Here is a 139,216-nt window from a genome sequence, read left to right as displayed (position 1 = left end):
TTTCACACTCGTGGTGCGGAGTACATACGAACCTACGAATTGGAAGCACGAGTAAGCCACTCGGCCCCTCGCGCCTATTCCGCCATTCGAAAAGATCATGTTGATCTGATTTAAACCTTAACTTCACATTCCTGTGTAACCCGATGACCTTTCACTGCCCCCTCCCTCCCCTAGCTTGTCAATAATCTATCTCCCGCTGCCTTAAAAAATATTCTGCCTGAACCACATTTTGGAGACGTGAGTTCCAAAGACTCACAACCCTCTGAGAGATTTTTTTTCCCCACACCTCTGCCTTTTGAAATTTTAAATTATGGTTTCTTTCTTTTAAAGCTTAATTTATTGAGAAATACAGTGACAGCAAAACGCAATGCAATCACTTATTTTCCCCATTATTAATTCAGCACCATCCTATTTACTATTGGTGGAATAATGTGAAGAAAGCATCAATATATTTAATGAGAAGAGGGCCACCCAGCAAGAACAGCTGATACACATACGCTCGAACCAAGTGGTGGACAACCAGCCGCCCAGGGGCTACATGAGGGTTCTGAGTGCGGCCCACCAAACATCTTGTTGACCCGTTGCCCATGTGCATGGTTGCCACATTCCATCTGTGTAGTTCTGACTGATATGATAGGCATGTAAAACAAAGACACGAGAAGTGAGGTGCGTGCTGACCGAACACAACATTGACTGTGAGAGCCGTGCGTCCCTCTGTCCAAAGCGTAAATATTTATTTTGTTTTTACCATTTGAAGTTGATGATAGTTTTATCAATATATAAACGACTAAGCATTTTCTACAATCCATTATGAAACATTTGGTGTGTATTAAATATATTTAATCTTAATCATGGGGTCATGATTAATGATTAATCTTGTGGCCCACTGAGATGAAGGAGGACCACTCATGCTCCCCCACTCCCCAGCCAAGATTGTCCAAGATGGGAGAAATAAAAGATTACCAAACAAAATAAAATGTGTCAACTGATCCCCTCAGTGTGAAGTTTGGTTTTTCAAGTTTTAAGCATAATATCTTTGACCCAGCAAGAAAAACAGAAGGCGGTGAGCGGGACCTCCAGCCAAATAATATCCTCCAATGAGCCAAAAGCATAACAAAGGCTTCCATATCTGCCCGCCCACCTTGTAAAATCATATTCTCAGGGGGGAAACTCCAAAAATAGCCAAAAGTGGACACGGCTTTAAATTAATTTTCAACACTTCTGAAAATGTAGCAAATGTGAATGCCCAAAGATTAGAAAGCTCAGGACAAAACCGAAACATGTGGGTCCGATTGGCCAGAGAGTAAGCACATCCATCACAACTCTCTTCAGACCCAGGAAAAATCTTGGTAAGCCGAGATTTAAAAAAGATGAATTGGGTGTATAAAATGTCTGATTTGCAAATAACAGAAAAAAATGAGAGTGATGCAAAGAAAATCTGGCAGCTAGGCGATCAAAGCTAGCAAAATTACCATTCTGATATAAGCCCTTAAAGAATTCCAGTGCCACCTCCCCCCCCCCCCCCCCCCCCCCCCCCACCCCTCTTTCCATAGAGAGAAAGTTGAATCAGCAAAGATGGGGGAAATAGATGATTACCAGAAACTGATCTAAGACAGAAGAGGCTTTCACTTTAAAGTGTAATCAAAACTGAGACCAGATTCTAAGAGTTGAAAGTTACAATGGGATTTGTAGTATTGTGAGAGGAGGTCGGAGGAAGAGAGGCATAAACCAGAGCAGGATTGAGCCTCTGGTTGACAGCAGATGACATACGGTGCATGAAGCCAATAGGTTATTTTATTGATATTAGCTGCCCAGCAGTAAAACGTAAAATTAGGAAGAGCCATTGGGTCTACTCCTCCAGCATCTGTTTACAGACCCTAGGAGGCCTCCCCTCCAGATGAAGGAAGTAATTAACTCATCAAGTGAATGAAAAATGAATTAATGATAAAAATGGGAAGACACTGAAACAGATATAAAAATTTTGGCCGAATATTTATTTTCATTGAATGCACTCTGCCAGCTAGAGAGAGAGGTAAACAAGATCATCTCTGAAAATCCAGTTTTGTTTGGGCATCAGAGATCATGGGCATGATTTAATGGGACAAAAACAGTCCTATTTTGGGCACGTTTAGCGAGGTGTTTCTCGGTGCCCAGAGCACCGAGAACGACGCAGCTATTTAGTGGGACTTTGCAAGGAACCCCCTGCCAAGGCCCCACTCACCTCATTCCCTGCACTGACGGGCTCAACTCACCAGTGCAGAAAGATGACTCGCTGATCACGGCACCATTTCTAAATGCCGCCCGATCTTTCGAACCCCTCACTGCGGCCCCCGGACCCTCCAATTGAACCCAACCTACCTCTTAGGGGGTCCTCCATTCCCCCCCCCCCTCATTCAACTTTTTTTTTTTTTTTTTTTATTTTTTTTTTTTATAAATGTTTTTATTCAGTTTTCATATTTTATATTGAACAAATTACAAATTGTTAGGAGAGAAAAAGAACAAAAAAAAAAAACAAACAAACACGCAAAAATTAACATACATATTTACAGGTAAGCATCTTCGTAGTGGTAACTGCGCCCGCCCCCCCCCCCCCCCCCCCTCAACATGTTTATTTAGTTTGGTTTTGGGCCTTAGCTAGCCATCGAACCCCCGTACCGAACCTGTAGCCCCCCCCCCCCTCCCGCCACCTTCCCCCGACTATTCTTCCTCTTGTACATTGGCCACAAATAGGTCCCGGAACAGTTGCATGAATGGCTCCCACGTTCTGTGGAAGCCGTCGTCCGACCCTCGGATGGCAAATTTGATTTTCTCCATTTGGAGAGATTCCGAGAGGTCGGACAGCCAGTCCGCAGCTCTGGGCGGTGCTGCTGACCGCCAGCCAAACAGGATTCTACGGCGGGCGATCAGGGAGGCAAAGGCAAGGGCGTCCGCCCTCCTCCCCAGGAATAGATCTGGCTGTTCTGAAACCCCGAAGACCGCCACTATCGGGCATGGCTCCACCCTCACTCCCACCACTTTGGACATAACCTCGAAGAAGGCTTTCCAGTACTCCACGAGTCTGGGGCAAGACCAGAACATGTGGGCGTGGTTGGCCGGGCCTCTTTGGCACCGTTCACATCTGTCTTCCACCTCCGGGAAGAACCTACTCATACGGGTTCTTGTTAAGTGGGCTCTATGTACCACTTTTAGTTGCGTCAGGCTGAGCCTTGCGCACGTGGAGGTGGAGTTGACCCTATGCAGTGCTTCGCTCCAGAGTCCCCACCCTATCTCCATCCCCAGGTCGTCCTCCCATTTCCTCCTTGTTGCGTCCAGTACGGTGTCGTCCCTATCTACCAGTCGGTCATACATGTCACTACAGTTCCCTTTCTCTAGGATACTTGCGTCCAGTAGGCCTTCCAGTAGTGTCTGTCGTGGCGGTTGTGGGTACGTCCTTGTCTCCTTTCGTAGGAAGTTTTTGAGCTGCAGGTACCGTAGCTCGTTCCCCCCAGCTAGCTGAAATTTCTCTGTCAGTTCGTCCAGTGTTGCGATCCTGTCGTCCGTGTATAGGTCCCTGACTGTCAGTGTCCCCCCGTCCTGCCTCCACCTTTTGAAGGTGGCGTCAGTCAGTGCTGGTGTGAACCTATGGTTGTTGCAGATGGGAGCCCTGTTCGACATTTTGGTCAGGCCAAGTTGCTGCCGCAGTTGGTTCCAGGATTGGAGGGTGGCTGTCACCACTGGGCTGCTGGAGTGTTTTTTGGGTGGGGATGGGAGTGCTGCCGTGGCGAGGGCCCGGAGGGAAGTTCCCATGCAGGAGGCCTCCTCCGCACGCACCCACTCAGCCTCTGGCTCCTGGATCCATCCCCTTACTCGCTCGGCTGTTGCTGCCCAGTGGTAGAATTGTAGATTCGGGAGGGCTAGCCCTCCCCTGGTTTTTGTTTTTTGTAAGACCTTCTTTGGGATCCTAGCATTTTTACCCCCCCATACGAACGCCATGATGAGTTTGTCCAGCGCTTTGAAAAAGGCCTTGGGGATGTAGATCGGAATGGATCTAAACAGGAAGAGGAACCTGGGCAGTACGTTCATTTTGATCGTCTGAACTCTCCCCGCGAGGGAGAGCGGGAGTGTGTTCCATCTTTGCAGGTCCTTTTTAACTTCCTCCGTCAGGCTGGTGAGGTTCCATTTGTGGATCCCTTTCCAGTCATGGGCTATTTGGATCCCCAGGTAGCGGAATTTATGTCGGGCTTGATTGAACGGCAGCCCCTTTAGTGCTGCCCCCCCCCCCCCCCCCCCCCTTGCGGGTGTACTGGGAAGATCTCACTTTTGCTCATGTTGAGTTTGTAGCCCGAGAAGGCTCCAAACTCTTTCAGGAGCGCGATGATTCCGTCCATGCTGCTTTGTGGGTCCGAGATATAGAGGAGCAGATCATCCGCATAGAGTGAGACTCTGTGCTCTCTACCTCCCCTTCGGATCCCCCTCCAATTTTTTGCTGCCCTGAGCGCGATTGCTAGCGGTTCAATTGCTAGTGCGAACAGCAGCGGGGACAGTGGGCATCCTTGTCTGGTGCCCCTGTGCAGCTGGAAGTATTGGGAGTTGGTATTGTTGGTCTGTACACTCGCCATGGGAGCGTTGTACAGGAGCTTTACCCAAGCGGTGAACCCTGTTCCAAGCCCGAACCGCTCCAGTACCTCTATGAGGTATTTCCACTCGACTCTGTCGAAGGCCTTTTCTGCGTCCAGGGAGACGATCACCTCTTGTGTTCTCTCCCCGGAGGGGGTCATTATCACGTTCAGCAGGCGCCTGATGTTCGCGGTAAGCTGTCTACCTTTGACAAAGCCCGTCTGGTCCTCTGTGACCACCTCAGGTACACAGTCTTCTAGCCTCTTGGCTAGGATTTTGGCCAGTATTTTGGCGTCTGCATTCAGCAGAGATATGGGTCTGTATGACCCACATTCCGTTGGGTCTTTGTCTTTCTTAGGTATCAGCGAGATTGAGGCCTGTGCTAACGTGGGTGGCAATGTGCCCCTAGCTAGCGAGTCTGTGAACATCTCCCGCAGGTGCGGGGCCAGCGCTGTTGCAAATTTTTTGTAGAAGTCCGCCGGGAATCCGTCCGGTCCCGGCGCCTTCCCCGCCTGCATGGAGCTAATGCTGTCCATGATCTCTCCCAGTGCTAGTGGTGCTTCCAGATCCCGTTTTCTGCCCTCTCCCACAACTGGTATGTCCAGTCCGTCAAGAAACCGGTTCATCCCAGCCTTCCCCGTTGGGGGCTCTGAGGTGTACAGCTCTTGGTAGAAGGCCTTGAAGGTTTTGTTAATCCTCTCTGGTTCTGTTTCCAACGTGCCTCTGGTATCTCTGATTTGCGCAATTTCTCTGCTGGCTGCCTGCTTTCTCAGCTGGTGGGCCAACAGGCGGCTGGCTTTGTCTCCGTGTTCGTATAGGGCCCCGCGTGCCTGGCGGAGTTGGTGTACTGCTTTCCTGGTGGAGAGCAGGTCAAAGTTCCTTTGTAATTCTTTCCTCTCCGCCAGGAGTTCTACGGTCGGGGCCTCGGAGTATTTATGGTCTACCTCCAGTATGGAGTCGACCAGCTTCTGCCTAGCCACCCTTTCCTCCCTATCTCTTTGCGCTTTGTAGGCTATGATTTCCCCTCTTAGTACGGCCTTAAGCGCTTCCCAGAACGTGGAGGGTGAGACCTCCCCGTTTTGGTTGATCTCAGTGTACTCCGCTATGGCCCGCGCTATCCTTTCGCTGAAGGCCTTGTCAGCTAGTAAGGCACCGTCCAACCTCCATTTGGGGCGCTGGGCCCTTCCCGTCTCTAGCCGCACATCCATGTAGTGTGGAGCGTGGTCTGATATCACAATTGCGGAGTATTCCACCTTGTCTATCTCTGGAAGCACCGTTTTCCCCACCACAAAGAAGTCAATTCTGGTGTACACGTTGTGTACTGGGGAGAAGAAAGAGAATTCTTTCTCCCCCGGGTGGGCGAATCTCCAGGGGTCTACTGCTCCCATCTGCTCCATATAGTGACTGAGTTCCCTTGCCATGTTTGAGGTTTTCCCCGTTCTGGGGTTTGATCTGTCCGTCGTTGGGTCCTGTACACAGTTGAAGTCCCCCCCCCATGATTAGTCGGTGCGTCGCTATGTCCGGGATTTCTGCCATGGTCTTTTGGATGAAGCTCGTGTCGTCCCAGTTGGGCGCATACACGTTAACTAGGACTACCGGCGCCCCATCCAGGGCCCCGCTGACCATGACATACCGTCCCCCTGGGTCCGTAACTGTCTTTGTCGCCCTAAACATTGTCCTCTTGCCAATCAGGATCGCCACCCCCCTGGCCCTTGCCCCATAACAGGAATGATAGGTTTGTCCCACCCAGCCCTTTCTTACCCGCAGTTGGTCCTGCTCCCTCAAGTGCGTCTCTTGGAGGAAGACTATGTCGGCCCTCATGTTTCTAAGGTGGGTGAGGACTCTAGATCTCTTCACTGGGCCATTAAGTCCCCTTACGTTCCAGGTGACTATTCTGGTGGGGGGCTTCTGCCCCCTTGCTCCTGTGGGGTTAACCATATTTGTCCGGTGGACGCGCCCCTGCCCTCTGGGGTTTCCCTTTGTTAGGGGGCCGTCCAGGATGTCCACTATCACTGCTCTCCCCATGCGGTCGGGTCCCTGCGCTCCGGGGTTCCCCCTTGTCCCGGGGACACCCGCCATGGCCGTCCACTGTGTGTCCGCCACGCGGGTAGTCCCCTGCACTCCGGGGGGCCCCTTCACCCACCGTACTGGGTGGGTGTTTGCAGCAGTTCCCTGTTTCGAGCCCTTGTCTGTGGCACTTTGTGGCCCTATTCCCTTTCTGGCCTCTTTTGTCCCTTCGTCCCTGCATTTCCCCTCCCTGGTCTCTCGCCCCCCGAGTGCCCCCCCCCCCCCCCGCTCTATCCCTTTCGGGGATACCCCTGTGTACCCCTCCATTGCCCCTCTCTCCCCCATTCCTGTCCCCATTTGCTCTCCCACCTTTGATGGGTGATCCCCCCCCTCCCCTGCCTGGCGCCTTCCCCCCTGTTGGGGGTGCGCTGCGGCCCTGCTCTGTTGCGCGCCCCCTTCGCTAGCTTTCCCGCTAGCACGGTGGCTCCCCGCTCGGAGGTTGCTGTCCCCCTTCCCCTCTCCCCTCTCCAGTACTCCCGTTCCCTCGTGCCGGGGCCTGGCCTCCCACCTGGAGCGGGCCCTTGGGCATTGGGTTGTTTTTCCTGGGTGTTCCTGCCAGGGGGGAGGGGGCTGGCTTTGCCTCGCCCCTCCCCACCCCCCCGTCGGCATGACGTATCTCCTTGCCATGGGCCCCTCGTCCCTACTTCCCATGGCGTTTTTCCAGCCCGTGCTCCTCAACGAATCTATTCGCCTCGGCAGGGGCTGTAAAGAAATATTCCTTGTGTTGGTATGTGACCCAGAGTTTTGCTGGGTACAGCATACCAAAACGTACTTTGTTCTTATAGAGAGCTGCTTTCGCTCTGTTGAACTCCGCCCGTCTCTTAGCTATGTCCGCTCCAAAATCCTCGTAGATTCGGATGGCGTGCCCGTCCCAATTGCAGGCTCTATTCTCCTTGGCCCAGCGCAGGATTGTCTCCCTATCCCGGTACCGGTGCAGTCTGGCTATAACTGCTCTCGGTTTTTCCCCTTCCTTGGGCTTCGGGCGCAGTGACCGATGAGCTCTGTCCATTTCCGGTGGGGTGGGAAAAGTTTCCCGCCCCACTAAGGAGCCCAGCATCGCAGCCACGAATGTTGTGGGATTTCTACCCTCTATCCCCTCTGGCAGGCCCACTATCTTAATGTTTTGCCTTCTCGAGCTGATCTCCTGGTCGTCTACCCTGCCCTTCAGGCTCCCCTGTGTTGCACCCAGTTTCGCCATTTCCCTCTCCAGGGACATGACCCGGTCGCTCACGTCAGTCGCTGCCTTCTCCAGCTCTTTAATGGTTGCCCCTTGGGCTTCCAGTATCTTCCCTTGGGCATCCACTTTCTCCTCCATTCTGGTCAGAGCCTGCTGCACCCCTGACATGGCCCTGGTCACTGCTGCCTGTGCTGCGGCCTCTGTGTCTGCTTTTAACTCTGCCTTGATTGCCTGCAGCTGCTCCCTCACCACCTCGGCAATGGCTTCCTTCCAATTCACGCCCCCCTCTAACCCCAGGGGAGAGGTTGCCCGCCCGTCCAGCTCTTTTGGATGCGGCGATACATTCTTCCCGCTGCTTCGCGTGTTGACTCGTTCGCCCAAGCTGGTTTGCCCTTTGCCCCGTCTACCTCCGGTGCCCCCTTTCTCTTGGGTCCCTTCTAGCATTTTTTTCTCCCCCTTCCCCTTCATCGTTTCTTCTCTCCTTGTTCTTCTTTTCCCCCTTTTCCGCACCCTATTTTAATTTTATTTATTAATATATATATATATATATATATAAAAATATATGTATATATTTTTTTTTTTTAAATGAAAAATTTATTTCCCCCCTTCTTTCCTTTACCCCTTTATTTCACCCCTTTTCTCTTTACCAGTTTTCTTTTGGGTTTTTATTTTAAAAAAAGAACAGAAATATAAGTCTCTTTTTTCTTTTGTTTTCTCTCTCCACTCGCCCAGGAGAGAGAGAGAGAGTCCCTTTGTCCTTGCCACGTGGTGGTCACTGCAGTTGGGGGGAGGGGGAGGGGCGAGTGGGCCGGGGCCCGCTGCTGGTTGGGGGGGGGGGGGGGTGGTGTCCCCGCTGCTGGTTGGGGGGGGGGGGGTTGGTGTCCCCGCTGCTGGTTGGGGGGGGGGGGATGGTGTCCCCGCTGCTGGTTGGGGGGGGGGGTTGGTGTCCCCGCTGCTGGTTGGGGGGGGGGGGGGGGATGGTGTCCCCGCTGCTGGTGTCCCCGCTGCTGGTTGGGGGGGGGGGGGGGGGTGTCCCGCTGCTGGTTGGGGGGGGGGTCCCCGCTGCTGGTTTGGGGGGGGGGGGGGGAAAGAGGGCCCGCCGCTGCCGCTCCGTTCCCGGCCCGCGTGGGGGGGGGGGGAGAGGGGTTGGACCTGCCGCTGCTGGGCCTCCCTGTCGCCGTTGCTCCTCGCCTCCGCCTTCCGCCGCCGCCCGCTCCTCCTCAGCTGCCGCCCGCTCCTCCTCCGCTTCTCCTCCGCTGCCGCCCGCCGCTGCCGCCCGCTCCTCCGCCGTTGCCGCCCGCTCCTCCTCCGTTGTCGCCCGCTCCTCCTCCGTTGTCGCCCGCTCCTCCGCCGTTGCCGCCCGCTCCTCCTCCGCCGTTGCCGCCCGCTCCTCCTCCGCCGTTGCCGCCCGCTCCTCCTCCGCCGTCCGGCCTGTCGGGGGGGTTCCTTCCTGGCCTCATTCAACTCTTAAGGCAAGGCACCTCAGGGCCCGATCCCTAGCATGGGAAACCTGGCACCCCTGCATCTTGGCACCCTGACAATGCCCCTGCCAGCCTGGCAGTGCAACCTGTCATCCTGGCAGTTCCAGGTTGGCACTGCCCAGGTGGCAGTGCCAAGTTGCCAGGTTTGCAGTGCCTAGGTGCCAGCGGGAGTGCCAGGGTACCATCCTGCCGAGAGACCAACTACCTGGAAGACCCACCATGTGCCATTACGCTTGGTATAGGTTTGTGAAAACTAGTGCTAAACGGCATCCCGGGCGACCGCACAGACATATTTAAATATCTAATGGCTCGCTTAAATATGTTAATCTGGATTTCATCCTGCGAGGGGAAGATACAGATCACCGCATCTTGCGAGATCTTGTTAAATCTCACGAGGCTTTTTGAACATCGCAAATCGCGGAAGAGGCACGGGAATCACGGGATTCAGCGGCCTCGTCACATCGCCAAGTCGGGTGTGACGAGGCCATTAAATCACACCGGTAATGTAAGTAAAGAGAGAGTTAAGATAACACATGTTTTTGATTCCCAAGTAAGTGAATCCCAATTTAGCCAAATGGCGAGAGTTTCAAAGCACAATGATTTACTGGGAAACACTCACTTTTATTTAAGTTTAGTTTAAAACCAGAAAACAGACCATTTTTATCCAAAATACCAACCACTTTGGGAACACAAACCACAGGATCTGTACAAATAATAGAAGATCATCAGCATGTCGAGACACCTGATGCTCCACAAGCCCATGGTACACACCCTGCAAACATGACGAAGATCTCAGGGCAATAGATAGAGGGTAACTCACTAATACAAAGAATAGGGGGGAAAGGGGACAGGCTTGATGAGTTCCTCGAGATAAAGGAAAGCATTTAGAACACATTGCATTCGTACATACAAATGTTTGAGGAGACACATAAGGAGGCAAATCCAAGATATAAATTTAGCACCATATCTGAATCTAGTTGAAACAGTAAATAAGTAATCCCACTCTACCCTATCATATGCTTTTTCAGTGTCTAAGGAAGCATTCACCTCTGGAACTTTCAAGGTTGATGAAAAATATATTAAGATAGAATGAATGATGACTCTTAATAAACCCGGTCTGGTCCTGTGATATTACACATGGGAGGGCTGTTTCTAAGCAACATGTCAAGACCTTAGCCAGCACCTTTACATCTACATTAAGAAGAGAGAAGGGCCCACATGATCCACACTGATAAGGATCCGTATTCTTCTTAAGCAGTGAGTTTGCACATTCTCCCCGTGTCTGCGTCGGTTTCACCCCCACAACCCAAAAATGAGCATTGTAGGTGGATTGGCCACGCTAAATTTCTCCTTAAGTGGAAAAACAAATTGGGTACTCGAAAATTTATATTTAAAAAAAGAATCCTTCTTAAGCATCAGTGAAAAAGAAGCTTGCTGAAGAAATGGAGGCAGTGAATAAAGTTGTAATGATTCCTCAAACCTATATAGAAGGAAGGACGTGAGCGGGCCAATGAACTTTTTATAATACTCAATGGGGTAACCATCCTGGCCTGGAGTTTTCCCATTCTCCATGAACCTTACGCTGTGGACTATTTTATCAAGTTCCAGTGACCAATCCATTGTTTTGGCTAATCGTGATATCAATTGTGGGATATTGAGGTATTTTAAAAAATGCATTCAATTTGATTTGTCAGCAGTGGGTTTCAGAGGTATACCGGTTAGAACAGTAAGAAGCAACGATAGAGTTTATCACGACGGGATCAATCGTCAAGTTACCTGACAAATCACCAATATGAGTGATGAGATGTGAGGCTGTTCTACTTCTAAGCTGGTGTGCAAGGAGCCTACATGCCTTCTCCCCCATACTCGTGGATGGCACAGTGGGGCAGCAAATGCTCAGCTCTGTCAGTAGAAGGGTTTCCCGGCGGCGTGTGGTGGCCGCAATGCAAAAATCCCATTGACAAGCGGCTGGCAGACCAGCGAATCCAGCCCCAGACATCTAATCACAGAACGTCTATCAGAGAGCAAAAGAGAATTAATTCTCCAAGAGAGGGCCATCAGCTAGAATTGAGAGAGAAGAAAGGTCCATTTTCAAAGAGGCATGATCTGACATAAATTTATAGTTAAATATTCCACTGAGCTAACTAAAGATAGGAGTGGTTTGTCTGGGAAAATAGAGTCAATTCTAGAGCAACAATTATGAACATGGGAGAAAAAAAAATTAAAATCTTTGGTCTTCGGAAAAGAAAACCTCCCAGGGGTCCGCAGGACCATTTTGGCCTATGAATGCGGACAGAGCTTCTGACATTTTAGAAAGAGAGAAAGAAGTTGGATTAGATCAGTCCAGCTTTGGATCCATATTTAGATCACCTCCAAATATCAGATGGTGGGAATTTAATCTGGGGAGAGGGCAACAATGTGTTGTCAAAATCCACAATGACCCATTTAAACATTGACTAAAAGTACTGTATTTGGAACAGGGGACCTGTGGTTATAACATAATGGCCTTTGGGAGCTGAAATGATTTCAGAGGGAGTAAATGGTATTTTAAAAATGAATTTGAATAGCAAGGTCACGAGATTTAGCGGTATGAATTGAACGACAAATTTGCCCAACTCAGGATTTGAGGTGTCTGATCTGACCCACCACTCGTAAAAATAAAAAAGAGGAAATAGATTAATAAAGGACCCTCTCCTCATGTTCACCTTCCCAAACGAGGTAAAGAGCAGGAGTCTGCTGCGAGGCTGTTGTGATGCTCGCCTGGTTTGGCCACGGGTGTTGCTCAGATTGTGCGGCCACCATTGCTGGGGATTCAGCGCTCTGAACATTGTGAGCCTCCAGCTAAGCAGGACCTGGGGTCTGCCCAAGTTTCAGCTTTGATGTGGACATTTCAGCGGATCATTACTGTTACAAAGGTACTTACATTTATATCTATTGACTTTCCTATTAGCTGAACTGGTACTTACAATGGAAAATTAAAATAAATCAGGAGGTGTTGTTGCTCAGGTATGGCCAACACATTGCCCATCAGGAAACCTTGTCTTAAATTATATTTTAAATATACACCGACTCAATGGGCGGAATTTACCGGCAACGAGGGGTGCATTCAACAGGAAATTCCGTTGACAATGGCGGGACCAAAAAACCCCGCTGGCGGGCAGCCTCCACTGCCAAAAAACACATGGTGGGTTGCTCAGTAAATCCTGTCCAATCTCTCACACGTGCCTCTTCCCAACCCCAAACTCCTTCGACCCCAGGGTCTCCACCATCTCCCTCCCAGGCCTCACAATCAGCCTCTCCTCCCCAAGGCCCTCGGCAGCCTTGTCCACCTCCAGACCCGGACACTCGGGGCCCCCACCCCCACCGAATGCTGATCTCTGATACCTCACCACTTCCACCACAGTCCCCAGCTGGGCCCATGCACTCTTGTCCTCTGGAACCTCCCCTCTCCACTGCTGGGCCCAAGCACTCTGGTGCCCCTCCCCTCTCCCCAAACCCCCTCACCTCCCCGCCGGGCACCGGCCCTTTGGTACCCCACCCCCACCTCCAACACCCCCCCCCCCAGCCTCAGCGCCCCCAAATCTCACCCCTACCCTAGATTACAAACTCTGATTCCACCCCGCAGAAAGATAGTGAGCTGGATTCTCCATTTCTGAGAAAGTGTTGTCGCTGGGGCAGGATTCGTGGACTTACATGACAGCAAAACTGGAGCCACACCTGGACGATTCAGCGACTGTTAAGGAGCTAGCACCGGCGCTGTGTGGAACACAATCGATTCCAATGAGAAACGGAGCAAGATTCATCGGATTTGCGATTGACACTCAGGAGGCTGACACGTTGCAGCCGCATGTACACACTTCACTCCCCACACACACCATCCCAGCCAACAAGATGGCAGCGAGGAGAGCAGCACTGAGATTCACAGACACCAAGCTGGAGACCCTCCTGGACACTGTGGAGGAGAGGCGGGTGACACTATACCCCCGCCCCAGAAGGAGGCTACCAGCCCGAGCCATTCGCCGTGCCTGCTATCAGTGGGGACCCTTGTCGCAGGCGGGAAGCACAGCAGGCCGCCTCCACTACTGATGTACCATCTGGGGATCTACCGAGACGTTAGGGCCCGTAAAGTTAGACACCAGTTAAGTTGGCAAGGGTGCAGGACACAGTTTAGTTAGAGGGGCTAGGGCACATATCTGTAAAAATGTCTGCATAACATTGTTAACACTGTTAAAACCTGCCACGGTGCTCTGTCAGATGGATGTGAGGGGTCGGCTGGTCTGAGCTGGCCATAGAGGGTTTGTGGGGGGTGGGATGGGGGGGGGGGGGGGAGGTGGGGGGGGGAATGGGCGGACGTTGAGGGTGGCCTGGGCTCCCCATCCTCCCCCCCGACTGTCCCCACCTCCGTCATCCCAGGGATTCGATGGGACTGTGTGAAGGAATGGCCAGCTTGCATGCAGGAATCAACCAGGTGGGCAGTGGAAAATGCTATCGTGGGCATGAGTCAGATGTTGTCATCATCCTCCCTCCCATGGACCAGACCCGGCGTTACCCGGTCCCAGGGCCTGCACCCTGAGGTGTGGCAAGTATGTGTCACAGAGAGGGTTGCAGGCTGGGGTGGTGCCCAGGAGGGAGGGGCGGAGGGTGTAGTGTCCGTGCCCCTGGCCAGCCCCCCCTCCAGTTGGTGAACCTGGAGATGATCTGAGCGTCCCACGTGCATTGGCCCTGGTGCACACGTCGTGTGACCTTCCGTACCTCCCTGGGCCCCATGTCCTGCCCATTCTCACCCTCCTCTGCAACTCCTCGTTGGAGAAGGCCTGTCCTTCATCCCCCTCCTCGCGACTTTGTGGAGGACTCAGCAGGCCATCACGATGCAGACGGCCCTCTCAGCATCACATTGGAGGGCACCTCCACAGCCATGCAGGCACCTGAACGTCATCTTCAGGATGCCGAAGCACCACTCAATCACGCCCCTGGTCACTGCATGGGCATTGTTAGAGCGGGTCTCTGCATCAGTCTGTGGCCTCCGGGTAGGTGGTCATCAACCACGATCGCAGTGGGTAACCCCTGTGGACCAGGAGCCAACCCCCAGCCGGGTCGGGGGCATCTCGAACACGTCAGGAATCGTTGAATGCGTCAGGAGAAAGGCATCGTGAACATTGCCTGGGTATCGGGCGCAGACGTGAATGATGCGCAGCTCGTGGCCACATATCAGCTGCACGTTTATCGAGTGGAACCACGTTTGGTTTGTATAGAGCAGCCGGACATCTACAGGTCCTCGTAAGACGACATGTCTCCCGTCGATGGCAGCGAACCCAGCTGCCCCAGTTTCCTGGTGGGCTCCGTCCACATTGAAGAGGATGTATTGTGCCAATGGATATACAGGGCCTCTGTGACGGCGTAAATGTGCCTGTGCACCGAGCTCTGTGAGATTCCAAACAGGTCCCTACTCAGCGCCTGGAAGGATCCAGTGGCGGAAAAGTTCAGGGCGACCGATTCCTTGACGGCCACTGGGAGCAGGTATCCTTCCCCATTTTTACAGATGCACTATAGAAAGCATCCTATCGGGCTGCATCACAACCTGGTATGGCAACTGCTCGGCCCAGGACCGCAAGGAACTTCAGAGAGTCGTGAATACCGCCCAGTCCATCACACGAACCTGCCTCCCATCCATTGATTCCATCTACACCTCCCGCTGCCGGGGGAAAGCGGGCAGCATAATCAAGGATCCCTCCCACCCGGCTTACTCACTTTTCCAACTTCTTCCATCGGGCAGGAGATACAGAAGTCTGAGAACACGCACGAACAGACTCAAAAACAGCTTCTTCCCCACTGTCACCAGACTCCTAAATGACCCTCTTATTGACTGACCTCATTAACACTACACCCTGTATGCTTCATCCGATGCCAATGCTTATGTAGTTACATTGTATATCTTGTGTTGCCCTATTATGTATTCTCATGTATTTTCTTGAATTTTGTTTAATTCCCTTTTCTTCCATGTACTGAATGATCTGTTGAGCTGCTTGCAGAAAAATACTTTTCACTGTACCTCGGTACACGTGACAATAAACAAATCCAATCCAATCCAATCCATTCCACCGCGGTGTCAGGTGCACCATGATCTAGCAGACATGGTGCACTGTCCCCCTGCTCAGCTGGAGTCTTCAACAGCATGCCCGGTCCGGCAGGTCCTCGAATGACAGGCGCTTCCGGTACTCACAAGGGCTCCAGGCGACACGTCCTTGGCACGTCCTCCTCGGCCTGTTGGGTGGCCGGCTCTCCATCCTGGGTGGCTGCCTCCTTTTCCTCTGGAGCAAGCTCCACTGCTGCACGCTCTACTGCTGCAGCTTCCTGCTCCTTGAACAGTGCCAGGGCGGGCATCCACTGGGAATCCCCCAGGGCTGCGGCGTCTCAGAGGAAGGCTACTATTGCTGGTTGCATTCCAATATCCATTGACTACAGTGGGTGAAAGGCCAACATGTTGGCATGGTGCGTAACCCCCCTCTGCCCAAACAGATCCAATGGGCTACATGGTGCCCCTGGTTGGCACTGCAGACTTTGCCCCCTTATGTTCCCCCCCTCCCCCCCACCATCCCTGCACCCTTGGCCCCATCGGTGCCCGGCACCGTGGGGACACTGGCCCTGGTGCCCGTCCCTGCTGTCAGGGGTACTGCCGGATGCCACTGCCCTTGCCAATGGTACGCTCTGCAGCCCTGTCTGGCGCCGCTATAAGCGCTAAAGTGGACGTTGCCCTGGTTCGGCCGCCTGATGCCCCGCCGGCGGGTGGCGCTCAGTTGGGTGATATGGTGGAGGGTGGGGTGGGGAGGGGCACCTATATGTCCAGTGTCATCCTCCAGAACAAAGCCAAGATGGGCGGTCAGTGGAATGCACTGCAAGATGGCTGCCTTGTAGGCCGCGGTAATGGCGGTCCATGCATGGGCACCACCCCAGTCTGGTGGGGAGGTCACTCCAGCCACATGACCCATCAACAGTCCCGTCCCTGACCCTCACAGGGCACCCCACCTCACCCAGGCCAGTCTGGCCAGTGGCCTGCCTGGCCTACCTCCTCTCTCTCCCTCATCAGTCGCAATGCCAGTTTCACGATTTTTAAAAGACCAAGTTAACTGTGCCATCGGGAATTCCCCCCAGTGGAGACGGAGAATCACGGAGACCCCGGAGAATACCGAGTTGGGCCCACTACTAATATGCCAAACACGCATTCTGGAATGCACTAACTCCGCGGTCAAGGCGACGGAGAATTGCGATTTGGCGTGAAATCGGCACCCGCTGTGATTGCGACATTGGAACCGATTCTCCGCCCAATTGAGTTTCCCGATTTCCAGGTCGGCAGACGGAGAATCCCGCCCAACATCTTTTCTCCCAACAAACCCCCCCCCCCCCCACCCCCCCCCCCCCCCCCCACCCCACCCCCCACCCCCCACCCCCTGCCGCGAATTTGCTGCTTCTCCAAACACAGAGGGCGGGATTCTCCCGTACCCGGCGGGGCGGGGTGTCCTGGCGGGACGCAGTGGCGTGAACCACTCCGGCGTCAGCACGCCCCAAAGCTGCCCCGTAAGCATTAAAGTGGACGTTGCCCTGAGTCGGCCACCTGATGCCCCGCCGGCGCCGGAGTGGTTTGCGCCCCGCCGACTGGGGTGGAAGGCCGTTGGCGCCACGCCAGCCGGGGCCGAAGGGACTCCACCGGTCGGCACGAGTCCGCCCATGCGCGGGAGTGTCAGCGGCTGTTGACGTCATCCCCACGCATGCGCGGGGGGGGGGGTTCACCTACGCGTTGGCCATCGCAGAGGCTGACACGGCCGACGCGTAGGAAAAGAGTGCCCCCACGGCACAGGCCGCCCGCGGATCGGTGGGCCCCAATCGCGAGCCAGACCACCATTGGGGCACCCCCTCGGGGCCAGATCACCCCGCGTCCCCACCAGGATCCCAGAGCCCGCCGGTAAGGGACCTAGTCTAATCTATGCCGGCGGGACTAGCAAAAACCCAGCGGGACTTCGGCCCATCGCGGGTCGGAGAATCGGCAGGGGGGCCGCTGTGAACGGCCGCCGACCGGCGTGGCGCGATTCCCGCCCCCGCCGAATCTCCGGTGCCGGAGAATTCGGCGGACGCCGAGGGCGGGATCCACGCCGCTCCCCCTGGCGATTCTCCGACCTGGTGGGGGGCAGGATAATCCCGCCCAGACTGTTTCTCTCCCACATTTGTTGCTGATAGGCTCATCGGTGAGCCTATGAGCAGCGAAAGCGGGAGAGGAATGGTCTGTGATTGGGGGAACAGCTCTTTGCAGAATCGTCCTCTTTACTTATCTGTGTGACCGGCAGTTCAAAAACTCGCTCCAGGGGCCACAATCCGGCCTGCGGCACTCCTGCTTGGAGTAGAACACGTCTGCTCTAGAATGAGAGCAATGTGCTCAATTCTCTCACTGTTGTTATTGATACTCTAAACTCTTCTTATTTGACAAGCTCATTAACACCAGAACCCTTTGTGGGTGTAGCTGCTGCAGCTGTGTAATGCCGCACAAATTCGTTGTGAATGACCTTCAGCAAGCCCAATTGACCTTTCTTAATCTTAATTCAAAAATAAATGAATTTCTCAATGGTACTTTGCTCATATCTACTTTGGTTGCTGTAGCTAACAAGCATAACCAGCCCCAACTTTTCTAAATATCCTGGTCGAAGAGAAAAGACCCCACGCACAACCCAGACCTAATTGGTGTGACCCTAAAATTTCATTAACACTTAACTGTACCTCAGACTGTTTTGACGTGTGAACATTGAGTTTAACAGTTTCAAGTAGGTGTGATGATTATGTGTGCATCTGAATCATGTTGAATGAATAAACTTCCAGCAGGTACTTTGTCAAGTACAGTGAGAAACACAAACAAATAATCCTGCAGCTGGTTTGATAGTTTAAAGATAAACAGTGATGTAAGCAAATTGCATGTGAGGCCTTGAGGTTGACCCAGGCAGCAAGGGTAATTAGATACAGCTACAGATGGGTCGAGAGCTTCTCTTGATAAGGGATTTGAAATCCAGTGTAAAGGTAGCTATGCTTAATCTCATGGTTGCAGCCCCATATCCTCGTATCGTTGGACTAAAGGCGGCAAGTTTAAATGATGCAAAATTTCTGTTAAAACTGAGTGACAGAGCAGCTGCCAGTAAACATGAACAATCTTGTGTGAAATGTTTGGAGAAAACTTACATTTCCTCAGTTTCAATTGGTTCTCTTCATCTTAATTTTTAATCGCTCTCCAGCTATTTGTGTTTCTTTGTCTGAATCTCCCTGTTTTCACTATTTATCTTTGCTTTTACCGTAGAACCCCTGCAGTGCCGGACGAGGCCATTCAGCCCATCAGGTCTGCACCGGCCCCCTGAAAGAGGACCCCACCTAAGGCCACTCCCCCACCCTATCCTCGTAATCCAGTTATTCTGCACATTTTTGGACACTGTGGGGCAATTTTGCAGTTAATCTGCTCACTTGTGGACTGTGGAGGAAATGAGAGCACCCGGAGGAAACCCATGCAGACACGGGAAGAACGTGCAAGCTCCACACAGACAGTCACCTGAAGCCGGAATTGAACCTGGGTCTCTGGTGCTGTGAGGCAGCAGTGCTAACCATTGCGTCATCGTGCCTCTCACTTTTACTGGCATTCGGCGATTATACACTGCAGCTTCACAGTTAGAGATTGTGGTTTGTTACCTGTGTGTGATAATTTGAAGCAGGAGCCAGTTTGTTCCAAACAAGCATATACTTTGTTGGGAACAAACATTGAGGTGTTTACAGACTCTTACGACCCAGAGCACAGCACTGGCTGCTACCCGCCGGTTGACTGGCAAGAGAAAGAGGAAGCGACATCAACTTTCGTGCCGAGGTTGAGGCAAATGACCGAATGTCATGAATTTGGGTCTGTCCTTAATGAGATGTTGAGAGACCGTCTAGTGTGTGAGGTGAACAATACCGCCATACAGAAGACACTGTTGGCGGAAACAGAAGTAACCCTAAAGAAGGCGTTAGAAATTGTCCTTGCTATGGCAAGTGCAGAAAAAAGGCGCAATGGAAATCCAAAGCATGCAGGCTGGAGTGGACCACCAAGTTTGTTTGGGAACTGTTAATGGCAGTAGCGCCAGGGCTGCGGCTGCAGAATTTGATGGATAAAGAAATATAAAACCAGAGGGAGTGTAGAGGTGTAGGAGATTCAGTCTACAAACCTAGAATGGTGAAGAATGGTATCGGTGTGGGGGAGCTGATTCCCAGGAGAAGTGTAGGTTTAGGAAATCTGTATCATAGAATCATAGAATTTACAGTGCAGAAGGAGGCCATTCGGCCCATTGAGTCTGCGCTGGCCCTTGTAAAGAGCACCCTACCTCAGCTCACACCTCCACCCTAAACCAGTAACCCACACAACCTTTTATGGACACTGAGGGCAATTTAGCACGGCCAATCCACCTAACCTGCACATCTTTGGACGTTGGGAGGTAACCAGAGCACCCGGAGGAAACCCACGCAGATATGGGGAGAATGTGCACACTCCGCACAGGCAGTGACCCAAGCCGGGAATCAAACCTGGAACCCTGGACCTGTGAAACAACTGTGCTCGCCACTGTGTTACCGTGCCGCCCAATGTTGTGCATGCGCCAGGAAGGGGACTAAAAGAAGCAAGTGGAAGGCTAAACAGGATCTGCCCATCACTAAAATAAAATTTCAGCTCCAGTGCACATCATAGAGAGTAATTCAAAAGAAGGATCAGCTGCACACAGGTTAAAAAATGTTAAGGTGGGTAAAGTGGCTCCCATCATGATCGTATTGATAGTTCATGGTCGTCTACTCAAAAATGAAGGCGGACAGAGCAGTCTCCACTTTAGTAGTCGGAGAACAAACTTATCGATACCCACAGCGAGGGGTCCAGCCCCTAAAATTAAAAAACACGGCAACCAGGCTGACAACCTACACAGGGGGAGTGTATACAGATTTTGGGAACATCTACAGCACTAAAGAGAGATAGATGCGTCTTTAAGACAAAAGGAGTGACTTATTCAAAGCTGAGATTGGATGCACAAGGGTCGCACCCAACCAAAGCTAAAGTTAGAACCATTAAAGAAGTCAAATAATTGACGTGATTCTCCGAGCCCCGCGCCGGGCCGGAGAATCGCCGCAACCGTGCCACGACTCTCCGACGCCGGTGCGCGATTCTCTGAGGTGCGAAGATTCAGAGCCATTTGCGCCGCCGCATTTGACGCGACAGAGTCCCGCCGGCACCGTTCACCCCTGGTCGCTGCCAGTGGGAACTCTGCGCGAAGGGTCGGGGGGCAGCCTGTGGGGCTAGGAAAGCACTCCTTCACCGGTGGGGGGGGGCCTCCGATGGGGTCTGGCCCACAATCAGGGCCCACCAATGGGCGGGCCGGTCTCTCCTCCCCGGGCCTACTTTATTGTGCGGCTGGCCCCTGAATCCCCACACCTTGTTGCGTAGGGGCCAGCGCGCTGAAGAAGTCTCCCACGCATGCGCGGGTTTGCGCTGCCCAACTGCATATGCGTGGGTTGGCGCCCATTTGGCACCGGGAAGGGAGGCTGGAGCGGCATGAACCGCTCCAGCGCTGTGCTGTCCCCCTGTGGGGGACAGAATCGGTCGTCCCCACGCCCGTTTCACGCCGTTGTGAAACGCGACGGCGAACACTTGGTCTCCATTTTGTACTTGATTTTGTACAATTTTGTACAATTTGTACTTGAGGTTTATGCGATTGCAATAATTTATTTTGTGTAGTATGTACAAAACGTTACTCCTGATATCCTTATTGGAAATGTAGAATATTATTTCCTGTAATTTTTCAGAGCAGACATATTTTTATGCCCCCAATGTGTCAGAGTTAAAATCTTTTCTTGGAATGGTCAATTATTATGGAAGGTTTATTCCAAATTTGTCCATGATATTGGTGCCTCTACTTGCATTAAAAAGACGCCAGATGTGTTACTGGAAGACATAACAAAACTAAACCTCCAGACATATGAAGAAAGTCCTGCAGTCATTCTGCCTTTTAGTCCATTTCGAGATGGCAAGACCGAAGATGGTGATGGAGTGGTATTGTCACTGGACTAGTAATTCAGAGACCCAAGGTAATGCACTGGGGCCCTGGGTTCGAATCCCACCACAGCTTTCATCGTGTAGCATACATTCTGTTCTCTGACTATGATTTTTGACCACAAATTGAATCCAATAAATATCTGGAATTAGAAGTCCGATGTCGACCAGGGGAACCATTGTCGATTGTTGTAAAAACCCAGCTGGCTCACTAATGTCCTTCAGGGAAGGAAGTCTGCTTTCCTTACCCGGTCTGGCCTACATGTGACTCCAGACCCACACAGCGATGCGGTTGACTTTTAATTGCCCCCCCCACTGAAATGGCTGAACAAACCACTCAGTTCAAGGGCAATTAGGGATGGGCAAAAAAGGCTGGCCCAGCCAGTGACGCCCACATCCTAAGAACAAATTTTTAAAAACGCTTCAAAAGAAATCATTCACACTTGTGATGCATCTCCTTCTAGATTTGAAGATTTGTCACATAAAATGTAGGATAGGTAGCAAGGCCCATCGCTATGCTTCATGGGCCCTAACTGATGCAGAAAAGGCATACTCACGTGTTATATATGTGTGTTACTGTAGTTAAGTGCAACGTCTCTTTAAGAAGGGAGTCACATGACATGTGTGACATCATGGGCTACTTCGCAAACTTTTGCCGATAATGTAGTACCAATCCTTGTACAATCCAGACATAGACATATAATGCAGAAGGAGGCCATTTGGCCCATCAAGTCTGCACCGACCCACTTAAGCCCTCACTTCCACCCTATCCCCGTAACCCAATAACCCCTCCTAACCTTTTTGCTCACCAAGGGCAATTTATCATGGCCAATCCACCTAACTTGCAAGTCTTTGGACTGTGGCAGGAAACAGGAGCACCCGGAGGAAACCCACGCACACACGGGGAGGATGTGCAGACTCCTCACAGACAGTGACCCAGCAGGGAATCGAACCTGGGACCCTTGCTTGGCTACCGTGCTGCCCAGTAAATAAATCTACCTAATAAATTTCTATGGATCTTGCATTCAACACATGTGCATCAGCAATCTATTTCTTTTGTGCCATTACTCCAAAGATACAAACATTTACCAAAAAAAAATTGGTGATGAAGAACGAATCAAAAAAAAAATTCAGAAGCAAGAGAAAAAGCTGACGTTTGACCAGAGTTGAACAGCTTCAACAGATCAGTCAATCAAGCAGGTGCACAGAAGGTCAAAAATTGCACCTGGCATTGGAATCAATAAGGGAAGTTGGGAGAGCGTTCCAATACCGCTAAAAATGGCAGGGAAATTTTGGCACGATGGGCTCATTTGATGAAAACTCAGGGAAACTGGAAATCACACTCAGAAAGATTCCATATATTCTCACCAATTAGATTTCAGAAGATATTAAGATCACTGTGTTCTTAAGTACAATTGAAGCAGAACTTTTAATTTGTTAAGATGCTTGGTTCAGCCCGGGAAACTAGGAGATCAGGGGCGGGATTTTCCGACCCCTCGCCGGGTCGGAGAATCGCCAGGGGGCATCGCATTTTGGCGGGGCGGGAATCGCACCGCACCACGTCGCGCCGGTCGGCGGTCGCTGGCAGCAGCACCCCCCGGCGATTCTCCGCCCCGCGATGGGTCAAATCAAACCAGGTCTGTACTGGTGGGACAAGGCTCTGCGGGCAGCCTGCAGAGTCCTCGGGGGGAGGGGTGTGGCGGGGGGGGGGGGGGGGGGGGGGGGGGGGGGGCGGGGGGGATATGGCCCCGGGGGGTGCCCCCACGGTGGCCTGGCCCGCGATCATGGCCCACCGATCCGCGGGCGAGCCTGTGCTGTGGAGGCACTCTTTCCCTCTGTGTCGGCTGCTGTCAACCCCCGTCATGGCCGACACGGAGAATAACTCCCCTGCGCATGCGCTGGGATGACACCAGCACACGCTGGCGCTCCCGCGCATGCGCCAACTCGTGCCGGCCAGCGGAGGCCCTTCAGCGCCGGTTGGCGCGGTGCCAAGCTCTTCCGCACTGGCTGGTGCGGCGCCAACCCCGGAGGATTCCGCACCTTCTAGGCGGCCCGACACCGGAGTGGTTCATGCCACTCCTCGCCGCCGGTACGGCCCACACCGCCGAGCAGAGGAGAATCCCGCCCAAGATGTGTAAACAATTGGTTAAAATATCAGAAGACCATTACGTACCAAAGCCATTAATTATTACGAAGGGTTTCGATTTCAACAAAGGAATCAGTTAGAAGGGGGAAGTATTGCACACTCCCTGGTAGCCCTCAAGAGGCTTGCAGAATTTTGTGAATTTGGCGACTCATTAGATGACAAAATTGGAGATCGTTTGATGTGTGGTTTGAAAAACGAGGCCATTCAGAGAAGATTAATAATGGAACAAAATCTAAATCTGAAGATTGCATTAGATATTGCCGTTTCAACAAAGATCATGGTTAAGGAGGCTTCTCAGCTCAGAGAAAGCACGAGGATCCAAAAACTGTCTGCTGCCCAGACCTCGCAACAGACATGTCATCATTGTCCAAAAACAGACCATTCACTGGATGATTGCTGGAGCAACGGCAGTCAATGTAAAAATTATGACAGAACCGGCCACACAGCAAGAGCTTGCTGGAGTGAAATAACTTCTCCACAGAAGAACACTGAAAGGAAGACACAGAACTCATTCAAAGGAAAACAAAATTCAACTAAGAAAATTCACAGTGTGGAAGAAATGAACAATAACCACAGTGAACCTGTAGCACTTAATTCTGATGAAGAATTGAAGCTGAAAGTACTCCCAGTTCAGGGTGGATCGCACCATTTTTGGGTCGTGCCAAAACTGCATGGGCACCATGTTCCTACTTATACTGAATGCACAATCAACTACTATGGAAAATTCATCCAGAATCTGGCAACTCGACTGAAACCCATGCATACCTTGTGTGCAAAACAGGTATGGCAATGGATACCAGAATGCGAAAAAGTAAATCAATCAGCTAAAGAACCAACGAAAAAGTCTGAAGTGTTGGTATATTTCAAACCAAAGTTACCATTACAACTTGCCTGCGATGTTTCACCAAACAGTGCAGGAGCGATGGTGTGACATATATTACCTTTAGGGAAAGAAACACCAATAGCTTTTACATCTCATGCATTAACAAGTGCAGAATCTAACTCAGCTCAGTTGGAGAAGGAGGCACTGAAATTTATACTTGGTGTACAGAAATTTCACCAATACCTGTATGGTCGTAACTTAACATTGCTGACAGACCACAGGCTCTTAACAGCTATTTTTGGGCCACAGAAAAGTATCCCTTCATTGGCTGTAAGTAAACTCCAATGATGGTCTTTAATGCTATCTCATATTCCTATGAGATCAAATTCAGGGGCAGCATGGTGGCACAGTGGTTAGTATTGCTGCCTCATGGCGCTGAGGTCCCAGGTTCGATCCGGGGCTGGGTCACTGTCCGTGTCGAGTTTACACATTCTCCCCGTGTTTGTGTGGGTTTCGCCCCCAAAACCCAAAGTTGTGGAGCGTAGGTGGATTGGCCACGCTAAATTGGCCCTTAATTTAAAATTTTTAAAAAAAATTAGATCAAATGCTGTCAGTTTGAAAATCATGCCAATGCGGATGCATATCACATTTGCCTTTACCAGCTGGTCAGAAACCACTTTGTCATCATAGATCATAGAATTTACAGTGCAGAAGAAGGCCATTCAGCCCATCGAGTCTGCACAAACCCTTGGAAAGATCACCCTATCTAAGCCCACGTCTCAACCCTATCCCAGGAACCCCATCTCACCTTTTTGGACACTAAGGGCAATTTAGCATGGCCAATCCACCTAACCTTGGACTGTGGGAGGAAACCTGAGCACTTGGAGGAAATCCACGCAGGCACGAGGAGAACATGCAGACCCCACACAGACAGTGACCCAGGCCGGGAATCAAACCTGGGACCCTGGAGCTGTCGGATATTGGACCACTGTGCTCCCATGCCACCCAAAATCATGATAATATTTTATATTGTGCACAAATTGAGAATGTTACAGTGACTGCAGCTCAAGTCCTAAGACATACCTGAAATTATCCTTTAATGGGAAAGGTACTGGAAATAGTATTAAAGGAGAGGATAGCAGGAAAACATCCTGAATTAAAATCAAAATTCAAATTAACTGCACAGGCAGGATGTCTGTTGTGAGGGATGAGAGTAATTATTCCTCAAAATTTGCAATTGAAGTATTGGAGCAACTAGATGAAGGACACCCAGGTATAGTGTGAATGAAGAAACTAGCACATAGCTACTTCTGGTGGCCAGGAATTGATGACCAGATAGAAGAAAAAGGACTGTGCCAGTCATGTGCGTGGATAAGGAAGGCACTGATGTTGCCCCTATTGCATCCAAGGGAGTGGCTTAAAATACCGTGGCAATGTTTATTTGTTGACTTTGCTGGTCCATTCGAGGGGCATATGTTCGTTGTCATTGTTGACGCACACTCAAAGTGGCCTGAGGTTGTCCTAATTAAGTCAACCACTGTGGAACAAATTGCAAATTGCGATATTTGGAAAACAAAAGATCGTGAGTGACAATGTGCCAAAGTTTACAGCCAAAATGTTCGATGACTACTTAAAGATGTGTGGAGTTCAATATATAAAGTCAGCACCTTACCACCCATGCACAAATTGTTTAGCTGAAAGATTTGTCCAGTTCTTGAAGCTTGCATTGAAAGTTTCCAAGGTCTAAGGCTCATTTCATCGCCGTCTGAACAAGTTTTTAGCAACACACTGAAATGCAACATATTTGCCTCGAGGCCCAAGTCTGAATTGTTTCCTCTGATTATATTTATTGGAAAACAATCCTGGTCGGCAGCTTTGTCTTTACTGTTATATTTTAGTTGTTCTGCTCTTTCTTTACCGTAGAAACAAAGGGTGAAAAGGTTTCTACACCGTAGATCACTTAACCAGATTGTCAGGCTTTACTAAAGAGGTGTTACCTGCTCACAGCCTAAGGTGGAAGGGAGGACAATCTCCCGAAATCCTCTGGCAGACTGACTTTATATTGAACTGTGCTAATGAATTCCTTTTTGGTGTTGTAGTGTAAATAGTTTAACTTTTCATGGGATGTGCTAATAAGGGATTTAGAGGGGAGGAATATAGTAGATGAAGGACACCCAGGTATAGTGTGAATGAAGAAACTAGCACATAACTACTTCTGGTGGCCAGGAATTGATGACCAGATAGAAGAAAAAGGACTGTGCCAATCATGTGCGTGGATAAGGAAGGCACTGACGTTGCCCCTATTGCATCCAAGGGAGTGGCTTAAACTGCCATGGCAATGTTTATTTGTTGACTTCGCTTTAAAGGTCGGGGGTTTCGGGGAATCATGCAACCCATTCGGCCAATCGTGCCGAGGAACGCTAATCCTGCATTGAGCGTAGGCTCTCCCGGGCTGTCTAGAAACTGGAGTCAAATCATCGGTAGCATCATTATCATTCTCTGTACGTAGTTTTTTTTAAATAAATTTAGATTACCCAATTATTTTTTCCAATTAAGGGGCAATTTCGCGTGGCCAATCCACCTACTCTGCACATTTTTGGGTTGTGGGGGCGAAACCCACGCAGACACGGGGTTTCTCTGTACATAGTTATTCTGTTAATAAATAGTTATATGGCTACTCTGCTTGGTGGCCAAAATTCCTTCCAAGATATCGCAGCAACTTTGCCAAATAGCAAGCAAATGATCAATTCACAAGAAAGTTGAGTCACAAGACTGGGGGGCTCAAAGCTTCATTCATTTTAGGCATAAAAGAGACTCCTGCGTGAATTAACCTTAACATTAAACACGGGTGACATTATGGCTTACATTAATGGCTGGAAACTTGCCAACTAATGCCTCTGTATCATGAGACACAGAAGTAACAGTGGATCTGAATTTTCAGCCTCTGAATTAAATTTGGCATATTTTAAAAACCAGGCAACCTAGTCCAAAACTAGAATACAGGTAACGGAGATGACAGAGGCTATTATGAGGGCAACTATGAAAGCAAAGGTCAGATTCTAATCTCATTTAGAAACATTTCATTACTCACTGAGCCAGTTCGTGCACCTTGCAGCAAAATAAAAGCCTATTGTTAGCCTTTGTGTGGGAGTGAAAGAAATTGCACTTACGTTCTACACTGCTGAAGATCTGGGGCGAGATTCTCCCATACCCGGCGGGGCGGGTGGTCCCGGTGGGACGGAGTGGCGTGAACCACTCCGGCGTCGGGCCGTCCCAAAGGTGCGGAATCCTCTGCACCTTAAGGGGATAGGCCAGCCCCGGAGTGGTTCGCGCCCCGCCTGCCAGCTGGATAGGGGCCTGGTGCCACGCCAACCGGCACCAAAGGGCCTCCGCCGGCCGGCACAAGTCGGCGCATGTGCGGGAGCACCAGCACGTGCTGGCATCATCCCTGCGCATGCGCAGGAGGGTTCGTCTCCCCATCGGCCATCGCGGGGGACCACAACGGCCAATGCAGAGTAATAGAGTGCCCCCACGGCACAGGCCCGCCCACGGATCGGAGGGCCCTGACCATGGGCCAGGCCACCGTGGGGGGCACCTCCCGGGGCCAGACGCGCCCGCGATCCCCCAGGAACCCGGGAGCCCGCCCACGCCGCCAGGTCCCACCGGTAAGGGACCTACTCTGATTTATGCCGGCGGGACCGGCTACAGGCGGGCGGGACTTCGGCCCATCGCGGGCCGGATAATTCAGGCGGCCCCAGTGCCTATTGAGTCGCGCCGGACCCCGCCATTCTCCGAGGCGGGCGGCGCGACTCACACCGGGCCAGTTTTTGGGGGTCGGGAGAATTGGGAGGACGGCGGGGGCGGGATTTACGCCGACCCCCGGCGATCCTCCCACCCGGTCGAGGGGGTGGGTTTGGAGAATCCCACCCCTGTTTTCGGAAATGAAAGGGTGACGCACCACATCACAGAGCGATAAGATATATTTCTGACTGGTGTTCTCTGACCGGTGTTCTCCCTATTCTGTTTTCCCTACTTTCTCCTGTCAAAATTGGTTTAAGTTTACCCCTTTCAGTTTATGAAAGGGCGGCATAGTGGTGCAGTGGTTAGCAGTACTGCTTCACAGCTCCAGGGACCCGGGTTCAATTCCAGCCTCGGGTGACTGTCTGAGTGGAGTTTGGGCATTCTCCCCGTGTCTGCATGGGCTTCCTCCGGGTGCTCCGGATTCCTCCCACAGTCCAAAGGTGTGCAGGTTAGGTGCATTGGCCATGATAAATTAACCCTTAGTGTCCAAAAGGTTAGGTGGGGTTACTGCGTAATGGGAATAATCTGGAGGCATGGGCTTATATAGGGTTCCCTCTCTAACGGCCGGTGTGACTTGATGGGTTGAATGACCTCCTTCTGCATTGTAAATTCTATGATTCTATGTTGTCAGTGCATTTAAATGGCAGGTGCACCTGTGTTGCATTTGTATCTCAAAAGATTGATAATTTTGCTCAGCAGAAAATGGCTGGAAAGCACCAACTTACTTGATAGTTATTTCCATGCTTCTCCGACTCTTAGTTAGCTGTTTAATTGTCTTTTTCCCTCCCAAACTACCCATAAATATAGTTGTGCTCTCAGAAAATTGAAATGGCTGCTTGAAACTGTTCAAAGTGAAGCTCAGATAGACACCAGTGTGATGGAAATGTTGCAGCCTTTACTACATACTATCTGCATATATTTAAATATGTCAACTTGCATTTAAAACATTGTCCGATCAAAATCATGCTTAATCTTGTATAAATCAGTGTGCAGCTTGAGGTGGGATGGTTAGGCACAGTAGTTAGTCGGTACAAAGCTGATATCATCTTTTTTGTGATTTATATAATACTTAAGATGAACTGATCTAACTCTCACATTGAGAATGGAGGTTTGATAGATCATTACATTTAAATGTGTTGGTGAATTAGGGAATTATGCTGGTGCACTCATATATGCCTCTGCTGTCTTGGAAGGTGGCAGAGCAAGAATTAATAGCCCCAGCAGCCTACATCACCAAATGCACATTTACACAAAATGCTATCCAAGACAGGGTTTCAAAGAGAATAAGGGCAGATGCACAACTATGAAGGAGAAGGACTATGAATGATGAGGAGTCACCAGGCTTCTCCCCCCTTTGCATTGGAGCATTTAGACATCTTGATTGACAATAGATGTTGGGTTGAGGTGCTGGTCGAGTCTGTGTGCTCATGTGTTTGCAATGTGATTTGTATGGGCAGAGGTAAGAGTGCTACCGCTGAGTCAAAGCTGAAGGAAAGCTACAAAAAGAATCTTCCAGTTAACCTTGACCATAACTTGGAAACCAATATTCCTCAGTAAACCTCATGGGCGGGATTCTCCGCCCCGCCGCACCAGATTTCTGCCCCAACTGGCTGGTGGGATTCTCCGTTACGCTGGTCGGTCAATGGGGTTTCCCCACGCCGTTGGAAATTCCTGAACGCCGGCATAACGGAGAATCATCCCGGCGGAGAATCCCAGCCCATATCTACGCTGCATCTAGGGGATTAACCACAACATTAAGGTCACTTTTGAAACTATATGGGACTGGGATCTCCGGGGCCCCAGCCGCGTGATTCCCGGCAGCGCACCATTCGCTGGTGGCAGGATTCTGTACTCCCGCTGCTTGTCAATGGGATCTCCCATTGAAGCCACCCCATGGTGCAGCGGAACCCGTGGGCAGGGGTGCGCTGCCAGCGGGAAAATAGAATGCCAACGACCAGAGAATTCCAGCCATGGAAACCTACAAAGGTTATTCAGCACTGTAGCCCGAGGTTGTCTGGATTGGAACCTTCCGCTCCTGATCACGAGCATGTGCTTTCTATATCTTTGAATCTAAAGCTAAATGATCAAACTTTAGTTTCATGAGTGGCAAACAAAACGTTCATATCTATTGAGCTGATGTGTTATAATATTCTTTATATTCCTAGGATTGCCTGCTGGCTGGAGGAATCTAGGGATGTCCCAGTGAAATATCCTGTCCCCAGTGTGAAATTCTACCAGATTGCCTGCTTGGTTTCTGAAGCCTGGACATGCTTAACCGCAACAAATTGTTTCATCATTTGGTGAACGGCTGCCAGGTTCTGATGGTGGATGAACCATCTTTGCTGTATGGAAGGTTGACGTTCATTAAAAGATTTGGATTAAGCGTGAAGTGCAGATATATTTACAGGAAGTCTTCAAAAAGGAAATGCTAATTTAATTCATGTACAGTAAATGATTCAGGCCAAAGGACAATTATTTGTTGCCAAAAATAGAAGTTCAATAAGTTACGAAAATAACAATCTTTATTATTGCCACAAGTAGGCTTACAATTGGGCAGTACGTTAGCATTGTGGATAGCACAATTGCTTCACAGCTCCAGGGTCCCAGGTTCGATTCCGGCTTGGGTCACTGTCTGTGCGGAGTCTGCACATCCTCCCCGTGTGTGCGTGGGTTTCATCCGGGTGCTCCGGTTTCCTCCCACAGTCCAAAGATGTGCAGGTTAGGTGGATTGGCCATGCTAAATTGCCCTTAGCGTCCAAAATTGCCCTTAGTGTTGGGTGGGGTTACTGGGTAATGGGGATAGGTTGGAGGTGTTGACCTCGGGTAGGGTGCTCTTTCCAAGAGCCAGTGCAGACTCGATGGGCCGAGTGACCTCCTTCTGCACTGTAAATTCCATGATAATAATCTATTACCACTGCAATGAAGTTACTGTGAAAATCCCCTAGTCGCCACAGTCCGGCACCTGTTTGGATGCACAGAGGGAGAATTCAGAATGCCCGATTCAGAATTCAGAATGTGGGAGGAAACCGGAGCATCCGGAGGAAACCCGCGCAGGCACAGGGAGAACGTGCAGATTCGGCACAGTCAGTGACCCAAGCAGGAATCGAACCTGGGACCCTGGTGTTGTGAAGCAACAGTTCTAACCACTGCGCTACCGTGCCGCCCATGATCCACTTACTAAATTCTGAACAGTCAGAAGTGTTTGTCCAGTGTTTTATTACCGTATTCTATTGTGCTTAGTAGCTATTCCATGCACTGCTGTTCAACTGGGATGTGAGAGTTATTTCCACAGGTTTCTTTTCTTCATGTTTCCTTTCCCATATTTTCCCCCTTTTCAATTGCCTTCTCTTGCTGTATTAACCTTGCTGTATTATCGTTTCACGAAGGGAAGCAAGCTTCTAGTGTATTTGAATTTGCTTCCACCAAACTATCAGGCAGTGCATAATAACTCAATGCATGATTGCCAGTATTTGATTGTCGAACTAATCAAATTGCATCCAATTCTACTTTCCACCAGCATAAGACCATAAGACATAGGAGCAGAATTAGGTCACTCGGCCAATTGAGTCTTCTCCTCAAATCAATCATGGCTGATATTTTCTCATCCCATTTCTCCTGCCTTCTCCCCATAACTCCTGATTCCATTATTAATGAAGAACCTATCTATCTCTGTCTTAAAGACACTCCGTGATTTGGTCTCCACAGCCTTCTGCGGCAAAGAGTTCCACTGATTCACCACCCTCTGGCTGAAGAAATTCCTCGTCATCTCTGTTTTAAAGGATCATCCCTTTAGTCTGAGATTGTGTCCTCTGGTTCTAGTTTTTCCAACAAGTGGAAACATCCTCTCCACGTCTACTCTATCCAGGCCTCACAGCGTGCTGTAAGTTTCAATAAGGTCCCCCCTCATCCTTCTAAAATCCAATGAGTACAGCCCCAGAGTCCTCAACCGTTCCTCAAACAACAAGCTCTTCTTTCCAGGGATCATTCTTGTGAACCTCCTCTGAACCCTTTCCAAGGCCAGCACATCCTTCCTCGGATATGGGGCCCAAACCTGCTCACAGTACTCCAAATGGGATCTGACTAGAGCCTTATACAGCCTCAGAAGCATATCTCTGCTCTTGTACTCTAGCCCTCTCACCATGAATGCTAACATTTCACTCTATCGGCACGGTAGCACAGTGGGTAGCACTGTTGCTTCACATCGCCAGGATCCCAGGTTCGATTCCCAGCTTGGGTCACTTTGAGCTTGTTTGTGCGGAGTCTGCACGTTCTCACTGTGTCTGCGTGGGTTTCCTCCGGGGTCTCCGGTTTCCTCCCACAAGTCCCGAAAGAAGTGCTGCTAGGTAATTTGAACATTCTGATTTCTCATTCTCTGCACCCGAACAGGCGACTAGGGGCTTTTCAGAATAACTTCATTGCAGTGTTAATGTAAGCCTACTTGTGACAATAAAGATTATCATTTGCCTTCCTAACTGCCGACTGAACCTTTTAATAATAATCTTTATTGTCACAAGTGAACTTACATTAACACTGTAATGAAGTTACTGTGGAAAGCCCCTAGTCGCCACATTCCGGCGCCTGTTTGGGTACACAGAGGGAGAATTCATAATGCCCAAATTACCTAACAGCAGGTATTTCAGGATTTGTGGGAGGAAACCGGAGCAGCTGGAGGAAACCCACACAGATACGGGGAGAACGTGCAGACTCTGCACAGACAATGACCCAAGTGGGAATTGAACCTGGGACTCTGGCGCTGTGAAGCAACCTTGCTTCCCACTGTGCTGCCATGCTGCCCTGCACGTTAACCTTAAGAGAATCGTGAACAAGAACTCCCAAGTCCCTTTGTGCTTCGGATTTCCTCAGCATTTCCCCATTTAGAAAATAGTCTATGCCTCCATTCTTTCTACCAAAGTGCATAACTTCACACTTTTCCACATTGTATTCCATCTGCCAGTTCTTTGCCAACTCTCCAACCTGTCCAAATCCTTCTGCAGACCCCCTGCTTCCTCAATACTACCTGTCCTTCTACATGATGTGGAGATGCCGGCGTTGGACTGGGGTGAGAACAGTAAGAAGTCTTACAACAGCAGGTTAAAGTTCAACAGGTTTGTTTCGAATCACTAACTTTCGGAGTACTACTCCTACCTCAGGTGAATGGGACAGCCTGAGCCACCTGAGGAAGGAGCAGTGTTCCGAAAGCTAGTGATTCAAAACAAACCTGTTGGACTTTAACCTGCTGTTGTAAGACTTTTTACTGTCCTTCTACAGATCTTTGTATCATCTGCAAACTTAGCAACAGTGCCTTCAGTTCCTTCTTCCAGATCATTAATGTATATTGTGAAAAGTTGTGGTCCCAGCACAGACCCCTGAGGCACACCACTAATCACTGGCTGCCATCTTGAAAAATACCCCTTTGTCCCCACTCTCTGCCTTCTGCCAGTCAGCAGATCCTCTATCCATGCCAGGATCTTCCTCTTAACATCATGGGCTCTTAACTTATTTAACAGTCTCCTATAGGGCACCTTGTCAAAGGCCTTCTGGAAGTATAAATCAATCACGTCCACTGGTTTTCCTTTGTCTAACGTCCTTGTTACCTCCCCAAAGAACTCTAACATATTTGTCAGGCATGACCTCTCTTTGACACATCCAGACTCCAGCTGGAGTTATAAACTAATGATGAGGATCAGAACCCTGAATGGTTTCTACCCTCCCAGGTATATTACTTTAAGCTGCTCCAGTAAAGAACTTTGGAATGTAAAAAAATTGTTCATGGGATGTGGACGTCGCTGACTGGGCCAGCCTTTATTGCCCATTCCTGAAGGCATTTAAGAGTCAACCACATTGCTGTGGATCTGGAGTTACATGGAGGCCAGATCTGGAAAGGGCAGCAGCTTTTCTTCCTGAAAAGACATTAGTGAACCAGATGAGTTTTTACAACAATTGACAATGGTTTCAAGGTCATCATTAAACTTTTAATTCCAGATTTTTAAAATTTCTTAACCGAATTTCAAATTGTCATGGCGGGATTTGAACCTGGTCCCCTAGGATTACGAATGCAACGGCAATACCACTGTGTCGCTGCTTCCCCATAGTCTGGTGCCCGTGGCTTAGTGCTCCGCCAATAGTGGCTGTACCAACTAAGACATTTTGAAGCTCTCAGTTTTCGTTACTGATGCGATAATGTTCAATAATTGCTACAACATGTCCTATGTGTCATAACCTCCACGGGGACCATGGGGAATCAATCTTTCCAGGGGACTCGTGGAATACAAGCTCCCAGATAGCGGTCAGAGGCCAACCACCTGGGGCTCATTATGAGCAAGGTACAAAGGTAGGCCCAACTCAGGGCCTAGAGCAGGGGTGGGCAAACTTTTCCGTGCAAGGGCCACATTCAGAAATTCACAATTTTAAAGGGCCACATAGTATATTAAGTAAAATAATTAATATTTAAAATAGCCAAAATAAAAGGTTTTTAAAGAAAAAAAAAGCAATTAATTTTTATTAATTAATATTTTTAAGTAGAAACTTCACATGAAACACATGTTGTGCCGAGCAATGATCATCCTACTCAAGTCAACGTATCCACCCTATACCAGTAACCCAACAGCCCCCCCCCATTAACCTTAAAATTAAAAAGAAATTTTTTAAAATTTTTTTTATTTTTATGACTTGATCTTGGTGGGCCGCATAAAGACCTTTGGCGGGCTGCATGCGGCCCGCGGGCCGTAGTTTGCCCACCCCTGGCCTAGAGTAACAAATCCTCCTAGCTTGGATTGCACTAGGAGTAAGATGCTGCAGTAAGCAAACTATTGTAAATATGCAAATAAATCCTTCTTTGTTTATAATAGCTTTCTTCTGAGTTGTTATACTGCCGATGAGGATTAACCGCAGCACAGGACTCGCCAGTCGACTCGTCTAACTGCCAAAAGTTTGTTTATTGGGAGCAGCACATCATATTGCTTAAAATGCCATTGTTTGGAAAATTGGATGCCTTTGATGCAGGTCTGGAGGATTGGAATCAACATGCAGAATGCAAGTGATACTTCTTCCAGGCGAATGGAATATTGGGGGAAGACCGACAAAACGTTATCCTCCTGACCGCCTGCGGGGACAGACATTTGGATCATCAAAGGTTTGATGCACTCTGCTGCACCGTATTCCAAATCTTTTGATGAACTGATAGCAATGGGCTGGGACCACTGTGACCCCAAGCCGTCTGTGATTATGCACAGATGTGATTAACTTGGCGAGACATTCTGCTGGTGAGTCAGTTACAAACATTTGAACTCATCTGCAGCGTTTAGCTGAGTACTGTGAGTTCAGGCCATCTCTCTCAGAAATGTTGAGGGACCGGCTCCTGTGTGGTATCAATAATGCGGCCACATAGAGGAAACTGTTCGTGGAAATTACATTGGATTTAAAGAGGGCCAATTAACTTTTCCTCTCTTGCAAACATGCGAGAAGGGTGTACAGGAACTGTAAAAGGCCATTGATTATGGTGTGCATAGTTTAGGCCGCCTTCCCTTTTGGATTCCACATCGGTCATGGGAGAGTGCGGGTCCGGCTAGAATTCCTCTGACAGAGCAGCCCCAAGGCAGGTTTATGGCAGAGTTCGGTTGTCGAACACTGCCACAGGCCAGTGGGATACCTTGCCCGGGGATGACGGTGAGAGCCGGCCGCCCTGCTGCCATTGTAGTTGAGGGGCTCGTGAGGGTCAGTGTTGCCCGGTATGGTGCAGGACCCGCCATCCGCGACTACCACCAATGTTATCCCGGACCAGGGCCTTGCACGTGGACACCCCGGATGACGATGACTGTTTGATGCAATTGAACTGTGTCTCAGCTCCGAGGGTCACGCCAATCCGGATGTCTTTGCAGGTTAATGGACACCCAGTGCCGATGGAGGTGGATACTGGGGCTGCCTTCTCTATTGTAGACTTCTGAACGTTTCAACGACTTTGTATGGAGATCATGCCGCTGACTTTGTAGGATACCAGGACAAGGAAACCGTTAAACATCGTGGTGACCGCCGTGATGCTGGTGACATATGGACAGTAGCCAATCCGCCTTCCCTTAGCGGTAGTACATGGTCCTGGTCCCAAGTTACTCGCAAGAGACTGGTTAGGAATCCTTCGATTCGGTTGGCAACAAATCTTCCGTATGGGCTCCGGAAATCAGATGCTGCATTACACAGGCTATTGTAAATATGTAAATAAATCCTTCTTCATTTACGGTAGCTTTGCTCTGAGTTATTATACATTGCATCCACTATCTCTGTAGTTACATCTTTTAAGGTACTAGTGTGGAGGCCATCAGGCCCAGGTCAGATATCAGGGACACCGTCTCCAAAAGAACAATGATGCTATATGGAGGTATTGAAGACAATTTCCAGATATCTGATTGAGAGATGGATATTTCGAAAGAGTATGTTACCTGATTGGTGATCTGTTGAGTGCAGTATCTAATAACCTGCAGAATACACAGGAGACAGATAGCCTGGGGAATGGCTGTTGATGTATTTCTCCAATAGCCTCTTGGGGATTGCACAAATATTTGAGGTACTGACATTGGCAGAAATCTAATTAAAACTTTCTTGACATTTAGGCAGTGATGTCTGTGTATAGGGAAGAAATACCTGGGCTAGATTGTGAAATAACTGGAGCCTGATGAACAATGGGATGAACTGTATATCACCACAACCAATAAAGTGTGAGTTTTTAGCAATGAAACAGAGGACTGGCTGGAAAAGATGGCCAATTACATTGTGTGAGTTCAATATTGGTACATTCAAGCACAGAAAAATAAATAAAGAGAGGGAAAGAAAGATTGGATTAATAGAGCAAGAAAGGAAAGGAAAAACAAGAAGTTGAAAAATTAACATTATGAAAATTTTCTAAAACAAGTTGTAATCTGAAGAAATGTGACACCACACTTATAGCAGTTTGCTTTCTGAGCAAGTGAAGTTAGCTGGGTGTCATTAACAATTATTGTTGTCATGAAAAGGGAACTTATTTATGCTATTAATTGCTAAACATAACTTTTTGTGGTGAGCTTTAGGGACAATTGAACTACAAATGCAGCAACTTCAGGAAACTCATGGAAAGATGCCATTTTTGAAGAGCCATCAGAGAAATAGCACAAATTGACCAGCAATTTGTAGTGATTTGCAACATACTGGTTATCGCTTACTCATTACGAATTGCTGACTGATTTATGCACTACAGTGGTGAGCATCGTACGCACGCCATTGCTTTCTCGGGGATATCTGGCCTGTTCCACAATACTTGACTCTAAGAACCTCTAATACAAAATAAAAACAGAAAGTGCTGGAAATGCGCAGCAGGTCAGGCAGCATCTGTAGAGAGATACAAAGTTAACATTTTAGGTTAAGGATGACCGTCATCTGAACCAGCATCTAGTATCTTGCATCTGTCGCATTTTGCTTTTATCTAAGAGCCTCTTTTGGTTTCTTGCACGTCCTCAACCTTCCCCTCTTCTAAAACAAATATAAAGGACTGGATTCTCCATTTCTGCGGCTAAATGCCGACGCCAGCGTGGGACCCATGGTATTTCACGACCGGCAAATTGGCGTGAACCTCTAACTGATCTCGTACTGGTGAGGGGCGAGCACCGGCTTTGCATGAAAAGCCCGTGGATCGTGCAGAAAACGGCCTGAGAATGGCCGCGCATGCGCACCACTGGTGACCTGCAGCGATCACACCGTACAACATGGCACCGACATTGCGCAAGCCCAACCCGCCATTCCCAACCCCACAGTCCACCCCTGGTCACCCACTGGCCGGTCCCTACCAGTTCCCCCAGCCCTTGCAGAAGCCACCCCAACCAGCAGCACGGATCCCAGCCGTGTGTGGTGGCGCTGGACATAGTTCCTGACCAATGTGTCCACACATGACCTGCGCCGTCGGGAACTTGGCTCATCGGGGACAGAGCATCGCAGATGGGCCGGCCGATGATGCGCCAATGCTGTTGTAACGTTATGCATCACGATAAAGCCAGTTTGGCGAGGGCGGAGCATGGCAGACTGGCGTCAAATCGGCACCGATCCCGATTTCAGTGCGAAAATCCATTATCTGTCTGGTCGCGAAGATGATTTCAGCGTCGGGCAACGGAGAATCCTGCCCAAGGTAAAATACATAAGGTCGCCATAGTCCATGATGACCATAGGCCACTTTCCCCTTTAAGGGAGAGAGCTGACTGGTGGTGATTTAACCTGGGAATCACGACACCTCAGGCGAGGGGTAAGGTTCAGAAGGTGGGGCCTTCATGAATAACCTCAGCTGGTACGGAAATTGAATTCACGCAGTTGGCCTTGCTCTGCATCATAAACCAGCTGTCCAGCCAACTAAACTAAACCAGCCCCCTGTATGGAGGAATGTGGGAACTTAAGAATCTACTGTGCTCTTTATATTTCCTCAAATTCACCTAAAAATGTGGTAAATAGGGGCAGCACGGTGGCACAGTTGTTAGCACTGCTGCATCACAGCGCCAAAGTCTCAGGTTTGATCCCGGCTCTGGGTCACTGTCCGTATGGAGTTTGCACATTCTCCTCGTGTTTGCCGGGGTTTTGCCCCCACAACCAAAAAGATGTGCAGGGTAGGTGGATTGGCCACGCTAAATTGCCTCTTTTAAAAAATGAATTGGGTACTCTTGAATTTATTTTTTAAAAAGTGGTAAATCACAGGAGAATCTCTGTTGATATCAGAAGCTCAGTTCCAGGACATTACACACTTGGGTACTTTGGTATAAAACTTTCATAAGGACTGCACTACCATCATCTTGTTTCATTTAATGCAATAGTCCTTTATCCCTCTACCCAATTCTTCAAATGCTGTTACACTCTGTCCTGATAACCCCAGCTCTTACATGTTAAAGTGTTTGATGCTGGTTCTTATATATTTAAGCCCTCAATCAATATATTCTGGTCTTTAAACATTGTACTTCGCTATCTCAGTATTCTCAGTGCTTATATATTGTTGTATTTTTTTCCTGATATTCCCAGTTTCTGTCCATTAATCATACTCAGTTTTAGGATTCCCAGTCCTCGTGCATTGCAGTATTGTATGCAAAACATGGAGTATAAATGGAACACTTGTGGATGTCCGAGAAATCCTTTCCCTCTGTTTCTCAATGCAATAAGTAAGTGGCGAGCCTCTGGTGTATTTTTCAGTGAAGGATGGGGATTCCCTCTACTATCGTGAGTGAAGACTGAAAAGCTCCCTTTTTTTTAGGAAATAATTTTAAGTGTTTACCAGCTTGCATCATGCAATGACATTGCATCCAGGTTGAGGGGAGAGCTGAGTAAGGGTGGGGCACAGTTGCCAATGGAAAAGCCTGCAGCTCAAGTGTTTAGCGCAGATAATGGCGTTTCTAGGTTACAGCAGGGGCTCAGGCCCTTAATCTGACCCAGTCAGTATATGGGGAGCACTTGGGACACGATGACAATTTGAGATTGTGGATATCACAGTGACTCAGATATTTGGTGGAGGATGCCTGTGGGTTAGTTTTCTACTTTTCCAGGTTATATGCAGAAGGGCGATATCCTCGACGCACCAAAGGTGCTGGGCTCCAAATCGCTACAGGTTCCACAAGTGACACATCTCCTTACCACTGCAGTGTAACCCTGGAGAACTGAACATACTGTTGGATACCAAAAGGGCTACATTTCTTCCAAAAGGTAAGTGTTGCTTTCATAGAATCATAGAATGTAGAGTGCAGAAGGAGGCCATTCGGCCCATCAAGTCTGCACCAGCCCTTGAAAAGAGCATCCTACTAAAGCCCACACCTCCACCCTATCCCCATAACCCCACTTAACATTTTTGGACACTAAGGGCAATTTAGCAGGGCTGATCCCACCTAACCTGCACATCTTTGGACTGTGGGAGGAATCCGGAGCACCTGGAGGAAACCCCCACAGACATAGGGAGAATGTGCAGACTCCGCACAGACAGTGACCCAAGCTGTGAATCGAACCTGGGACCCTGGAGCTGTGAAGCAACTGTGTTAACCATTGTGCTAGCGTGCTGACCATGTGCTACCGTGCTACCCTCTTCCACAAGGGACACATTACACTTTGACTAGGTTGGCTAGATCATTTTCCATCTTTAGCATTTACTGAGTGGTAAAAATAAAGTTATATCAGAAACACACAGAATATGGGGCGGCATGTGGTGCAGTGGTTAGCACTGGGACTGCGGCGTTGAGGACCCAGGTTCGAATCCCAGCCCTGGGTCACTGTCCGTGTGGAGTTTGCACATTTTCCCCATGTCTGCATTGGTTTCAACCCCACAACCCAAAGATGTGCAGGTTAGGTCACGCTAAATTGCCCCTTAATTGGAAAAATAAAATAATTGGGTACTCTAATTAAAAAAAAAGAAACACACAGAATGTGCCCTTCTGAAGACAATGCAAGGTGTAGGTCCACATTTTTGACATTTTGTTTGTTTTCTTTGGGAATGCAAGACACTGCTTAGCTCAAATTCCAAGGGTAGAAACAGGTTGTAAACCAACCCCACTACTTCTGGGAGGAGGCAATTATTGCTTGTTTCTGTTGGCTTGGAATTTAAAGCATCAGACATGTGCCTCCGTAATGCTGGGGCTTCAGTCAAAATCCACCTTGCACAAACGAATGCAGTTTTGGACATGGTCTGAAACAAGCACTAAATGACGTGGATACATCATGAAACCAAGTGGCACAGGTCTGTATACTCGATCACTCTGTAATGGATACCTCTGTGTATCGGACAATCCAATGTATTGGTTAACTCAACACTCTACAGCTCTGCAGACCAGGATAAATGTATGCACTGGATAGTTTTGTGTACTAATGTTCTATTTTCTCAACTGCTTCCTTGTGGGCTTCGGGTTGGATCTTCGAGCTTTGCATGTTGCTCAGGTCCAAGGACTGTTACTTGCATCAGTCAGTTCTGTGGTTTGATCTGTTGTTTGCTTAGGTCTATTAACTCTTTCTGGAGTCACTAATTATTTTGACTTGCATGAAGAAGCGCAGACATAAAAATCATGAAAGATTTAATCCTTTAGTGTTCTCAATAGAAACTTAATGACTGGCCAATTAGTCATTCGAGCAATGTGATAAATAATTTATTAAACAATAATAACATTGGTATATTGATTCTGGTTACGTCCTATTATATCAGTATGGGCGTTTGCCGCTCCAAATGGTTGCAGAAACTTACTACATGTTCTATCTAACGTTTATTGACTGGTTGTGAATGATCCATTTTCTGGGAAACTTTCTTGGATCCTGGATTCCGATCCCTTAGCAGCACAATCTTGTCATTCAGATCGGTACTGTGGATATCTCTGGTTATCACAAAATAGGCTTGTGTTAGTAGAGGTCCCAGATGAAAAACTGTACAATTAACACACTGTATTCTGGTGTGGAAATTATGCAGGCATTAACATGTTTGAAATGAGTGTTTAAGAAATATCTAAAATAGAAATTGTGCCAATGGGAATGCAGTTCAAGTGTGTTGAGTATGTTTGAAATCCAGAATTTGCACTGTTGGAAGTCCTGGTGAAAATGCACGAACGCATAATTGATGCCCACTTGGATGAAATGGTTTCTACCATTGGCTGACTGTTTTCCCTCCCAAGGTTATTGACAGCTGACCCTTTTTCCTCCCAAGTTTATTCACAAAACAAATAAGTGCAATCTGGATGTTAATGAATACAGGTCTTCATAAAAAGAAAGTCTTGCATTTATTTAGTGCCTTTCACAACCTCAGGACTTTGCGGCCAATTTGGTGCTTCATTGAAATCTGATCGCTGTTGTAATTTATGAAACGAAGAAGCCACTTTGCTCACGACAAGCTCCTACAAACAGCCACGTGATAATGATCAGATAAGTTGTTTTCGGTGGGGGCGGCACGGCGGCGCAGTGGTTAGCACTTCTGCCTACGGCACTGAGGACCTGGGTTCGATCCCGGTCCTGGGTCACTGTCGGTGTGGAGTTTGCACATTCCCCCCGTGTCTGCATGGGTTTCACCCCCACAACCCAAAGTTGTGCAGGGTAGGTGAATTGGCCATGCTAAATTGCCCCTTAATTGGAAAAAAATAATTGGGTTCGCTAAATTTATAAAGAAAAACAGGTTTTGGTGTCATTTGGAAGGTGGCGGTCAGTACAACAAGCTTACTGATTATCCAGCAGTATGTCAGTTAGTTATTATAGTATAGGATTCTCCAGCATCCCAGCTGCGTGTTTATCAGCAGTGGGAGGTGGGACACCATTCGCTGTCGGTGGGATTCTCTGTTCCTACCACTGTCAATGAGAATCCCCATTAAAGCCACCCTATGCCACTGGAAAATCAGCGGGCGGGGATGCGCTGCCGGCTGGACCAAAGAATCCCACCGCCAGCAAATGGCTGGAGAATTCAGGCCTACATTGCAGTGAAAGCCTTTTCAGGCGATTGACTCAATCAGTGACTCGGTTATGTTCATATTAGAAGTAATTGAGACTTAAGAAAATACGATCAATGACTCAATACAAATTAGAAGTTGGAGTTTAATGATAAATTAATATTAAAATAATGTTACCTTTTAAAATATATTAATTTTGATAAATACAGGGCCGATGATAAGGAACAAATAATCACTTGAATTTGCTGAACAAAAATGATCAGGAAAGTATCTGGATTATTATATGAAAAAACAAATAATTCACTTAGATTCTTCAAGGTGGGGCCTGTCACACTTTTCATTCTTCCCCACACAGAGCTCCAGTATCACACTGAATGTTGACTCAGCTTGAGACAACTTGAGATTGTGAGTAAGTCTTTCCTTGTCAGTGTCACCCACGCCCACAGGAAAAATAACTTAAACTAATTTAATTTTTATCCTTCGATTTTTCAGTCACTCACTTAGAGGGGAAACATAAGTTGTTAAATTGCCCCAAATCTCCGATTACTAAAAGATTGTTATGAAGTGGAAATATCTGTCCACCTAGCAGTTTCTGTTATGCCATTTTTTTTGTCACAACAATGTGTGCTGGTCAGGGAAGAAGTGGAACGATGGGCTTTTTCTCAATATCCCTTTTATTTGATACCATGAACAGGCGAGCTGCCCACATGTGATGCCACAGGAGATCCTCACTGTGCAGTACTCTGCCTCTTCCAAGGGTGTTCCCCCCGATCCTTGCAAAGTATTGTAATTAGAAGTAATACTACAGTATTGACACTCACTTTGTGCTCTAACCATGACTTTCTATCCTACATGACATAAGAACTTGGAACTGGAGAAGGAAATTCAGTGCCTCGAGCCTGCTCCGCCATTCATACGACCATGGCTGATTTAATCTCAGCCTCAACTGCTCCTTCCTGCCCGCTTCCCATAAGTCTTCACCCACCAATAATTAAAAACGTATCTATCTCCTCCTTAAATTTGTCTAGTGTTTTGGGGTCCACTGTATTCTGGGGTAAAGAATCCCAGAGATACATGACCATTTGAGTGAAGTAATTCCTCCTCATTTCTGTTTTAAATCTGCTATCCCTTAGCCTAAAACTATGGCCTCTTGTTCTAGATTATCCAACAAAGGGAAACATCTGCTCTGCATCCATCCTGTCAATCCCCTTTAGCATCTCATGTACCTCAATTAGACCTCCTCCTATTCTTCTAATCTCCAGAGAGTGCAGGCCTAAACTGCTCAATCTCTTTTCATAAGACAAGTCCTTCATCCCTGGAATCAATCTAGTGAACCGTCTCTGAATTGCCTCTAATGCAGTTACATCCTTCCCCAAGTAAGGGGACTAAAAGTGTGTGCAGTCTACAGATGTGGTCTCACCAATGCCCTAAACAGTTGAAATAGCACCACCCTACTTTTATAATCTAAAAAAAGTCAAAGCAAAGTCCCAGATGATCATAGGTTGCTTTCCCCTTTGATGGGGAGAGCTGACCGGTGGTGAGCATCACCACACCTCAGACAAGGGGAAAATTTGAGTACCAGGACCTTCATGAGTAAACTCAGCTGGTATGGTTTTCTAATCTATTCCATTAACAAAGAATGGCAAAATTCCATTTGCCTTCCTTATTACTTGTTGCACCTGCAAACTAACTTTCTGTGATCCTCTGTGTGACTCCTGTCCTTAACTTCATACTACTTCCACTGTCCCATGATGTCTGGCATGAGGATTCATTACTCCCTGCCAGGTTTGTACAGTTAATAGTTTTATATACAATCTATACTAATAAAAGGCAATTTGACCCATTAAGCCCAAATCTACCACAAATGCTATTCAAACCATTGAATCACCTGCAAGAGGTTCCACAAAGTATCTCCTTGCTACAGAGCATATAAAACTCAATGAATTCCATCCACCTTTCACCTTACATGATTCAACTCTGACCAGTTGCCTTCCTTAATTTGAAGCTTCCACGATCCCAGCTGCTCAGAAATCATTGAGTTCTACATACCATTCAACGATCTCTATCTATACTTTTCCCCTATAACATTCCTAACAAACTCCTGATCAGATATTTTAGGAAACTATTTTTAAAAGGCATTATTCGGTGTCAACTGTTTTTTCTGAAAATCTCTTCCATATATTTAGGGGAGGGTGGTGAAGAAATTAATCTTCGCTTGAGGCTTGGTGATATCTCGTCTCAATCTCTTTTCTCCAATGAAAGCACAGTTAATATTGGAAGCCTGTCTTCTTACCTTAGACTCTTATGACCTGGTATCAACCTGGTTGTTCTTCCCTCTACACTTTACAGGATAACTATGTCCTCTCGAAGTTGAACACCCAAAACGAGCCAGCTCTCTGTGGTCGATTGTGTTCTCTCTAGTCCTCCATATAAGATAACTCGGTGTTCCACGCAGTAATGTTTACTGAGTAGCACGTAAAGATAATGTACAATGCGCAGCAAATCCATGTTGGAAAGTAAAGATGAAACTTGTACATAAGCAGTGATGGAAAGGGAAGATCTGCATATGATTAACTGGCCATTGAAATTATGCAGCCAATGCAAAGTTCCAACCAACAAGATGAACTAAATGGCGGAATATGTATTGATGATAACTGACTTTAAAACATATTGATTTAACCCCATCTAACATACTTTTAAAATAATTATTTCATGTGAAGTGGGCTTTGTTGGCAAGGCCAGCATTAGGAACATAGGAACATAGGAATTAGGAGCAGAAGTAGACAATTCAGCCCCTCGAGCTGCTCTGCCATTCAATCAGATCATGGCTGATCTATTCCTGGTCTCCAATCCACCTCCCTGTCTGTTCCGCATATCCCTTTAACCCGGTTTTAAATCAGGACTATATCTATCTCCTTCTTGAAACCATTTAATGATTCAGACTCCACTGCACTATGGGACAGCGAATTCTACAAATTCAAACCCTCTGCGAGAAGTAGTTCCTCCTCATCTCAGTTTTAAATCTGCCGCCTCTCAACCTATATCTGTGACCTCTTGTTCTAGGTTACCCCACAAGGGGGAACATTTGGTCTATGTTTAATTTGTCAATTCCTTATAGTATTTTATATATCTTGATCAGATCTCCTCTCATTCTTCTAAACTCAAGTGAGTATAAGCCCAAACTGTTCAATCTCTCCTCATAAGTCAACCCTTTCATCCCCAGAATCAATCCTCTGAAATGTCTTTATTGCCACACATCCTTCCTCAAATAAGGAGACCAAAAGTGAACACAATACTCCAGGTGTGGTCTCACCAACACCCTATACAATTTCAACAACAGTTCTCTACATTAAATACCTCTCAATTAAAGTATATTCCTCAGATGAAGAGGAATTATAATAAACGCTAAAATTCAATTTGCCTTTTTGTACTACATGCTGTACCTACATACTGGCTTCCTGTGATTCATGAACAAAGACACCCAGGTCCCTCTGCACAGACACATTTTGAATCTGCTTTACATTAACATAATAATTTGCCTTTCAATTTTTTCAGCCAAAATTGATAACCTCACACTTAACTGTATTAAACTCCATCTGCCAAATTTTGGCCCATTCTCCCAGCCTATCTATATCTGTCTGTAAACTCTTTATTTCCTCTTCACTGCCTGCTTTCCCACCTATCCACAAATGTTGCTATGTTACACTCTGTCCCTGCTTGCAGATTATTTATATAGATTGGAAACAGTTGAGGTCCGAGGACTGGCCCCTGCGGTACCCCGCTAGTTACAGTTCATCAGTCAAAGAAGGATTCATTTATCGTGACCCTCTGATTTCTGTCAGTCAGCCAATCCTCAATTGATTCCAGCAACTTCCCCACAGCAGAGGTCAAGCTAACGGTCTATAGTTTCCTACTTTTTGCCTCTCTCCCTTTTTGAATAGGGGCATCACATTAGCCTGTTTCTAATCCGCTGGGACCTTTTCAGAATCCAGGGAATTTTGAAATTACGCAACTAATGCATCCACTATCGCTGCTGCCACCTCCTTTAATACCCTCGGCTGCAGGCCATCAGGTCCCAGGGACATATCTGTCTTTAATCCTATTAGTTTATTCAATACCTTCTCCCTAGTGATGGTTATTGCACCAAGTTCCTCTGCATTAACTACAGTTTTGGGTATTTTTTTATTGTCCTCTACCATGCAGACAGAGGCAAAATATTGGTTCAGTGCCTCCGCCATCTCTGTGTTCCCCATCGCCAGTATTGTCCTCTAAAGGGCCAACATTTACTTTAGTTATTCTTTTCCTCTTTATATACTTATAGAAGCTTTTGGTATCATGTTTATGTTTTCTGCTAGTTTCCTTTCATCGTTCATCTTAGCTCTTCTGATATTATTTTTAGTAGCCTTTTCTTGAACCTTAAAGTTCTCCCATTCTTCCAACTTACCATTAGCTTTTGCAGTAGATGTTACCTTTATGTCTTCTTTAACTTCCTTTTTTAGCCATTGAACGTTTTTCCCCCTTTTACCATTCCTCTTCTTCTGAGGAATATACTTCAATTGAGAGATTTAATATCCACTATTGTTCCTCTCCTGTCTTACTCTCAATTATTTGTGTCTAGTCTACTTGGGCCAACTTTTTCCTCAGGCCAATGTTAAAACTCTAGTATGGCACATTGTCTTCTCTCGCTCAATCTGAATTTGAAATTCTAGCATGCTCTGATCACTCCTTCCAAGAGGATCCTTAACGACAAGACTAGAACATAGAACATAGAACAGTACAGCACAGAACAGGCCCTTCGGCCCTCGATGTTGTGCCGAGCAATGATCACCCCGCTTAAACCCACGTAACCCGTATCCCAACAATCCCCCCATTAACCTTACACTACGGGCAATTTTAGCATGGCCAATCCACCTAACCCGCACATCTTTGGACTGTGGGAGGAAACCGGAGCACCCGGAGGAAACCCACGCACACACGGGGAGGACGTGCAGACTCCACACAGACAGTGACCCAGCCGGGAATCGAACCTGGGACCCTGGAGCTGTGAAGCATTGATGCTAACCACCATGCTACCGTGAGGCCCCTATTTGTCTATTTGACTATCAACTCTTCTTCATTACATAATACTGAATCTAAAATAGCTTGGTCGCCAGCAGCATTGGTTGCCCACCCCTAATTACCCTTGAACTGAGCGGCTTGCCACACTTTTTCAGAGGGCAATTAAGAGTCAACCACATTGTTGTGGGTCTGGAGTCACATGCAGGCCAGACCAGGTAAGGGTGGCAGATTTCCTTCCCTCAAGGACATCAATTATGAGTTTTTAACGACAATGGTTTCATGGAAAATATTATTGAGACTAGCTTTTTGATTCCAGATTATTAATTGATTTAAATTCAACTTGCCGTAGTGGGATTTGAATCCGGGTGCCTAGAGCATTAGCCTGGGTCTCCAGATTACTAGCCCATACTACCACTGTGTCTCTCTCTCTCGCTCCCCCCACCCCCACCCCACACTACACTAAAAATTCATAGAGAAGAGCAACAAGAGAAACGCCAATTGCAAAAAAAAAACTTTCAAAATTTAACATGTTTCCATTGTTGGGAAGACTGAGAACATGATTTAGGTATTTTGCATTCTGAAAGGCAATGGACAATATATGCACAAACAGCTTATTTAATTCAAACTGCGGGCACCATAGGGGCAATAGAAAATTGACATGGCTCACGAAGGACTAGAGATTGGGAGAATTTTGTTAGCTCAAACGGGTAACGGATATTTGTACTCAGATTTCAATCAAAACCAATTAATACTTGCTGATTAATTATTCGAACAAGAGTTGGAGAAATATGCAAATGAGAGCTAGCACATCATCAGATCCTTCAAGGAATGTTAAGGTCTGTGCTGCTTGTGTCACAAGCACGGCTGAAAAATTTATATTGTAAAAGAAGATTGAAAACACGGAGATATTGCTCAACTGCCTTTGCAGGCTGCAGGAGAGACGTTTTACCCTTTTCTCATCTTACACTGGAATCTAAATAAACAGGGTAGCTAGAGTTCATTACAGTCAAAATAGTGAGTTGCAATATTAACACAGCATGTTCATACGATACATCTTCCTTTGGCATTACAGCGGATGTATTAAAGTTCGTTTTGCATAGCCAGTTGTGATGTAAAATGCACTGCCTGAAATGTTAGCTGCTATTACAACAAGCTGTGGCTTGGACTGCCTGAAAGGGTAGATTTGGAAGAAAGTTTCAAAAGGGAATTGGATAAGTACGTAAAGAAAAATAAAGAGCAAGGGGATGGGGTTGATTGGATAGATCTTCCTAAGATCAACTACAGGCATGGTGGACTGAATTATCATATAATGATTCTGCCTGATTATGCCAATAATGTCTGATTTAAATTAATAGTCAAAGGAATGTATGTGAATGCATTATGCATTTGACCAGTAATATTACCAATTTTAATTCTGAGGCTGATATGTGGTTTGTTGGAAAAGAGCCACTGGCTCTTTTCCCCTCATTTGTGCGCTTTTGATTTGAATTCCTGTTTTCCGCTTTGGTTCCCTACACCTGGGCCTTTCTCAATTTAAAAAAACAGGTTTATTGATTAATAAAAACAATGAGAATGAAATTTTCTTTGCACTCCGCTCCTCGACTTCTGATACAACATTGCCCTCTAGTGACAGTGCTCTATGACGAAACACAAAAATACAGAACCATCCAAGTTCTGAAACTCGACACTGTCACTGGAAATCTGATAACATTGGGGACGGTGGATGCGATGGTTATAATCAATAAGGGCATCACCAATTGCAAATCAATTTAAAAGACTGTAGGGTTAAATAATTTGCACTATCGGGACTATTATCAACAGGATGGTTGGGAGAGTGGGGTGTCTCTGAGCTGTGCAGGTGTTATTAACATTTACATTAATTTCATAATTAAAATGTTTTTCAAAAACACCCTATGCAGTGTTTCCTGTTGAGGGAGGCACATATTAAATAGGTTGCTTTTGTGGCAATTTTTCATTTTTGTTTTCTTCCTATCCTGAAGCAATGGCATGTGTTGCAATACAGAGTGGTTGCCTTGCCAATCATCCGAGGGCTGGACATAAGAAAACATGTGCACGCTTTGGTGATCTGTGCCCGCAGGCTTTTTGGCCTGGGTTCCTCTGGGTCCATGTGAATCAAAGCCAAACTGCACAGTGCAATTATCTGCAGAACCACCATTGGTCACAATCATGAATCAAATTGAGTCACTTACAACAAGTAGGACTGGGGCAGTCTACCCTAATCGGAAGCGTAAGTGTCACATAACGACATCTAGGCATTCACGGAGTGAGTGGGTATTTCACCTTTCTCTGACGGTGTTTGGTGCTCAATGAAGCATTGGAAGTTATAATGTGCGGAGCGCTGTGTTGTTAACCTCTTGATATGATTAAAATTAAATGCCCTGGGGGAAAGTTTCTAAGAAGGCAGCATGCTGACTTTTTATTGGAGAAATTATAATGATCTTTATTTGTTAAATTGGGCAGTTTGCCAGGCTTGGAGACTTGGTGTAAAGGCAGCCAGTAAGAGAATTCTTGGACAAAGGGCGCACTCTTTCAGGACTTCCACCAACAAGGCATTCGGTACCAGGATAGATGGGTTTGGAATGTTTCACATCAGAGCACTTGGCAGAAGGATCCTTGGTATTGAAACATGGCATTGAGACACATACCCATGCACAGCACATTTTGACACTATGCCAAAGAGTAGAGTATCAGGATATCCAGCAAATTAAGACACATGTCAAGACACTGTGCACCAAAACATTCAGCATTGGGAACACATGGGGATTGTGCCACACATACATCAGGATAGGACTTTAGAGCACACAATTTGAGGGTGTTTGACAATGGGACACCACACAAGAGGGGAACAATTCAATGGCGCACCATATATGGATTGGATATTTGTCTTTATTAGCCGAGATATAGAATATATAAGCAGGGAGGTTATGATGGAGCTGTATACATTAGGCCACAGCTAGAGCACTGTGTGCAGTTCTGTTTTGCCGCACTACTGGAAGGGTATGGTTGCATTAGAAAGGGTGCAGAGGAGATTCAACAGGATGATGCCTGAAGCGTTACTGTGCTTTGCACTTTTCTCAGAAAAATCCAAAACAAGGTACCTGATAGAGGACATACTTCCTCAGCACACTGGTTATCAATACACTGGCAGCCGAGATCATGATACTTGCATCAATGACTTCTAGATCAATGTAAGGGCAGTTGCCTTGTTCTTAGAGTATTCAACGCAAAGATCCTGCCTCAGGAAGAAAATTGTCAGCCATCAGCATTAGAAGAAATGAACTAAAGACAATTATTTTTTAGAATGCCTCTTTGACTATTAAGAAAATATTCCAGGAAATCTGGTTTCATGATGCTACACAACAAGACACAGTTTCAGAACATTTAATTTAAAAAATTTATGAGCAGAGCTGGAGTGACTCCTTTTGATGTAGTCTAGCTGAAGTAAATATAACTGGGGTTACAAGAGGGTTTGCTCTATGTTGGTGGGTTCCACAGAAATGAATTCATTGATTTGGTTCTTGTTGAGTTGAATTTATTTATTTATTTTTAAAGAAGTTTAGAGTACCCAATTCATTTTTTCCAATTAAGGGGCAATTTAGCATCGCCAATTCACCTACCTTGCACATCTTTGGGTTGTGGGGGCGAAACCCACGCAAACACCGGGAGAACTCCACACGGACAGTGACCAAGATCGAACCTGGGACCTCTGCGCCATGAGGCAGCAGGGCTAACCCACTGTGCCATCGTGCTGCCCAATGAGTTGAATTTATAAGGGGTAATGCTACTTGGGTTCACTCCAGCTGATTAGGTTGACTGGAGGTATGTTGGCTCTAGTGGAGTTGATTATTTAGAGGCACTTCAGCAAGTCATCAAGACTTCCTTGAGAGCAATGCCCCCCAAGCTATGACGTTTATTCTGAGAAGGACAAGTACAGCAGATGCAGAGGAATGCCAGCACTTCAAAAGCTCCCCACCAAGTCATAGACCTTCCTGAATTTGAAGCATATTGTTGTTGCTCCATCGTCACTGTGTAAAGATCCTAGTACCAACCATCAAACAGCATTGTAGGATAACCTTCAGCACACAAATTATAGAAAAGAATGGCCACCACCATCTTCTCAAGGGCGATGAAATGTCAGTGATGCCCATATCTCTGGAATGAACTCCTACCTGGAATGACTGATTGGAATGCATCAATAATGATTGACTGAAGCTGGGCTGACATAGGATGAGCTCTAGCTTAATCAGTTTATCTTAGTACACACCAAGTAGGACAACACCAACTAAAGTGTCCCTAACTGAGGTGGGTTTATTAGTTATGTAAACTTTAGCTTGGTTAATTCCAACTAGTGTCACCTCAAACTTGGTTGACACCAGACGGATTGGCTATAATTGGGAAAATTGTGGGTGGGTGGGATGGGGGGGTGGGGAGGTAGAGATGCGAGGGTGGGAATTGGTGAGTCCAGTTGAGTTATTCTAGTTTGCAGGCTTTACATACAAATACATGAATTAGAAGCAGGAATAGGCCACTCGGCCCATCAAGCCCACTCTGCCATTCAATGAGATTATGGGTGACCTGATTGTAACATCAACTCCACATTCCACCTACCCTCGATAGACTTTTGCCCCCTTGCTTATCAAGAATCAATCTAGCTCTGGTTAAATAAATGCAAACAATCTGCTTCCACCATTGTTTGAGGAAGAGAGTTTGATATACTAGTGAAGCCATTCTCCCAGAGATGAAGCGATGATAAGGGGAACACTTAAATCTGTTTTGTGGGATTTTAATGTCAATTGCTAAATCCACATTGAATAGCCATCATCTTATTGATAGGTGGAACAATCTCAATGGGTTAAATAGTCTGTTCCTATGTTGCAGGATAATCTATTTCTGTTTGACTGCACAATGCCGGGGAAAATCAATTGTTGGAGGTTTTGATGTTTGGACTGCCTTTGCAGTGATATAGACACATTACTGCAAATCTCTAATATAAACAAAGAAAATGCTGGAAATACTCAGCGGGTCAGGCAGCATCTGTGGAGAGAGAAATAGTCAACATTTCAGGTTGATGATCTTTTATAAGAACCTCTGCCTAATTATTCACCAATTGATACATGGCTTAAACTTTGCACTTCTCTCCATCTCCCTACCTCTTTAAAAATTCATCCATGGGATGTGGGCATCCATGGTCAGCATTTATTGCCCATTACTAACTGCCCTTGAGAAGGTGGGGTGAGCTGCCTCCTTGAGCCGCCAGTCTTTTTATGTAGGTACACTCACAGTGCTGTTCGGGAGGGAGTTCCAGGATTTTGACCCCACGACAGTGAAGGAATGGCTATGTAGTTCCAAGTCAGGATGGTGTGTGACTTAGAGTGGAACTAGCAGGTGGTGTTGTTCCCGTGCATCTGCTGCCCTTGTCCTTCTGGATGGTAGACGTCGGGCGTTTGGAAGACGCTTTTGAAAGAGCATTGGAGAGTTGCTGCAGTGCATCTTGTCGATGGTAGACACTTCTGCCAAGGTGCCTCAGTGGTGAAGGGAGTGAATGTTGAAGGGGGTGGATGGGATACCAATCAAGCAGGCTGCTTTCTCCTGGATGATGTTGAGCTTCTTGAGTGTTGTTGGAATTGCACTCTTCCAAGCAAGTGTAGAGTATTCTATCGCACTCCTGTCATTTGCCTCGTAGATGGTGGATGGGCTTTGGGGAGTCAGGGGGTGAGTTACTCTCTGCAATATTCTCAGCATCTGACCTACTCTTATAGCCACAATATTTATATGGATAGTTCAGTTTAGTTTCTGGTCAATGGTGAGCACCAGGTTAATGATAGTGGGGATTCAGCAATGGTAATGCTAAGGGGAAATACATTCTTTATTATTGGAGATGGTCATTGTGGCACTTGTGTGGACAGTGAACATCACCATTTCTGGCAATATGATGGAGGAAATGTCATTGCTCGTTGGAACAAGGGCACTTCCCCAAGGAACTCCTGCAGTGATGTCCTGGAACTAAGGTGATTGACAACCACAACCATCTTCCTTTCTTCTTGGTATGATTCCAACCAATGAAGAGTCTCCCTCTGTTTCCCATTGTATCCAGTTTTGCTGGTACTCATTGATGTCACACTTGGTCAAATGTGGCCTTGATATCGAGGGCAGTCACCCTGACCTCACCTCTTGAGTTCAGCTCTTTTGTCCATGTTTAGACCAAGGCTGTAATGAGATGAGGTGCTGAGTGACCCTAGCGAAACCCAAACTGAATGCCAGTGAGCAGGTTATTACTGAGTAAGTGCTGCTTGATAGCACTGTCGTCAACCCCTTCCATCACTTTGCTGTGCATTCTCTCTCCTCCTTTAAGACACTCCTTTAAAACGATTTCCTTTGACCAGGCATTTAATAACCTGGCCTAATATCTTCTTATGTGGCTTGGTACCAAAGTTTGTTTAATAACGCTCCTGTGAAACGGTTTGGAGCACCTTACTATGTAAAAGGCTTCAAATAAATGCAAGTTGTTGTGTTCTGAGTATTTTAATTATTGATTTAATTTAATACATTTTTGTATTTTAGGACATGCTGTCACCGAACTTTGTCTAAGAGAGGAGAAGGATAACAGTAATAAGCTGAGATAAGTGCTTAAAGAGTGAGCAACATGGCAACAAAAGGAAGCTACGATTTTGAGAGTGTAAGTCAACATGGGATTAATCATTGTATTACGAGCCTCGTTCCGGTTTTACCAGGACGCAGCTTGAAATAATGTTGAGTGTCTCACTGACAGCAGTAACACCCTGCTCTTGAAATGAAAAAGGAAATGGGCACAAATCTTTGAAGACACCTCCATGCGTTTTGGATCCTTTTACAAAATAACGCCTGAGAGAATATTCTGTGCCTCTCTCTGCGGCAGCACTGGGGGGTCCAGTGTACTGATTGCTTGTCTGGTGACATAGTTATCAAGATGTTTACTCATTGCGGTTGTAGCAGTGCTCTCCCCCCCCCCCCCCCCCCCCAACCACCAACAACTCCACCACCACTCCACCGCGCTCCCTGTCGCAGTTTGATTGTGATTGTGCACTTTTTCCCCAAATGTTAAGACCAAATGTAAATGTCTTGGGGTGATAAAGTGTCCTGGTCTCTGCAGAAAAGGTATAAGGGGAGACAGTGTGAGCATTTAGGCACAATTTGTGAAAGAGAACAATTACACAGGGCGTAGATGTGGATCAAGAGACAGCAGATATCAGTCCACTGTAGTGCAAGTGCGAGCATGATGGAACATAAATTCGAGTTTGAAAATAATGTGTCGCAAGCACCTTAGTGAACACTGTATGGTGGAAGAGTAAGTGTGAGAATGATGTGAGAGAGGAAGAAGTGTGAGAGACGCTTTCCACTGAGGTGAGACTTAGCCCAGTGGACAGTCCAACTACCCAACTTAAAAACGACTGATCATTTTACGTTCTCAAGTTTCACCTTCCAATGTGTATTCATCCAACATTTATTGGAATTTAATCTTTCTTGTTACTTGGTCCTTCACTTAATTTGACTGTATCTCTTTGAATAGTATTATGCTGGCTAAAAAGTTAGTCATCAGTCATGAATTTGACAGCAGGTATTTATTACTTTAATGGCATTTATAAATGGTGCAAATGAACAGTGAGGGGATGAATAATAGGCCTTTGAGGGTACATGATCCATGTACCTCCATGTAGGGGCTGGATTAGGTGCATGTGGGGGTTAAATGGCCATAAAATGGATGTCAGTAATCTGGCTGCAACAAGTCAATTGCAGGGTTTGAGCCTTTGCAATGGGTGGGCATATCACTTCCAGAAGGTGGATGGCATTTTATAATATGTTAATGAAGCTTGAACCCTCAGATTTAACCAACCGTGTAGGGTTAACTGTCACCACTTGGGTTTCCCAATCTTCAAGAAACCCAGTGAGGACAACTTCAGGGAAATCTCCTCATAGGCCAGGAGAAGCAGGAGTGCTTCCTTCTTCTCTCCCCAAGTCCCCGCCCCCGTCACAGCGTTAGCAACCACTTCCATCCCTCCCCATAAAATCACATTCATGACAAATCAAGGATCAGGGGTCAAACCCCTCCGCCCTCTCAACAGTAAAATGATTCAGACGGCCTCCCTCCCATATCCCTCATTGCACTGGGTTGGGGCTTGAACCAACCACATCTCTTCACCAATGTGCCCTGCCCAACTGGAAGCCTGGCCTTTCAATCAGGCTGACTTCTGGCCGGATCAGACGCATGCTTTGGCGTTAAAACTCTAAACTCCTCGATCCCCCCAAATTCCTGAGTCCTCATGCTCTGAACTGGTCTAAAAAGTTGAAATTTCCCCTTCAGTGTCTTGTATATTTAAATATTTGCTGTATCGTTCTCATCAAAATGCAGTGTGCACAAGCGAGTGTAACTAGAGAATGAACACTGACTGAGTCATCAATGTAGACTGTACAGTTCTCCCAGCACTTAGAATCACACTTTATCATTTGTGACAGCCACTGATGTTATGATTACATTGACATGCCCAATATGTAGAAGAAAAACAGAACAGAGACCTCATGTAAACTGCAGTGACACACATCATTCACATATAATAGAATGAAGATGACAATCAAGATATTTGCTCTCTTTAATGTTTTGAGCATTGGAATCTGGAGGATTGCAGGAAATCATATAAAAAAATCTCTGAACTAAGGCTGCGTCACCATGCCAATTGTCTGATAAGTGGGAAAATTCAACCTCAGTTGATGGGATACAATTGACTTCCATTTTGGAAATATGAACAGAATACTGCAGGAGCAGTTTCATATTGAGGACGGTTAACAAAGCTAATCGACATGAACAGAGGTTATGGAATAATTAATCTGGTGTTCTGACTGACAGAAGCAGCTAATTCCAATTTGTCTTCAAGATTATTGAATTGAAGCTAAATTGGTAGGGGGCATCGCCAACAATTTCCTGGCTCAATTTCAATTCTACTTGACACAAAATGTCAGACCGTCTGGGGTTCAAGAGAGGAAACAAATATATTATTTCGGGACAAATTTCTTCACATTCCAATCCTCAAATCCTGATGTCACACCACCTCTGTGCCTCTCTGTACAGTTAAGAGATGTTCCTTGTTTTGCTTAAGGCCAAAAAGGATCCTTATTCTCCCAGAGCCATTAAAGGGTACTTCAGTGATGAAGAGGCAGATGACTTGAACAGAACTTTGGAAGTGGCGAGTTATGAGGATGTTGACTTTGATTCAACAGAGGCTAGATGGAATGATGATGATAGTGATTCTGATTGTGAGTAGACTATATGTATTCTAACATTCTCAAAGTAATTTCAACTAGTGACCACACTGTGGATAGCTGATAGTTAACAGGTAGCACAAAGATGTAATTTTAGGATTAACTGTAACAGAAAAGAGAAAACCTTTTTCAATATTGAAGTGAAATTTTACCACATAACATACAATGTTTAGGAGCATTAGGAATAGGGGCAGGAGTAGCCTATCTGGCCCTTTGAGTCTGTTCCACCAATCATTAAGATCATGACTGACCTTCTACCTGAACTCCACCTTCCCACTTTTTTCCTCTAATTCCCTCAGTGCCCCAAAATATATCAACCTCTGTCTTGAAAGTACTGAACGACTGGATAACCACACCTCTCTGGGATAGAAAATTCCAAAGATTCACAAGCCTTTGAAAAAAATGTTTCCTCATCTCAGTCTAAATGACTGATGCCAAGTTTTGAGACTGTGACTCCTAGTTCTGGACTCCGCAACCAGGGGAAACATCTTCCCAGCAACCATGCTATCAATTTAGCCCCTTAAGAATTTTATTAATCTCGGTTAGATTGTTTCCCATTCTTCTAAACCCAAGGGAATATAGGCCTAGTCTACTTAAAGGCTTCTCATAAGGCCATCCTCTCAACCCCAAACCAGTCTGATGAACCTTCATTGCACTTAGATTAGAAGACCAAAACTGTACACAGTATCCCAGGTGTAGTTTCACCAAGGCCCTGTAGAATTGCAGTAAGATCTCTTTGCTCTTGCACTTCAGTCCTAACAAAGGCTAGCGTAACATTTACTTTCATACTTGATTGCGCAACTGAAATGGTAACTTTCTGTGACTCGGGTATAAAGGTCCCACTGAACAACATTTTCCAGTCTGTCACCATTTAAAAAATATTTTGTTTTGAATTATTTTCCCCACCAAAGTCATGCTTTATGTAATGTATCATTTTTCGGCTGTCATATTCTTGCCCACTCAACTTGCCTTGATCACTTAGTAGACACTGCATTCTCCTCATAATTTACTCTCCTATTTGTCCTTATATCATCAGCAACTTTGATATATTACTTTCAGTCCCTTTATTTAAATCATTAATGTGGTTCCTTGGTGGTGGAGGGTGTGAACAACGGGAAATTCCGTTGAGGACGATGGGACTGGAAAACCCTACTGCCAGCCAATAGTGGGCCACCTTCGCTGTTGCAAAACACGCATCCAGAGGGTGCAAAATTCCACCCTTGGATTATAAATAGCTGAGGCTCAATCATTGATCCTAGACAACACAAGTCACAGCCCAACAACTCAAAAATTGCCAGTTTAATCAAACCCACTATTTTCCATCCATCAACAAATCCCCAGTCCATGTTAATATATTACCCCCTAATCCCATGATTTTTTGTAATAGTTCCTTGCGTGACATTTTGTTGAATGCTTTTTGCAAATCTAAATACATGCCATCCACTAGTTTCCTCTTAACTACACTGCTAGTTACAATCTCAAGAAGCTCTTCACAGATTTGTGAAGCACGATTACCCTTTCATAAATCTATGTTGACTCTGCCTCATCATTTATAATTTTCTAAGTGCCCTGTTATCCCATAAATAGATTCTACTTTTTCCCCTACTTCTGATGTCTGGCTTATAGTTCCCTGTTTTCTTGCACCCCCTTTCTTAAATAGCAGGGTTATATGTATCACTTTCCAATCCACGGGGTCTGTTCTAGAATCTAAGGAATTCTGGAAGATCAGGAAGTAAAGGAGCAATCATTAATAAGCTGGTAAAGCCTCTTCCTTTTTCATTAAGACAAAATAATCTTTTAGCTGAAGTGCTTCCTTATGAGCTGTAATTTAGTCAACCATTGTGAGGCAGATACAACCATGAAATCCAATCAATTATTAGCCACTTCCACACCTTAATTCTACTCAGGTATCTGTCAAATATTCTGTAGCACCTCCAGCCTTGATGAAATTACAAAATTTGAAACCACTTTACTCTTGAAGCTGAAGGGGTTAGCAAGTTCAGGCACCGGAATTGAGGGTCTAGTGAGTTCAGACTTCAGGACTGCTGCGAGCGGTTTGGAGTATCAGGGCAAGAAAGTCTTGCCACAGTTATATTTGGCTTTGGTGAAACCACACACATAAAGTGCTGATGCCAGTTTTGGTCTCTTTTGCTACGGAAATATATACTTGCCTTAGAAAATAAATTTTGGTTTATTGCAATGCAAAGATATTTATAATATACATCAGACCCTGCCGGGTCTGCCTTGTCAGTTCCATCCTTGACTGACTTTATACTAAACTGAACCATGAATGATCTAAGGCTCCCTGCCCCCGTGGGGAAGTTGGTTTTTGGCGAGACTCACGGGGGAAAGTGATTATTCCCAACCCATTGGTTTTGTGCGGGTTATAATAGTCAACTAACTGAAATTCGAAGAGGTTTGACAGTCTAGATGCTGAACAAATGTTTCCACTAGCAGGGAAACTTGTGGGGCAAAGTCTTAAAATAAGGGGTCAGTCATTTGGGACTGAAATGTGAAGGAACTACTTCAGTCAGACCTCTGCGCACAGCTGGATTTTTCAACCCCAAAGAGCTACGGATGCTGAATTGTTGAGTTTATTCAATACTGAGTCTTTGGACTTGAAGAAGATCACAATACATGAAGATAGGCACAGGAATGAGACAGAAGATCAGTCATGTTCTTATTGGAATGGTGCTGCAGACTTGAGGGGCTTGAAGTGTTTTCATGCCTCTATTAACTGAAGGCTCAGCGACTTTGGACTCGAGAATTGTGTGAATTTAGGAGAGAGAGTCTGTAACATTAAACTCTAGAATTGAAGGTCAGTATTATAGATCTCCAGGATCAGTAAACTGAGCTTAAGGAATTGATTGTTGATCACATTTTACCGAAGAGCTAATTGTACTTCTCCAAATGTTTTCCCCATTTCAATTCATCTAAGTATGTAAAATATTCTCTAAGAGTCCATTAAAATGGGTATAAGACTGTACAATTGTACGAAGGCTATATGATACTAAGACTATACAATCATTTTTAGCGTAATGCAGCAAATGCTTGTATGGAGCAAAATAGTTTCTTGGAGTCTAAATACATTCTTGTTAATGTGCCTTTTAAAACATCTCTCACAGACCTTTGCGAGTCCTACAGCCCCAAAGTACGCTCCACTGATAGTCATGAAAAGAAGACAGCACATGGGGCTCAGGTAAAGTCTGTTGCTGTGTGTATCACAGTGTGCTCTTCATCAGTGAGTAACCTATCCACCACTACCTTGCTTTAGCTTAACATCAATATGCCCTTGGAGATTGACTATATGCCAATTCATCTGGAACAAAAAAAATTCAATGTTACTCCTACTACATGGAATTGAACTAAAGCCATTAGTTTGTCAAAATTTAACAAATCCTACAATTCAGCACAAAGAGAACTGAACTTCTGCCCAGTTCAAAAGGAGGTTGGAAAGTGACTGAATGGTGTTGGTGTGCTGTGTGCTATGAATTTAGAAAGATCATCTTCTCATATACCACAAACATCTCCATACACCACTGAGGCCAGTATCAAGCAAGAGAAGAATGTTTTTTTTAAGCATTCCAAGTATATCCATTCTTCTGCAATCCTATCTCAATTCGAGCCCCAAGTATTGCCTGACATTTAATATATTTTGTTAAATTACTGGTTAGGAACAAGATTAAAAGCTCAAGACTGAGATCATCAAGATATGACGTGCTACTTAGGCTGGCTGGAGAAAAAGGAGTCAGTGGAGGATAGTGTTGAATTACAGAGATGTGTAGAAAGATATATTGATTAGTCTGGAGTGTCAGTTCAGTAACGTTGGGAGTATTTATGCTGAAGTTTATCTAAAGAGGCTAAATAAGTGAGGTAGAGTCCATGATAGGATAGAAAAATTGTTTGTGGAATATGCCTGATAGGCAAATAGCCTTTTTTTCCAATTCTATAATTTCTTATATTCTTCAAGTTTATCTTGTTCCTTTAAGGACCCTTTCCTTTTAAATTTCTATTTTGTTTGTCTGTTTTTCCCACTGTAAGAAGTAGCTCATTTGAAAATTTTACGTCTTCTGAATTAAAATAGTCAGCAATGTGGAAACACATTTGCAACATAATTGATTGTTTAAATCTTTGAGGCCACTATACCAGGATTGGCTCCTTATCCTTGAACAACTCAGGGCAGCACGGTGGCCTAGTGGTTAGCACAACCGCCTCACGGCGCTGAGGTCCCAGGTTCGATCCCGGCTCTGGGTCACTGTCCGTGTGGAGTTTGCATATTCTCCCCGTGTCTGCGTGGGTTTCGCCCCCACAACGCAAAAATGTGCAGAGTAGGTGGATTGGCCACGCTAAATTGCCCCTTAATTGGAAAAAATAATTGGGTAATCTAAATTTATAAAAAAAAAAAAAATCCTTGAACAACTCAGGATGTGATAGGACGTCTGCTATATGATGTGGTTAAAAAATCCTCAAACATCAATGTCAACCGTAGTATATTGCAAGTACCAGGGAAGGTTTGGGTAACCTGTGTCAGGAACATCAAAAGGACAATATGGTATATGATCGACCAGGCACGACTTGTGATACTGATTGACATCAGAGCTTACATTTTCTGGTGTCATGAGAATCTGCAAAACCCTAGGGACCGGTAAGAAGAACTGAGTGGGCTTTGCTATTGCCTGAAATAGCTCATAAATAACCTATCAAAAAAGAAGGATCAGTAGGTTACAATAGATGTACAGCAATACACAAGGAGTATGTTAATATCCTGTAGTAATGAAAACAAATAATCAGTGTCCAGCAGAATATAAATGTTTTCTTTTCCAAAAAGCATTAAGTCTTAGCATATCTGTCTATAAAGTACATAGAGGGTGGAATATATCTGTGCAACAGTAAAGCTACTTCTGTAAACAATATTGGGCAAATGAATGCATTAGGATGAGCATCGAGAGGTGTATCTGTGCTTATACAAGAGTGGGTATCCTGTAGTGTACAATAACTCAATGTTTAATCATAGTGTCAAATTTTGCTTTCTGAGGAACCTACAAATATATTTAAAGACTGCTAGGGATCCCTACAAATACTGATATATTTCAAGTTCAAAAGTGTATGTGAAGTTACTATTTTCCTACCAAATGCATCTGTTCACAATAATCTATGTTGGAGTCCATTTTGCCACTTAACTGTTCAGTCTGCAAGGTTTTCATTACCTTCTCACAATCGACACATTTTTATTCAGTGTTAGCTATTTCTCCCCAGCTTAGTATCATCTTATTTGCTATTACCTCTGGCATGGCTTCACCTTATCAAAGGCCATTTGAATGTATAATAATGCAGCCACACAAATAGCACATTAACGAATCAACAAATACAGAAAAATACAGAAATATGACAATGGACAAAAAGAAATCTGATGACATTGCAGGCCCCATGTGATATAGGGTCCCCCAAGTTTGACATTTTATGACTTGTAGTGAGTGGCATATTATTGGGTTACAGTGTGAACAGTGTGGTGTATACTGTTATGCTACAGTGGGAAATGCAGATATTAGTGTCTTTACGGAGTGTGTTACTCCATGTAATTTGACAGGCAAGGCATATAGCATGAGGTTGCAAAGAGGCCTCACTCATTAAAAAAATGAAAACAATTATAAAGCCATGAGGAGTGAAGTGTTCACAAGGTCTTGATGTCTTTGCCTGTTGACTTCTTGGCAAGTTGGGTTTCAGTAAATGTAATTGATTGATGATTTTTATTCACTTTGTCGAAACAGATAATTACTCCCTGTTCTCTGCTCTTTTATTTCTCCCTTCAGCTACCCGAAGGAGAATCCAGTCCAAAGCCTCATCGTAGGTACAAACCCAGTCCACAAGGAAAGGAAGTGTTTGTCTTTGAGTAAGTGACACCTCAGTACCCGTTTGTACACGTGTGATGGGAAGATGTTGGCTCACTGTTTGGATGGGACTTTCTTATTAAAAATCAGAATAGTGCGGATGCTGGAAATCTGAAATTAAAACAGAAGTTGATGGAAATACCAGCAGGTTAAGCAGCATCTGTGGAGAGAGAGAAACATAGTTAACGACTGGGATTTCCCAGCCCTGGTGCAGCAGGTCCCACCGCAGCAGGTGCAACGAACCAGCCAAAGGCCCATTGACTTTGGCGGCACCGCTAAATCCCGCTCACGGGCAAGACCATAATATTCGATCGAATGTTTCAGGTCTGTGACAGTTCACCAGAACTGAGGAAAAGTTAAGAATGAACGAACAGCTAGCCTTACAAGAGCAAGGGGAATGGAGAAAGGGCATTAGAAACAAAAAAAATCAGAGCAGGTGTGCAACTGACTGCAAGCAAAAGTAAGAGAAAAACCAAAACCAGAGAAGAAAGGGAATCAAAATGGGGCATTTTTATATACCTGGCTTAACTCCCCCACATACCAATTCTTCCATCACCACTGCTTTTCTCTCCGCTTATCCTTCTTGGCTCAGCTGGTTTATCAACACTCCAGTACGTTCAATCATTGATGCCGGATACTCAAGGCTCTGCCTAGCTGTTGAGATGACAGTCACCGGACGCGATCAAGCCACAAATTTGTTTTACCGCTCAGGATTTTGAAATTCTGAATTCTGGCTCCCTCCCATCTGCGCCCATGATGTTTATATCCATGTTCAGGTTACAATCACCAGACCACATAAAATAAAAATCCTCTTCATGATCAAACTCAAATTCAAACCTGATAAAAATTTTAAAATCACAAAAGATCGGCACGGTGACACGGTCAGCACTGCTGCCTCACAACGCCAGGGTCCCAGGTTCAATTCCAGCCTTGGGTGACTGTGTGAAGTTTGTACATTCGCCTCGTGTCTGCATGGGTTTCTTCTGAGTGGCCTGGTTTCCACCTGAAAAGTATGAAAACTGACACAGTCTTCCTCCAAGTGATGCACCTGAGGGAGAAGGACCGACTGCGGGCACGGAAGGGCTGGGTGGGACAGACCTACCATTCTTGCTACGGGCGGGAGCTAGAGGGAGAGCCATACTACTTAATAAGGGGATAGCATGTACCACAATGAGGACAGTTACAGATCCAGGGGGACAGTACGTCATGGTCAGCAGTGTCCTGGAAGGGGCACCAGTGGCCCTGGTTAATGTGCATGCTCCCAACTGGGACAACATGGAGTTTACAAATAAGACCATGGCGGTTATCCCCAACATAAATACCCACCGACTAATCATGGGGTAGGGGGGAGGGGAGGTGGGGGGAGTACTTTAATTGTGTACAGAACCCACGGACGGACAGATCAAACCCCAAATTGGGGAAAACTTCAAATATGGCGAAAGAACTGAACAGATGTATGGAGTAGATGGGGTCATTGGACCCATGGAGGTCCAAACACGCAGGGTATAAGGAGCTTTCCTTCTTCTCCCAAGTACACTGGGTATACTCTCGCATCAAATTCTTTGCAGTGGGTAAATTGGTGCTTCCAGGGATAGTAGGAGTGGAATACTCTGCGATTGTAATCTCCGACCACGCTCCATATTACATGGATATGAGGTTGGAGACAAGCCGTGGAGGTCGGACACGGCTCTCCTTGCCGAGAAGGCATTTTGCGAGAAAATATCACAGGCCATAGACGGGTACATTACCAACAACCAGAATGGGGAGGTCTCATCCTCCACGTTCTGGGAGGCGCTGAAGGCCATGATCAGAGGTGAGATAGTTGCTTATAAAGTAGAGATAGGGAAGAAAGGGTAGATAGGAAAGCTCAGGCAACAACTGGTTGACTCCATATTGGAGGTGGACCGATGATACTCCGAGGCCTGGGCATAGAACATCTGGCGGAGAGGAAAAAGCTACAAATGGCTTTAACTTGCTCTCCATTCGGAAGGCAGTTCACCAGCTCCGCCAGACATAGGGGCACCCTGTGCGAACAGAGCTAAGAAAGTAGACAGCCACGAGGGACAACAATGGCAGACTAGAGGTCAAGCCTAAAAAGGCTGATTGCCAAATGAAGTCCACAGCTACCAAAGATAGATGAATAGGCAACTGTAAACATGTCATAGAATTTTTGATTTACAGTGCAGAAGGAGGCCATTCGGCCCATCGTGTCTGCACTGGCTCTTGGAAAGAGCACCCTACCCAAGGTCAACACCTCCACCCTATCCCCATAACCCAGTAACCCCACCCAACACTAAGGGCAATTTTGGATACTAAGGGCAATTTATCATGGCCAATTCACCTAACCTGCACATCTTTGGACTGTGGGAGGAAACCAGAACACCCGGAGGAAACCCACGCACACAGGGGGAGGATGTGCAGACTCCGCACAGACAGTGACCCAAGCCGGAATCGAACCTGGGACCCTGGAGCTGTGAAGCGGATCTAGTCTGTTCGCACTCGGGTGAACTTGTTTGATTTTCTTTTTTTTTCTCTCTTTATTATTACTGATAAATTTCTTTGTTTTCTTCTAACATGTATCCCTTTTGTTTTTTTTCTTGATTACTTTCTGTAGAATACTACAGCTGTACGACACCTGTAACGTAACGTTTGAATTAGAAATGTGTAATATAAAATGAATTGTCAAATATAAGGTGTGAAAACCTAACAAAAACATTAAAAAAAATAAAAGCAACACTATGTAACCAATCATAACAAACCTAGAAGCAACTCAGCGCACAGAATGCTGACAGGAATAAGATTTTATATTTGTGGTTCACAGTGTGAAAGATGAAACAAGAACACATTTTATATCATCGAGTCCCTACAGTGCAGAAGGAGGTCATTGGCCCATCACGTCTGTACTGAAAGAGCACTCTACCCATGTCCATTCACCTTCCACCCTCTCCTATCCGTGTAACCCCATAACCGAACCCGTGCATCCCCGGATACGAAGAGGCAATTTATATAGCCAATCCACCTAACCCGTACATCTTTGGACTGTGGGAGGAAAACCAGAGCATCTGGAGGAAACCCACGCAGACATGGGGCGAGCGTACAAACTCCACACAGACAGTTACCTAAGGCCGGAATCTAACCAGGGTCTCTGGCGCTGTGAGGCAGCAGTGCCAGCCACTGTGCCATCATGTCGCGCTAACATAAAATAACGCAGATAAATTTCTTTGAAAACAATTGTCACATCATTTGAAATGGGAAATGAATGTGATGTTGAGGTTACAAGGTATGAAAAGAAGCACATTTTTAACAGATAAAAAAATTCACACATGTCATTTGGTCACCATTAGACCCTGAGCTGGAGCCTAATGCTGCTGCTGTTCTTCATTTTGTAGAGAAGGGACAAACCTTCCCAAAATTCAGAGTGCTCGCCGTGTAACATCCGCAGATGATCAAACTGAGCATGGGCACACACGAGGTAAGTGACTAACTTCATACTTTTGTATCTGATATTTCAACTGGTCGACCATTTCAAATAGGCCAGTTATTATTATTTCATGGAATCACAACTTCCCACCTTCAAGGCGAGGCATACTTTTCATACGGAAATGCTTATCAGGTTTGTGAGGGAGAGTTGGTAATGTAAGAGCCCATGTAACATTGGGTCAGTAACATAATAGTGTTAGGATTAATAACATGGTATTGAACGTAAGTAAGTTTCTGAAATATGCCAAGGTCCTTAATGCCAATGTACATAAGAATGGGTTAGTATAACATGATGCATCGGTTTGTAATAATGCCCTCTGTATTTGAAGATTATTAAAGTATTAACACCATATGCAGTTTGCCTTCTTTGAATACATGTGTTAGTTATTAAACATATATAACATGCACATAAAATATAAATTTCAATACATGCCATAATTGATAAAAGCTGGATATAATTACATTATATACACACATAACTTGGAAATGTTGTATATAACTGTCTTGTCTGTTCATGTAATTAGCTATTTTTATATAATAGTTGTGTCAACTGATCCAAAACTGTTGGGAACTTAAGCTTCCTGATACAAGGCGATATACCTGAATCACCAGTAAGCACTGCCTGGAGATGAGGGGGGAGAAATTGAAAAATAATTGATATGTCTATGCCCTACAGTTTATTTCACATCAATTATCAGTGTCCATTGATAGTTGACTATGTGGCTACCACAATCAGAAAGGATCAACTAGGTGCTACATGCAGGGCGCTATCCCTCTAGTTTTATTTCATTGTTGGAATAAATTTGCGCCTTTGAAATCTCACAACAGGGTTTTTGATTTTACACTACCATCTGTGGCAATTTGATGGTAATCGGTCTGGAGTAAACGGGATGTGACCAGTCTTAACTCCTGGCCTATTTACTGTAAACAAATTACAATGGAAAGACTGAACTCCTTCAGTTTATGGTGACTACACTAACATTCCAGATAAACTGATCGCACTCACTTACTGCCTTCAGTCAAAATGACACAAGGAAAGGAGCAATGTAGATTGAAACTATCTCTTAGCTATACCAGAAACAGCTACCAAAGACATTTTGACGACTGCAGGTAAGGCAATTTCTTCATTGAGACCTGATAAAGATTGTGCCTATATCACTACAGGCTAGAAGAATGGAACGACTGATATTGTATAAATATGTTGAGGAAATACATTGGGGGATCTGTTTATTTCTAATTCATGTGTCTCCTGTTTTGAGGGCAAACTCCTACAAGACAAATTCATGTAATGGTATCAGTTTCCATAAAGTACAATATCCAAAGGGCCTGAAAATGTTTTCCTTTTCTGTCTTGGAAGATTAGGATTCTGTGTTATGGCATGGCTGTATGGTCTAGATATCACTCTTTGATATTTACCCAAGAGACCAGTGTTCATGTGTGAGGCTTGATAGTGCCCATGATGTTCATGTTAAGGGAGTCTTCATTTGTTCCAGGTTGATGACGTAGAATTTCTACAGTGCAGAAGAAGGCCATTCGGCCCATTGGGTCTGCAACGACCCTCTGTTAGAGTACCCTACCTAGGCCCTCTCTCCCGCCCTATCCCCGTAACTCAGAACACTAAGGGGAAATTTTAGCAAGGCTAATCCACCTCACCTGTACATCCTTGGACTATGGGAAGAAACTGGAGCACCTGGAGGAAACGTACGCAGATACGGGTAGAATATGCAAACTCCACACAGGCGGTCACCCTGGGCCAGAATTGAACCCAGGTCCCTGGCGCTGTGAGGCAACAGTGCTAACCACTGTACCAACATGCCACCCCGAAGTTAGTTTGTTGACTGCTTGTATCACCTGCTCAAAATGTGGGTGATAACTTCAGTGTTCAATCACTGGATCCCCAAAACAAGCATGTGCACACATTGAACACTAGCTTCTCCTTTCTCTCCAAATTAATGAAGCCTCTCATCCTTGGTACTATTTTAACATATCTCTGCTCCAAGGCCTTGATATCCTTGCCTGATTGAAATGAAATGAAATGATTGTGGTACCCAGAATTGAATGTAATACCACAATATGCCCTGGGGAGAATTGGTAGCAGACTAGTTGTAAACTGTATGCTGCAAAACATACCTAACAAGCAAGTCTTCTTCCAACATGAACACCCACGAGCTCCGCCCATTCGTGGGGGAGCTCGTGTTTCACGGGTCCCACAGGGAGATCAATTGGGTCTCCCCATAACTCTTGTGAGAGTTATTACAATTAGAACCTTTATATATCACGAATCATTAAGAGTTCTATTTACGTGAAAACCACATTGTCGGCACGGTAGCACAGTGGTTAGCACTGTTGCTTCACAGCGCCAAGGGTCCCAGGTTCGATTCCCGGCTTGGGTCACTGTAGGTGTGGAGTCTGCACATTCTCCCTGTGTCTGCATGGGTTTCCTCCGGGTGCTCCGGTTTCCTCCCATAATTCCCGTAAGACGTACTTGTTAGGTGAATTGGACATTCTGAATTCTCCCTCTGTGTACCCGAACAGGTGCTGAAATGTGGCAACTAGGGGCTTTTCACAATAACTTAATTGCAGTGTTAACGTAATCCTACTTGTGACAATAAAGTTTATTATTATTATTGTCAAGACATCACACACACTAAGTGTGTATTAGAAAACCACCGTTGCCCTTGAGCAATTTTAATTCCATTGAAATCAACTGCCAGAAAATCTTAGATTGTGCATTGACAATGTTCCGATATGTCCTGAGTGCCAGCGGTATGAGGTCTAAAATTCATCTTGATGACTGAAAACTTGATATGATTTTGATTCTCTGTGGAAGATAGTAGTGAGGTTCAGTATGTGCCTAACCTAATCTGTTGCTGCATCTACCAGTGTTATAACCCACACGCGGCCTACGGGGATGGACCAATTAGCCTTCTGTAAGCTTCGTAGAATACGAGATCCTCCTGCTGAGGCGAGGGGTCCCACCAGTGGAGTAATAGGCTCTGGCAATAAAGGCTCGGCCCGAATGGGAGCCTAGCAGAATAGTCCCTGCTGGAACCTGAAGTGTATTGTGTAAATAGTTGTTTATTAATAAAAATAAGTTTCTTGACGCCTCCCTTTGTGGACTCCTCTGCGGCCACTAAAACCAGTATGCATACTAATACACAACAGTATTTCTATGTCACTACTCCAGTGTGGTCTTCTATTGGAAGGATTGCATATGAATGATTTAGGTGAAGTCTGCTGTGATTCAGTGTGCTGCAAAATCAATTTATTTTTATTCTTTCATGAGATATAGCTAACTCAGCACTTGTTGCATATCTTTATTTCCCCTTGAGAAGGTATTGCTGTGCAGCGTTCTTTAATTGCTACAGTCCAAATGGTAGGTATGCCACCTTACTGTTAGGAAGGGAGTTTTAGGTTCCTGACCCAATAACAATGAATGCCTGACGATATAGTTCCAAGTCAGGATGGTGTGTGACTGGAGGAGAATTTGCAGCTGGTAATTTTCGCATACGTCTGCTGCTCTTTTCCTTCTAGGTGATAGGCTGTACGTTTGAAGGCGTTGTCAAAGGGGACAGTCATCAAGATGAGTTTTTACAGTGTATCTAATAATAATAATAATCTTTATAAGTGTCACAAGTGGGCTTACATTAACACTGCAATGAGGTTATTGTGAAAATCCCCAAGCCGCCTGTTTGGGTACACAGAGGGAGAATTCAGAATGTCCAAATTACCTAACAGCACGTCTTTCAGGACTTGTGGGAGGAAACCGGAGCACCCGGAGGAAACCCACGCAGACACGGGGAGAACGTGCAGACTCCTCACAGACAGTGACCCAAGCCGGGAATCGAACCTGGGTCCTTGACGCAGTGAAGCAATAGAGCTAACCACTGTGCTACTGTACTGCCCCTACCCAATGCTACCATTGTGCACCGGTGGTGTAGGGAGCAAATGTTTAAGGCAGTGGATGGAGTGCTAATCAAGCTGCTTTGGTGTTGGGCTTCTTGACCTTTGTTGGGAATACTCACCCTGGCAAGTGCAGAGCGTTGCATCATGCTGCTGCCTTATGCCTTGTAGTTGATGGACAGGCTTTGTGGAATCAAAGGCGAATTGCTTGCTGCAGCATACTCAGCCCTTAATCTGCTCTTGTAGCTAAAATATTTATATTGCCGGTCCAGTTAATTTTTGGTCCATGGTAACCCCCTATATGTTGATGATGGGGTTTCAGCAATGATAATGATGTTGAACAGCAAGGGAGATGGTGAGATTTTCTCTTGTTGGAGATGGCCACTGTCTGGCTTTTGTGAATCATAATGTGCCAGGTACAGCTGGTCTGCCTTTATGCCAGAAATAGTCTATCTTGCTCCTGCTGCAACAGCTTGCTAACTTTCAAGACTTTCTCATGTCTTGTTCAAAAGCAAGGTGTTGCCAGTGATGCGACTGTTTCTCATCTTTTCCTGTGCTTTGAGTACATGGACCATCTGTTGGCAGTCTTCCCATCAATCACTGCTCTGTTTGACCACCGAGGAAACAGTGACATGTAGGCTCTGAATTTCTAATTCATGGTGTCCAGAATCTATCTCAAAATGTATTAAAAATAGTGGTTCTTACATCATTAAATATAAACTCAGTTTCCTCAGTATTAGCTATGTCTGCTGCTTGAGCAAGTCATCGTTATGCAATTCATTGGAAATCCTTGGACTTAGAAATCAAGTCCAGAACTTAAAATATGATTTTCAGTGGATCAAATTAATCCTATTCCTGCCTTGCAAGATAACGCTGCACAAGGACCCTTCTCTTCAGGTAATTCCTTCTCCCTTTCAATGGCTTCAGTCATCAACTACTTCTTTCGCCGCCCGCCCTCTTCAAAAATATACTCTCTGTCCTTGTAAACTACTGGACTTTCTCCAAATTCCATGATCCATTTGTTGCCTCCCAAATCTGTATCATTCCGCAACTCCCTGTTAGAATCTATCCAATCAGGTTTCAAACCTAACACAGTACCCAACATAAGTCAAAAGCTACATCTTCTGTGACAAACATGTCAATTAGGAGCAGGAGTAGACCATCCGTGCCTGCTCCGACATTCAACATGACATGGTTGATCTGATTGTAACCTCAACACCACTTTCCTTCCACCATGGCCTCCATCTGCGGCAACACAGGTTTCCACCAGCCATGCCAGACACCACCTTGAAGAGGTGGAGACAGGACGCGGGGACACTGACAGGTAGGGATTTTTACACAGGGGACAGACTAGCGACCCTAGACGAGCTGACAGAAAGTGTGGAACTACCAAACGGACAGGAACTCTGACATTTGCAAATAAAAACCTTTCTCCGCAAGAAGACAATGAGGTACCCGAGGGCCTCGAGAGACGCGATGTTGGAGGAATTACTGGATCCGGTAGTCTGGGAAAGGGAACGAAAGGGAAAATGCTGGAAAATCTCAGCAAGTCTGGCAGCATCTGTAGGGAGAGAAAAGATCTAACGTTTTGAGTCCGATGACTCTTTGTCAAAGCTTTGACAAAGAGTCATCGGACTCGAAACGTTAGATCTTTTCTCTCCCTACAGATGCTGCCAGACTTGCTGAGATTTTCCAGCATTTTCCCTTTCGTTTCCGATTCCAGCTTCCGCAGTAATTTGCTTTTCTCCAGTCTGGGAAAGGGGAACTGTGGAGACACATACGGACAAATTTTAGAAAGGACACGCTCACCACTAGATGGAACAAGCGAGAAATGGAAGGAAGAGTTAGGGACGGAAGTAGGTTGGGGACTCTGGAGCGAAGCACTGAACAGGGCCAACTCTACCTCCTCCTGAAAAAGGCTAAGCCTCACGCAGCTAAAAGTGGTGCACAGAGGGCACCTGACAAGAACCCGAAAGAGCAGGTTCTTCCTGGAGATTGAGGACAAATGCGAACGGTGCCAGAGAGGCCCAGCCAACCACGCCCATGTGTTCTGGGCATACCCCAGACTTGTCAGGTTCTGGACAGCCTTCTTCGAGGCAATGTCCAAGGTTGTGGGGGTGAGGGTGTAAGGGCGGCAACAAAATGGCGCAACATGTAAACTGTTACCGTCTCGTCCATTTTTTTTTCTTTGTGTGCACAGTGTAAAAATGCTAAATTTAATTAAAATATATTTTTTTAAAACACCACTTTCCTGCCTAGCCCCAATAAGCTTTTACCCCCTTTTAAATCAGGGATCTATCCAGATTAACCTTAACTATATTCATAGATTCTGCTTCCACTGCCTTTTGATGAATAGAGTTACAGAGACCCACGGCTCTCTGAGAAAAACATTCTCCTCTTCTCTGTCTTAAATGAGTGACCCCTTATTTTTAATGATGTAGAGATGCCGGCATTGGACTGGAGTGGGCACAAGATGTCTTACAACACCAGGTAAAGTCCAGGAGGTTTATTTGGAATCATGACTTTCGGAGCATACCTGATGAAGGAGCTACATTCCGTCAGCTCATGATTCCAAATAAACCTGTTGGACTTTAACCTCATACCTGGTGTTGTAAGACTTCTTACTGTGCCCTTATTTTTAAACAGTGAATATTCTGCATTATCCCTCCAAGGTCTCTCTGCAGTCTTCAACATGGTCAACTATGCTATCTTCATTTAAACTCCTATTCTCCATTGGCCCAGATTGAGATTACTCTAACTGGCTCCGCTCTTACTTATCTGATTTAGCCAAAGCATCACCAGCAGTGAACTCTCTTTCCAGTCCATACTGTTAGCTCCAGAATATTCAAGGGTTCCTCACCACCCCTTCTTTCTCGTCTACATGCAGCCTCTTCGTGACATCATCTACGTGCAGTCCCTTCGTGACATCATCGACAGATGTAGGGTCAGCTTTCACATTTCACTGTTAACATTCAGCTGTGCTTTTACACTACCTCTCTTTACCTATTCACTGCTCCTCTGCTGTCAGAGAGCTTATCTGACACTCAATCTTGGTTGAGAAAATATCTGTCCCAAGCTGTTTCACAGATATGCTGTCAAACAAAATTAGACACCAAGCTACATAAGAGATAATTGGACCAAAAGCTTTGTCAAAGACAACAGCTTTAAAGAACATCTCAAAGGAGAGGGAGGTTAGTGGGGAAAAGGATGAAGATGCGTGTAGAGAGAATTTCAGAACTTGGGGAACTGGACAGCTGAAGGCGTGGTTGCCCGACAATCAAATGATGGATTCGAGGCCAGATTGGAAGGGGAAAAGGAGATGTTGGAAGGCTGTGGGGCTGGAGGAGGCCACAGGGATAGAGAGGGATGAGGCCATGGAAAGATTTGTAAACAAAGATGAGAATTTTAAAAGTGGAGTATTGCTGGACCAGGAATCAAGGGAGGTCATCAAACATATGGGTGAGGGGTGAATGAGCTTTGGTGTGAGTTAGGAAACGCATTATTCAAAAAGGCAGTTATAGGGTTTATTCTATATCCTGTACATAACTGCTTAGTAGACCTGGAATGAAGCAAACAACATAATGCGCTATGTAATGCTCATGTGATTAATACATAGAAGAAGCAAAACCAATGAGCATTAGTTTAAAGACAGATTATGGGAGCCAGAAATATTGTTAAGGAAACTGAATTCAACTCCGTCAAATGCCTTTCCACTTCTGAGCCAAACAAAATGATTACGGACTTATAGTTCAGGATCCAGTGTGAATCCATTTAGTTGGTGTTCTGAACAATTAAACAATTAATCTGTTTAGTAAGCACTTCAGACAATTTCCCACTAATTGACTTTCTTTAACTAGTTCCTGTCATTGGTTTTGTTTTAATGGAAACATGGGATCTATTTACAGGAAACACTTATCAGAGCAGATCTCCCCTATATAGCAATGTGCAGCAAGGTCATAAATATTTTTGTATAATGAATATGTTTATGATTTCACTACACATTGTAAACAAAAGAAAGGAAATCTTCCTTTACCGGTGCCTATACATCTGAAGAGTTACCAGTGATGACAGGCAGAACCAGCATTTTGAAGCAAGGAAAAGCAGAGCTATGGCGATGGAGTAGTGCACAGAGTTGGCTGTACAGCCAAGGAGGAGGCATAACTGTCAATAATAATACAGGTTGACAAGTGGCAAGTAACTTTTGCACCACACAAGTGCAAGGTAATGATCATCTCCAACAAGAGAGAATCTAACTATTGCTCCTTGGCATTCAATGCCCAACCTATTACTATCTATCAACATCTTGGATGTGACCATTGACCAGAAACTGAACTGGATTAGACATATAAATACGGTGGTCACTAAAGCAAGTCAGAAGTTAGGAATCCTGCAGCTGGTAACTCACTTCCTGACTCCCTAAACTATCATCGACAAGAAACATGTCAGAAGTATGGAATACTCTCCACTTGCCTGGATGAGTGCAGCTCCAACAACACTCAAGAAGCTAGACATCTCCAGGACAAAGCAGACCGCTTGATTTGCACCCCATCCACAAACATTCACACCCTCAACTATCGATGAACAGTGGCAGTAATGTGTATCATCTACAAGATGCACTTCAGGAACTCACCAAGGCTCCTCAGACAGCACATTCCAAATCACGACCCTTCCCATCTAGCGGGACAAGGGCAGCATAAACCTGGGAACACTATCACCTGGAAGTTCGCCTCAAAGTCACTTCCATCTGGACTTGGAACGTCATCACCATTCTTTCACTGTCACAAGGTCAAAATCCTGGAACTCCCTCCCCAAAAGCACTGTGGGTGTATCTATACCACAGCGACAGCAGGGGTTTAAGAAGGAAGCTCACCACCACCTTCTCAAGGGCAATTAGGAATGAGTAATAAATGCCCATGAATGAATTTTTGAAAAGCAGCGGCAAAGAACAGGCAGTGAAGGCAGCAAAATCTGGCCAGGATTGTGGAACCAGTTTGAATTGGATGGTTCGGTCTCCCCAAACAGACTGAATTCCAAGTGTGTTCCCACCCAGGACCGTCCAAGATAACATGAACGATAGACAGTTCACCAATATCACAATCATGGAAGAGTGAAGTTTCAGGAAAGGAGGTAAAGCACAGTTTTGTATTGTGACTTCTTTTGTCCTCAGCCTGGGCCATTTGAACTACAAATGGATTTCTCCTAATTCAGTTTGAATTAGTACCTATTATATCCCAGGACAGTTCTGATGGTTAAAGATTACTTTGCGATAGTGATCATTTAAAAAATATTAATTTACTGAATGTGCATTTATTGCCCATCCCTAATTACCCTTGATCATCTGTCTTAATTAATGGTAAGAGAGTGCTCTATTCATTTGTACAACACATTGCAAATTTGGGTGTAATCTATGCAATCTGCATCTGTTTTGTATGTGTTATGTTTAGTTCGAACCTCTGAGTTAATATAACTAACAAGACCAGCACAGATTTGGAAGGCACATTGTTATTTACTTTATTTTTAAGCAAAGTATCAGACAAAAAACAATTTAAATAAAACTGTAAAATACCATTGAATTAGTAACCAGAATAGCCTAACCATGACACTCAATAAGTTGCGTCCTGTTAAACAGTTTGTTCTCTAAATTGGCCTGGTTCATGGGGTTAATGGTGTCCTCCATACTAGTGCCGGACACAGTAATGAAGTGCTCCATACAGCTTTATCACATCCAGTAACTTTCTGTTCCAAATATGGACAAGACAGTCCTAGGACACTTGCCTGCTGAAAGTTCACTGAGAGACCAGACAATAATGATAAGCTCCATAAAGATAAACTGAAATTCAGACATGCTTTATGGGAAATTATGCTCAGTAACATTTAAGCGCACATCAAGCTAGAAATTACCATCAGCGATTTCAGCTGAAGAGTATGCTTGTATGAGATTTCACTGTCCATTATTTTAGGGCTGGCTTTCAAACAAATTGGCCAACACCTGGCCATTTAGTCCGAGATAGTGGTCAATGGAGTGACATGTGAATGAGTTAAACTTCCATTTACTAAGATTGGAAACAATTAATGTTAAGCTGCGGAGAGCCCTCATTCAACAGCATTCTGGTTTGTTGGGAGGGATGATGGTTAGTAAGGAAAAAGGGCAGAGAATTTAAGGTAAATAATCCAAGTTGGTAGAGGAGGTCCTGTGGCACAATGGATAGTGTCCCTACCTCTGAGCTGGAAGGTCTGAGTTCAAGTTTCACTTCAGGACTTGAGGACCCATGGCAGATGTGTTCATTCTACACCCAAACAGGTTGAATATCCACCCGTGAATACTTTGAATGCACCTATGGTAGGCACTAAGAGAGGAGAGTCCCCTCATCAGTAATATGTGATATAGAGAGGCGACCCCATGCTATAGTCTCTGGCAAGAAGTTAGTGATCAATATCAGGAAAAACACATTCTGAAAACATACATGGGTCACTGTCCATGTGGAGTTTGCACATTCTCCCTGCGCCTGTGTGGGTCTCACTGCCACAACCCAAAAATGTGTAGAGTAGGTGGATTGGCTATGCTAAATTGCCCTATAATTGGGGGAAAAAAAGAATTGGGTACTCTAAATTTATTTATTTTTAAAACAGACTTAAACACATGCTTTGTCTGCCTCATGGATCACTAGACATGGGAAAGTCTCTAAGTCTGGTCCAGAAAGGAACTTTTAGTACTTAATGTTTGTTTGTTTATTTAGTTAGTTAGTTAATACAGAAGAAGAAAAGACATAAAAATGGAATAAAGTAAGTAACAGAATTAAGTGTTTGAGGTTGAGCAGAGTGGTATGTCGTTCCCAAAATGGAAATGAACAATATTTTATCATTTTTTAAAAAAGTGTGTTCTCTGTACGTTAATTATGTTCATTCTGATTAGGTCCTAGAGGGAGTAAAACTCAATATCATAAGGAGCACGGAGAGATCATTCCCAACCAGGTGCTGTTTTACTGGAAAACATTTCTTTCTAAAGCCTCATCATAATTATTGCAGCAATTACCTTAAATGACGTATAAGTTCATTCAGAATGGATTGCAGGGAAGGAATAATTTCTGTGTGGTTACCAGCTAGCTGATAACGGTGACTGCCTGTCAGAGTATTTTTTTTCATTCACATATCAGAGTTTTTTTTTTCATTCTTTTATAAGATGTGGGCGTCGTTGGCTAGGCCAGCATTTATTTCCCATCCCTAATTGCTCTTGAGAAGGTGGTGGTGCCTTTTGAACCTTTGCAGCCCATATGTTGCAGGTAAACCTACAGTGGTGTTCGGGAGGGAGTTCGAGGATTTTGACCCAGCAATAGTGAAGTAATGACAATATATTTCCAACTCAGGATGGTGAGTGACTTGGAGGGGAACTTCCAGGTGTGTGTTCCTATGTGTCTCCTGCCCCTGTCCTTCTGGATGGTAGCAGTTGTGAGTTTGGAAGATGCTGCCTTAGGAGCCTTGGTGAGTTCATTGTACATGAAAGGAGTGGCAGCATAATAGTTATGTTACTATATAAAGGCCTGGATGAGTGATCTAAATACAAAGCTAATTTCAGCAATTGTGACCTTAAAACAGCCAGATTGTTCCACAAACCCAGTTTGTTTATTAATGTCCTTCAGGGAAGGAAATCTGCCATCCTTACCTAGTCTGGTCTATATGTGGCTCCTGACCTACGACAATGTGGTTAACTCTTAACTGCCTCTAAGATATTCTATCAAGCCAATCGGCTATATCAAACTACTACAGCTAAAAAGCAATATGAAAAATAACAAATGGACCACCTGGCCATCAGACATGACAAAGGCACACGTAGCCCAGTCAACTTGCAAAGTCCTCCACGTTATTGCAGTGGGTTATGAAGAGTCAGCCATGTCCGGAGACACGTGTAGGCTAGACCCGGTTAAGATAGAGGACTGGATTCTTTGGCCGTGCCCGCGGCACGAACGCCATGGATGGGTCGCAGACCATGCAAAGGTCCATTGACCTCGGGTGGGAATTTCCAGTCACCAGGCGAGTGAGGCCAAAGGATCCCGCCCAGTGATTTCCTTTCCAAAAAGATATTAGCGAACCAGATGGGTTTTTGCGACAGCTCATGCCCACCATGACAATGACTATCTTTATATTCCAGATTTCGGCAGCTCAGCGGTCAGCAGTGCTGCCTCACAGCTCCAGGGACCCGAGTTCGATTCTGGCCTTGGACTGTGTGGAGTTTGACATTCTCCCCATGTCTGGGTGGGTTTCCTCCGGGTGCTCCGGTTTCCTCAGGGTCCAAAGATATGCACGTTAGGTGGAGTAGCCATGCTAAATCAACCCTTAGTGCCCAAAGGTTAGGTGGGGTTACAGGGATAGCATGGGGGAGTGGACCTAGGTTGGGTGCTCTTTCAGAGGGTTTGTGCAGACCCGATGGGCTGAATGGCCTCCTTCTGCACTGTAGCGATTCTATGATTCTATGGTTAACATTTGGGGTCTAGAGCCAAAACTGGGACGGCTATCTCACAGGCTTCACCATATGGACTGCAGCGGTTCAAAAAGATAGCTCATCACCACCTACTTAAAAGCAATTTGAAAGCAAGAGATAGGCAATAAATGCTGCTCTAGCCAGCGATGCCCACATTTCATAAATGAATAAAAACAAAGCGCTTTAGGATATTTCTGAAAAAGCTGGTACGGTTTATGTAAGTTGTTTCTTTCTTCCCTGACTAAGACCAAATGAGTCAAATTTAATTTTTAATAAACAGAACTTCAGGATTGTATTGGCGAATTGGGGAATGCATTCTATAATTATAAATCAGAAGCCACTGGGCTTGAGTGTAGTTTATTAACTATTTCATGTCTAGAACTTTGGGTGAGAGAATTATTATTCAGGAGGGTCAACGCTTATTGAGCTGGATTCTCCGGGCCCACAGCCCCGCGTTTCTCGGGGGCGTGCTGTTTGCTGGCAGTGGGATTCTGTCTGCCCGCCACTTGTCAATGGGATTTCCCATTGAAGCCACCTGCCACCACCAGGAAACCCATGGGCAGGGATGCGCTGCTGGCAGGAACAGGGAATCCCACGGCTGGAAAATTTCAGCCATTATCTTCCTCTTTGTTGACTCCTCAGCATCATTTTTAGGCTGTCATTACATAATTTAAAAATATTGTTCGGCAACACCTCTGCTATGATTCAGTTCTGGGCAGTCTTGTTTTTGCAATCTGTGTATTTTAATGTTAAATTGCATCGATTATTTTGTCTTCCCATATTGTAACCCATTGATACTCATTAAGAGATTAGTCAAGACGATTCAAAAACGCTCTCCTCATTACCACCCATGAAAATTCATAGTTTAAGGGTCGCGATCGTTATTATCTCTACTTCAAAATTGTCAAGTTTCCAAATTCTTAATAATAGGCAAATTATTAAATCACCTAATCACCTTGAGGTATTTGGAATATTTTCAATAACATTATGAGAGCAAACCTGAAACTGATGGGGATTGGTATATCCACGAGAGTCTGGGTGCATTCATGAGATCAATGTGATTTCAGAAAAGAGTTGATGAAGTTGGACATTCTACAGTCACTTCAACCCTTGTTGCTGCGTCCTATCACAGGTATTTGTTGAACTGAATGAGCTGATGATGGACAAAGAGAATCATCATTATTGGCAAGAAGCTGGACGATGGATAAAGTATGAAGAGGATCTGGACAAGGATACAGGCCGCTGGGGTAAACCATGTGTCCCCTCTCTCACCTTCAGGAGTCTCCTGGAACTCAGAAACGGCATCAGTAAAGGTGAGTGCCGCGCCTATCTTTCAATCCTTCAGAACTATAGAAGTTCAGAGATTGTACAGCTAATGTAATCCCCTTGTTCAATACTAATATTGCAAAACTGATATATTTTTAGAGTACTTATGCGATGTTTTCAAAAGCCAGTTAAAAGCTGTTTTTGTTTTCTCCAACAGGTGCCATCCTACTCGACCTGAAGGAAAGCACATTTCCTGGCATTAGTGTTCATATAGTCGAAAAGATGCTAGCCAATGATCAGATCAGGGCAGAAAATAAAATCAGTGTACTGAATATCTTGCTGCAGAAACACAGGTAAACTGACCATGTGTCCTGTCATCTTTTCAATCACAGGAATAGATTCCTGCAGCTACCTGCAGGTTCATTGTGGAAATTACTGAAGGATCCAATATTGTGAAGGCAGAGTACTTGCTGCAATGGAGAAAAAGTTTCTTTTAAGCTCGCTTAACTGTTAGGTAATGGTTTTGACGGCCTAAGTAAATACGTTAAAGCTAAGGAACTGTACTGTTTGAGCTAGATCTCCTCATTACTTTATAAATACATCAGTATACTGCTGTGCCTGAGTTATTTGCAAGAAACGTTTTTTCAAATATGATAGATTTGTGATAAGATATATGATAATGTGTGATAATATATATGATTATACGCAATAAAATATATGATTATATATATATGGTAGATGTATCAATTTTGATAATTTGTGACATGATTTCCCGCCCACCACCCTTGGACTAGTGTTTGGCTGTATTCTGCCACTCACCCCCCCCCCCCCCCCCCCCCCCCCCCGCCCCCACCACAACTACAATCCCCCACTACAGTGTAGCTGAGATCTTTAGCTCAGCGGGGTACACAATTAAACTTTTGTCTCCCACAGCATAACATTGTCTTGATGCTCCAGCATGCTGAAGCAACACTTGAAAATGCAGTTTCTTAATGAGCCTTAACAACTTGCCCCCCCAACACCAGTCTGACCAGTAACTCCATCCCCCCTTCTGATAACGCCTCTCTCAATCCATTAAAACCCACACTCCCCACCAGCTGGTTGGCCAAAAATGTATCAGAGCAGGAAGATCTGACATTCCATTGTTCCATCATATTTCTGATTGTGTGCCATTAAGGGGCCACAAAATAACATTTTATGCATTTAATATATTTGCTGTTTTGAATTAACTTTTTATTGGCCTGAATACAATTACATCTATGAAAAAGCTGTAAGTATTATATCTTCATTACACAATGTAAATTCATTTTAGCAACATCCTCTGGTATTTCTGGCTCTATATAGAACATAGAACATAGAACAGTACAGCACAGAACAGGCCCTTCGGCCCTCGATGTTGTGCCGAGCAATGATCACCCCACTCAAACCCACGTATCCACCCTATACCCGTAACCCAACAACCCCCCCTTAACCTTACATTTTAGGACACTACGGGCAATTTAGCATGGCCAATCCACCTAACCCGCACGTCTTTGGACTGTGGGAGGAAACCGGAGCACCCGGAGGAAACCCACGCACACATGGGGAGGACGTGCAGACTCCACACAGACAGTGACCCAGCCGGGAATCGAACCTGGGACCCTGGAGCTGTGAAGCATTTATGCTAACCACCATGCTACCGTGCTGCCCTATATCTCCAATGCATCTCTGGTAAAGGCCCTTTGGCTCATATCTGGTAGACCTTTTCAAACTTGTCTCCAAATTTGTTATACATCATTCCGTGGAAGGTGTAAGTAAATTGGAAGTGCCACTTGTAAATTAAGTTTACCAAAATGTTGGGCACGATCTAACCAAATGGCAACAGAGTCCCTTGTCGAGCCCATTTCGCTGGATATTTCCCTGCACTACACCACGCTATCTAAAGGGACTTTGTTGCAATCCAGGGCCTCAGTGGGAAATGTCCCGCTGAGTCCGCACTTAGTCCCGTTTCCTGCACTGAGGAGCTCCGCTCATTGGAACCCCTCACTGCAGGAGGAGATCGGGACCCCATTTTTAAATGGCTTCCCAATATCTCAATCCCAATGCGACCCCTGGATCCCCCAAAGCCCCAACTCACCTATAAGTCCCCACCTGCACCCTACCTCACATGGGCAGGTCAACCCAGGCCCGAAATCTGGCACTGCCAGCCTGGCACCCTCCATGCCAGTGCCACCTGGGCACCTTGGCAGTGCCAGGGTACAGGCTGACAGAACTAGTCTGGCAGTGCCAAGGTGCCCAGATGGCACTGGCAATGACAGGGTGCCACACTTTCCAGAAAGCAACCACCTTGGGTCCTTGGAAACCCTGGAAGATTCCCCCGAGTGCTGGTCCGTCTGGTCCCCATTTGTGGGGACCAGTTCTGAACTAGCTGTCTCACTCTAATATGCAGATTTTCCAAGTACTGATCCGGCCCACAATGGGTGGGATTCAGATCACAACGTCTCACGAGATCCCGTTAGAACTTGCGAGGCCTGGCGAGCCGGGTAGCTGCCTGAAGAGGGATCTCCCAACATCTACTGGCCGCACCATGCCCCCATTCATGGGCAACATGGCCTTTAGATCACGCCTGTGCTGTTGCATCTTTCACTGCTGAATTGTTTGGTACATGGATTGTTTATATTGAATCGCATTCTGAGGAGACAGGGGAGGGAAGTGAGAGACAGAATAGCAGAGACAATTAGTGTTCAGAGTCTTGAGATTCTTGCCAGAGGTTAGTGGAATTCTAATGCTGGCAATGAAAGCATTCCCAATCTGAAAGAAGAGCAAATGTTGGACAAATTAGGGCTAATAAATTAAAGACGGTGCAGATTTGTTAAAGCCAGATTGTGTTCGGCTAAATTTATTGAGCTATTTAATGAAGTCCAGGGGCAGAATTCTCCGCAAGGTGCGTTGTGAAACCCGGAGAGGTTCACGACGGCATCGGAAGCCTCTCCCGGTCCCCTATACTCCCCTCCCCGGGGGGATAGGAGGGCCGTACCGGGAAACTCGGCCACCGGGCCTTGTCCCTGGCTTCAAAGCCCGGCGCGCCAAGAATGACGCCGTAGCGGCGCCTAATGACGTCATCCGCGCATGCGTGGGTTGGACAGCTCAAACCCGCGCATGCGCGGTTGCCGTCTTTCCCCTCAGCCGCCCCGCAAGACTTGGCGGCTTGATCTTGGGGGGCGGCGGAGGGGAAAGAGTGCGTCCCCTTGAGATGCCGGCCCGATGATCGGTGGGCACCGATCGCGGGCCCGTCCCCTCCCGAGCATGGTCGTGGTGCTCGATCCCCAATCCGCACCCCACAGGCCCCACACTTACCTGCCGCGCCATGTTCACGATGGCAGCGACCAGATGTGGTTGCCGCCATCGTGAACAGGTCGGGAACGGCAGGCTGCTCGGGCCATGCGGGCCGGAGAATCGCGGGCCGCCGTGAAAAATGACGGCCCGCGTTTCTCCGAGCGGCGTGTCGCAAAACCGGACACGCCATTTTGGGGGGGGGGGGGTTGGGAGAATAGCGGGAGGTGCGGGAGCGGCCCTCCCGCTATTCTCCCACCCATCGTGGTTGCGAAGAATTGCGCCCTCAGTGACCAGCGGGGAATCGAACCTGGGACCCTGGCGCTGTGAAGCTACAGTGCTACTCACTTGTGCTACCGTGCTGCCCATTCTATAATCTGTAATCCTATGATTTTTAATAGCAAACAATGAGAAATAGCTTTTGTTTGACCATAGCAGATCTTAATTGCTGAGCAAGTCAAATCACAAAGAGAAACTTGACTTACAGACCATAACTCTTTTATTTGTATTCTGAAATTGAGAAGACACCTATTGATCTCAGCAGCTTAGAATTCCAGTCCCAATTTTGGGATTTAAAAAATTGAAAGATTTATTAACAAGAACAAACGAAAACTTAAGCATACAATATTACAGTTACACAGTTAAAACAGTCTTACAAAACATCTCCCCCAAAAATTACTTGGTTAGACCCATATGTAAATACCTTTCAGGCAACACTCCCTCATAGGTGTTTAACTCAAAAAATCCAATAATATTACCCAAGGTAGAAGTGCTGTCGCTGTAGTAAAGATATACCACATGATCTCACAGCCTTACTTCCACTCTGGTGTAGAAAGCTAAGAAACTTCAAAAAGCCTACTGCTTTCTGAAACCCAAGACTGTTCTGGCTTGACTAGATCGTTGATTCAAATTTTGCTTCTTCTCCTAGTAGAGAGTTGGTCCCAATAGGTCTTTCTCACCCAGCCAACAGAAATCAGCTCAACATCTTTCACTAGGTATCCCTTTTCCTTTTCATCTTAAATTCCATTGCCCTCAGCACCCTTTGAACTTAACTTTCCAAAATATACAAGTCTTTCACTTTTTTCCTATTGCCTCCCATTTAAGTTCAAATAAAATACAATAACCCTCCATATTTACTTAAGAAATCTTTGCACATTGTAAAAGCCTTTTACCCCCATTTGAAATTTAACGGTAAAAAACTAGGTCTATATCTATCTCCTAATGCAAACTTCTAAATTCTACTAATTTACTTATAAATTCACTTACCATAATTTCATTCCAAAATTTACGCATTGAGCAATTCAACCCCCTTCATCTCTCAATTATAGTTTCATAGCATTTGCAGTGCAGAAGGAGGCCATTCGGCCCATCGAGTCTGCACCGGCTCTTGGAAAGAGCACCCTGCCCAAACCCGCAAATCCACCCTACCCCCATAATCCAGTAACCCCACCCAACACTAAGGTCAATTTTGGACACTAAGGGCAATTTAGCATGGCCAATCCACCTAATCAGCACATCTTTGGACTGTGGGAGGAAACCCACGCACACACGGGGAGAACGTGCAGACTCTGCACGGACAGTGACCCAAGCCGTGAATGGAGACAAGCTGTCTCCATTAACCTTTCTCCAGCTTAATTAAACCATTTACGCACACACAGACCTCTTTACAGAATAACACAATATTCTCCCAAAATATTTCTAAAATACCATCCATCCTCATACTTTGGAAAATACATGTGATTGCCAGGTGTTCTTGCCATGCGTTCATTGCTCTATATAAATATACATTGAACAATTTGAATGTTTTATTATCACAGACACCATTTGGATGAAGATGATGGTACTCAACACTTTATGCCTGACCAAGATGTTGAAATTCAGCTCCATCACTTTAAGAAGGAGGCAAGTCAACACATCAATAGATGCATTAGAAATGGTCACTACCTACCCCGGGAGTTAATTTCAGATGATCTAATTGAGAAAAAAAAGCAAAAAGTATTATATTAATTGAAATGGGGGGTGGGGGGGATGTTGTCACAAGCATTAGTCAATAATTAACATTAAGAGTTATTTGACAATGGAGAAATGAATAGACCAATAGATTCAGTGCAGAAGGAGACCATTCGGCCCATCGAGTCCACACCAACCAAAGAGCACCCTGCTAGGCCCACTCACCCACAAACATTCAACAGAGAAATAGGGACCAAATTCCAACCAAGTCCCTCAAATTAAAATGTTCTTTCATTCTTAGAGGTATGGGCAAAATGAAATTGGGTCGTCTCCACCTGGGTTCAGTGGAATGGCCCAATTGGGAAGGTTTGATGGAGTAGTGTAGAGAAAACAATAAATTGCTGCTCATGCATTTTATATTTTATATTTGATCTGGAAATGCAACAAAATGATGCTAGAACTAGCCTGAGTGTCTCATTTTGCCACTTGTGCACCAGAAGTTGAAAAATATTTCAATTCCCAGCTTTGCCATCCCTCACAGGGTCTTAAAGAAATATAAAGCTCATCGAGCAGCTTGGTTTTGATCATCAACATGCACAGAAATCAATCAGCGGGAATGGCCTCCAAATCAGATCGCTAAGAACATCAACTTGATATGGCTTCTCTTTGTCAGCAAGTTATCCGCTTTCCACCCTGCAAGAACACTCTCCACTTACCTAAGTTCAACAAGTCAAGTTAAGTCATCGATGGGGCGACAGGGTGGCAAAGTGGTTAGCACTGCTGCCTCACAGCACCGGCGACCCAGGATCGATCCTGCCTCTGGGTCACTGTCTGTGTGGAGTTTGCACATTCTCCCCGTGTCTGCATGGATCTCACCCCCCAACCCACGGTAGGTGGATTGGCCTTGCTAAGTTCTCCTTAATTGGGGAAAAGAAAATTGCGCACTTTAAATTCATATTAAAAAAATTTTTAGTCATAGAATTGCAAAAGGGGAGGTGGTGGTGTTATGGTTTTGTTGCTGGATTATCAATCCAGAGACCCAGGGTAATGCTCTTGGCATACCGGTTGAATTCCACTACTGCACATGATGAAATTTGAATTCAATAAATATCTGGGACTAAACCATTGTCATTAAATACCCATCTGGTGCCCCATTAGGGCATGTGACCTTTAGGGTCCAAAGTGGCTGACTCAGAAGCCATTCAAGGGTGATTAGGGGTGGGCAATAAACACTGTCCAGCTAGTGATGCCCACAAATTAATTTTTAAAATTTAAGACTTCAGATTAGCTGCAGGTTCACCAAAATATGCTTGACCGAACCTTATAAGTTTCCCATAACTTGTCCGTTGGAGAAAGGCTCCCAAATCCCAATGGCAGGACTATCCTTCAGAGTTCCACGAATGAGGCGAGGCTGGCTAAAATCATCAACCCTGCCCTAGAATGCTACTTGGTTCTGTCATTGGATAACTATATCTACTACCGAGGACTAACGTAGTTCCAATATTTCATAACCATGCATGTGATCCTGAAGCCTTCTCAACACCAAGTACTGGGTTTAATCATCAATACCCACTTAAACTGAGTGCTTATGTAAGGGGGTTTAACAAAGAGATGTGGTGACCATGAGGTTCGCTCCGCCTCCAAAATTCTACGACACATTGATAAAGACAAAACTCTCTATCATTTCTTTGCTTTTTGCCATAAACCATCTCGCAACTTGGTTCTAGATCTCAGATATGGTCTGAAGGAAAGTTTTCTGTTGAATGCTAATTCCATTCAGCATTTCAGACTTCAATGGAATAGGATGACTCAAGGTGAGTGTACTGTAACACATAGAACAAAAGCAAAAGTAATGCCAATCAATCTTGAATAGCTTGTGGTCATGACAATTCAGTTTAAAATGAAATTAAGGGCTGTGATGGGATAGCATAAGGTTACTCCATTCATATATTTTGGGAATGTCTGTGTGTAGCTTGCCTCTGAAAAATGGCTGGTGTTGTCAATGATTTTTAACTATTCTTTCTGTGAATATACTTTGGGGCTTGAAAAATACACGTGGAAGTGAACAGAAGCCCATACTTGTAAATGCCAAAAGTGTGGGAACAAAGTTTGATTTCAAATGGGAAGGTATCTTCAAGCTATCTATATGTCTGGTCCAAGTAGGATTTCATGGCACTATAGTAAATGTTGCCATTAGTGGACATTCCCAATTTTAATTGTATTCCGTTAGTGCAAAATTTGAATGCTTTCTATCAACAAGTGATTTGCATTTTAGTCACATTGGCTCAAATCTTACAGTCTATGGATTGTCAGACACCGTCAGAGGAATTCTTTGTTGGCAGGATTTCCCGCTTTTCCGGCAATGCACCCACCCCTGCGTGGCGTGGGATGGCAACTCTGGGAAACCTCACTGGCCGGCTGCCGGAATGGAGGATCCTGCTGCCAGCGGGGGAACGCTGCGCTGAAAAATGGGGCTAATGGGACGCAAAATTTCAGCCCATATGTATGACCCAGGATACATGTTGGAGCCCTGCGGAAGCCCTTATGCACTGATCACCATGGGAGTTGTTCGGGAAGTTTCAATTTCTGATGGGCGATGACCCTGCTCCCCGGCACCCTCTGTCAATGTTTCCGACTCTGAGTTAAAGCTGCAGACATGCACAATTCTGATTTACTTACCTGAATAGTTACCCAGGAAACATTAGACAGAAAAAACTAGATTAACTCCTGGGGAACTAAACAACTGACCCGAGCAATCACTCTCACTGGCCCCCCAACTACTATCCTGACTGTCCCCACTTCCCAATGTACCTCCAGACGGCCTCCCCTCCCCACCCCCAAATACCCCCACTACACCCTGACAACCCATCAAACACAATCACCACTGACCACTTAACTCCTATCACAGGACCTGACCAGACCCTACTACCCCCCAACTCCCAATACCACCCACATGTCCCTGTCCTTTTGACTACCCACCGATGCCCCAACTAACCCGACAGCTACCTTTGCCCACCTGACCAGCAATCCGTCTACTCCCCTAATCTGACCTGACTAGCCCCCACCTGACTACCCCTCTCGAACCCACTACCCCACAACTCCCATCTACTTACCCACCTAACACCTCACCCACTTACCACCACATCCACCCTACCCACTTAGCTCACCCACCCTGCCACCCTACCCATACACACATTCATCCATTTATCGACACTAATTCACTAACATTTATACCGGGACTTTAAAAGGAACATACAACAGCTAGTGACACAGGAACATAGTAGCATAGGAATTAGGAGCAGGGCAATTCAGCCCTTCGAGCCTGATTCACCATTCAATCAGATCATGGCTGATCTCTTCCTGACAAAGAAAGGGGGAGTGTCCTGTCTTCCTCAAACTCTAACAGCACTGTGACAGAGCTCACAGAGGGACTCGATGCTTCACGTTTCTAGTAAAGCTGAGTTCGGAAGACCCAGTATGAATTGTGGAGCAGCATCGAGGCGGGCAAGAGTTTGATCGGAGCAGCAATCTAACAATGATTGCTGCTCCTTGGAAAAAGTAAGCCATGTTGTGTTATCAGCAATGAATCATAGAATGCCTACAGTGCAGAAGGAGGCCATCTGGCCCATCTAATCTGCACTGAAAGAGCACCCTACCTCGACCCACTGCACCCCCTATCCCCACAACCCTGTAACCTAACCTACACATCTTTGGACACTAAGGGGCAATTTAGCATGGTCAGTCCATCTAACCTGCACACTTTGGACTGTGGGAAGAAACCAGAGCACCTGGAGGAAACACACGCAGACATGGGGAGAACGTGCAAACCCCACACAGTCACCTAAGCCTGGAATCTAACCCGGTCCCTGGCACTGTGAGGCAGCTATGCTAATCACAGTGCCAACATGCCACCCCATAGGAAGTCTTGTGACCTAATGTGGTAGTGCCCCTGCCTCTAAACCAGAAGCTCCAGGATTGAATTTCACTTCCAGACCGATGGCCATGGAAGGTGTACATTCATTGTGTGGCCAGAGATTGATTATCAACCTGTAAACCCTTCCAATATGCCTATGGCAGGTAGTAAGAGGGGAAGAGTCTCCTGGTTGGCCATGCTTGAAACAGATTGGTGCCCCTCAAGCTATAGCCTCTCATTACCTGTTCCAGGAAAAACTAGCCATGGAAACAGACATAAACACAATATTTGCCTGCCTCCTGGGTTGCTATGGCAAAGTCTCTCTCAAGAGTAAGCACATTTACAAGTGAAATGGCTTCTTTGGCAGAACAGTTTGTACATTGATTTTCAATTAGCTTAGTGCCTGATCTGCTATTCATTTTGGAAGGATATTTATATGATAACTATGCTGATGTACACTGTCTTATACACGTATTGCTGAACAAATATGCATTACCAAAGATGGGTACTGTGTTGTGACCATGCGATTATCATAAGTAGTCTCGACAATCACCGTGCTGATGCTCATTATTGTGTTTGTGTAATCAGGAAGTTACCGTTTGCTGACTTCCAGTGGCTGCCATGAGCTGAGTCGTCGCACATAAGCTAGCTCGGGTAAAATCTTCAACTATAGTCTTTTAATCCCAGCAAACGGGCACCAAAAGTCCCTAAAATGCTCCAGTCTAACCCCCGGCAACTGCACTGCCAATCAAGATGGGAAAAAGTCAGCCGCCCAGCCGACAAGCCAGGAAAGACGAGGGGAGAGAAACCTCAGCCTCGGAGCCAGCAGCCACATGGGTGGCACAAAACTATGGAGGGCCAACCCCACAGAGTTCCCAGCACTGATGGACAAGCTTCCGGGCTTCATCACCTCCAACCTCCAGAGACACAGGGAGACGATGAGAAGAGACCTCCTGGTAGCCGCCGAAACGGCAAAGGAAGCTGCAACAGCCCCCATGAGGGAGGCAATGGCCAATGTGGGGCGGAGGTTAGAGGCCCAAGAGCCAACGGTAAGAGTCCTCAGGAAGGCCACCACGGACCAAGGGGACCAGATCGCGGCACTCGAGGCTGAGGTGGTGAGGCTGATCAGAACCCAGAAGGGACTAAACGATAATGTCGACGACCAGGAGAACAGATCGCGTCAACCAAATTTGAGAATTGTGGGGCTACCGGAAAGAACGGAGGGGTGGAACCCTATGGAGTACATAGCAGCGATGCACGGGAAGCTGGTCAGCGAGGAGGGCTTTGCCAAGCCGCTGGAGGTAGACTGTGCCCACAGGTCGCTTTTGCAGCAGCCGGAAGCAGGGGAGCCACCGTGGGCGATAATTGTCAGACTTCACAAGTACGAGGACAAAGGGTAGATCCTGAGGTGGCTGTTGCAGCTTCCTTTGCTGTTTCGGTGGCTGCCAGGAGGTGGCGAAGAGCGTCAGAGGGTGCAAATGGGAAAGACATTCCATCCGCTTGGATCAAGACATTGAGACAGACCTGGCAAGGCATCAGGCCCAATTCAACAGTTCCAAATCCCCCCAGTACAAAGGTGGGGCGCAGTTTGGCATGTTCTACCCTGCCAAGCTATGGGTTACATACCAGTTTAAGGAACATTACTTTGACGCCCCGGAGGAAGCGTCAAGCACAATGGCCAGAACGTGGGCTGCAAAAAGACGAGAGGGGTAGGGACAAACACAGGCAAAGGCGCGGAGAAAGCTGGGGCAGGAGGGGAAGAGGCAGACAGGGGTTAAATAGGGGAACCTGGCTAGTAGGGGAGCTGCTACACTAGCGAGGTGTACGGGAGTGCAGTGAAGGAGGAGGCCACGGCACACCTCCTAGAAGGCCTGGCAGAAGGACGGGTAGACACAAATTCAGGGGAAACAAAGGGCAAAAAGAGGGGGTGTCCGGGCTTGCAGAGAAGGGGTAAAGCCAAGGGCAGACTTGGAGGGGATAGCACAATGGCAGGGGAGTACAGGGAAGGGAGGGTAGAAAGGCAGGGCAGGAAACACCTCCTGGATGAAAGGGAGCTCGTAAATAGCAGAGAAGGAACAGTGAGGAGGGTCACCAACAGGAGGGGACACAAACCCCTCCCACATGGGCCGAACCGGGAAAATGGATTGACCACCCTCCCTCGAAAACTCATGGGGGAATGGGACTTCCCTCCACAAGAGAAAAAAAGCCAATCTGCAAGCGAGGGGAAGGATCCCAGCAAGTATGTAAATATGTGGGCAAAGTTGGGTGTAACTCCTGCTGCTAAGCGGTAAGAGTCCCAGTAGGAACCCTCCAAAAAAACTGCATGAACGAGCACTATTGTAAATAATGTAAGATAGTACTGGGACCTCAGTCACAAGCACGGTGACAATGTGGGGCTCATGTGTTGTCATTTTTATTGCTGTTCCTGTATTGTTCTTTGTCTGCAAAGTCCTGTTTTTGACTGCAAATTGCAATAAAAACATTTTTTTAAAAAAAGGAAGTTATTGTATACTATTGGATGTCACAGTTATAGTGCTGATGTATACAACCCCGAAATGATCCCACGTATGAAAATTTCTTTCCGGGTTTTTTCTGTTGCAAGAAAATTGGAAAAAGGTTTTCCTCAAAGTAAAGTGTAATGTTTGTGATTGTGACGCAGGAACATCATCGGAAGAAGCACCACTCAGAAATAATGGATAAACTCCCAGAAAACACGGAGGCCACTATAGTTCTTGTTGGTAAGTGTGGTCTTTGCTTACAGTGTGTTTTAATACAAATAACAACAAAGAAAATTGCTTGAATTAGAATTCGAATCACAAAATATTAGTGCAGGCTGTCACCTTCCATCCTCCTGGGGGCAGAGGAGGGGTAGGGTGTGGCGGAGTCAGTAGACCTTTTGATAAGGTTGCACCATCACACACCAACCAAAATTAGAAATGTTTTGATAACCTGGTAAAATGGGTAACACCATGTGAGAGCGATCTTCACAGGCAATGTGCAGGCCAGCCTCATGATAAAGGGAGGTGCAATGGAAGTTGCACTATCAGGGATTTGTTTCCCAAATCTATTTTTGCCATCAGCATTCCCGACATTATGGTCCTCTACGTTGAGACCATCCCTTGGCTAATTTGATAGGTCTATCTCTGCAAACCATTTTCCAGACTTGGAGGTCATAATCTGGGTTGGCGCCCTCATGAAGTATTGAATGAGTACTGCATTGTTTCAGAAGCTACCCCTTGTACAAAAGGTTGAGCCAAAGTTCAATGTGTTGGCACTCTTCAAAGGAAAGCAGAGAATTCTCTATCGCCCTGTCCAATATTCAACATTCGCTAAAATCACCAAAACAAATTAAATTGTCATTAATCTCATTGCTTTTTGTGTTATGTTGCTAGTGCAAACTGGCTGTTGCATTTGACAACAGATAAAAGTATTTTTGCAGTTTATTCACCTCTTGCTTATGGTAATTTTTCTAAAATGCTGATACATGGCTATGCCCTTAATTCCATTACCTTACTTCCAATACTCAAGTCCGCAACATTAAAAGTCTTTAATCTTGCACTTCAACCTCGTTAATTGAGACTTCTGTTACTATTAAATATCCCTCTTAACTCTGAACATTCCTCCAGCCTACCTGTCACTAATGTCGGTTTGATCGTTTATGCTAACAAAACTGATTTAAAAGTCATCCAGTTATTACGTTTTGGACCTTCCCCAAGATTACTATTGGCCAATTCTCATTTTCATCATGCCCCAGATACCAGTGAATTCAAAGCACAACAAATTGCAGGAAACCTTTCAATGCCAATTCTGGCAACAAAAAAGATATGTCATTCAGTTCCACTTTTTTTTTTCTTTAAGTTATGATGATCCAGCTGCATAGATAAATGAGGTGACCAATGTTGAGGCTTGAACCTCTGACCTAACTTATCATCAAGATTTAGTTTAGATAGGATTTGAAATGTATGTGAATGAGATACAGAACATGCAAACATACACACAAATCAGGAACAGGAGTAGGCCACCCAGCCGTTTGAGCCTGCTCCACCCTTCAATAAGGTCATGGCTGATCTAATTGTAACCTCAACTCCAGATTCCGGCCTACATCTGGTAACCTTGCTTATCAAGAACCTATCTACCTCTGCCTTAAAGATATTCCGAGATTCTGCTTCCAGAAAGAGAGTTTTTGAGAAAGAGAGCTCCAAAGACTCACGCCCCTCTGAGAGAAAATATTTCCCCTTATTTCTATCTTAAATGGAAACAGCTTATTTTTAAATAGTGACCCCTAGTTCATAGAATCATAGAATCCCTACAGTGCAGAAGGAGGCCATTTAGCCCATCGAGTCGGCACCGATCCACCCTGCCCTATGCCCGTAATCCCGTAACCTAACCTGCACATCCCTGACACTAAGGGTCAATTTATCATGGCCAATCCACCTAATCCGCACATCTCTGGACTGTGGGAGGAAACCAGAGCATCCAGAGGAAACTCACAAAGACATGGGGAGAAAGTGCAAACTCCACACAAGCAGACACCCAAGGCTGGAACTGAACATGGGTCTCTAGCGCTGTGAGACAGCAATGCTAACCTCCGTGCCACCCACTAGTTCTAGATTTTCCCACAATGGGAAATAACCTCTCCACATCCACCCTGCAAGACCTCTGAGGATCTTGTAGGTTTCAATCAAGTTCTCTCTTACTCTTCTAAACAGATCCAAGCCTAGCCTGTCCAACCTTTCCTCATCCAGATATTAGTTTCATAAGTCTTCCCTGACTGCTTCAAATGCATTTACTTGCTTCCTGGGGGCAGCACGGTAGCATAGTGGTTAGCACTATGGCTTCACAGCGCCAGGGTCCCAGGTTCGATTCCCGCTTGGGTCACTGTCTGTGCGGAATCTGCACGTTCTCCCCGTGTATGTGTGGGTTTCCTCCGGGTGCTCCGGTTTCTTCCCACAGTCCAAAGATGTGCAGGTTAGGTGGATTGGCCATGCCAAATTGCCCTTAGGTTAGATGGGGTTGCAGGGTTACAGGGAGAGGGTGGAGGTGGGGGATTAAGTAGGATGCTCTTTCCAAGAGCCAGTGCAGACTCGATGGGCTGAATGGCCTCCTTCAGCACTGTAAATTCCATGATCTTAAATAAGGGGAATAATACTGTACACAGTACTCCAGACATGTCTCACCAGTGCCCTGTACAACTGAAGCACAACCTCCCTACTTCTGTATTCAATTCCCCTCACAATAAACAATAACATTTTATTAGCTTTCCTAATTACTTGCTCTGCCTGCATATTAACGTTTTGTGTGGCATGCACAAGGGCACCCAAATCTTTCTGTATCTCAGATCTTTGCAATTTCTTACCTTTTTGATAATATGCTTTTTTATTCTTCCTGTTAAAACGGACAATTTCAGATTTTCCCACATTATATTGCATTTTTCGCATCTTGGCACACTCACTTGACTGATGTATATCCCTTTGTTGCCTCTTTGTGCCCTCTTTTACACTTGCATTCCTACCTATCTTTGTGTCATCAGCAAATTTAGTAAACATACCTCCTGTACCTTTAGCCAAGTCATTTATACAACTTGTAAAGTATTGAAGGCCTAGCACTGATCCCTATGACACATAACTCATTACAGCTTGCCAACCAGAAAATTATCAATTTATGCCGAGACTCTGTTTACTGTTAGCTAGCCAATCTTCCATCCATGCCAATACCTTACCCCTGCACCATGAGCTTCTAATTTTCACAATAAAGTTTGATGTGACAACTTATCAAATGCCTTCTGGAAATCTAAGTACAGTACATCCATCAGTTCTCCTTTATCCACAGCACAGATTACTTCTTCAAAGAACTCTAATAAATTAGTTAAACGTGATTTCCCTTTCCCAAAATCATGTTGACTCTGCCTTATTCCCTTGAATTTTTCCAAGCACCGTGCTCTAATGTCTTTAATAATAGCTTCTAACATTTTCCCCAAGAAAGTTTTGTGTAACTGGCCTGTATTTTCCTGCTTTCTGCCTCTGACTCTTTCTGAGTAAAGGTGTTACATTCGCTATTTTCCAATGTAATGGAACCTTCCCCAAACCTTGGGAATTTTGAAAATTAAAACTGACATAACTATCTCACTAGCTACTTTCTTTCAAGTTCCAATGATGAAATTTACCAAAACCCGAGCACTTGTCAGCCCGCAGCTCCAACAATCTGTTCAGTACTTCACTGGGGATTGCAATTTTTTTCGGTTCCTCCTTTGCTTCCATTGCCCAATATACAGATATTGCTGGGATGTTACTTGTTTCATCTACAGTGAACACTAATACAAAAGACCAAGATAAAAGCAAAATCCTGCAGGTGCTGGAAATCTGAAATAAAACCAGAAAATGCTGGATAAACTCAGCAGATCTGGCAACATCGGTGGTGAGAGAAACACAGTTAACGTTTTGAGTCCATATCACCTGAAAATGTTAACTGTCCTTCTCTCTCCACAGATGCTGCCAAACCTCCTGAGTCCATCCAAAAAAATTTCTGTATTTGTATTGATGCAAAATACATGTTCAATTCGCCTGTCATCACCAAGTGTATTCTAAGAAATCTCAATGCTTTCCCTTTAACAGGTTGTGTGGAGTCTCTGCGTTCTCCAACTATGAGCTTTGTGCGACTAGAGACGGCTGTTCATTTGGAATCAATTCTAGAAATTTCCATCCCTACCCGATTCATTTATGTGCTCCTGGGACCAAGCACTTCTAAGATGAATTACCATGAAGTTGGGCGTTCAATTTCAACTTTAATGTCAGACAGGGTATGGGAATTTTCGGAAGCTTTGAGACTTTTAGTACATGCAATTCGCACCTTGTGGTTCTAGGATTGTGGAAACCAGCCACGCATTTCTTACCAAGACTGGAGCTCAATTACTGGCCATAATGCAGCTTCCATTTGAATCAATGAGTTTGTAATATCAGGGTTTGTAATAAAGAGGCCACATGTTTATCTTGGTGAAAGATGACCATTCATTAATTATTATTTTTTATCCTAACTCAGCTTAGGCAGAATGACTAACTTTTCTATTAATTGACAGTCTTGACTGTCTTACAGAGCCAAGTACAAAACTGTTTTGTATTAATTATAATCCTGCTAATTTTGAATTGGCAGGAAGTTGTTTTCTGATACTAGTGGTTAGATAATACCAAAGGTAAAGGGGTTAGCATGTTAGGGTGACAAAATCAGGTATGACTTTACTACAGTGTGCTACCAATTTGGCACTGGCTTGAGCTATTAGATCTGCATATCAAACCAATGGAATTTTCAATCTCTAAAAGAATCGTACGGTTCATTTTCCTTTCCAATTACCTTACAACGCAAATTCATGTTGACCAAGATTCATCCTGAGTATGTTTAGAAATGTCAATGGCAACACATCTATAGCTGCAGATCCAAAGTAAATATGGGACACAGGCAGGGCCCAATATTTAGGGATTCAAGTTATATTTAAATTCTGTCAGTTTCAGCCACTGACAGTGATTTACTGATTATTTTGTGGCTGACAGAAAATGCCTTTGTGTTAATCAAGATTACCTGACCAATGTTATTCACAGGCAACTTCAGGTGAGGTACCTCCAAACTGCACACTGTAGACATCTGCAGTTTGAGGTATTAATGTTTCAATTCAAAGTCAGTCCCTAGCATTTCTCTGGTCACGTTCTACTTCTTCATATAGTCAGACACTTAAGAAGCTATACTTGTTGCAATCACCATCAATGGGATATCTTTGGGAGAGAATGAAAGGCTATCACATAACCATTGGCAGATACTGACATTGCAAAATTTGTGTGGATCTCTGTGAATTCCTGGAAATTGTCAAATCATCGAGTACTGAAGACACTGAAACAGCGTGGCGCATGAAAACTGTATAGTGTTCTAATTCAACTATCAGCAGATCAGCAGTTACCCAATGGCAAAAAATTGAGAGATTCCTTTGTTATCTGCATGCAATTAGGAAATCTAGACTATAATAAATCATTCATACTTAAAGAGTCTGCAGTTCAAAAGCCTTGCTGGATCTTCCCATTTTTAAGGGTACAAAGAGACAGATCATTTTCTTGGTAGTGAAAAATCATTGTGAGATGTTTTAATGACTTTCTGGATCAATTCCCATGTTTCTCCAGACATTCCACAAAGTGGCTTATGAAGCAAAGGACAGTGATGACTTGCTGAATGGTATCAGTGAGTTCCTGGATTGCAGTATTGTCATTCCCCCAACAGAGGTGCAAGATGAGGAGCTGTTAAGATCTGTGATACCCTTTCAGCACGAAATGTTGATGAAGAGGCACAAGCAGCATGATGACCAATTGGCAAAGGAAGATGACCATCTCCAGCCGGGTAGGAGAGAGTTTCTTTCCATTGATACGGTGGAGGGAGTTTTAGTCTCTGCGATGAAACGTAACTTGTACATCTTACAAATTGCAGAGACAAGGGCCGGGATTCTCCCCTACCCGGCGGGGCGGGGGGTCCCGGCATGATGGAGTGGCGTGAACCACTCCGGCGTCGGGCCACCCTAAAGGTGCGAAGTCTCCGCACCTTTAGGGGCCAAGCCCTAACATTAAGGGGCTAGGACCGCGCCGGAGTGGTTGGCGCTCCGCTGGCTGGCGTGGATGGCCTTTGGCGCCACGCCAGCCAGGGCCAAAGGGACTTAGCCGGCCAGCGGAAGTCCGCGCATGCGCCGGAGCATCAGCGGCTGCTAACATCATCCGCGCGCATGCACAGGGGAGGGGGTCACTTATGCCTCCGCCATGGTGAAGACCATGGCGAAGGTGGAAGGAAAAGAGTGCCCCCACGGCACAGGCCCGCCCACCAATCGGTGGGCCCCGATCGTAGGCCACGCCACCGTGGGGGCGACCCCCGGGCCAGATCGCCCCGCGCGCCCCCCCCCCCCCCCAGGACTGCGGAGTCTGCTCCCGCCAGTAAGGTAGGTGGTTTGATCCACGCCGGCGGCAGAGGCTTGACAGTGGCGGGTCTTCGGCCCATCGCGGGCCAGAGAATCGGGGGGGGGGGGGGCAACCGGCGCAGAGCGATTCCCGTGCCCACCAAATCTCTGGTGGCGGAAAATTTGGGACACGGCGTGGGCGGGATTGACGCCGGCTCCCGGCGATTCTCCGACCCGGCGGGGGGTCGGAGAATTCCACCCAAGGTCTCATCCAATTTACAGAATCACAGAATTCTTACAGGGCAAGAGGAGGCCATTCAGGCCATCAAGTCTGCACTGACTCTCTGAAATAGCACCCTCCCTAAACCCATCCCCCCGCCCTACCCCTGTAACCCCACCTAACCTGCACATCTTTGGACATTACGGGGCAATTTTTAGGCTGGCCAATCCACCTAACCTGCACATCTTTGGACTTTGGGAGGAAACCAGAGCACCCAGATGAAACCCACGCAGGCACAGGGATAAAGTGCAAACTCCACAGAGACAGTCACCCAAGGCTGGAATTGAACCCGCCTCCCTGGCGCTGTGAGGCAGCAGTGATAACCACTGTGCCACCGTGCCGCTTATAAATTCCCCTCAACCACATCTGAAAATCCAGGGTGCACTATAGACATCAGAGGACCCTCCAGCACGGGAGCCTTTTCTGGCCGTTGTGCCTGAAAAGCTGACAGCTGTTTGAAAACATTATCCAAATACTCCATCTCCTTTCTCCTCAACTTCCACCCCCCCCCCCCCCCCCCCCTTCTCAAGTGTACACCCAGTTCCCGTTTGGATCTTACAGCTGAACCTGCTTCTACTGCTCTCTCAGGCAGTGCATTCTACCTCATAACAACAAGCTGTGTGAAAGAAATTGTCCTAATCTCCGCTCTGGTTCACTTGACAACTATCTTACATTTGTATCTTTACTGTTTTGGCAATGGAAGCAGTTTCTCCTCACTTACTCTATCCAAACACTTGAGGATCTTGAAAGCTTTTATTGAATCAAACCTTGATATGCATGTTAGAACAGCTTCTCCAGACTTCCCCCATTACCTTTTTGTAAATATAAATTTAGAGTACCCAATTCATTTTTTCCAATTAAGGGGCAATTTAGTGTGTTCATCCACCTACCTTGCACACCTTTGGGTTGTGGGGGCAAAACCCACGCAAACACGGGGAGAACGTGTAAACTCCACACGGACAGTGACCCAGAGCCGGGATCGAACCTGGGACCTCGGCGCCGTGAGACTGCAGTGCTACCACTGCGTCACCGTGCTGCCCAGACTCTCCCCATTACTAATGTCCCTCATCACAGGTAGCATAGCACCCGACTATGTATTATAAATGCATTTTCTAGGGCGGCACGGTGGCGCAGTGGTTAGCACTGCTGCCTCACGGCGCCAAAGACCCGGATTCGATTCCTGCCCCGGGTCACTGTCCGTGTGGAGTTTGCACATTCTCCCCGTGTTTGCGTGGGTTTTGCCCCCACAACCCAAAGATGTGCAGGTTAGGCGGATTGGCCACGCTAAATTTCTACTTAAATTGGAAAAATTTAAAAATAAATGCATTTTCCAAGACCCTTGCCACGTACCGTACTTACATAAACTAAAAATGATTGGAATGTAAGGTGTCTCACCATTCGGAATTCCATTCCAAAATCGAACATTCTCACAGACAATTCTGGACATCCATTTTTCTCCCTTTCCAAATCTATAGATATTGTTTAATGTTGCTTACTCAGAATATCAACAATGTGGTTGGCTGGAAAGAATGACAGGTCCTGACAAAGTAAATTGCACAGATAAACGGCGTATTTTACACTGACCGCATGTGAAACGAATTCTGGAGGCAACACTTACTCCGTTTTTGATATATTTACTTTTTATGTTGTCAGCCGTGAGTGAAAATGGCTCAACACAACAGAGCAGAAGTCAGTAATCGAGAGACTCTCACTGGAATCTGGTTATATTGTGACACACGTGTATCGCAGTTGTTGGGGACTGGCTGGGTGGATTACTGTGTCATTTATTGCCTGTATGCTCCATTAAAATGTTGCAGAACAAATTCAAGTTTTAAGTTTGGCTAAGATTGTAACTAGTATTTACTCAGTTTGAATAGCAATGCAGCTTTGGTATTCTGGTTACACATGGGCTTCCCAGGGACGCATTGATTACTGGCAGCAGATAATGTGATCAAGATTGGGGTGTTTACTTTCTACATTATCGTCTGTTTTCGGGCAGTTTCAGGATGTATAAAGTAATCCAAAATTAGCATATGAGATCAAAGCAGCTTTCTGCATGTGAGCTTCTCAGTAGAGAATTTATTCACTCACAAATAAAGAGTGGAGACAAAGCCACAGTTCGCCATAAGACATTGGAGCAGAAGTAAGCATTAGGCCCATCAGATGGCCCTGCTCTGCCATTCAATGAGATCATGACTCATCTGATATAATCCTCAACTCCACTTTCCCGCTTTATCCCCAGAATCCTTGATTCCCCAATTGATTAAAAATCTCTCTATCTCAGCCTTGAACATACTGAACCAGCCATCCTCGCCAGCCCTCTGCAGTGAAGAATTCCACAGATTCACGACCCTTGAGAGAAGAATTTCCTCCTCATCTCTGTCTTAAATGGGAGGTCCCTTACTCTGAGATTATGCCCTCTGGCCCTAGACTCTCCCACAAGGGGAAACAACTTCTCACTATCTACCCTGTCAAGCCCCCTGAGAATGTTATATAATCTCAGTAAGGTCGCTGCTTTAAATGCTAATGAGTACAGGCACAATCTTTCCTCATTACGAAATCCCTCCATACACAGGATGAACCAAGTAAACCTTCTCTGGACTGCTTCCAATGCCAGTATATCTCTCCTTAGATAAGGGGACCAAAACTGTTCACAGTATCATCAGGTGACATGGATACTGGGCAGCATAGATAGTGACCTCTGGAAATAAAATAGATTATAAAGTATTTAGGAAAAAGTTTGAGGTGACATGGATGTCATTAACCTAACATGAAAAGAAAGCTGTCAGTACAAGGAAATGCGGATGACAGGATGGTGCGGTCAACAGTCAATGCCTGAAGCTGTCGATAGTGCGGTAGTGTGAGTGGCAATTGGTATTGGAAAGGTGTGAAAAGCTGGGGAATGACGTATGAAGCAAAAGGTTCTGCAGTGCTGGCCAGCTTGAGGTGATGTAAATAGATTTAAACATCATATTAAATCTGATCCTGGATAGTTACTGAAGAAAATTCCACCCATGAACCCATGAACTAGGTCAATAGGAAGAATGTTGGTTCTTGGTATAACTCTTCTAATGTCAACATGTCCATCTTTGCAGATACAGGAAGCCCAGCACCAGCTGATGACGATGATCCCCTCAAAAGAACCGGAAAACCATTTGGAGGATTAATCCGGGATATCAAGCGTCGCCATCCCAAATACCTGAGTGACATCAAGGATGCCCTGAATGCTCAGTGCCTGGCTACAATTATTTTCATTTATTTTGCGGCTCTGTCTCCTGCTATCACCTTTGGTGGTCTCCTTGGTATGAAAATATGATGAAAATTATTTTTCATACTGTCAGGAATTTAAAAACAGGTCACGGAAGCAATTTGTTTTTATTGAAAGTACCTAAAGCATCTGGTAATGATGTAATCAACTGATAACTCCTTTAACAATGATGGATTGAGTAACTATGGGTGCGATTTAACCACCGCGTTGAGCCGTGTTGGCGTGGATCAGGGCATGCCGGGTAATAGCAGGAAAGGCCAAAATCGAGATTGTGCCGGGCGCGAACCATTTCGTAATTCACCCGGCCTGCTCCCGATGGCGAGTTCCGGATCGCGCCCAAAGATAGTGAGAATATCATTGGATTGGATTTTGTTTATTGTCACATGTACCGAGGTACAGTGAAAAGCATTCTTCTGCGAGCAGCTCAACACATCATTAAGTACATGAAAAGAAAAGGAAATACATACTAAAAGATTAGAACGATTGTAAGATAGATAAAAAGAGGATGTTAGGGAGAGCTCGCAGAAAGTCGCCACGCTCCAGCACCATCTTGTGCTCATCCACCCTCATTTGCATTCCTTTCAATCTCATTAGTGAATTACCCGACTCCCCAGTGAGATATCATCCAAGCGTTGTTTAGTGCTCCTTTTTAAAAATGTGAAGCTGGAGCGATGGCGTCTCAGCGGAAGTGGGGAGGTGCGTAGCCATTTTCATTTTCTGCCATGCAGCTCAAGGGCACCTGAGCTGCTGCCTCAGTTCTCGAGGGGAATGGTGGGGGGGGGGGGGGGGGGGGGAGGGGGAGAGAAGGGGATCCCCAAGGGGTTGGGTTGGTCAGAGGGCTGAAGTGTTCTAGGTCGGGGGCCATTCCTGAACTGGGAGCGGGGGGGGGGGGGGGGGGGGGGGGGTGGCGGGGATGTGGTGAGGGGATTTGCATCTGTGAGGCCTTCAAACCATCTTTAAATATTATGGGCAACCACGGTTGAAGTTTGGGTCTGTCCAACCAAACACTTACAGGACGGTTTCTATCCTGAAATTCAATTTCACCCCCTTTAACAGTGAGCAGCCTCTAGCTTCACAGCTGAGGGCTTTTTCAAATGAAGAATTGGCATTGTTAATTGTCTTAGCACTTCACACTCTCAACTCTTAAGTGCCTCCTTGAGGGTACATGTGCCACATCTCAGAGGATGATTAGTGCATAGCATGTCACGCAAACTCTGATGCCTGAACAGTGTGCCTGAACTCTATGAGCGCCAGCACTATCGAGGCAGCTTACAACAACAAGAATGGCAGATGCAGTATAATTTGGAGAAATGTGAGGTTATCCACTTTGGTAGCAAAAACGAGAAGGCAGGCTATGGTCTGAATGGCCATGAATTTGGAGAGGGGAATGTGCAACAAGATCTGAGCGTTCTCGTACACCAGTCACTGAAGGTAAGCATGCAAGAACAGTAGTTAATAAAGAAGGCAGACGGTATGTTGGCCTTCATAGTGAGAGTATTCGGGTACAGGGATTTCTTGCTGCAATTATATAGGCCCTTGGTGAGGCCACACCTGGAATATTGTGTGCAGTTATGATCTCCTTATCTGAGGAAGGATGTTCTTGTTCTTGAGGGAGTGCAGCGAAGGTTAACAGAGTGATTCCTGGGATGGCGGGACTGACGTATGAGGAGAGATTAAATCGGTTATGATTGTATTCGCTAGAGTTCAGAAGAATGAGGGGGGATTTCATAGAAACATATAAAATTCTAACAGGACTAGACAGGGTAGATGCAGGAAGGATGACCCCAATGGTGAGTATGTTCAGAACCGGGGGTCACAATCTGAGAATGTAACACCTGATGCATGTGAAGCCTCTGTCACGTTAATCAGCATAGTGTCCATCTTCATCTGGGACATGTCCCTCATTTACTGGGACATGTTGTCGAGCCCCTCAAACATGTTCATCGCAGACTGAGCTATGCAGTTTTCCGCTCAGATCGCCATCCTAGCAGTGTTGGCCTGAGTGCCACATTTTGCCAGCACCTTCTCCTGCACCCAAAGCCTTTGGGACTCCTCCAATTGGTTTTCCGGTCATTGGAATTCCCCTGACACCCCGTCCTGCAGCCTTTGATGAGCGCCGTGAAGCCTTGGCAGACACCCATGCTCTTGCCCACCAGCTGCATCAGCTTTGGGAGAATATTGTCCAGAGCCTCGGCATCTGACTGGGACACAGCTAAGACATGAGATCCAGCAGACCTCCGACTGCTGACTCTCTTGGATGTTTTTTGCCTCCACCTGATGTGCATCAGCAACTGTGTGATGCTCACCAGATTTTGCCCCAGAAGCCTGTCCACTAATGTTGCCCACCAAGGTGTGTGTCTCTGTGATGGTGGAAGGTGGGGGTGACAGCTCTGATGCCTTGATGGTGATCTTCTTGGGTCTTTCCCCCAAGGTAGTCTATTGGGCGGCAAGGTGGGGAAAAACTCCAGGTGACCCAGCCTCATCAGATGGAGATCCTGCGAGACAATGGACATGTGGTCAGTGAGAGGAAAGGATCATTTTGTCTGACATGAGTAACTCACTTGTGACAGGTCATCTGGGCAAAGGGGCAATGGATCCTCATCTCTGTGGCACAGGCCAACCTTGCTGTTGGTGACTGCTCTCTCCTGTGACAATTTCCAGGGCCCATTCCTCATAGGAGGTGAGGACTCAGATCTCTAGCATCCCACCAATCACCAGCCCCCCCCCCCCCCCCGCCACCTCCCCCCCCCCCCCCACCCCCCCCCCCCCAACCCCCTACCCCTGCTCCCCCGTCTCAGCCCTTTCCCACTTATTATGGGTTATTTTCTCCTGTGGGGCAAAGAGAGGACATTGTGAGCCATGCACTTGATGGATCAGAAGGGGTCTATAAGCAGGTGGCATGTGTGGGCACTGCACCGGGACATGAAGAGGCTGTGCTGGTGGATGCCAGGGAATTCTGAGGAACAAGCACGAAGATCAGATGTGGGGATGGTGCGATGCGTCAGCCAGTGATTTGTGGGGGGGGGGGGGGGGGGGGGGGGGGCATGTTAGGGAATTTGAGGGGTGGCAGGCGGAACGGGGGACAGGAGAGAAGTGGTAACGTACCCTTGCAGCTCGGTGGAAGTCGTTGGTCTTCTTCCGACACTGAACGGCAGTCCTCTTGGTCATGTTGCCCGAACTGACAGCCGCTGCCTCTACCTCCCGGGCGGCATTGCTCACCGTGCTGCTGGGGGGGGGGGGGGGGGGCCAGGGCCTGTCTCTCATCTACAGCGTCAAGAAGCCTGGCCAGATTAGCATCGCCAAAATGAGGAGCAGGTCCACATGCTTGTTGTTGACTGGGAGTGAGTGGTGAGGGAGCATTTAAAAGCAGCTCCCCCTCGTTAGTAGCGAGAAGCTCAGGCACGAGTCAGGCGAATCAGACAGTGAGGGAATCAGAGATAGCAAGAAGCTGGTGGGGGCTCTTTTTTGGCAGTGTGCTGTTGAATATGGGCTGCGATCTCAACGATGCGGCCGTCGAGAAACAACTCGCCAAACACGCCCAAAATGACACTTCAAAATGTTTCTGTAAAATTGCACCCTATATATATTATATATAAAACAAGACAGAATTGAATGCAATATATAGCATCATTAAACATCTCCAAATAGTAAAATAACTCCCATCGGAGAGTGACACAGACTACACCTACGTAGAATAACTCAAATCTCAAATGATAGGACAACATCATCTTATTCTGCTCAGAAGCTTGATTTCATCTCTAATTTCACCACTTTTCCCCCAACAAGCTCCAACTTTTTATAATGTTCAAATCTTGTCAAGGACTTGAATCCCATTCCTGTATCTTTGGAGCTTCATCTAAGGCCCCTCTCTCATTCCAGGTCTGGAAAAAGCTTGTATGATAAGCTATCCTTTACCTTAGGCTTCTACGCTCTGACTGTTTTTAACAAGCTCGACACCATTTAATTGCTGCTTCTTGATTTATTTTCCCCATATTGGTGGTTCTCTGCATAATGGACTTCAGCCCTTTCCCTCGGTTTCTCAATTTTAACAAGCACACAACTACAAACTATTGCAATCTGAGTGATAAATTGATACATGGAACCTAACTACATCCACCCAGAGGCACAGACATTCATTAAGTAGTATTAACCCTTGGCTTTGTTTCCTGAACTGGCCTCATTGGACTTCATTAATTATTTATTCCAGTTAATTGATTTATGATAAAGGATGCTAAAATTAGACTTAGCAACTAAAATGTGAAAGGACTGAACTTTCCAATAAAAAAGCAAGGTGCCTCCCAAACGTTATCATTTGAAATGTAAATAGGGCAAATGGGACTCAGTATTACAAGTGATTCCTTGCCATGTAATTCTAACTGTATTTCCACCTTTTCAGTGCGGCTGTGCCTAACTACTGTCACTTTTGTGTGCAGAGGAGAAGACAAAAGGTTTAATGGGTGTTTCTGAGCTGATTATTTCAACGGCAATTCAAGGAGTCATCTTCTGCCTAATTGGTGCACAGCCCATCCTCGTGTTGGGTTTCTCAGGTCCTCTCCTAGTGTTTGAAGAAGCTTTTTATAGTGTAAGTCTCAAGACTCGTCTTGTTCTAAATTTAGGCCTCTATTTTCCCAAAGTTTGTAAAAATGTTGTAACTGTGCTGAACCACAATGGCATGACACCGGATTGTGCACTGTGTGCTTCCCAAACTTGCACATTAAGTATTTACAAACAGACTCAATTGGATAATGTTGATAAAATGCTTGAGTAACTCTGGCAGAATTGGAAATGTGGGTGGACAAAATAATATATGCCCTTTGGCACTGCAAATAGAATATTCCTGTGTAAAGGTTCCATTGTCTGCGTGTTGTGTCTGCACGCACAATCCAGGAATGTATGTTTTAGAAACTCCAACTGTTAGCATTGAACATTAAGCCTTATTCTCATAGAATTTACAGTGCAGAAGGAGGCCATTCGGCCCATCGTGTCTGCATCGGCTCTTGGAAAGAGCATCCTACTTAAGCCCACACCTACACCCTGTCCCCGTAACCCTGCAACCGCATCTAACCTAAGGGCAATTTAGCGTGGCCAATCCACCTAACCTGCACATCTTTGGACTGTGGGAGGAAACCGGAGCACCCGGAGGAAACCCACGCGGTCATGGGGAGAACGCGCAGACTCCGCATAGGCAAGCAGGAATCGAACCTGGGATCCTGACGCTGTGATACCATAGTGCTAACCCCTGTGCTACCGTGCTGCCCGGTAATTCTGAATCACGAGAATGAACGCTATGGATGTGTATATGCTTGGAACTCCTGACATGTTGCAACGTATATCGGCCATCTGCCGTATTTACTGTTGCTCTATTCACTTGAAACACCGGCTATGCAGTTATAACTTAACAGTCATGCCCTCACTTTATGGGTAAATATGTAGACAGTTCCAGCCGGATGGTGTGCACAGCTTTACAGAAGTTCATAAACTGACTGAATGGTACTAATAGGTTGCAGCTCTTAGACAGTATCTGTGTTAGACTGAATAATGCTTAATCACAAAATTCCTGTGTTAAGAACAGTTGTTACTCTGAAATACTAAATGTATTCATTTGAAATCATGAACTCAAAACCCTTCTCTTCTAGTTCAGTGAACAACTTAATTTCGATTACCTAATTGGCCGGGTTTGGATCGGATTCTGGTTGATCATCATTGTCACCGTTCTTGTTGCCTTTGAAGGCAGCTTCTTGGTTCGGTTCATTTCCCGATTCACGCAGGAAATTTTCTCCATCTTAATCTCCCTCATTTTCATCTATGAGACCTTCAACAAGCTGTTCAAGGTGCGTATAAACAAATTAAACCATGTAAGGTGGAGGCCAACTGGGTAAATGAATCTTGGCATCAGCAGAATGAGTCTGAAGCGGATATTAACAAACAGGGAGGCTGAGAGAAAAACCAAAGCAGAAAATAATTGCCCGAGAGCCACAGGAACAGCATGTGATATTGCAAACAGCATTGACAGAGTGTGTGAAAATGGCATTGGCACAGTGTGTGTTGGAATGACACTGCCAGAGGCTCTGTGAGAGGGACACTGATAGAATGTATGAGGGGAATTCCAACAGAGCATTGGTTATGTTAGAGTCCTAACATACATTTGACACAAGGCTGTATCCAAATGGAAAAGCCAGGCATGGGCAGCAGATTGGATACATTTTTGAGCTCATACTATTGATAACATATGAAAACTTTGCCACAGTGCAATATTCCAAGGATATTTGTAGAAGGAAAACTGAACAATGATCAGGAGATTGGGAAGTGGCAGAGATGGTGAACCTGCTTGGGAATGATTTATATGGCTGACCAGGAAACATTCCTGTTGTTACCTCCTGTCATCAGGCACATTGGAAGGATTTACAGGCTGATAATCAACCTGTTTGGCCACATTTTGAATGCATTTTTCACAGCCATTAAGTTCCAGGATGGTACTTGAACCTGGAATTTATGGTCCAAAAGCAGGGATAATACCATTCTGCCACAAATTGTCCTGTAAAAAGTACATCGTTTTGCTTTACATTACTTTCCTTGTGAGACCAGCTGCGGCTCATTACCGATTTTGGACCGAGAAAAGGTAGATGGGGTTAAAATCTCCTGGAACTCCCATTGCCAAGGTCATTCAACATTGGGTTCAACAACTTTAGACTGTGATGTTTCTCCTCTGTCTTAACCCCTCTTTTAAAATAAATTTAGAGTACCCAATTCATTTTTTCCAATTAAGGGGCAATTTAGCGTGGCCAATCCACCTAGCTTTCACAATCCAAATTGGGAGTTAGCCTTTCATTACCAAAGATTAGCGCACCAAACGGAACAATTTTCATCTTTTCAAATGCATTGGGCATTGGAGATATTCCAGAAGAAGTCTGATAATAGATATTTTTGGTTGGTTTTCACGGGTGCACCTGTCCTTCAGTCTTGTCTTGTCCTAAATGGAATATAGAACTGGTGTGTAGACCACATGGGGATTAATTAACACTCGGTGGTTTTTGATTGCCTCCATTAATGCCAGTACAGGCCAACAGTTGAAGAGATGAGGCAGTAAGTTGCAACGATTATCAGCATTCTGCAGCTGACTGGTTGGTCAGAGAGATTATTGAAAAGCTGTCACACTTTCCATTCAGAAAGGAAAAAAATACGTTTAATGAAAAGCATTTGTTCTCCACTTATTTCTATGTTCTTTTAAACAGATTTTTAAGGCATACCCCTTGCTTAAAACCTACAATCAAACAGGGAATAGCACAATCGCAATCAATCCTAATGAAGCACAGCCCAACACTGCTCTGCTGTCCCTTGTTCTGATGTTCGGGACCTTCTCTATTGCCTTTGCCTTAAGAAAATTGAAAACCAGCAAATTCTTTCCAGGAACTGTAAGTAACGCTACTAAAAATTAACTTTTCACAATTCAACTTGAATATAGGTTTCTGAGGAATGTGCTGACAGTCAACTCCATTTACATGCATGGCCAAGGTCTGTCTGAATGATCAGATGGACTCAGAAAATGTGTATTCCGTTTAGCACGGTGGGCTAAACAGCTGGCTTGTAATGCATAACAAGGCCAGGAGTGCAGGTTCAATTCCTGTACCGGCCTCCCCGGCAGGCGCCAGAATGTGGCGACTCGGGGCTTTTCACAGTAACTTCATTGAAGCCGACTTGTGACAATAAGTGATTATTATTATCAATCTCTCTCTCTCAACCTTTCTGCACCCTGAGAGTGCATAGGTCAACCTTTCGTCTATTTCTGCAGCTAATTATTCCTGGGTCAGGTCCCTTGCCTGTCGTCAGGGGTTCATAGTTTGGCACTACATCAAACATAGCCACACTCACACAAATTAAGGGGCAATGTAGCGTAGCCAACCCTGAGTTTCCTCCCGGTCCTCCAATTTCCTCCCACAGTCCAAAGATGTGCAGGTTAGATGGATTGGCCATGCTAAAATTGCCCTCGAGTGTCCAAAGATGTGTAGGTTAGATGGGGTTATGGGGATAGGATGAGGGAGTGGGCTTGGGTAGCATGCTCTTTCAGAGGGTCAGCGCAGTCTCGAAAGACCGATTGGCCTCCTTCTGCGCTGTATGGACTCTATTCTTCCAATCCACCTAACCTGCACGTCTTTGGACTCTGGGAGGAAACTGGAGCACCCGGTGAAAACCCACGCAGACAAGGGGAGAACAGGCAAACTCCACACAGACAGACCTCAGGCTGGAATTGAACCCAGGTCCCTGGCGATGTGAGGCAGCAGTGCTGACCACTGCGCCACTGTGTAGCCCAGTATTCCCAAATGAAGCAGTTAAAATGCCTACAAATATTATTGTTTTGGCCAGACAAACCAACAAATCTTCCGTATATGTTACTTTCTTTGGTACTTCATGTGCAACCAATTTCCTCCAGACTTCCGGACCTGACTAATCTAAATGCTTTAGACCTCCCATAAATATATCTCTTACCCAATGCTTACCCAATTTATATAATACCCATTCAGAACAGATAGAAAGAGAGAGAGAGCTGTAAACTCCCACGAACAGTCATGTACTAATGACAAGGCAGTCTGTTTTTGTGATGTTGTTGGGGTATATATATTGGCCAAGACACCAGAGATCACTGCCCTGCTACTGGAGCACATGGTTCTCTAATACATAATGAGTCAAATCCATGACTGAGAGGATGCAATGCATTTGTTAAATGCAATTACTACCAATCCTATCTGAAACTATCATGCATATAGACAAGCATTTCGGGTTTGGATATCGGCCATGGCTCAGTTGGCAACTTTCTCACTCTGAATCTCAAGGTGATTTTGGAATTACGTCCTACTCCAGAACTTGAGCATAAAAATCAAGGCTGACACTGAGGGAGTGCTGCATAATGGAGGTGTCTTCTCTTGGTATCTGCTCTTCTTCAAAATAGGACTTGTTACATCCACCCCAGCAGACAGATGGTTTAGCATCTCATCCAAAACACACCTCCAATAGTACAGCACTCCCTCAGTGGCAGCCTTGATTTTTATGCTCAAGTCCTGGAGTGGCACTTATGCCCAGGAGAACCTTGTGATTCAGAATGAGAACGTAAGGGCGGCAGAGTGTCAAGTTCTGTAGACTGGCCAAAATGAATGATGAACTGCAGAACATTACGACAGTAATTTAAAATAATTTATTGTAGAACTTCTGGGTGATTAGATAACTAGGATAGATTAAATAATAAACAACTAACACTAAACAACTGTTGTGGAACTACTGCAAATACGTCAATCTCCCAACACGACCTACTCCCAACTCCCAGATCACAAGGTCACATGATGGGTTTACAATGCCACTTAGTGGTCGATCCATATATAACATTATGTACAAACTTGCCTTATGAATACCATCACACACGATAGCACAGTGGTTAGCACTGTTGCTTCACAGCATCAGGGACCCGATTCGATTCCCGGCTTTGGTCTCCCCGTGTCCGCGTGGGTTTCCTCCAGGCGCTCCAGTTTCCTCCCATTGTCCCAAAAGTCATGCTGTTAGGTGAGTTGGATATTCTGAATTCCCTCTTAATGTACCTGAACTGGCACCTTAGTGTGGTGACTAAGGGGTTTTCACAGTAACTTCATTGCATTGTTAATGTAATGAAATGAAAATGAAATGAAATGAAATGAAAATGAAATGAATGAAATGAAATGAAATGAAATGAAAATCACTTATTGTCACGAGTAAGCTTCAATGAACTTACTGTGAAAAGCCCCTAGTCGCCACATTACGGCGCCTGTTCGGGGAGGCTGGTACGGGAATTAAACCGTGCTGCTGGCCTGCCTTGGTCTGCTTTAAAAGCCAGCGATTTAGCCCAGTGTGCTAAACCAGCCTAATTGTGACACTAATAAATATTAAGATTAAACCAACTGAGCCAAGGCTGACACTCAAACCAGAAATGCTTGTGTATGTATACTATAGTTTCAGGAAGGATTGGTAGTAATTTCATTTACTGAATGCTTTGTATCCACTCAGTCATGGATTTGACCTATTGTGTATTGGATGAACTATGTGCTCCAGTAGCAGGGCAGCGAACTCTGTTACTGTGTAAATTTATCATGCAATGAATTAAGACCTGTCTCATTCTGTAACCATCCCCACCCACTGTTGTAATATGGTTTTAAGCAATTATCAACGTAACACCATGAGAAGGGAAGTCCATCATTTGAACCAGTCTTAGTTTCACTTTTGCTTTGAGCAAAGCACATACACACAGCTCTGATTTCTTTAAGGCTCTTCTTTGCAGTCATCCGCTGCATTTTCAATACTCTATGATGCCGCAACTTCAATGTGGTTAGGCAAAAACATTGAGACTTTTCTAATGCCATGTAGCATGATCAAGGGTTATCCACCATGTCATACCTGTACTTAATCTTGCTGCCAGGCTGTTTGACCAATGCTGATCAGCATGTTGTGTTATTATAATTATATAGGCACCAATTACTCATTGTCGATAGTGTTAATATGTGTGGGTTCCTTTAATAGGACGAGGCACATAAGAACAGTTATACATAGGTATAAAGTTTGAAGACATCAGAGCTGTGTGTGTGTGTGTGTGTGTGTGCTTTGCTCAAAGTAAAAGTGAAACTAAGACTGGATCTGATGACACACTTCCCTCCTGGTGATAGAACATAGAACAGTACAGCACAGAACAGGCCCTTCGGCCCTCAATGTTGTGCCGAGCCATGATCACCCCACTCAAACCCACGTATCCACCCTATACCCATAACCCAACAACCCCCCCACCCTTAACCTTACTTTTATTAGGACACTACGGGCAATTTAGCATGGCCAATCCATCTAACCTGCACATCTTTGGACTGTGGGAGGAAACTGGAGCACCCGGAGGAAACCCACGCACACAGGGGGAGGACGTGCAGACTCCACACAGACAGTGACCCAGCCGGGAATCGAACCTGGGACCCTGGAGCTGTGAAGCATTTATGCTAACCACCATGCTACCCTGCTGCCCCAAAATGATGTTATGCTGATATTCCTTAAAGGCATATTACAATACCCATCACCATTACACCATCTGCAACAGCACACAAATAATTCTTACTTTTTAAAGTTCTTTAATGGGATGTGGCTGAACCAGCATTTATTGCCCATTCCTAATTGCCTTTGAGGGAGCATTTAAGAGTCAACCGCATTGCTGTAGATCTGGAGTCTTACTATTTAGTTAGCAACCACCATAACAACACAATGAGAAACACAATGGGGGCAGCAGGGTAGCATGGTGGTTAGCATAAATGCTTCACAGCTCCTGGGTCCCAGGTTCGATTCCCGGCTGGGTCACTGTCTGTGTGGAGTCTGCACGTCCTCCCCCTGTGTGCGTGGGTTTCCTCCGGGTGCTCCGGTTTCCTCCCACAGTCCAAAGATGTGCGGGTTAGGTGGATTGGCCATGCTAAATTGCCCGTAGTGTCCTAATAATAGTAAGGTTAAGGGGGGGGGTTGTTGGGTTACGGGTATAGGGTGGATACGTGGGTTTGAGTAGGGTGATCATGGCTCGGCACAACATTGAGGGCTGAAGGGCCTGTTCTGTGCTGTACTGTTCTATTCTATAAAACCTTCACTGAGAAACCTCCCATTTACAGTGAAAGCAGGTATTGTTCCACCTAGATAATTGCATGCTGAGCTGGGCTTTTGATCGTTTGATTATGATTATGGAAAAGATTCCCTCTTTTCTCCTTTTAGCTCCGACGTGTGATTGGTGACTTTGGTGTTCCCATTGCCATTCTTGTCATGGTGCTGGTAGATTTCTTCATTAAAGACACCTATACACAGGTTAGTCAGCTCACTCACTATCTGGTCAATAATGATTCTCTTTTTTGGCAGCACAGGTAAAAAGATTTCTCTCGCGTCAAGTTAGCTCCCAGATGACATATTTGGCAATGTGAGATTGAAACTGAACTAACCTCCGTGGCCGGCTCGCTGACCCTCTTCCAGATAGTAAGCTGGTCTGTAGCACTCCGTGTTGTTGTTGGCGAGTGACTATACTGGCTTATTAATGGGATTGGGAAGAATAGGTTTACAACAGTCAGCTGATGTTCCTTCCACTGGATGCTAAATATCTTCAAATATGAACGCTCCAAATATAAAATTATCTTAGCTGAACGAGAAAGGTGCTAGTGCTCGCTGACAGGAATAAAAGGAAAAAATGCCGGAAATACTCAGCTGGTTTAGTATCATTTGTTGAGCGAGAAGCAAAATTAATAGATGGGATTTTCCAGTCCCACCCACTGTAGGAATCATCACGGATGGGATGGAAAATTTGACGAACCAGCAATAGGCCCGTTGACTTCGGGTGGGAATCTTAGGCACTGCAACGGGCAGGACTGGAAAACCACGTCCAATGTTTCAGGCCCACAAACGTGGTCTGAGCTGGAAAAAATTACAGATGTTACAAGTTTTAAACGCATGGCGGATTGGGAAACACGCTGTTGGTTGCCGTGAAATATAATTGCATCCCATTAATGGCATGCAGATGAAGGCCCGACCACCTGTGCCCGATTCTCCGTGGCACCAGCGGGATAAGCACGCCGGTGAAAAACATATTTGGAAAACGTGGTGCACAGATGTCAGGGCGGTAGCACAGTAGTTAGCGCTGTTGCTTCAAAGTGCCAGGGACCCGGGTTTGATTCCCGGCTTGGGCCACTGTCCGTGCGGAGTCTGCACGTTCTCCGTGTGTCTGCATGGGTTTCCCCCCGGTGCTCCGGCTTTCTCCCACAGACCAAAGATGTGCTGTTGGCAACGCTAAATTGCCCATTGTGTCCAAAGGTTAAGTAGGGTTACTGGGTTATGGGGATAGGGTAGAGGTGTGGGCTTAAGCAGGGTGCTCTTTCAAGGGCCAGTGTAGACGCGATGGGCCAAATGGCCTCCTGCTGCACTACAAATTCTATGATTTTATGACTCACCTGAACAATGCCTGGTGCTGCCTCCAGAGGGCAGGGTGGAGGCAGTCAGCAACCCTGCACCCCAGAGCACCATGGCAGTGGGGGGAGGGGGCAGGTGGACTTTCCATGTTTGGTGTCCTGGAGAAGGTCCGTCTTCCAACCTCGGAGTTCTCCCAGAGATCCATTTTCATTTTATGATATTCTACCTTCTTTCTTCATTAGTGGATCTGAGATTTTTTTAAAAATTCGTTCATGGGTGAGCGCATTGCAGGCTGGGTGAGCATTTGTTACCCTCCCCTAATTTACCTTGAACTGTGTGGTTTTCTCGGTCATTTAAGCGGGGGATTTAAGAATCAACCACATTGCTGTGGGTCTGGAGTCACATGTAGGCCGGACCAGGAAGGAATGCCAGATTTCCTTCCTGAAAGGACATCAATGAACCAGATGGGTTTTTACAACAATCGATAATGGTTTCATGATCATCATTAGACTCTGAGTTTAAATTTCACCATCTGCCATGGCAAATCTGAATCTGGGTCCCCAGAGTATTACCCTGGGTCTTTGGATTACTAATCCAGTGACAATACAACTAAGCCGTCGCCTCCCCCATGTTGGTCGCCTTTCCAAGATGGTGCCCGGATAGGATGTTGGAGCACGTGTCATCAGGCCTGCCTCGCCATGGAGTATGGCGTAAAATCCCTGGGTGCATAATTACTGAGGTCAGGGCCAGATGACTTGGCGGGTTATCCCACCGGCCTCCACAACAGGAAGCATTTCCCATTCTCACCACGCCTCGGGACTTAGCCCCAGGATGCGAGAATTCTGCCCTACATTTTGTTTCTTTACTTGTTTTATTACTACTTAGTTTTGTCTTTCATCATTATCCCTGTCGTCATTTAATCTTAGGATTCCACTTCATAACTGATGCTCCCTTTTGTTCTTTCGCCCTTTCCTCCCACGCTCCCCCCCCCCCCCCCTCCCCCCCACCCCGTCACTCCCTCCCAGCTTCTTTCCCTACCTCTGTCCTTGTTTAAAATCTGTTACATCTCTAATTCTTTCCAGTTCTGAGGAAAGGTTATTAGCCTGAAATATAAATTTTGTACTGCCTCCACAGACGCTGTTAGATCGGTTGAGTATCTTCAACGTTTTATGTTATCATTTCCAGCATCTGCAATATTTTGTTTTTATACTCTTAGGTTGCCAAGTTGTGTGTTCTTGGTTGGTTACACTCCAGCAGTATTATGTACTGTACACACCTGAGAAATCCTAAAGTTTGATTCTGACTAACCTTTGGCCAAATGCTCTGACATTAGGTAAATTTTAGGGCCACGAAGAATCCAGCACGAGTTTGTAGATTCAAACTGGAAGCAACTTTATTTACAATAATATATACACAGCAGCAGTAATCCACCACTGCTTCCTACGTCAGCTGGTACCACACTGGCCAACTCTGGGCGGAATTCTCTGCCAGGCCCGACACCGTCGTGAAACCCGGAGAGGTTCACGGCGGCGTCGGAGGCCACTCCTGGCCCCCTATTCTCCCCCCGCCGGGGGGGCTAGGATGGCCGTGCCGTGAATCTCGGCCGCCGGGCCTTGTCACTGGCGTCAAGGCCAGGCGCGCCGAGAATGACGCGGCCGATGCGCCTAATGACGTCAGCCGCACATGCGCGGGTTGGCCGGCTCCAACCCGCGCATGCGCGGCTGACGTCACAACGGATAACAGCTCAAACCCGCGCATGCGCGGTTGCCGTCTTCCCCTCCGCTGCCCCGCAAGACGTGGCGGCTTGATCTTGCGGGGCAGCGGAGGGGAAAGAGTGCATCCCTTTGAGACGCCAGCCCGACGATCGGTGGGCACTGATCCCCTCCCGAGCACGGTCGTGGTGGTCATTCCCCTCTCCGCCCCCCACAAGCCACAAAACAGCTGTCGGCACCATGTTCACACCGGCAGCAACCAGGTGTGGTTGCCGCCGGCGTGAACCGGTCGGGAACGGCAGGCCGCTCGGCCCATCCTGGTCGGAGAATCGCGGGCCGCGGTTCTCCCACCCGGCGTGGGGGAGGAGAATCGCACCCTCTATTTATACAGGTGCAATTACTAATGATACGCCCCTCCTCCTCATTGGGGGAGCTCATACTCCAAGAGTGAGTATGTCCTGTGAGCTCCTGAACTGTGCTTTTGAACTTTGCAAGCTGCTGTTCCATCCAGCCTGGAAAAGGGATGGAAGGAGAGATTTGCTGCTGCCTGTTTATTTGAAGCTGAGTGACTGCTACGGAGCTGCAAGAGAAGGAAAGGAATCTCTGCAGGTGAATGTTTGGCCTGGCCTGTCCTGGACTGGACTGAGCTCCAGCCTAGGACTGGATTTACATACTGCCTGCCTGCCTCCCTGCATTTCCACAGCCAGCAGCAGAAGGAGGGGAGGAGGGGCCCAGACTGTTTGCGGCTTGTTTCATCTGCAGGGACCTAGGGCCTGAGGCCTCCCAGCAAACAGGAGGTTGCTGCAACACTTGGTATGGGGCAAAGAGGAAAGGAAGGTTGGTGCATCTGGACTTTATTTTTTTTTCATCTGCTGATTGCGCTAAGTTGGGATAACATCAGTGGACTGTTTTGCTGGGCCTCTACTGGGCTGAAGACCCTGTCCCCACCCACCCGCCGTTGAATCAAAGACCCTTTTGTGGTAGACCAGCCCGCTAGCCTTTCCCCTTCGTACTTGGGGCACCGATCCGTTCTTTTGTGCCCCACCTTCCTGCTTTTCCCTCCCATCTCCTCCCTTGTACTTGGGGCACCGATCCATCTCCTTGCGACCCATCCTCCTGTGCCTTCCCCCTCTTTTTTCCCTCTTCAATTACTCTCTCCCTCCCCCTTCTCCCCTATTGCCCCCCACAGACCGGGATGGCGGCAATGCCGCCTATGGCAGTGAAGCTCCCCGGCTTCCCATGCTCTGTCCATTTAACACTCACATCTCGCGGATGCTTTAAAAGAGGTTCATCATGATCTCGGATCATAATAATAATCTTTATTGTCACAAGTACGCTTCTATTAACACTACAATGAAGTTACTGTGAAAAGCCCCAAGTCACCACATTCTGGCGCCTGTTTCGGGTATACGGAGCCATTGAGCCTATGCACGTTCTTCAAGACTTAACCAGAATTGCTGAATGCTCACCGGCGGTTCCATCCCCTGTCTGCTTTGTCGTCCTCCACTAGGATTTCTTCAAAATCCTCATACACTCTGCACACTGTAATGTCTTGCAGGGATTCACTGTGCTCAGGTGACCAGCTAGGATACATTGCCACTTGACTAGATTCAGGGATTCACATGATTTTATCCCAAGTTCAGAGTCCACATCCATGTCTACAATGTGAAAGAGTATTGTGTACTTCATGTCGGCCACTGAAAGCACTAGTTCGCAAACATCGAAGGTCTCCAGAGTTATTGTTCCAAAATCTACCATGAGCGTTGGCTGATCAAAGAACAATATAGCACAGGAACAGGCCCTATGGCCCTACAAGCCTGTACCAGTCATGACACCAACCTTTGCCAAAACCCTCAGCACTTCCTTGTGCCGTATCCCTCTATACCCATCCTATCCATGTGTTTGTCAAGATGCCTTTTGAACGCCTTTGATGTATCTGCTTCCACAACCTCTCCTGGCGACGCGTTCCAGGCACTCGCCACCCTCTGCGTAAAAGACTTCCCTCGCACATCTCCTCCAAACTTTGCCCCACGGATCTTAAAACTATGACCCCTGGTGACTGACCCCTCCACCCTGGGAAAGAGTGCCTGTCCATCGTTCTATCTATACCCCTGATAATCTTGTAGACCTCTGTCAGGTCACCCCTCAACCTCCGTCTTCCTAATGAAATCAGCAAAGTCCCACTACAGGTTTAGCTTTTGTAAAGCATGTCGACTCACAACATTGGCCATCGCTTTAAGGTCAAAGTCACAACGTTTGAAAGCATCATTCAGCATGACTATCAATTCTAATATGAACGTAAAGGTTTTCGGAGCGTTCTTATTATCTTTATTCTTTCTTATGACTTTGTTTTCAGCTTTGTTTTTCGGACTCCTCTGGTTCCTCGCTGTGATGAGATTGATGAAAAACTGTTCTTCAGTGTTGATCTCATCAACTGCATGCACTACTCGTGCCTGCTCCATGGTAGAATGTGAAAAACATTGTTCTGCAAAGTGCCCAACACGGCCGTACCTAGAACAAACTTTTCCAAAGGCCGGACATTGCCGTCGGGCATGTCAAGTGCCACACTTTTACCGCAAGATGGCGGTGGCGATTCCTGACGGCCGCTTAATATGGCTACCCGCACTGAGACCACGTTTCTTCATAACATGCGTCACAGCACTAATGGCGCTGGCTTCTTCTTCCATATTGGCACCAAAATTCTTTAAACAGAGGGCGCCTATTTATAGTGCAGCTATCTCGCTCACCTGGCAAATCTTCACTGCCTTTTCCAGCACCAAATCTTCCTCCCGCAATAATATTGCCTGAAGCTTATCATCAACTAAACCAAAGACAATTTGGTCATGGATTAACAAAGATTTGAGGTCACTGAAGTTGCATGACAGCGCCTTCAGCCTCAAGTTGACACAACTGTCAAATGACTCACCAGGTCTTTAGGGCCTCACGGTAGCATGGTGGTTAGCATCAATGCTTCACAGCTCCAGTGGTCCCAGGTTCGATTCCCGGCTGGGTCACTGTCTGTGTGGAGTCTGCATGTCCTCCCCGTTTGTGCGTGGGTTTCCTCCCACAGTCCAAAGATGTGCGGGTTAGGTGGATTGGCCATGATAAATTGCCCGTAGTGTAAGGTTAATGGGGGGATTGTTGGGTTACCGGGTATGTGGGTTTAAGTAGGGTGATCATTGCTCGGCACAACATCGAGGGCCGAAGGGCCTGTACTGTTCTATGTTCTATGTTCTATGTACGCATATGAAACATATAGCGCTCAAATTCTTCTTCGGGGAACAAAGTGCTTCATCACTTCATCAAATTTCTTCTGATCCTCCTCATTATCAAACACAAACGGGTTACACAGTTCACGTGCCTGTGGACCTGCCACTGTTTGCAACAATGCAATTCGCCTTTCATCGGGCTGGGCCTGTAGGCCCATGGCTGAAACGTAAAGTTCGAACTGCTGTTTGAACCGCCGCCAGTTCTCGCCTACGCTACCGGGCATGTGAAGTTGTTGGGGGCCCTCAGTCTGTCCATCTCAAGCTTCAGCAGTTTCTTTTTTTTTAAATTTAGAGTGCCCAATTCATTGTTTTCCAATAAAGGGGCAATTTAGCATGGCCAGTCCACCAACACTGCACATCTTTGGGTTGTGGGGGTGAAACCCACGCAAACACGGGGAGAATGTGCAAACTCCAGACGGACAGTGACCCAGAACCGGGATCGAACCTGGGGCCTTGCCGTGCAGTGCTAACCACTGCGCCACCATGCTGCCCTAAGCTTCAACATTTTCCTACGTATTGGGTCACCTCAGGCTGCAGTTGACCAGACAAGTCTTCAAGCTGAATGCCTAACGTTATCACTGCCGTTGCTATCTTTAAAGCTTCATAATGCCTGGTACCATGTTGTGTTTGGTCCTTTGTACCTTACAAATCCATCAGACACTTGGACTTGTCCAAACCAGAATCTTTTATTGAGTCTCGTGCGGTAAGATAGCAATCTGATTCAGAGCACATTATCATGGAGTCTGCTAAGTACTCCTCTGGAACTTGCACCCAGCACTGACCATTCACATGTATGCCTTATTACCTTCTCAATCTTCTTCCTGCTGGTGTAGGTTGCACACCATCCATCTATGATATAGCACAGAGGCACATCACCACAGCCTCCACCCTCCTCGCTGCTCCCAAGGCTCCGGCCCCATTTAGTCTCTTGACACAAAAACGTGGGGTGAAGTGTTATGCACACCCCACCATGTCAATTGAGGCCTGTGTCTGTGCTTTCGCCGATGTTGTCGGCCCTTCAGCCATAGTTACAGCCTCAAAAGATGTATGGCAAGGTTATCTTCCTTTTGAGAGCCAAGCTGGCGCTCCACCTCGCCCTGGAAAAGGGGCTCACGGTGGGCGGGATCTACCTGGTGATGAACCCGCTGGAGGCCACTGCCGGGAGAGGTATTCTCTCTAATGTCCCGCCCTTTATTCCCAAAAAGCTTTTGTCTCCCAACTCCACCTCCTGGGGGAGGTACTGTCCAGGGTGGAACCGTTCCCGCTCGGCCTCAGAGACCACACCTTCAAACTTATTTTCTCCTTCCGACACCAGGTCTTTGTTCGCTTGGCCCGGGAGGAGGTCCTGGAAGGGGCTTTTGAGATCCCTTTCGGGGATAAAACCTACCGCGTCCTCTGATCCGTGGGTGGCATGCGGTGCCGCGCCTGCAAGGAGGTGGGGGATATATAGAAAAAAAGTCCCACCTCTAAGGCTGCCGCACCCACCAAGGCAGCTGAAGTTGATGCCACCGCCCCCTCTCCTTCCACTGGCCTTGCAACTAACATTGGGGGGGGAGCCATGCCGGCGCCCATCGACACCTTGGCTGCCGGCGTGGAGGTGAGGGAGCGCACGTGTGGCCGGAAGGCGCAGAAGAAGACAAACAGGACAATTCGACAGCGGTTAGGTTCAGATCCCTCTGACCCTGACTGATCCAGTGCCCTGTGCTGCCGGCTTGGGTGCAGCCATTACGCCTCGTCCCACCATCACCCAGCAACCCCCCCCAGCACGGTGACATTTCTGCGCAGGCCCTTGTGGGTGGCGGCGGTGAGGTACGCGACCTTGACTCAGAGGGTGTTCTGTCCCAACTAACCCAGGGGCAGCCTCGATCCCACTATCAGGGACAGCTCCACCACCGGAGATAGTGGTCTCCCTCGTGCGTGACCCTCTCCATCATAAACGGTGTCACTCCGGGTTCGTTCCCATAGACATTACGCCCAGTCCCCGAAAGAAAGAGGCAAGGGGTAGTGGCAAAAATCTAGAAGCTGTCGCAGCCCCCAAACAGGGTGCTTCATGGTAGGGCGGGACCCTGTTCCGCCCAATGCAATTTAGCACCCCAGACTTGTTCGATTTCTCAGGGGTGGGTGGCAGCGATAACCCTCTAACCTTCTGCCTCTTATGTTCTTAGCGGGTTATGGTTTGGAAGACCACTCTGTCCCAACCGCTGTCTTCGGGTACCTCCGCCACCATCCCAGAGCTGTTTCCGGAGTTGTTTCTGGGGTCTTCCAGTGACCAGCAGTGGGGACGAAGCAGGGATCTGCACCACCGCCTCCCTCTGACCCTGGATCCCAGGGAGGAGCCTGAGGAGATCCCGCCTGTCAACGTTCCTGGTAGCGGGATCAAGTTAGGCCCTGGGTTACTTGGTGGGCCAGTATCGTCAGCCGCACTCAGTGTGGTGGAGGACCTGGGCCCAGAGGGCGATTGCCTGAAGGCTGCCAACTGCCCGCTGCTGGGAGCGGAGGGTGCACATGAGGCTCTCTGCAGTGGGGTGAGGGGCTCACTCCTGTCTGACACTGTGTCGCCCCCTCCCCTCCATGTACGTTGGTTCAGAGGTGAGGGTACCCAGTTTCTCCAAAATTAGTGTTTGTGCCATTTGGCATTGTACAACTGTAATGTTTACCGTTTTTAATAAAAAGTATCTCGTCAACAGTCTATCTAGCCAACAGTCCCAAGCCAATAGGATTCACGCAGGTTATAACAGTCAATGTCGGAAAACTCCACAGGATCCACATCATATAAGTTAAAGAGAAGCTGTACTTATGCGGATTTATCACTAATTGGTTTCTTAAACCTGACGTTGGGTTTTGCATCAGCCAAATCTCAGCTGGACCAAAATTAAAACTGAGCTGATGATGTTGAGTAGTATATGTATGTTTGTTTATTTCGCAAACCTATTTACTCCATTTAATTCTTTTCATTGCAGAAACTCTTTGTTCCCGATGGCCTTAGCGTGACAGATCCCAAATGTAGAGGCTGGTTCATCAGCCCTCTTAACGCCAGCTATAAAGATTGCTCATTTCGCAAGGAATTCCCCTATTGGATGATGGCTGCCTCGGTCATTCCAGCCATCCTGGTTTTCATCCTGGTTTTCATGGAATCTCAAATCACAACGTAAGTACTTTGAACGCAGTGTCTAAGGCCAGAAATATTGATAAAGGTGCATTCATGTTGTATGAGCCATTGCTTCAATTACTACTCCATAATTCTGAGAGCAATCTCCTAGGGCTGAAAGCCAGGATTAGAAATGGCATTATCTACTATCTGTATTTTTCTTTTAAATGTCTTTGTCCTAAATGGGTTGTTTCCTAAGATGTGAGGACGGGCTTTCCTCCTCATTACCTACACGGCACTAAACGGCAAGTCAAAACCACAAAGGTAGAATCCATCGGGTGCGAGTAGTTTTATTTATTGTGAATTTTAATCGTGTTTGGAACCGATAAAAAATCTTGATATTTCCTACCCCACTTCTGTCACATATCTGATTTACATTCTTTCCTCTAGGCCTCTGGTAGCTCCAGGCTCAACTATTCCAACGTTGATCTGGCTGGCCTCCTGTCAACTTCAGCGCATCCAAAACGCTTCTGCTTGTGTCCTATTGCCCACCCACTCATCACCCTCTCATTATTCACCGAGGTTGGCTCCCAAGGCCACAAATTCAAATTTTAATACCGTATCCTTGTGTTTAACTTCCTTCAAATCCTTGTACATTTCCATCTCTGTGAACTCCCAGAGCCTTATAACTCTCCACCTCAGAACTCCATTCATTTGATTCTGGTCCTTTGTGAATTCTGCTGTCTTTGGTGGCCATGACATCTACCATCTAGGACCCGTACTCTGGAATTCCCTCTTTAAATTCTTCCATGCCTTCTGTTATAACCCCCACGAGACCCACGGGGTGAATCTCCCAGTGAGCTTCGTGGAGTACAATCTGCCCTGCTGAGGGGCAGAGGCCCATCAGTGGGATACTTAACTCTCTCCCAGTGAGCTTCGTGGAGTACAATCTATCCCACTGATGGGCCTCTGCCCCTCAGCAGGATACTTAACTCTGGACATTAAAAGCCGGCCCAGGACGGAGCCAAGTTGCAGAGTACTCCTGGCTGGGACTGCAACTGTTTCTTGTAAATACTTTGCTTTTGCTAATAAACCTTTCGTTGACTCTTCTTTCCGGACTCCTCTGTGACAATTAAACCTTCATATGCAGCTGAATCCCACACAAATGAACATCCTGGGGGTTGCCATTGATCAGAAACTGAACTGAACTAGACACATTAATACTGTCACTACCAGGGCAGGTCAAAGGCTAGGAATCCTACCGTGAGTAACTCACATCCGGGCCCCCCCCCAAGCCTGTCAACCATTTGCAAGGCACAAGTCAGGAGTGTAATAACTTGCCTGCAGTTCCAACAACACTCAAGAAGCTCGCCACCATCCAGGTCAAAGTGGCCCACTTGATTGCTCCTCCTTCCACAAAAATTCAAACCCTCCACCATCGACGGACAGTGGATGCACTGCAGTAACACACCAAGGTTCATTCAACAGCACCTTCCACACCCACCACAACTACCATCTAGAAGGACAAGAGGAGCAGATACCCGGGAACCCCACCCACCTGGAGGTTCCCCTCCAAGTCACTCACCACCCTGACTTGGAAATATATCGCCGTTCCTTCACTGTCGCTGGGACAAAATCTTGGAACTCCCTCCCTAACAGCACAGCTGGTGTACCTATACCTGAAGGACTGCAGCGGTTCAAGAAGGCAATTCACCACCACCTTCTGAAGGACAACCAGGGACGCCCACATCTCATAAATTAATGTTAAGAAATGGTGGCACAGTTGTTGGCACTGCTGCCTCACAGTGCTAGAGACCCGGGCTCGATCCCGGCCTAGAGTAACTATATGGATTGTGTACGTTCTCCTCATGTCTGTGTGGGTTTCCTCTGGGTGCTTCAGTTCACCCCACAGTCCACAGTTTTACAGGTTAAGTGAACTGAACATGCTAAATTTTCCTTTTATGTCACAGTGATGTGCAGGTTAGATGGATTGGCTATGATCAATGCGCGAGGTTACGGGGATGGGGCGGGGGAGTGGGCCTAGGTCGAAGGCCTTTCAGAAGGTCGGTGCATGCTCGTTGGGCCGAATGGCCTCCTTCTGCACTGTGGGGGTTTTATGGTTCTTTCCCTTCTATAAGGATACACAAAAGGATATCTATAAAAGCTGCTCATTTGGCTACGTTTGTGAACATCCTTCCTATCTTCTTCTTTCAGCTCAGGGTCCAACTTGTTCCCACCCCACAGACATAAAAGGGTGGAATCTCCGTCGGCAGACCCCGGTATGGGGGTCCATGATCCAAACGCGATGCCCCAACCCCCCCCCCCCCCCCCCCCCCCCCCCCCCCACACTGGTGCCGGAATCGAGGTCTATGACCATGCGGCAGCAGGAGCATGGAAATGATTAAAAATGGACATTAATGATCCACTTACATCCATTTAACGAGCCCGGCGCCCTATTCTCCTGCCCTTCATGATTCTCCAGTCCCCAGGGACGGGAATCATGTGGTGTAAATCACATGATAGATCTCAGCACTGATGAGCCTGTCGTGTTGGGCCTCGCGATGGGCCAAGGGAGCAAATCCGTAAGAGAGTTGCCCTCAAAGTCCATCCGACGACCACCCTCCCCACCCACAATGAACTACCTGCCCACCCTTCCTCTACCAGATCCCCCCCCCCTCATATCCCCTCCCCCCCACACACACCACCTCCCAGGGACTGCTTTAATAGGGAGATTTCCCCTGGGACCCCTGTAACAGGGAGACACCCCCCCCCCCCCAGGGACCCCTGCAATAAGGAGACACCTTCAGGGACCCTCTGACGAAAGAAACCCCCCACAGGGACCCTCTGACTAAACGGACCTACCCCACAGACCCGCCCCCAGAAAAGAGACACCTGTCTGGAAGATAGAGAGCAGCCCAGACAGGGCCAGTGAAAAGAAATACAGCTGTCACACTGTAACCTTGAAGCTCCACAAATCCATCCTTGGAAGAAGAACATTTGTGACCTGCACCTAGACCTCTCTGATCCATTAGCTGCAAGCCTTACATAACTTTGTAGTAGTGGGCTATGATTGACAGCTTCCATAAAACCATCTGCAGCTCTGCTTCATTCATCTTCCTTAATGGATGAATGACTCGAAGTGGTAAAACCCCAAAGTTTACAAACATTGACCACATCAAAGAGAGCTAAGTGTATTTCAAGCACTAAGTACATTCCCATCACCCAAGCATGTGATTGGAATGCACTTTGTGATCGGAATGTACAAACCTCTTTGATTTGCGGTACATAGAAAAGAGAAGCAGGAGACGGCCATTCGGTCCTTCATGCCTGCTTTGCCTTTCATTACGATCATGACTGATCATCAAGTTCATGCCCTGATCCCGCCTTCCTCCCATATCGCTTGATCCCTTCAGCACTAACAGCTATATCTAATTCCTTCTTGAAATTAACAACGTTTTGGCCATTTTAGTGCGGGTGAGGGGGTAGCATTCGCAGGACTTCACTATTGGGCCACCCAGTCAAAATGGTGGCCCCATAGTGGGATTGCCTCGGGAATCCCTCATATTCCTCGCCATATAAATTTGCATGGCAAGAAATACGGAATTGCATACCACTTAGTGCTCCCAGGGGGTTTGCAGATCAGTTGCAATTCTCCTCCGGTGGGAGAACATAGTCCCCATAAACGGAGAATTCACCCGAAAGTAACCATTTTGGAATAATTTTCTCTTTTAAAGTCTCTATAAATGAAACAGAGTAGTGAATAATGATCTAAAACTGCAGTGAAAATGCAACTGTTATTAGTCTAACCTGTTCACTGTCTCTTTCAGACTTATTGTCAGTAAGGCAGAGCGGAAGATGGTGAAAGGTTCGGGATTCCATGTGGACTTGCTGTTGATTGTGGTAATGGGTGGAATTAGTGCCCTCTTTGGAGTTCCTTGGCTGAGTGCTACGACTGTGAGGACAGTCACCCATTGCAATGCCCTGACTGTGATGAGCAAATCCGTTTCACCAGGTGACAAGCCCCAGATTCAATATGTAATGGAGCAGAGAGTAACCGGATTTTTTGTTGCTATTCTAGTAGGTGAGTACAGATGGAACAGTCAGTGTATGGTTGGGGGCTGCACATGGTACTTCAGTAAAGGATATATTTTCGGAAAAGGATTTTGGGCGGTAAGCCTTGGGCGCATTCTTTAGTAGGTTGTATTCCAGGCTGACAGTCAATAATAATAATCAATTAGTGTCATTCTTAGCCCATTATTTATTTATTTGTTTGTTTATTTCATTCATTTTACGGGATGTGCGCCTCGTTGTCTAGACCAGCATTTAATGTCCATCCCTAGTTGCCTTTCACAAGGTGGTGTTGTGCTGCCTTCCTGAACCGCTGCAGACCCCGAAGTGTAGGTACACCCGCAGTGCTGTTAAGGAGGGAGCTCCAGAATATTGACCCAGTGTCAGTGAAGGAACAGCGATATATTTCCAAGTCAGGATCATGAGAGACTTGATCATAGAATGATTATAGATAGAGTGTGCAGAAGGAGGCCATTCGACCCCTCGAGTCTGCACTGGCCCATGGAAAGATCACCCTACCTAAACCCACACCTCCACCCCTAACCCCGTAACTCGGTAACCCCATCTAATCTTTTTGGACACAAAGGGCAATTTAGAAGGCAGCATGGTGGTGCAGTGGTTAGCACTGCTGCCTCACGGCGCCAGGGTCCCAGGTCCGATCCCGGCCCTGGGTCATTGTCGGTGTGGAGTTTGCACATTCTCCCCGTGTTTGCATAGGTTTCGCCCCCACAGCCCAAAGATGTGCAGAGTAGGTGGATTCGCCACGCTAAATTGCCCCTTAATTGGAAAAAATGAAGTGGGCACTCTATATTTGTAAAAAAAAAACTAAGGGCAATTTAGCACAGCCAATTCACCTAACCTGCACGTCTTCAAACTGTGAGAGGAAACCGGAGCACCCGATGGAAACCCACGCAGGCAGTGACCCCAGCCGGGAATCGAACCAGGGAACCTGGAGTTGTGAAACAAGTGTGCTAACCACTGTGCTACCATGCCGCCCTTAGAACCTCCAGGTGGTGGGGTTCCCAGATATCTGCTGCTCTTGTCCTTCTAGATGGTAGTGGTCATGGGTTTGGTAGGTGCTGTCTAAGGAACGTTGGTGAGTTCCTGCAGTGCATCTTGTAGATGGTACACACAACTGCCATTATTCGACAGTGGTGGAGGAACTGAATGTTTGTGGAAGGGGTGCCAGTCAAGCAGGCTGCTTTGTCCTGGATGGTGTCAAGCTTCTTGAGTGTTGTTGAAGCTGCACTCGTCCAGGCAAGTGGACAGTTTGCCATCATACTCATGACTTGTGTTTTGTAGATAGTGGACAGGCTGTGGGAAATCAGGAGGTGAGTTACTCTCCGCAGGGTCTCTAGCCTTTGACTACTTTAGTTGGTGCAGTAGTTGACATCCAAGATGTTGATGGTGGGGGAATTCAGTGTTGGTAATGCCATTGAATGTCAAGGCAATGGTTAGATTCTCTCCTGTTGGAGATGGTCATTGCTTTGCACTTGTGTGGAGTGAATGTTTCTTGCCATCTGTCAGCCCAAGCCTGGATATTGTCCAGGTCTTGCTGCATTTGGACATGGACTGCTTCATTATCTGAGGAGTCGTGAAAGGTGCTGAATATTGTGCAGTCATCTGCAAACATCCCCACTTCTGACCTTATGGTGGAAGGGAGGTCTTTGCTGAAATAGCTGAAGATGGTTGGGTCTAGGACACTACCTTGAAGACCCCCTGCAGTGATGTCCTGGAGGTGAGATGATTGACCTCCAAATAGCACAACCATCTTCCTTTGTGCCAGGTATGACTCCAATCAGTGGAGGGTTCCTCCTGATCCCCATATGCTTTGGGAGATCAGTCACAGGCTCATTCATAATAGTTTACTTATACATGACTAATGACACACGGTCTATGGTTTATAACCACAAAATATTTGGGTTACTTTTGTTGTTATTCTTATATTTATTTTCCCAAATTCATTCCTCGCAAGGTTTGTTATTTGTGACTCTGTGAATTTCAGAATGGGTCAATACTCAAGTCATAGACATTTTCTCTCTCCATCCTTCTCAATCTCACCCCATGCTGCTACATAATTACCTGGCAACTTGGTGGTGAAGTAGTTTTTCAGGGTGGTTCAATGTTTTTGTAATATGTATCTGTGCAACAACATAAAAAAGATGTCAGATGCTGTTTGAGAAATGTTTAACAAAATTGATTTGTAAACGCAGACCGCGATTTATCGGCTGTGTTAGCCGCGGCTGCAATTCCCATAATGGCCGCTAAATCACGCGAGATACCAAATTCAAGATTCTCAACAGCAAGGTTTCAATTTGAGAACTTTCCAATCCCCTCCGACGATGCAATCAGGGTTCCACCCAGGAAGCGGGCGAGCCTGTTTTACATGCATTACCATCTCATTAGCGGGCGTCATGACACAATATCCGCCCTTGTTTTATCTCCCCACCCAGCCGGCATTACGTGATGCCGGTGAGAATCACTATGCTCTTCAAAAATGGGCTCCGTCCGAGAAGGAGGTTGAAGGTGATCGCGTATGTCACCATTATCCACCAGAGGGTCCAGGTGAAGAGAGGGCACTGGACAGCATTGAGTGGGGGGAACCAAGAAGAGGGTAGCTGTCAAGGGGGTCTGTCGATTGACCCCTTGGGGGTCTGTAAGTCCACCCGTAGGAGTCTGTGAGGTCAGGGGGGCCTGTAAATCCATTCAACGTGTTCTGGAAAGTTGGGGATGTATCTGTGAGGTTGGGCGGAGGGAAGGGGGGGGGGGGGGCTGCCCTGTGAGGTCAGGATGAGGCTTATATTTTGTGCCATGCAACATGATCAGCTGGGCTATGTGGGTGGCAACATAACAATGCTTGTTGAAGCCCCCTCCTTGGGTGGCACGGAGTGTGGGGGGAGGGGGGGGTGGAGTGAATGACACTGGCTGCAGCTGAGTATTTACTATCCGGTGATTTTTATTATGGAGGGAGGACAACAATGAGCTCCCTTATGGCTGTGCTTGAATTACCGGGGTGCCCATTAGCACAGCCGAGCACTGAGGGAGGAACCAATTGTGTCCAGTTAGTCAGCTGTGGTTTATGCTCATGACACTGATTGGCCCTCAGATGTTACCCCTTTGTACCTTCAACACCCTACAGCATTACATCCAGGCTGAGCCTCAGCCTTTGGTAAGAGGGCATCAGAAACAAGGGCCAAGGAGTTTATCTCTCTACAGGGCCTCCATCTCCTACATCAGTGGTCCCATTGGATTCCACTCCCACCTCCTTCCCAATATCCATCTCACCATCCAAATGTGAAAATTCAAGCGCGACCAGGAAACCGTAGTCCTCCATGAAAGAGCCTTCAGTGGTTCCATGCGCACAGACCGGAGGGTTAGAGACGTCCTCATTGCGACACGATTTCTGGAAGTCCAGGGTTAGGGTGGACACTTGGGTGACCCTTCTGGACCTGGCCCTTCCTATGTGCCCGGGGGCCCACGAGAGCGAACACCTCAGGGAGCTGGTGATGGGGAGTCCCTGAATGTTAACTGTCCATTCAATGCAGGAGGGTTATGATGACTTGCAGTGAGGAAAGTTTTGTGATGCTCCTCCGAGATACTGAAAATATCTGACTCCTGTCTGGCTGCTGGATGCTAGCAGCTCGTAGAGTCCCCGTGGCTTGGGTCATTTCAGAGCGATAATGCGCGGAGTCAGACACCAGAACAGGAAATTTAAGACTAAACTTGAAGGTAGCCAGGCAGCATTTCCTTTTTCCTTGGAATGAAATCCGCTGAGACAAGCTCATTCAACACCAGCTTGGTATTTTTCCTTTTGTGTGAAACTACCTCAAGGGAAATTTTTTTTATCTCACTGAATTTTAAAAAGTTAAAAAATGAATAATAACCCCTGCAATCTATTGTACCTCCTTCAAGCTGCTAATGATAGAAAAGAAGCAGTTGAGGCCAAAACATTGTAGGGGATCAAAGGATATGGGGAGGAAGGCGGGATCAGGCTATTGAGTTGGATGATCAGCCATGATCATAATGAATGGCGGAGCAAGCCCGAAGGGCCAAATGGACTCCCCCTGCTCTTATTTTTTATGTTTCTATAAACAGTCAACTGTTCAATTGTTTTCCGATATTAGAAAAATTGCCAGTACTCAGAGTCCAGTAGGCAGAGAATGTGTATCGATTTCATCACCTCAACACAAAGACAACTTTGCTGTGACTGGCAGAGCTGTCAGAAAGCAGTGTCGCTCAGTACAACCCTTTACATTGCGCCTGTAGTATAATCTCATCATCTGACCATTTATTGCAAATAACAAATTCAATTTCAGATTTGACCTTTTTCAGCAAACAAGAGTACGGCTTGCTTGTAATTCCATTCAAATGATCATTCTCTCAATGTGTTGAATGGTTTAATTTTGCAGGCATGTCTATTGTGATTGGAAGTGTTTTACGTATGATCCCACTTGCTGTGCTGTTTGGAATCTTTTTGTACATGGGAGTGACATCTTTGAATGGAATTCAGCTATTTGATCGTTTACTCCTACTTCTGGTCCCACCTAAGTACCACCCAGACTGTGTCTATGTCCGGAAGGTAAGTTTTTGCTTTGAAACAGTATTACCTACTAAAGAGGCAGGTGATTCATTACAATGGGTCAGATTTTGCTCTAGAAGGAACAGTGAGGCTAACAGCTAAATTGTAAATTGGACAGTAACTTCCAGTCACCACACATGCACAGTTCGACTCCAAAATCACAAAGTTGTTGAAATCACAGCTGTTTATGGTGTCCTGTTCCTCCAGAGGCTATTCTGGTATTTCAATAAGTTTTGCAGCATTTTGATACATGGAATAGTGTTGCAGTACCTCCATGAAATATACCCACAAATCTCATGAGAAATAATTAGGGACTTGTATATTCTAGTAAATAGTCAGCAGTGTGATAAGTCTTAATGCCTGCCAAACAACCAATCTGATACTGAAATTTAACTTTTACAAGTGTGGAGTCTCATTTCTTCAGACATTGATTATTATGAGTTATATAAAAATAAAAAAGTTAATCAATCTTTTTCTATCACTTTTATCACTCTCTCTCTCTTCCACTTCCATCCTTCTTTCCCTCTCTTTATCTCCACTTTTGTAAATGATTTGGCACAAATTAAATATTCTGACCTGCACCTCCTGTTTCACGATCTAAACTCTTCATTAAGCAGTTTATTGAAGAATCATTGAAGAGATGCAGAGTTCCTTGTCTTGTTCACATAAGCCTCCTGCAAAGGGATGTGTTCAGAAATCTCTCTCTAATTAGAAGAGGTTCCAGTACAATATCTCATAAGGAGTCCAAGGGCAGTGAATGGCTGGCTCCATTATTGGCCACATAATAATGCCCAATGAATATTGTATCTTCTATCAAGGTCATCAGAAAAGTCATTGGCCATTCTGACCTAGAATAACTGAGGATTAAAAAGCATAATGAAATGTTCCCTTTCGTGCATGTTCATTCCCAGGACTGAATGTAAAGCATTTGGATTCTTCTCGAATACTACTTTTCAATGTTTCTATGTTTGTTATCTAGGTTCGCACCAGGCGTATGCACATATTTACTATTATTCAACTTCTATGCATTGGAATCCTGTGGGCGATCAATAAGTCTGTTGCAGCCTTGGCTTTCCCCTTCGTGCTCATTCTTACTGTTCCTCTCAGGATGTTTGGACTCAGCAGGATCTTCTCAGAAGTAGAGATGAAAAGTGTGAGTATCTAAATACCTGAGTAAGAAGTCTTTCTGAACTGCTCATCCCTAAGATGGAGCCGAACTACACAATAACAGTTTGGCATTTGCTTTAAAGGAGACAGATATTATTGCCAACTCTTCAGGAATATCCGAGAGTATTAAAGAAATGGAGGTTAATATGTAGGGTACCATTACAAAAAAAAACAGTGAGAAAAGTCATTGGGGTATTAAACTACACGTTTTTAAAAACAATCTTTGACTACTTTGCTTGTTTGTTGAGTATTATCAGAATTATCCAATGTAGTAAAGGAGAGTCTATTTGCTTGTCCATTGGCGTGGGCTGGTGACATTCCATAACAATAGATGTATTAACCTGCCTCCAGCAGCCGCGCCGAGCACGCTGGCGGACTTGGACCGCAGACCAGGACCAACAACGTCCCACCGATCTGCCCTGTGCCGTTTATTCTGACCCGCCCAATTGCTGCCCCGGCCACCAATATGCCCCCCCGGTGCTTGAATCCCCCGCCCCCAGCAGGGCGGCCGTGGACTGAGTCCGAAGCCGCTGCATGTGAGTCCCGACCGCCAGACATGGTTAGAACCTCGGGAACTCGGCCGGTCGGGACCGGAATATCGCTGGGAGGGCCTCTGGCAATGGCCCCCCCAGCCGCGCGTCATGATTCGAGGGCAAGCGATTCTCCAGAAATCGGAGAAATCGTGGGAGCAGCGCTTGGCCCGATTCGGGCCTAAAAGTCGATTTTCCGCCCCCGCACCAAACACGATTTCGGCATGGGGCTGTGAAGAATTCAGCCCCATAACTTTATTATTTTTATGGAACGTGGAGAAACAGAGTAACTGGACCATTAATTAGTTAAGTACAAAGGAAAAAAACATTGAATAAACATGAAAAAATTGGATTAGAATACAACACTCCTTTGCTCCACCCTTATTTTAGCAAATACACACAAATTTAAAGATTAACATGGATTACAAAGTACATCTTAAACTACAATAATCTCACTTACACAAAAAGTTCCTTTTAGCACACAGGGGGACTGTCGTCAATACACACTCCATTCTGAGCCCAAGTTAGTGTCTGTGGTTGTCTTCTCAGAACCCCCCCCACCAAGATGTATCCAAACTCCACTCCCAAAAACACGCCTTAAATTCTTCTCTTAAAATTTGCTTTCCCTTGGTGGTTTGCATTCCGAACTCCAGTCCACATTTTGCAAACGACACTTTCAAACAAAGCTTCCGCTCCACTTTTAACAGTGAATCTAGTCCATGATTTTACACAAACCCCATGAGTTTTTCTTGGTCTTTGAGCTGCTGTGCAAACAGCTCACAATTGCTTTAACTTGCAAATCCCAGACTGTATTAAAATGACATCCAATGTTTCAACTACCCATGAGGTCTGCTGTCCCAAAAATCTAGTTACTAAGATTGTTTCTTTAACTCCGAACACTTTGTTTACTATTCCTTGAATTCCTCTGAACAATACCTTGATCCCTGACTTGACTCCTGACTTCTTAGGCAGTCTTTCTGTCCTAATTCCCTGGTTATCTGGCCGGTATCTTGTTCCTTAGGAAGCCTGCATCCTTGCAACTCCCTTGTCCTGTCCAGTTTCTCCTTGCAGAGTTGAGAGCTGTTCACTCCTCAGTGACCTGGCTCCAACTGTTCTGGCTTTCAGTTAAAGCATAGAACAAAGGGAAGCCCTTCCCTCTGGAAGTGGCCTCCTGTTGCTAAGCATCGACTTACTTCTATTTATTCTACACACCGTAGCCCACTCTAAGCACAATAGGAACACAGTGAAAACTTAACCAACCCCCACACATACAGACACCTTTGTCCAGCATGAATCTAACGATAGGTTTTACCTTCCCCTGAAATCGTACACACCTAAAACTATTCTAATCTTAACCAATACAAATGGTAATCCCTTAAAACTACCTTTGTTTTCCTAACACTACAATTTGCACTATCCTTGTTCATAGTTATGCTGCCACTTTTGTTTCATTGTGACATCATTTAATACAAAAGTGATAATGTAACGCAGGAAACTATTAGCATGATGAAGCTACTATATTTAGGCTCCTTCCAGGAGGCTGTCTTTCAACATTTGGAGTGGGATTTTTTTCAGCCCCGACACCGGTGGGCATCTTCATGGGTGAGATGGGAAAAATTTGGAGAGCCGTTAAAACCAACAGTGTTTTACACTGTTCCTCCCAACTCCCCATTCAAATAAGTATTCTCAATAAGTCCTTACTACTTGTTTGGCCTGTCTTTTTCCTGAATGTAGCTACCACCTGCTGTCTCAGAGGCAGCGAGGGGGCCTCAGGTAGGCGAGGGCCCTAATTTCTTTGTACGATAGGCCTCCCAGTGCAGTATTCAGAGAAGTACGGGTGTCATTGTACATGAATCACAAAGTTAACATGCTGGTATAGCAAGGGAATAGGAAGGCATGTAGTATGTTAGCCTTTATTGGAAAAGGACTGGAGTATAAGAGAAAATAAGTCTTGCTGCAATTATATAGAGCTTTGGTGAGACCACACTTGGAGTATCATGTTGTTTTGGTCACCTTTTCAAAGGGACACGAGCCTTCGATGCAGTGGAATGAAGATTCAATGGACTGATTCCTGGGATAAAGAGTTTGTCCAATGAGGAGAGATTAAGTCAACTAGGTTTACATTCTCTCCAGCTTTGAAGAATAAGGAGGAATCTCATTGGAACATTTAAAATTAATTATTAAAGGACTTGACAGGATAGATGCTGGGAGGATGTTTGCCCTGGCTGGTGAATCGAGAAAGAGGAGCCAAAGTCTCTTGTGTGGAGAGACGGGCATTTAGGAGTGAGATGAGGAACAATTTAGTTAGAATGTTGTGAATCCATGAAATTCACTCTGGCAAAAGGTCGTAGATGCTCAGTTATTAAGAATATTCAAGGCAGATATTGAGAGATCTTTGGATATTAAGAGAATCAGTGGATTTGGGGATAGTGCAGAAAAGTCATCTGACTGAATTGAGGAGCAGGCTCGAAGACACAAATGAAATATTCCTGTTTTAGATGTTATTAATCATGATAGGATAACCTTTGCCCTTGCTTCTCTCTCTCCCCCCCCCCCCCCCCAATCTCATTTGGCCAATTCTCTTTTACCTTTCTCTCCATCTCCAATGGAATGCTGCCACCAACCACCTTTTTCCCTTCTACTTTTTCTACATTTTCTCCTTTTTCTTCTACTTTTCCCTTGTTCTGTTCGTTTTGAAAGGATGTTCATCTGTTACATCCAGTCTTGACATAGGGTCTGGCACCTGGCAGAGTGTTTAGCACTGCTGCATCACTGCGCCAGGGACCCAGGTTTGATTCTGGCCTTAGGTGACTGTGTGGAATTTGCACGCTCTTCCGGTGTCTGTGTGGGTTTCCTCTGAGTCTTCTGATTTCCTCCCACAGTGCATAGATGTCCAAGTTAGTTGGATTGACCATGCTAAATTTCTCCTTAATGTCCAAAGGTTAGGTGGGGTTACGGGGATAGGGTGGGGGAGTGGGCCTGGCATGGTACGCTTTCAGAGGATCAGTGCAGCCTCAATGGGCCGAATGGCCTCCTGTGCACAGTAAGTATTCTATGATTCTATTTCTCCCGAGATGCTGCCTGACCTGCTGGGTGTTTGAAGCATCTTCTGCTTTTGTTGTTAGAGAACCAGCATTTAGGGCAGCACGATGGCGCAGTGGTTAGCACTGCTGCCTCACAGCGCCGAGGACCCGGGTTCGAACCCGGCCCCGGGTCACTGTCTGTGTGGAATTTTCACACTCTCCCCGTGTCTGCATGGGTCTCACCCCCACAACCCAAATATGTGCAGGGTAGCTGAATTGGTCACGCTAAATTGTCCCTTAATTAAAAAAAAAAGAATTGGGTACTCTAAATTTATTTTTAAAATTATTTGCATTATTTTTCTTACTGCTTAGATGGCATCAATGTTTGGCAATCATTTTCTCATGTTACAATTCTCTCTTGATATTTGTGAATGTAAGACACAAGTCGATAATGAGCTTTCAATAAAATAGTTTAGACTCACCGTTGCCTCGAGACTGCGGCATTTATACCCGTCCAGGAACTCATGAAGTAACAGTCTTTTCACTTGCTTTCTGAAGCTGGATGGTGATGAAGCAGAGCCTACCTTTGAGGAGAAGGAAGGAATCGATGTTTACGATGAGACGACAATGCCAAGCTAAGCATCTCATGCCCATACAGGACGTAATGTGACAATGCAGCTTAAGAAACAACAGAAACATTCGTCTTTGTCTGATTTAATTCCTCTTTGTTAATTAATGAGAAACTGCATATAGCCAAACGAGAGGATGAGTGACTCTAGTCTAATATAACAATGCTGCAACCAATGCTTAGTTTAGTTTTAGCTTTAGAGATGTACAATTATCAAAATACAATAAGGTCCAGTAGTGGGGGCCAAATTAAAACATATTGTGGCCATGGTCACCTGATTCGGGAATTTGATCAGGATTCCCCACGTTTAAAAGAAGAAAGTTTAAGAGTCTAATTCACAAGAAATACAAATGTATGCTCCTTGTCCAAAGATCCCAGTGTTTCCTCTGTTAACACCAGGGTACAATTGGAATATTTAGTATTCATTACTGGCTCCATTTGTGTCAATCTAATAATGCCTTTGCTCATTTTGACTCTAGTTCCATTGCAAATAATGTTATTGAAGCTCCGGATGGTAATATTAAAGAGATTTCGCTATCACAACATGCTCAATCAAACTACATGACATTCCAATGTGCAATTGTAAATCCGACAGAATGTTATTTTTTTACACAATTTTATAGGGTAACTTCAAAATGCAGAATTATTCACCTTGTTGCAAATTTTGGGTTACATAGAGAAATCAGATATACCTTGTAAAATAATTTTATTTATGTTTGTAATTATTTTACAAATAGGACCTCAGATGAATCAGATGAAATTTATAGTTTTGGGATTGGTAGTCCCCAAGTGTATGAAAGGAAATCCTAGAGGAGTTTTGTAGAACTCGATATTTATAGGACTGGTGGGGTGTGTTTGCAGGGTGGTTAAAGGGGCAGAGGGTGAAATGGGGTGGGGCAATCCAAATGCCAGGAGTGCAGAGGTGCTACCACATTTAATGGCAAGACCCAATTTTTGTTTTCTTCATTTCCAGCTTTGCAGCCGGTCAGATTGACTCCAAAGAAACAAATTATAGCAACCCGCTGCCAGGGACCATTAATGATAGATCCTGATACCTGGCAATATCACAGACTGGTGTGGGAAGGGCTGGATTGGGGAAAAGAGTTGACCATTAGGAGGGAGACACCAAGAAATATTGTAGGTTGATGGTTGCGATAGTGGTGGGAGGGCATAAAGAACAGTCAAATTGGCAATCAGGAGGGAGGAAGACTTGGAAACAACTCAGTTTTGAGGGAGGGTGGGTGGCAGGTTATCACGGCAAACATTTGCCTGAGGGGCTGAAGGGAAACAGTCTTGCTTCTCTTGGCCCACAAACAGTGCTATAAATAACACTCAGTAGCGGGATGCAGCTACTCCCATCACTGGGAAACCTAGCTGACCTCAGGATTAAATTTAACTTGTTGCAAAATTTCAGAAATTGAGCTTCATTTACATATTATAATACTGGACACACCCCTTCAGAGTGAATTGTTTGAGTGGCCCCAAACCCATTCCGTTAAAGCAAAAGTAGAATGCTTGTGGCAGGTTTGGGTCAGGTATTATAAGTTTCCGGGGGGGGGGGGGGGGGGGGGGGGAGAGAATTAAAACCTTTATTCCTCTGAAATCATGCATTTTTCCGGATAGTTTAGTAAGCGATTTGTTCCTAGATCCATTTGAAGAAGGAATCATTGAGCTATAAAGGGCTTCTTCAACAGAGTATATATACATATGTGCTGAATAATGTTTCAAATAAATGGCTATGCTCAAAAAGAAAGCAGTTTATTTTTCTGTCAAATATTTTATTCAAGTGAGATGCTTTTAAAAAAAAAATAGTGCTTCATTCAAGATCCAGTTCTGATTCCATTGTGTTTTTTTTTATTTTGTAGTATATGTACTGTCACGTTTAACTGTTGATCCAGTCAACAACTTTGCTTTGATGATTCATCCTAGATTTCTTCACACAACAGTATCATGATTCAAATAACATCATTTCATTCTTCCCACTGCTGGACTACATGTAAACCATAGACAAATTCCATCACTCTGTAAAAAGTTCTATTTAGAATTAGTCAACATTTAGACAGGCACTTAATGGTAACATTAAGGATATCCCCCATCACGTTGCAGAGTGAATGTTTGTGAAAAGTACTGTGAGGTGAGAGATGAAGAGATGTAGATGAAGACATCTTCTTGATGATAAATTGATAATCCTATGATTAATTAATGGTGTGCTTTTTTCAGTTTGTATTGCCTTTTTTACAATAAAGATTATATATGTTTAAACAATCTCAAACTGCTTTCTTTTTTGCCAACACGACGAAGCCTAATAATCCAATATCTCTGATAATAACAAAGGTTCTCGTGCTACCGTGAGGGCCTCACGGTAGCATGGCGGTTAGCATCAATGCTTCACAGCTCCAGGGTCCCAGGTTCGATTCCCGGCTGGGTCACTGTCTGTGTGGAGTCTGCACGTCCTCCCCGTGTGTGCGTGGGTTTCCTCCGGGTGCTCCGGTTTCCTCCCACAGTCCAAAGATGTGCGGGTTAGGTGGATTGGCCATGCTAAATTGCCCGTAGTGTAAGGTTAATGGGGGGATTGTAGGGTTACGGGTATACGGGTTACGTGGGTTTAAGTAGGGTGATCATTGCTC

At 46.0% G+C, this 139,216-nt stretch overlaps 1 protein-coding gene across 3 annotated transcripts; it reads left to right on the top strand.

Annotated features, from left to right (window-relative positions):
• Nucleotides 1-39,629: 39,629 nt before the first annotated feature.
• LOC119954086 (anion exchange protein 2-like) lies at nucleotides 39,630-138,854 on the top strand. Of its 3 annotated transcripts, XM_038778958.1 has the most exons (23): nucleotides 39,630-39,873; nucleotides 54,216-54,330; nucleotides 56,783-56,939; nucleotides 60,071-60,144; nucleotides 62,756-62,835; nucleotides 66,223-66,305; nucleotides 77,130-77,188; nucleotides 79,825-80,005; nucleotides 80,176-80,311; nucleotides 85,088-85,172; nucleotides 91,793-91,871; nucleotides 95,745-95,929; nucleotides 97,293-97,506; nucleotides 101,426-101,632; nucleotides 106,032-106,180; nucleotides 107,235-107,429; nucleotides 108,831-109,010; nucleotides 113,347-113,436; nucleotides 122,467-122,654; nucleotides 126,422-126,675; nucleotides 131,072-131,241; nucleotides 132,221-132,394; nucleotides 136,520-138,854. In XM_038778958.1, the coding sequence occupies exons 2-23, from the start codon at nucleotides 54,298-54,300 to the stop codon at nucleotides 136,598-136,600; spliced, it is 3,054 nt and encodes a 1,017-aa protein (XP_038634886.1). In that variant the 5' UTR covers nucleotides 39,630-39,873; nucleotides 54,216-54,297; the 3' UTR covers nucleotides 136,601-138,854. The 3 variants fall into 3 exon arrangements, with proteins under 3 accessions (XP_038634886.1, XP_038634888.1, XP_038634887.1); XM_038778960.1 differs by lacking the exon at nucleotides 56,783-56,939 and having other exon boundaries at nucleotides 39,633-39,873; XM_038778959.1 differs by lacking the exons at nucleotides 56,783-56,939; nucleotides 60,071-60,144 and having other exon boundaries at nucleotides 39,633-39,873.
• Nucleotides 138,855-139,216: the final 362 nt, after the last annotated feature.

This window comes from Scyliorhinus canicula, chromosome 19, assembly GCF_902713615.1.
Source record: "Scyliorhinus canicula chromosome 19, sScyCan1.1, whole genome shotgun sequence".
Lineage (NCBI taxonomy): Eukaryota > Metazoa > Chordata > Chondrichthyes > Carcharhiniformes > Scyliorhinidae > Scyliorhinus > Scyliorhinus canicula.
Note: the sequence above shows the minus strand (reverse complement) of the source record. Positions and strands in the feature narration are given on the sequence as shown.

What these genes read in the sequence shown, in the direction of transcription:
- LOC119954086 (XM_038778958.1), top strand. Translation starts at nt 54,298, where the DNA reads ATGGCAACAAAAGGAAGCTACGATTTTGAGAGT. An exon ending in TTGAAGAAGCTTTTTATAGT is followed by an intron (nt 106,181 to 107,234) that starts GTAAGTCTCAAG and finishes CTTCTCTTCTAG; the next exon opens with TTCAGTGAACAACTTAATTT. An exon ending in GCAAATTCTTTCCAGGAACT is followed by an intron (nt 109,011 to 113,346) that starts GTAAGTAACGCT and finishes TTCTCCTTTTAG; the next exon opens with CTCCGACGTGTGATTGGTGA.